Source organism: Pipistrellus hanaki, assembly GCF_964339955.1.
Source record: "Pipistrellus hanaki genome assembly, chromosome: 5".
Taxonomy (NCBI): Eukaryota; Metazoa; Chordata; class Mammalia; order Chiroptera; family Vespertilionidae; genus Pipistrellus; species Pipistrellus hanaki.
In genome coordinates, this window is record NC_140507.1 from 54,651,858 (window position 1) to 54,796,036 (window position 144,179).

At 39.4% G+C, this 144,179-nt stretch overlaps 5 protein-coding genes and 1 pseudogene across 7 annotated transcripts; 4 read left to right on the top strand and 2 right to left on the bottom strand.

Annotated features, from left to right (window-relative positions):
* Positions 1 to 8,628: 8,628 nt before the first annotated feature.
* LOC311622307 (tripartite motif-containing protein 75-like) lies at positions 8,629 to 10,026 on the top strand (the record flags this gene model as incomplete). Its single annotated transcript, XM_084883276.1, has 1 exon — positions 8,629 to 10,026. The coding sequence occupies one exon, from the start codon at positions 8,629 to 8,631 to the stop codon at positions 10,024 to 10,026; it is 1,398 nt and encodes a 465-aa protein (XP_084739402.1).
* A 2,672-nt stretch (positions 10,027 to 12,698) lies between these two features.
* LOC311622365 (Purkinje cell protein 4-like protein 1) lies at positions 12,699 to 13,266 on the top strand. Its single transcript, XM_084883452.1, has one exon. It carries the CDS (start codon positions 12,856 to 12,858, stop codon positions 13,069 to 13,071), a length of 216 nt encoding a protein of 71 aa, XP_084739578.1. The 5' UTR covers positions 12,699 to 12,855; the 3' UTR covers positions 13,072 to 13,266.
* A 7,659-nt stretch (positions 13,267 to 20,925) lies between these two features.
* On the top strand, positions 20,926 to 22,329 carry LOC311622285 (tripartite motif-containing protein 75-like; the record flags this gene model as incomplete). Its single annotated transcript, XM_084883256.1, has 1 exon — positions 20,926 to 22,329. One exon carries the CDS (start codon positions 20,926 to 20,928, stop codon positions 22,327 to 22,329), a length of 1,404 nt encoding a protein of 467 aa, XP_084739382.1.
* A 9,681-nt stretch (positions 22,330 to 32,010) lies between these two features.
* LOC311623728 (tripartite motif-containing protein 60-like) lies at positions 32,011 to 42,369 on the bottom strand. Of its 2 annotated transcripts, XM_084886115.1 has the most exons (4): positions 42,278 to 42,369; positions 41,430 to 41,751; positions 40,188 to 40,230; positions 32,011 to 34,004 (listed from the first exon to the last, which is right to left on the bottom strand). In XM_084886115.1, exon 4 carries the CDS (start codon positions 33,661 to 33,663, stop codon positions 32,248 to 32,250), a length of 1,416 nt encoding a protein of 471 aa, XP_084742241.1. In that variant the 5' UTR covers positions 33,664 to 34,004; positions 40,188 to 40,230; positions 41,430 to 41,751; positions 42,278 to 42,369; the 3' UTR covers positions 32,011 to 32,247. The 2 variants fall into 2 exon arrangements, with proteins under 2 accessions (XP_084742241.1, XP_084742242.1); XM_084886116.1 differs by lacking the exon at positions 42,278 to 42,369 and having other exon boundaries at positions 41,430 to 42,072.
* Positions 42,370 to 48,309: 5,940 nt separating this feature from the next.
* Positions 48,310 to 63,325, bottom strand: APELA (apelin receptor early endogenous ligand). Its single transcript, XM_084884429.1, has 3 exons — positions 63,073 to 63,325; positions 61,392 to 61,481; positions 48,310 to 49,879 (listed from the first exon to the last, which is right to left on the bottom strand). Exons 1-2 carry the CDS (start codon positions 63,146 to 63,148, stop codon positions 61,393 to 61,395), a joined length of 165 nt encoding a protein of 54 aa, XP_084740555.1. The 5' UTR covers positions 63,149 to 63,325; the 3' UTR covers positions 48,310 to 49,879; position 61,392.
* On the top strand, positions 55,182 to 55,706 carry LOC311622277 (large ribosomal subunit protein eL33-like; annotated as a pseudogene). The gene has a single exon. The product of its transcript is annotated as a large ribosomal subunit protein eL33-like (transcript).
* Positions 63,326 to 144,179: the final 80,854 nt, after the last annotated feature.

The following is a 144,179-nucleotide window of genomic DNA, read 5'->3' on the forward strand; positions in this document are numbered from 1 at the left end:
AGTCCGGGGCTTTTATTTCCTTCCTGCTAGGGAACGCCAGGCAGGCACCCAGCCTTCTCCTCTCTGGCTCCATCCTCTCTGATTGCTCGCAGCATGTCTCCGTACCTTAGGCTTTTCCAGCTTCTTTGATTTTCCTTCTGGCTCTTTCCTTCTTGTTGTAGAATTTTCAGTCAGTCAACTACTAGTAGCTCTGGGCAATGTCCATTTTATATTTTAGTTGTATTCCATTGAAATTGTTGTGTGCGACTGCGGTTAGGTTTTTACCTGTGCAGCCATCTTGGATCCTCCCTCCGGTGTTTCTCCTCGCGTTGAAACAATTTCATGATCCTGTCTTCATTGGTCCTTGACCCTATGCCTCTTCTTGGTCTCTGCTAGGATGAATGACTGGTTGTAAGGGAAAGCTCAACTGTCTCCTCAAAGAAGCTTGAGGAGTGGTAGATTGCCAACTTCAAAGGCTAGTGTGTGTGTGGTTCCAAGCTTTTTCTCACATTTTAAAATTTCTGTCCCTGAATTGCATTCTGTGCATGTGATAAATTACTTTTCCTGTTCCGAGACTATTCAAAATAATTTTTTTCCCATCCAAATCCCATCTACTTAGGTACACAGTGAATATATCCTGCATTTCATAAATGTAAATGAAAAGCAAGTAAATCTTGATATACATTTGAGCCTCGGCTTTCTAAGTCAATTCATTCTGGAGGCTGTTCAAAAACTATATCATGGTTCTCCCATTAGAAATCATGTACATTGCATTAATACCTTCCAGACCCCCAAATGATTCTCTGTTCTAACATTTCTTATGTATACAGTACATGTCTCATGTAATGCTTAAGCTATAAATCAAGCATGTCAAACTCAAAGCCTGCACTGGCCTAATAAGTTTATGTGTTCCCTCAAAAAACAAAAACTTCAGCTGAAACCGATTTGACTCAATGGATAGAGCGTCAGACTTCGGACTGAAAGGTCCTAGGTTCGATTCCGGTCAAGAGCATGTACCTTGGTTGCGGGCACATCCCCAGTAGGGACTATGCAAGTGGCAGCTGATTGATGATTCTCTTTCATCAGTGTTTCTAACTCTCTATCCCTCTCTCTTCCTCTCTGTAAAAAATCAATAAAATATATTAAAAAAAACAACAACAAAAAACAAAAAAAACAAAAGCTTCAATTTCCATAGAAATATAGGTTTATTTCTATAGAGACATGCTGAATACAAAGGCTGAACTAAATGAGTAATCATTAACATAAAATAATAGAACATTTGTTCATTTATTTATTTTTCATCTTTTATTAAGGTATTATATTTTTCTTTTTTTATTAAGGTATTATATGTGTATATATCTTACCATTGACCCCCACCCCACTCCTATACATGCCCTCACCCCCCAGAGTTTTGTGTCCATTGGTTATGCTTATATGCATGCACACAAGTCTTTCTGTTGATCTCTTATCTCCCCCACCTCTCCCTAACCTTCCTGCTGTAATTTGACATTCTGTTTAATGCTTTACTGTCTCTGTATCTATCTTTTTGTTCAACCGTTTATAATTTTCTTTATTATCCATTAATGAGTGAGATCATGTGTTTATTTCACTTAGAATGATGTTCTCCAATTCCATCCAGGTTGCTGCAAATGGTAAGAATTCCTTCTTTTTTATGGCAACATAGTATTCCATTGTGTAGATGTACCATAGTTATCTTTTTCTTTTTTTTTTTCTTTTTTTTTTTGTACCATAGTTTTCTGATCCAGTCATCTGCTGATGGGCACCTAGGCTGTTTCCAAATCTTAGCTATTATAAAATTTCTGTCCTAGCATCCAAATCTTAGCTATTATAAAATATGCTGCTATGAACATATGGGTGCATATATCCTTTCTTATTGGTGTTTCCAGCTTCTTAGGATATATTCCTAGGAGTGCGGTTACTGGGTCAAATGGGAGTTCCAAATAGAACATTTTAATAAAAAATAATATTTTTGCCGAAGCCGGTTTGGCTCAGTAGTAGAGCGTCGGTCTGTGGACTGAAAGGTCCCAGGTTCGATTCCGGTCAAGGGCATGTACATTGGTTGTGGGCACATCCCCGGTAGGGGGTGTGCAAGAGGCAGCTGGTCGATGTTTCTCTCTCATAGACATTTCTAGCTCTCTATCTCTCTCCCTTCCTCTCTGTAAAAAATCAATAAAATATATTTAAAAAAAATAATAAATATAATAATAAATAATAAATATAATAATAAATATAATAATAATATTTTTTTCTTGAACATTAACTTACCTGACACAGAATAAATGTACAAATTGAAAAGTGCAATGCCAATAAACCTATTTTTCTTATTCTCTGAAAGCAAAATATTTCCTATTTGTCACACCAAACAAGTTAGTACAAGACTAATGATGTGGCAGTCAGCTGCTAAAATATTTGCTGCTAGTATTAGTGGAAAGAAATGGTGTGCCTGGAGGTAAAGTGTGTTAGGGAAATGAATGCAACACAATTATAGTAATCAAGTCATAAGGGACATTGTAGTTTGTTATTAATAATTATGTATAATAGGATATTGTAAAAATTAAGTTAAGACATTTTTTAAAATACATTTTTTTATTGATTTCAGAGAGGAAGGGAGAGAGAGGTAGAAATATCATTGATGAGAGATTCACTGATTGGGTGCCTCCTGCACATGCCATACTGGGGATCAAGCCTGCAAACCAGGCATATGCCCTTGGCCAGAATCTAACCTGGGAACCTTCAGTCCACAGGCCAACTCTCTATCCATTGAGTCAAACTGGCCAAGGCTAAGTAATGACATTTTTATTAAAACCTTTCCTATATACCATTATATTGGCTGGGTAGAAAAATGTATTCTTGGGCGTCGAGTTTGACATGCTTGCTATAAATAAACACATATTGATCCAATCACCTCCTACTAGACTGAAAGGATTTTTTATATAAAACTGTCTTAGAAATGTAATCACTGGCTAATAGCTTTTAGTTTATCCATTCAACAACAGTTTTTCTATCTTGTCAATGGCTATTATTGTTACTTTGTTATTTTATGAGCACTTTCACACCCTTAATGACATTAGCACACTTTTTCTTTCCCTATTTTTTTAAATCCTCAACTGAAGATATTTTCCCAGTGATTGTTATTGTTTTTAACTTCTTTCTTTTTTCTTTATTATTTTTTTGGATGTTCCAAATAATAGGGTTAATGTTTATTTTTTTTTTATAGTATTGCACATGTATCTTTTTTCCTTGATTGACACATCCCACCCTTCCACTCCCACCCCTGAAGGCAACCCCACAGCCCCCTGTGTAAGTGACTATTGGCTATGCTAATATGCATGTACTCAAGTCCTTTGATTGATCTCTATACCCCTCCCTTGCCCCTTGTCTCTGGATCTATTTTTGCTCATCAGTTTATGTTGATCATTATATTCCACAGAGGAGAGAGATCATGTGATATTTATCATTCTCCAACTGGCTTATTTTGCTTAGCATTATTTTCTCCAGTTCCATCCATGCTGTTGCAAATGGTAAATGTTTCTTCTTTTTTTTTATTTCTTTTTTTTTTTTTTTAATTTAACTTTGTATGTATTTTTTAAAATATATTTTATTGATTTTTTACAGAGAGGAGGAGAGAGGGATAGAGAGCTAGAAACGTCGATGAGAGAGAAACATCCACCAGCTGCCTCTTGCACACCCCCTTCCGGGGATGTGCCCGCAACCAATGTACATGCCCTTGACCGGAATCGAACCTGGGACCTTTCAGTCCACAGACCGACGCTCTACCACTGAACCAAACCGGTTTCGGCCGTTTCTTCTTTTTTTATAGCAGCATAGTATTTCATTGTGTAGATGTACCACAGTTACTAAATCCACTAATCTGCTGATGGGGACTTAGGATGTTTCCAAATCTTAGCTATGGTGAATTGTGCAGCTATGAACATAGGGGTGCATATATCCTTTCTGTTTGGTGTTTTGGGTACCTTGGGATAAAATCTTAGAATGGGATTACTGGGTGAAATGGGAGTTCCATTTTGAACTTTTTGAGGAAACTCCATACTCTTTTTCACAGCAATGATTTTAAGAGACAGTGGAAGGGAGAGAGAAGACAGAAACATCCCAGTGAGAGAAACACATCAATTGGTTGCCTCCTGCACATGCCTTGTCCAGGTTCCATGTGGCAGAGGCACCTGCAATCAAGATAGGTGCCCTTGAACCAAGTGAAACCTGGGACCTGCAGTCTGCAGGCAAAGCCCTATCCACGAACAAAAACGAGCTAGGGCTCACCAATAAAGATTTCAATACGTCTGGTTTGACTCAGTGGGTAGAGGGGTGGTCTATAGACTAGTGGCCCTGTTCCATTCCAGTCCAGGACACAAGCTTGGGTTGTCAGCTCTACACCAGTAGCTGTGTGAAGGAGGCATCAATCAATGGTTCTCTCTCATCAATGATGTGTCCTCTCTCTATTTTTCTCTCTCTGAAATCAATAATATATATAGATAGATTACATTAAGTAAAAAAAATTTATTTAAACAAATAAAATAGTGTAGAGAAGATCAAGTGAGAATAGCCAAGATGCAAATCAGATCATGCATATTACCAGCTTTAATCCTTTTTGGCCTCAAGAAAGCAATGAAAATCCCCTTACCCTGGTTCACCCCTCCCCGGTGGGGGACCAGCCAATAGGCTTTGGTGGGCGTGCATAATAGCTGGAGCTTATACTGGAGCATATATACCTGGGTCAGGTCTGGGCACATGCAGTCCTGTGCCTCGCGCTGTGGAAAGCTGGTGGGAGATTCGCCTCTCCCTTTGGCGTTTCACAACGGAGAAGAGCCTCTGCAACTGGTGAGTCCGGAGTTGGGACCAAGTGGGTGTGGGCGGCCAGAGTGAGGAAGACCCGTGGGTTCCCCGAGGGCCTGCTCTGTGCCCCAATGAAAGACATATACCTCCAAATGGGATTCAAACTCGGGACTGGCTAGTTTTAAAACATAAGCGGTTATGTTTTCTCCCCTTCCCCCAACCCCGTGGGAACCTTAAGTCACCTAAATGCCCTTTAAAATTTTAGCCATCCAGACCTGATGCCCCAGGAGTCAGGAATGAGAACATTGGTTTGTGGTAAAGCCAAGGCCAAGGTCCTCAGACATCCGCTGCTCACAGTTGCCCAGAGCTGTGGGTGGTAAAAACTGCTTTCTGTGCAGCTGCCCTGGAATGGCCCAGTCCTCACTACCAGAGGGAATTCGAATTCGGATTGAGGTTATTTGAGCACACATGCTTTCCTTATGGGGAGTCTTGTACTAAGTCATAGAATGCTTGCTAAAATTTCTGAAACCAGGATTCCATCCGGATCTTAGCGGGTGTCAAACGCCTTATGGAGCTGGTCTGGAGCTACATATGGTCTTGTGTTCATTATGTCTCCTCTCAGGGAGGCGGGGCTCGTGTGCACGCCGAGATAGGTGGGAGTGTTTGTGTACAGGAGGGCAGCGTGGAGGTTAGCCCAAGGGCCTGATTCCCAGATGCTCAGAACCAGTGTTGATTCCATCTTCCTTCGTCGGCCTGGAGAGAGCCTCCACAGTATAAGCAGGTGGTGAAGTCTCTCAGTCCCTGAAGGAGACCCCAACTCCAGGCCAGTTTTTTCCTTATTGGTTTTTCCATTGATGGTTTTGTAAAGAGTATGGAGTTTCCTCAAAAAGTTCAAAATGGAACTCCCATTTCACCCAGTAATCCCATTCTAAGATTTTAGCCAGGGGGTGGGGGTACATGGTGAGAATCACAGGGAGATATAGTACTGGAGAATTGAAATCTTCCAAATGTGTGTTATTTTGTGAGGAGTTGAAAAAAAATCATGATCGTGCTTTTAATGTTACTTGACATTGAGGCAATCTAGGAGACCCATCCTGGAGGTCATTTTAGCCACTTGGTTTCTGCTAAGATCTGTGCCTTAAAGGATTTTTAAATATAAAACTGCCTTGGAAATGGTATCGCTGGTTTATCCAATCAACGAGTTTTGTTTACTGTTGCAATTGCTTGTGATTGTTGTTTGGGAGCACTTTCACTCCCCTAGCACAGTTAGCAGTGTATTCTTTCTTTTTTTCTTTTTTTTTCAGTTATTTCCCATGGTTATTATCTCATTGCAACGGTAAATAGATAGACTGGAAATGGAAGAGAGAGGGAACGATGTAGAGAAACCGGGATTTGAGAGAAACACACTCATTGTATGTGATCCTTTTTTTTTTTTTTTAAATATATTTTATTGATTTTTTACAGAGAGGAAGATAGAGGGATAGAGAGTTAGAAACATCGATGAGAGAGAATCATTGATCAGCTGCCTCTTGCACAACCCCTACTGAGGATGTGCCCCCAACCAAGGTACATGCCCTTGACCGGAATCGAACCCGGGACCCCTCAGTCTGCAGGCCGACACTCTATCCACTGAGCCAAACCGGTTTTGGCTGGTTGTGATAATTTTGAGAGTACCTTCACACACTTAACAATATTGAGGAGAAATGTTAGAAGCCTTTCTAACGAATTTTAGAATTTGACTGAGGACAAAAAGGATCATCAAGTCATCCTGTCACAGAAATCACCTGGGGCAGTGTACCATTTTCTTTTTTCTTTTTTTTAATAATATATTTTTTATTAAATTATTATTTTTGTACATATACCAATGCCCCCCCCCCCCGTACATACCCTCCCTTCCGATAGTTTTGTGTCCATTGGTTGTACTTATATGCATGTATACAAGTCCTTCGGTTGATCTCTTATCTCCCCCAGATCTCCCCAACAGTGTACCATTTTCTATGTATCATCTTCTAGGTTATTTTCCCATTGATATTATGAGAGACTGGAAGAGAGACAGAAACAAAGAAACATGGATGTGAGAGAAACATGTTGATTTGCTAGCTCCTGCAGGTGCCCATACCTGGGCCAGGGCCCAGAGGTGCCTGCAACTCAGGTACACGCCTTTAAATGGAAATGAACTTGGGACCCTTAGGTACTCATTCCAAACCTCTATATACTAGACCTTAGCTTCTAGGACAACATTAGCTCTGTTGATGATCACATTATGTTTTGAAATTCTGCTAATTATTGATTTAGCCACCAACAAAAGCATTCTTTCCTGTGTTTTTTTTTTTTGTTTGTCTGTTTTTTGTTTTTTGTCTGAGATACTTTTTGTCATGCGGAGGTATCAGCCTGAAAGAGCTGTCAGGTGGAAAACAAGTTTTGGTGGACAACTGAAACATTTTCTGTGAACAATTTGGTTGAGAGATCTGTATTGTTTGGGATGGGAGATGAGGTTTGACTATCATAAATTCAGTGTTACTAGAAATTACTTCTTTTTTCTATGCTAACCCTTACCTGAGAATATATTTCCATTGATGGTTTTGTAGGGAGTGGAAGGCAGTGAGGGAGTGGGGTGGAGGAGAAAGGAAAAGCATTGCTGTGGGAGGCAAGCCCATTGGTTGCCTCCTGAGATTGCCCCCATCGGAGCTGGGGATGCAACCTGCAGTAGGCACATGCTCTTGAACGGAAAACCCAAGACTCTTGGGTAATCGGGTCAACACTGTAATCAGTGGCACACACTGGCCAGGGCAGAAATAACTGTATTTTAAAACAAAAAGTGCCAAATCCATTGCTGAGGTTTTTCAAAAACCGGAAGTGATGGATGTTGGGATTTTTACAATTGTTTACCTGACTCTCTACTGTTAAGGATGTAAAGCACTTTCCCTAACCCCCTAGATATTAAGTGACTAAAGGTGGAACCTAGCCCACAGACATAGAATCTAGTAGGAAACATTCTCACATGTTTTGCAGTTCCATGTAGACCCACAGTGATGAATGTGGGTGTAGTCCACATGTTTGGCTGGGGAAAAGAAATCAATTGTTCCCCAAAAGGTGGCAGTTAACAGGGCAGAGCCACAAGATGAATAATTAGTTTTTCATGTCTTTCTTTCTTTCTTTCTTCCTTTCTTTCTCTCTTTCTTTTTATTTCTTTCTCTCTTTCTCTCTCTCTCTCTCTTTCTTTCTTTCTTTCTTTCTTTCTTTCTTTCTTTCTTTCTTTCTTCCTTTCTTTCTCTCTTTTTCTTTCTTTCTCTCTTTCTTTCTCTCTCTCTCTCTCTCTCTCTCTCTCTCTCTCTCTCTCTTTCTTTCTTTCCCTCCCTCCCTCCCTCCCTCCCTCCCTCCCTCCCCTCCCCTCCCCTCCCCTCCCCTCCCCTCCCCTCCCCTTCCTTCCTTCCTTCCTTCCTTCCTTCCTTCCTTCCTTCCTTCCTTCCTTCCTTCCTTCCTTTCTTTCTAACATGAAACTGTATTTTCTCATCAACAGGAACCAGTTGGTACCCAAGAGTCATGACTGCTTTCTGACCAAGAGAATTGCTGAACTTGGATTCATATCCTCTGAGCCTCCAAGGACAGTAGTCCTCCAACTACTTTGATTGGCTGCAGGTGGACAGAAGAACTCCTCTGGGCAGCTTCCTCTGTAGCTAAGGACCTCACCGGACTCCAAGGGCTGCCCTTGTTGATAGAATTTACCCAGGAAGGTCAGCGAGATCTGAAGGTGCATCTGCCTCTGGGTGGAGAAGTTTCACAGAACTCAGCCTCATGGAGAAACACACCTCAGTCCCATCCTTCACTCAGGGCGCAATGGCAGGTGAAGAAGCTGTGGAAAAACTCCTGACAGAAATCAACTGTCCCATCTGCCTGGATAACCTGAGAGACCCTGTCACCATCGAATGCAGGCACAACTTCTGTCGCTCCTGCATCCAGCAGTCCTGGGCTGATCTGCAGGCCATTTTCCCATGCCAGGTTTCTCACATGTGGAGTAACACCCAGCTGGGAATGATGGTAGACACGGTCAAGCTTCTCCAGATCACCAAGGATAAGAGGAAGCGGCAAGAAGGGAGGCAAGAAGGGAGACGCTTGTGTGAGAAGCACAACCAGGCCCTGACCCTCTTCTGTGAGGAGGACCTACAGCTGTTGTGTGCCCAGTGCACTCAGCCCCCTGACCACCAGGGCCACCAGGTGAGGCCCATAGAGGAGGCTGCCTCTCATCACAGGCAAAGGCTCAGCAGTTACATTGGGCCCCTGAAGAAGCAGATGGCAGACACTCAGAAACTACTAGATACCCAAGGCAGGAGACTATCAGAACTGAGAGAAAAGGCGGAAAACAGGAGAGAAAAGTTAGCCTCTGAATTTGAGCAGCTGATAGAGTCTGTTGAGTGTGAGGAACAGGCAGTTATCTCAAGGATAACTGCAGAAGAGAAGCACATTCTACGGAATCTCAGTGCAAACAAAGCTGCATTTTCAGACTACATTTCCAAACTTAAAGTTCTACTAAAGGAGTTGGCAGAGAAGAGTGTGATGTCAGATGTAAAAATGATGATGAATATCAAAGATGTCTTCGACCGTTGTGAAAAACTGCAACCCCCAGCTGTCTATCAGTTCAAGTACAAGAGAGAAGAATTCAGTCTTCCTCCACAATTTTCAGCCCTGCAGAAAATTATACAGAGATTTAGAGAAGAAATTACCCTAGATCCTGAAACTGCACATCCCAATCTGCTGGTGTCTGAGGATAGAAAGTCTGTGACATTTGTGAAGAAAAAGCAAAGAGTTCAGTGGAATCCAAAGCGATTTATGGTCGACCCAGTTGTCCTGGGTACTAAAGGGTTTGACTGTGGCCGACATTACTGGGAGGTCCAGGTGGATGACAAGCCTGAGTGGGCCGTGGGGGTCTGTAAAGACTCCCTCCTCAAGGAGAGAAAGCAGCCCCAGCTAAGACAGAAGAACAGATGTTGGATGATTCAGCTGCTGGATGGTGACTATGTGGCAGGAGGGTCTGCTCCTGTCACCCTTGTGCTGAAGGAAATGCCCAGAGGGATTGGCATCTATCTGGACTATGAGTTGGGTCAGGTTTCCTTTTATAGTTTGAATGACATGTCTCATATCCATTCCTTCAGGGACACATTTTCTGAAGTGCTAAAGCCTTATTTCTATATCGGATGTGACCCCAAACCTCTTACTGTCTGTGCTTTAAGAGATTAGGAAGGATGAACAGTCTTTGCTTCATATTTTTCCTGTGATCTAGTGCATAGAATTTTTTTAATCATAATTTTTAATTCATGTATATTTTAAATATAATTTCATAGATGTTAGGTAAGGGAGAGGGATAGTAATTGGGTTAGAAATAGAAACATAAGTGATGAGAGAGAATTATTGATCGGCTGCCTCCTGCACACTCTATTTTGGATCCAGCCCCTAACCAAGGCAATGTGTCCCTGCCTGAATGGAACCCAGGATTGTTCAGTCCACAGGCTGAAGCTCTATCCATTGAGCTAAACCAGCTGGTCCTTACATTTATTATATATGTATATATATGAAAGTATAACATAGGTCTTTGGGGGTAGAATTTCATACAACTATCAGTGATCTAGCATCAACATTTGTTGTTGTTGCACTGATTTTTAGAGTTGAACAAAGAGATACAGGGAAACATCAGTGTGAGAGGGTACCATTGATTGGTTGCCTCCAGAATGCACCCACATTGTGGATTGAACCTTAATCTGGGTATGTTCCCTGACCCAGAATCAAACCTGCCCACCCTTTTGTGCATGGGAGAATTCTCCAACTTACTGAGGTACTCTGGCCAGGGTTCACACCAATATTTTGTAAAAAGCACTTCTGTGATATGAATACTTGTCCTCTCTCTTTCCTTGCCTCATTTTTCTCAAGATCAAGGTGTGTGGGTTATTTGAAATATTAATTGATCAATTATATCTGAAGTGCTTCTGAAATTTTGTATTAGAATGTTCATTAAAAGGCACAGTTCAATAAAGTTTTTGTATATTTGCATGAATCTCAAATTTTGTCTGCTTTGGGACATGGGTCTGTGCATAAGTACCTTATGTATTCCAGGTGGGAGAGGTGGCAGATTCATGGGGGGTAGAATGAGGGCTTTCAGTGGTTTCCTATTTTTGTGTGTGTAGAGAGTAAGTTACTGATTGCTTCCAACTATCTATTAAAATATTGTTTTTATTGATTTTAGAGAGGGAGAGGAGGGAGACAGAAAAACCAACGGTGAGAGAAAATCATTGATTGGTTGCCTCTTGCAAGGGGAAGCAGCCTGCAACCCCTGCATGTGCCCTAGACCAGAACGGAACACACACCCTTCAGTCCACAAACCAGTACTCTAGCCACAGAGCCAAACTGGCTCAGGCTTCCAACTATTTTTAAGGGTATTTTTATTTCATTTATTTAGTTTTAATCCTCACATGGGGATATTTTTCCATTGGCTTTTGGGGAGAGTAGAGAGAGAAACACAGAGAAACACTGATGTGTTTCCACTTGCACATGCCCTTACCAGGGCCCTGGGCTAGGAGGAACCTGGAAAGAAGGTACATGCCCTTGATGTGAATGGAACTCAGGAAACTTTGGTTATCTCACCCAGTCTCCACCTCTGAGCCAAACTGGCCAGGGCTCAAACAGTAAAGATTTTAAATGAATCCTATCAAATAAAAGATTAATATGCAAATTGACCATCACTCAAACACACAAGATGGCTGCCCCCATGTGAACACAAGATGGCCTCCACAGGATGGCAAGCAGAGGAGGGCCATTGGGGGTGACTGTGCTGGCAGTGGAGGATAGTGGGGAGACCAGGCTAGGAAGGGAGGGCAATTGTGGGGATCTGTTCTGCAGGGGAGGGCACTTGGAGGGGACCAGACCAGCAAAGGAGGATAGTTGGGGGTGAGCAGGCCAGCAGAGGAGGGCAGTTGGGGGAGACCAGTCAAGAAGGGGAGGGCAGTTGTGGGGGACCAGTCCTATAGGGGAGGGCAGTTGGGAGGGACCAGACCTGCAGGGGAAAACAGTTGGGAAGAACCAAGGCCTGTAGGGGAGGGTAGTTGGAGTGACCAGGCTGGCAGGTGAGGGGATTTGGGGGTGTGGAGGGGGGGCAACTTGGTCTACAGGGGAAGGACAATGGGGTGGACCAAGCCTACAGAGGAGGACAGTTGGGGAGAATCCAAGCCTGCAGGTGTGGGCATTTGGGGGTGTCCAGGATAGCAGAGGAGGGGAGTTGGGGACAACCATGTCTGTGGGAGACAGCAGTTGGGGAGGATCAGGCCTTCAGGGGACGGCATTGGGAGCTACCAGGCTGTCAAGTGAGGGCTGTTATGAATTACTGGACCTGCAGGGGAGGGCAGTTGGAGGCTACCAGGTCTATAGGGCAGGATAGTTAGGGGTGACCAGGCTGGCAAGGGAAGGCAATTAGGGGTAACGAGGCTGGCAGAAGAGAGCAGTTATGGGAAATTGGGCTGGCAGAGAGCAGTTAGGGATTGATCATGCTGGCACAGTAGTGGTTAGGAGGTGATCAGGCAGGCAGGCAAGCAGTTGGGAGTCAGCAGTCCTGGATTATGAGAGGAATTTCCCACTGCTCTCAAGAAGTCCCAGAATGGAGAGGGTGTGGAATGGGCTGAGATTCACACACTCAACCCTCCCCCATGCATGAATTTTGTGCATTGGGCCTCTAGTAAATAAATAAGCAAGTAAATAAACAAGCAAACAAACAAATAAATAAACGTTGTTGAGAGGATCAAGAGAGACTAGCCAGGCTCTAATGTTTTTCTTGAACATTAACTTACCAGACACAGAATAACTGTACAAATTGGAAAGTGTAATGCAGGCCGGAGGGTGCATGCGGGCGGCGGCCTGACAGCTGAGAGCCCGGCTGGTCTGGAGGGAGCGAGCGGAGGCCCCACACCGATCTCCTCGCCCCACCCGCAGCCGTGCCGCGCCCGCAACTCCCGCCGTCGCCGCAGGGCCACGCCTCGCTGCACGGGCCGCCTGCTCCATCTGTCCGTCTGTCCGTCCGCCGAGATGAGCGAGCTCAACACACAAAAGTCCCCAGCAGCCAGCCAGGCCCCCGGCCCCGAGGAGAGGGGGGAAGCTGGCAACACCAAGAAGGCCGAGGGGGAGGAGGAGGAGGAGGAGGTGGACATCGACCTGTCAGCGCCAGAGACGGAGAAAGCTGCCCTGGCCATTCAGGGCAAGTTCCGGCGATTCCAGAAGAGGAAAAAGGACCCCAGCTCCTGAATGCCAGCCTCGCCCTCCCCAGCCCACACTCCACAGCGCTGACTTCCATGTACCTTTGTCTCCCTGTCCCTCTATCCCAGGGTGGGGAATATCTGGCCCTCGGGCTGTATGAGGTCCACAAAATCATTTATTTGGTTTGGCCAAGGCCTCAGGGGCGAGTCAAATGTTTGACCAAATACAGTGGCTAATGTCTCAAAAAAAAAAAAAAAAAAAAAAAAAAGAAAAGAAAAGTGTAATGCAAATAAACCTATTTTTCTTAGTCTCTGAAAGCAAAGTATTTCCTATTTGTCACACCAAACAAGTCAGTATAAAACTAATGATATGGCAGTCAGCTGCTAAAAGATTTGCTGCTAGTATTAGTGGAAAGAAATGGTGTGCCTGCAGGTAACATGTGTTAGGGAAATGAATGCAACACGATTATAGTAATCAGTCATAAGGGATGTTGTGTTAATAATTTGTTATTAATAATTATGTATAATGGGATATCTTAAAAATTAATTTATGACATTTAAAAAAAATATTTTTTATTGATTTCAGAGAGTAAGAGAGAGGGAGAAAGAGGTAGAAATATCATTGATGAGAGATTCATTGATCAGGTGCCTCCTGCACACGTCCTACTAGGGATCAAGCCTGCAACCCAGGCATATGCCCTTAGCCAGAATCTAACCTGGGAACCTTCAGTCCACAGGCCAACTCTATCCACTGAGCCAAACTGGCCAACGCTAAGTTATGACATTTTTATTAAAACCTTTCCTATATACCATTATATTGGCTGGGCTGGAAAAGTATTCTTGGGTGGTGAGTTTGACATGCTTGCTATAAATAAACACTTAAATTGATCTAACCTAGGGGTGTCGAACTCAATCAGAGAAGGGGCCAAAATCTAAAATCCAGCCTAAATCGTGGGCCGAATGGTTTACTGAACAGTCATAAACTGACAATGTCATAAACTGACAGCGGAGTGCAGTGATGACAGCGCGGTGCGGGCCACATTGCAAGGCCTGGCGGGCTGGATTTGGCCCGCGGGCCTTGTGTTTGATTCTAACCCCCTCCTACTAGCCTGAGTATGGCACCCCCTACCACAGAACTTTGCACAAGCAGGTTTTGTCCATGGCAGCTCCTTGCCCGTCACACACTGTTTACTCCCTTTGTACTGGCATCTTTCTTCAGATCCCAGCCTAATTGTTACTTTCTTTGAAAAATATTCTTTGAGCTGAGTGAAATAAGCCAGTCAATGAAAGAGAAATACCACATAATCTTACTCCTTTATGGATAATAAAGAACATTATAAACTGATGCACCAAAAGATAGATACAGAGACAATAAAGCAACAAGCAGATTGTCAAATTACAGCCGGGAGGGTAGGGAGATCTGGGGGAGATAAGAGATCAACCAAAGGACTTGTGTACATGCATATAAGTACAGCCAAGGACACAAAACTCTGGGGAGGGAGGGTGTGTATGGGAGGGAGGGGTAATGTTAAAATATTTACACAGATAATTTAATTTAAAAAAAATTAAAAAATAAAATTCTGCCTCGCAATTTTTGGCAGATTACTTATTAGGCAAATTGATATTCATATAGATAACTAATAAATTACCCACATACCTTTCTTTATTTTTCAATTATATTTGACAGCACCCACATTAAAAAAAAAAAAAATCCAACATTTATGATGTGCTATCAACCTGTAAAACAGTGAATCCTGTAAAGCAAAAAAACAGTGCTAGCCAGTTGGGCTCTGTGAATAGAGTTGTCCTGGGTTACATTCCTGTCAAAGGGTCATCATCACCTCGGTTGCAGACTCCACCCTGGAATTAACTTATTTAAGTAAGTTAAAACTCAGAAAATCCCCTTACCCTGGTTCACCCTCCCACGTGGGGACGAGCCAATAGGCTTTGGTGGGCGTGGATAATAGCTGGAGCTTTTACTGGAGCATATATACCTGGGTCAGGCCAGAGCACATGCAGTCCTGTGCCTCGCGCTGTGGAAAGCTCCTGGTGGGAGATTCGCCTCTCCTTCTGGCGTTTCAGAATCAAGAGAGCCTCTGCAACTGGTGAGTCCGGAGTTGGGACCAAGTGGGTGCGGGCCGCCAGAGTGAGGAAGACCCGTGGGTTCCTGAGGGCCTGCTCTGTGCCCCAATGAAAGACATAGACCTCCAAAGGGGATTCAAACTCGGGACTGGCTAGTTTTAAAACATAAGCGGCTATGTTTTCCAGCCCCCACCCCCTCACCCCGTGGGAACCTTAAGTCAGGAATGGGAACATTGGTATGGAGTAAAGCCTAGGCCAAGGTCCTCACACACCCTCTGCTCACAGTTGCGCAGAGCTGTGGGTGGTAAAAACTGCTTTCTGTGCAGCTGCCCTGGAAGGGCCCAGTCCGCACTACCAGAGGGAATTCGAATTCGGATTGAGGTTAGTTGAGCACACATGCTTTCCTTATGGGGAGTCTTGTACTAAGTCATAGAATGCTTGCTAAAATTTCTGAAGCCAGGATCCCAACCCAAACGCCTCATGGAGCTGGTCTGGAGCTGCATTTGGACTTGAGTCCATTATGTCTCCTCTCAGGGAGGCCGGGCTCGTGTGCAGGCCGAGATAGGTGGGAGTGTTTGTGTACAGGAGGGCAGGGGAGAGGTTAGCGCCCAGGGCCTGCATCCCAGATGCTAGGAACCGGTATTGATTCCATCTTCCTTAATCGGCCTGGAGAGAGTCTCCCACAGTATAAGCAGGTGGTGAAGTCTCTCAGTCCCTGAAGGAGACCCCAACTCCAGGCCAGTTTTTTCCTTATTCAGCAGCTTTAGCCAGGGGCTGGGGGTACATGGTGAGATTCACAGGGAGATAGATATAGTGCTGGAGAATTGAAATCTTCCAAATGTGTGTTATTTTGTGAGGAGTTGGAAAAAAATCATGATAGTGCTTTTAATGTTTCTTGACATTGAGGCAACCTAGGAGAGCCATCCTGGAAGTCATTTTAGCCACTTAGTTTCTGCTAAGATCAGTGCCTTAAAGAATTTTTATTTTTTTAATTTTTAAAACATTTTTAAAAATATATATTTTATTGATTTTTTTACAGAGAGGAAGAGAGAGGGATAGATAGTCAGAAACATCGATGAGAATCATCGATGAGCTGCCTCTTGCACACCCCCTACTGGGGATGTGCCCGCAACCAGGGTACATGCTGCAGACCAAAGTTCTATCCATTGAGCCAAACTGGTTTCGGCCTTAAAGGATTTTTAAATATAAAACTACCTTGGAAATGCTATCGCTGGTCAACCGATCTTCCTTTATCCAATCAACAAGTTTTGTTTACCTTTTCAATTTCATGTGATGGTTTTTTGAGAATACTTTCATACCCCTAGCACAGTTAACATTCTATTTTCTTTTCTTTAATCCTCCCCGGAAGCTATTATCTCATTGCTTTTGAGAGAGATTGGAAGTGGGAGAGGGAAAGATGTAGAGAAACCAGGATGTGAAAGAAATACACCCATCGGTTGCCTCTGCACACCTCTGTCCAATGCCCAGGAAGGGGAGGAGTCTGCAACCAACCTAGGTGCCCTTGAATGGAATGGAACCTGAATTCTTAGGTCTGCAGGCCAAGGTTCTATCCACTAACTGGACCAAACCAAGTAGGGCTCAACGCTGGAGATTTAAAAAAATTAATTCCTGGATCATATGCCTCAATGGCTGAGTATAGACCTATGAACCAAGATGTCACTGGTTGGATTCCATTCAAGGCAAACATCAGGATTGTGGGCTCCATCCCCAATGGTTCTCTCTCATCATCAATGGTTCTCTGTCATCATCAATGTTCCTATGTCTGTCTCTCCCTCTCCATTCTCTGAAATAAAACCAAGATGTATATTTATAAAAGTAAGTAAGTAAATAAATGGTGTTGACAGGATCAATAGAGAATAGCCTGGGGGAAAATTAGGTAATGCCTGATAGCAAAGTTAATCTTGTCTGGCTTCTGGAAAGCACTCAAAATCTTACTTTGGCCAAAACCGGTTTGGTCTGTGGACTAAGGGGTCCCGAGTTCACTTCCGGTCAAACTCCTGTACCTTGATTGTGGGCGCATCCCCAGTAGGGGGTGTGCAAGAGACAGCTGACCGATGACTCTCTCGGCGATGTTTGTAGCTCTCTGTCCCTCTCTCTTCCTCTCTGTAAAAAATCAATGATATATATGGTTCATCCTCACCCTGTGGGGAAGGAGCCACTGGGCTTCAATGGGTGTGGGTAATATCTGTCCTACCAATGGTGTATATTTTCCAGGGTCAGGTCATGGCCCATGCAGTCCTGTGCCAGACTATCTAGAGCAGTGTTTTTCAACCTTTTTTGGGCAAAGGCACACTTGTTTCATGAAAAAATCACGAGGCACACCACCATTAGAAAATGTTAAAAAATTTAACTCTGTGCCTATATTGACTATATATAAAGTAATTCTCTTGAATAGGAATCAAATAAATACAAAGAAAGTATTTTATAATTACTTTGTTATGAAATATTAAGTAAACAAGATAGTGAAAAATTATAAAATTCTTGTCTTGTCTGCACCTACGGCACACCAGGAACAGCGGTTGAAAAACGCTGATCTAGACATCCTTGTGGGAGGTTCTCCTTTCGTTGTGGACCCTACAGATGGGACAAGAGCCATCTGCTCCTGGTGAGACCAGATATGCCACCAAGTGGGTGCGGGAGGCCAGAGTGAGATAAGGCCTATGTGTTCTGAGGGCCTGCTCTGTGCCCCGCAGAGAGATATATACCTCCAAAGGGAATCCAAACAGGCGTCTGCGTATTTAAAATGCATGCAGTTATTTATGTTTTTCTGGTCCCTGCTCGAAACATAAGTCACTTAAATGCCCTTCAAATTTTTAGAAATACTTATGTGACCCCTGGGGGGTCAGGAATGGGAATGGGAATATTTGAGTGTGGTAAAGCCAAGGCAATGGTCCTCAAAAACCAGCTGCACAGAGTTGCCCAGAGCCATGGGCAGTAAAAACCTGCTTTCTGTGCAGCTGCCCTGGAAGGGCCCAGTCCTCTCTTCCTGAGGGAATTCTAAATCAGATTTGGGTATTTTATTTATTTTTAAAAGTGTATATTTTACAGATTTTTTATAGAGGGGAAGAGAGAGGGATAGAGAGTTAGAAACATCTATGAGAGAGAATCATCCATCAGCTGCCTCTTGCACACCCCCTACTGGGGATGTACATGCCCTTGACCAGAATCGAACCTGGGACCTTTCAGTCAGCAGGCCAATGCTCTATCCACTGAGCCAAACCGGTTTTTGCAGATTCAGGTTATTTAAGCCCAATGCTGTCATGGTTCCAGGCCTTCCTAAGTCATCAAATGCTTTTGCTAAAATTTTGGAAGCCGAGATCCCAATCTGAACTAAGGGGGTGACAAAGCACCTAAAGGTGCTGGTCAGGAGCTGCATGTGGACTACCTTCCATTATGTGTCAGAGAGGCCGGGTGTGTGTACAGGCAGAGATAGGTGGGAGTGATTCTGTGTAGGAGGGCTGGGAGAGGTTAGAGATATGGGTCTGAATCCCAGATAACTCAGACCCTGTGTTGACTGGACCTTCTAAATAGGCCTGCAGGCACTCAGTATAAGCAGGTAGCCAAAATCTCTCAGTGCCTAAAGGAAACCCGAAGACCTGGCCAGTATTTACTTATTCAACAGCTTTAGCCATGGCAGCTGCACAGAAACTAAGGTTACAAAGAGGTTATAGGAACGGGGAATTAAGATCTTCTAAATGTGTGTTATTTTTCAGCGTGAGTTGAAAAAATTCATGATACTGTCTTTACTGTTCCTTGATGTGTGGTGGCCGAGGTGACCCCGGGCGGAGGTCATTCCAGCCTCTTCTTGGTCTCTACTAGGATAAGTGCTGACTGTAAGGGGAAGCTCAACTGTCTTCTCAACTGTTTAGGAAATGCTATGACTGGCTATGTGCTTTTCATTTATCCAATCAGCAACAGCTTTCCTACCTGTCATTTGGCTGTGATGGTTTTGTGAGCACTTTCACAGCCTTACCAACATTAGTTATCTTTCTTATTTTTGTAATCCTCACCAGAAGATATTTTCCAATGGCTTTTTTTTAGAGACTGACGAGAGAGGGAAATTCAGAAACATGGATGTGAGAGAAACATGTTGATTGGTTGGTCCTGCAGGTGCCCAGACCAGGGCCAGATCCCAGAGGACCCTGCAACCCAGGTACACGCCTTTAAATGGAAATGAACCTGGGACCCGTAGGTACTCATTCCAAACCTGTATACATTGAGCCAAACTGGACTAAGGCTGCATTAGCTCTCTGTTGGGTCATCTCATGTTTTAATATAGGGCTAATTATTGATTTAGCCACCAACAAAAGCATTCCTTTCTTGTTTTTTTGTCTGAGATACTTTGTCATGCTGAGGTATTAGCATGAAAGAGCTGTCAGGTGGAAAATGAAGTTTTGGTGGACAACTGAGACATTTTCTGTGAATAATTTGGTTGAGTGAACTGTATTGTTTGGGATGGGAGATGGGGTTTGACTGTATCATGAATTCAGTGTTACTAGAAATTACTTCTTTTTTCTATGCTAATCCTCACCTGAGAATATATTTCCATTGATGGTTTTGTAGGGAGTGGAAGGCAGTGAGGGAGTGGGGTGGAGGAGAAAGGAAAAGCATTGCTGTGGGAAGCAAGTCCATTGGTTGCCTCCTGAGATTGCCCCCAGCGGAGCTGGGGATGCAACCTGCAGTAGGCACATGCTCTTGAACGGAAAACGCAAGACTCTTGGGTAATCGGGTCAACACTGTAATCAGTGGCACACACTGGCCAGGGCAGAAATAACTGTATTTTAAAACAAAAAGTGCCAAATCCATTGCTGAGGTTTTTCAAAAACTGGAAGTGATGGATGTTGGGATTTTTACAATTGTTTACCTGACTCTCTACTGTTAAGGATGTAAAGCACTTCCCCTAACCCCCTAGATAATAGGTGACTAAAGTCGGAACCTATCACAGGGACAGAGAATCAAGTAGGACACATTCTCACACCTTTGGTAGTTCCTTGCAGACCCACAGTTATTAATGTGGGTATAGGTGACTGTAGGGCTGGGGAAAAGAAGTCAATGGTTCCCTCAAAAGTGGCAGTTAACAGGGCAGAGCAGCAGAACAAATAGTAAATAGTTTTCCTTTCTTTCTTCATTTCTTCCTCCCTCCCTCCTTTCCTCCTTCCTTTCCTCCCTTCCTCCCTCCCTCCCTCCTTTCCTCCCTCCCTTCCTCCTTCGCTCCCTTCCTCTCTTTCTCTCTTCCTCTCTTTCTCTCTCTCTCTCTTTCTTTCTTTCTTTCTTTCTTTCTTTCTTTCTTTCTTTCTTTCTTTCTTTCTTTCTTTCTTCTTCCTTTCTTCCTTTCTCCCTTTCTCCCTTCCTTCCTTCCTTCCTTCCTTCCTTCCTTCCTTCCTTCCTTCCTTCCTTCCTTCCTTCCTTTCTTTCTTTCTTTCTTTCTTTCTTTCATTTTTTTTTTTTTTTACATGAAACTCTATTTTCTCATCCCCAGGAACCAATCAGTACCTAAAAGTTACGATTGCTTTCTGACCAAGAGAATTGCTGAACTTGGATTCATATCCTCTGAGCCGCCAAGAACAGTAGTTCTCAAACTACTTTGATTGGCTGCAGGTGGACAGAAGAACTCCTCTGGGCAGCTTCCTCTGTAGCTAAGGACCTCACTGGACTCCAAGGGCTGCCCTTATTGATAGAGAGAATTAACACAGGAAGGTCAGCGAGATCTGAAGGTGCATCAGCTTCTGGGTGGAGAAGTTTCACAGAACTCAACCTCATGGAGAAACACACCTCAGTCCCATCCTTCACTCAGGGCGCAATGGCAGGTGAAGAAGCTGTGGAAAAACTACAGATAAGAATCAACTGTCCCATCTGTCTGGATATCATGAGAGACCCTGTCACCATTGAATGTGGGCACAACTTCTGTCGCTCCTGCATCCAGCAGTCGTGGACTGATCAGGAGGACATTTTCCCATGTCCTGTGTGCCGTTATCCATGCAAAAACTTGCACACGTGGAGCAACATCCAGATAGGAAGGATGGTAGACAGGGTCAAGCTCCTCCAGATCACCAAGGATAAGAGGAAGCGGCAAGAAGGAAGACGCTTGTGTGAGAAGCACAACCAGGCCCTGACCCTCTTCTGTGAGGAGGACCTACAGCTGTTGTGTGCCCTGTGCACTGAGCCCCCTGACCACCAGGGCCACCAGGTGAGGCCCATAGTGGAGGCTGCCTCTCATCACAGGCAAAGGTTCAGGAGTTACATTGGGCCCCTGAAGAAGCAGATGGCAAACACTCAGAAACTACTTGACACCCAAAACCGGAGACTATCAGAACTGAGAGAAAAGGCGGAAAACCAGAGAGAAAAGTTAGCCTCTGAATTTGAGCAGCTGATAGAGTCTGTTGACTGTGAGCAAGAGGCAGTTCTCTCAAGGCTAGCTGCAGAAGAGAAGCACATTCAACAGAATCTCCGCGCAAACAAAACTGAATTGTCAGACCACATTTACAAAGTTAAAGTTCAACTAAAGGAGATGGCTGAGAAGAGTGTGATGTCAGATGTAAAAATGATGATGAATATCAAAGGTGTCCTCCACCCTTCTGAAAAACTAGAGCCTCCAGGTGTCTATTGTTTCCAGTATAAGAGAGAAGAATTCAGTCTTCCTCCACAATGTTCAGCCCTGCAGAAAATTATGCAGAGATTTAGAGAAGAAATTACCCTAGATCCTGAAACTGCACATCCTAATCTGCTGGTGTCTGAGGATAGAAAGTCTGTGACTTTTGTGAAGAAAAAGCAAAGAGTTCACCAGAATCCAAAGCAATTTATGGTTGACCCAGTTGTCCTGGGTACTAAAGGGTTTGACTGTGGCCGACATTACTGGGAGGTCCAGGTGGATGACAAGCCTGAGTGGGCTGTGGGGGTCTGTAAAGACTCCCTCCTCAAGGAGAGAAAGCAGCACCTGAGAAGACAGAACAGATGTTGGATGATTCAGCTGCTGGATGGTGACTATGTGGCACGAGGGTCTGTTCCTGTCACCCTTGTGCTGAAGGAAATGCCCAGAGGGATTGGCATCTATCTGGACTATGAGTTGGGTCAGGTTTCCTTTTACAGTTTGAATGACATGTCTCATATCCATACCTTCAGGGACACATTTTCTGAAGTGCTAAAGCCTTATTTCTATATCGGATGTGACCCCAAACCTCTTACTGTCTGTGCTTTAAGAGATTAGGAAGGATGAACAGTCTTTGCTTCATATTTTTCCTGTGATCTAGTACATAGAATTTTTTAACCATAATTTTTAATTCATGTATATTTTAAATATTTATTATTGCAAGTATTACCTAGGTCCTCATATAGTTAGAATTTTGTAGAACTCTCAGTGATCCAGCATCAAAATATTTTAGTGTTATTGATTTTTTGAGAGGGAAAGGGAAAAAGAAATATCAGTGTGAGAGAGAATTACTTTTGGTTGCCTGCAGAATGGACCAAGGTGGGATTGAACCCCAATCAGAGTATGTGCCCTGACTAGGAATAGAATCAGCCACCCTTTGGTTCATGGATGATGCTGCAACTAAAGTCATACTGGCCAGGGCTAGCATCAAAATTTTGTATAAAGACACATCTGTGATTTGGAACATTACTCTCATTTCCCTATTCCCCCCATTTATCTTTAAGAGCATGGATTAATGGGAACAAATGGAAGTGTGGAATATTTGGAATAATGACTGATCCATTCTTTCTGAAGTGTTTCTGAAATTTTTGGATTAGAATGTATTTCGTCTATGTTTTAGAATGCAACTCTATGCATAAGTTTCTCATACATTCCAAGTAGGAGAGATGATAGAATTATAGGGGAACTTGGAGGTTTACAATTATTTTATTTTTGCATCCGTTGAGAATAAGGTACTGATTGCTCCCAACTATTATAATAAAAGAGTAATATGCAAATTGTCACTCCATCAGGGAGGGCAGTGGTGGGAGATCAGACATGCAGGGGAGGGCAGTGGGGTCCAGGCCTGCAGGGCAGGATAGTTGGGGGCAACCAGGCCTGCAGGAGAGATCAGTTAAGGGCAATTGGGCCTACAGGGGAGCTGTTATGTGTTGATCAGGCTGGCAGGGGAATGCTTAGGGGGTTATCAGGATGGCAGGCAGAAGTCAGGGGCAATCATGCAGGCAGGTGGTCAAGTGGTTGTGAGAGGGATCCCAGATTGCAGAGGTTGAGGGACACCCCACCCCGCACAAATTTCATGCACCAGGCCTCTATTTTTTTTTTTTTTTAAATACATTTTGACAGATTTTGGAGAGGGAGAGGGAAAGATGGAAACATCAATTATGAGAGAATCTTTGATTGGTACCTCCTGTACACCACCCACTGGGAATCGGAGCCTACATCCCAGGCATATGCCCTTGACAGGAATTGAACATGGGATCCTTCAGCCTGCAGGCTTATGCTCTACCCAGTGAACCAAATCAAATAGGTCTTCCAGCTATTTTTATGAATATATTTTTTAAATGGTGTCTTGATCAGATTTTTTAGATCTAATCAAGATCTTTCATCTTTTTTTTTTTCACACCTGAGAAAGTTGAGAATTCCAGGTGTTCCACCCTTTGGTGCAACCAGAAAGTTGAGCCTTCCAAGGAGACCAAGAGTTATACACTGAAAACTAAAACATTGCTGAAATTACAGACCTAAGTAAATTGAAAGATATCACATTCTCATGGATTGGAAGTATTAAGATAGCAATACTACTAAAAGCAATATACAAAATCATTTCCTAAAAAAACCTTAATAGTAATTTTAGTAAAAAATGGATAGCTGATAGAATTTATATGGTATAAGACAGACCTAATAGACAAAATAATACTGAGTAGGGAGAGGTGAGAATCATTGATGTGAGAGTACAACATTGATGGGCTGCCTCTTTGCATGCCCACTAACAGGATCAAGCCTGCAAGTGGGCATGTGCCCTTGACCAGGAATTGAACTGGCAACTTCCTGATGCATGATGATTATGTCCAACCAACTGAGTCGCACCATCCAGGCTAATCTTTCATTTTCTTGAGTCATGTATTATGTTATGTCCTTGAACCTTTACAGATATGAATAATAATCTGTAATAGAAATATTTACTTTGTAATGTTACAAATATTTTGGCCATTTTCATTTAAAGTCAAACTTTTGGCAGTTGTGTGGCTTTGGGGTTTAAGGGAATATATGTATAGCTTTCCTTCATCAGAAATTAAATATTTAAAATCTTCCTAAATACCTTCAGTGTATTTGTATATCTACATTTTAAAGGTAGAATTTAATATTATATGTCACATTAGATATCAAGAATCAGAATAGCCAAGTTGTTTATATAGATTAATTCCTTTTTTAAAAAAATAGAGAAGGGGAGAGGGATAGAGAGAAAAACCAATCAGCTGCCTCCCCAATCAGCCGCCTCCCATACACTCCCCACTGGGTATGTGCCTGCAATCAAGGTACATGCCCTTGACTGGAATCAAGCTTGGCACCCTTGAGGCCACAGGCTGACGCTCCATTCACTGAGCCAAACCGGTTAGGGCTTCCCTTTTCTTTCATCAACCTTAGATTGGGTTACAAGAGATGCCTAAAAGAAAACCATTGAGGTCAGCGTTCCATCCTAGCCAGGACACATGGACCCTTTGTGGCTGGATTCCCATTGTGAGGCTTGAAGGAGGCAGCCAATCAATGATTCTCTCGCTGATGTTTCTATCTCTCCTCCCTTTCTCTATGAAATCAATATATATATATACATTGTGTACTAGAGTCATGGTACAAGAATTCATGCACCAGCGAGTCCCTGAGGGATCAGGCCAAAACCAACTCTGACATTTCCTGAAGGTTTCTGGATTGTGAGGGCACAGGGCAGGCCAAGGGACCCCACCAGTGCACAAGAGAGGCCAGGGAGGGACCATAGGAGAGCTCCAGCTCATGTGCAGCCCAATCAGCCAGACCCCAGCAGCAAGCTAACCTACCAGTCAGATCATCTGTTCCCTGGTGGTCAGTGCACATCACAGCACACTTAGCATATCAGGCTTTTAGTATATAGGATATAATGAAAAAGGTAGCAGAGTCTGGTGAGCTGGATGTGGGAGAGGATCAACTATGGTAGAATGAGATTTAAGAATGGGATCAGGAATCTGCTAGGCTGGAGGTGGCAGAGAACAAGCACAATCCAACTGGAGTGGGGAAAGGCATCAAAAAAAAAAAAATGAACAAAACCACCTTTGGATCCTTCAGAGTGCAAGGATTCTTGCTCATAGGAGGACCTGTACTTCCTGCCTATGGGTCAGCAGCTCTGAGGACTCTGGGTGGCCAACCTGTGATTAGTGGCAGCATACAGCAGGCTTTGGGTCGGCCTCTTCATGAGACACAAGGAGGTGGATGGAAAGGTACTTGGGATGGGCAAAGGAGCTGTCCTCTTCATCCTGGACTCATTGTCTGGAGAGTTGGTCATGAAGGATCAGCTGGATGAGCAGTTTTCTGCTCAGGGTAGTTAGTTGCTTTGACAGACTGTGCTTGAGGCATGGCAGCCTTGATTGTGCCTGTACTCGGAGATTCAGTGACAACCATGTGGCACAAATGCCATCACTCTTTTCTTTTTCTTTTTTTAATATATTTTATTGATTTTTTACAGAGAGGAAGAGAGAGGGATAGAGTTAGAAACATTGATGAGAGAGAATCATCGATCAGCTGCCTCTTGCACACTCCCTACTGGGGATGTGCCCGCAACCAAGGAACGTGCTCTTGACCGTAATCGGACTCGGGACCCTTCAGCCCGCAGGCTGACACTCTATCCACTGAGCCAAACCGGTTTCAGCACAAATGCCATCACTCTTGCAATAACCTGGGAGAAGCTAAAAGCTTTCTGTCCCAGACTTGTCCACTGCTCACCATGCCAGGAGGAATTTTATTACCAACTAGAAGATAGGGAGCAGGACTATGCTAGAATAGGACATCCTTAGCTCTGCCACGGAGGTGGGAGAGGCTTCCACCACCATCACAGCTGTGTTTGCCAGCTGTGAACCTGGCTTCTGTGAGGCACTCCCTTGGTGGGAGCGCACTGACCATCAGGGGGAAGCTCCTGCCTTGAGTGCCTGCCCTCTGGTTACCAGTACGTGTCATAGCTGCCATTGCTTCTGCCATTCAGTCGATTTGCATATTAGCCTTTTATTATATAGGATACCTTGACAGATCACTGAAATTGCCAACTGATCCCAAATAGTAGCATGAGGAATGACCCAAAAAGAAATACTATAACATCTACTCTTTGGGAGGACCTAGAGGGTTTGTGTCTGCAATAGAGTTCCCCACTGGACTCACCAGTTTCGAAGAGGCAAAAGCCCAAAGGATATTATTATACTTTACTATAAATAGGTTAAAGCTGCAGAATACTAGAGATTAAACTCTGATTTTGAGCAATATATGCCCTTATTGGAATATGAACAGGCTGCAGCATCAAAAGCCTTAAAAGTATAAAGACTTGAATATTAGGTCAAGTTTGTTTTCATACTCAAAGCTCTAATAAGTGAGATAGCAGAGGAAACAGCATCAGTTAGATTGACAATACTGATAAAGTATCCACAATAGCTATTACATGATAAAAACTCCAGGGCATTTTCATTTTAAGTACAGAATGATGATTATGGGCTTTTTCACATTACAGTCTACAAAAGTATCAATTCATGATTAATCTTGTTCTAAATCCTGAAACAGTATAGCCTCATTTTACTCTAAGGAGAGGAAAGACATTGAAATTTTGAAATAAACCACAAAACTATAATCAGAAGACATTCTGTCAGGGTACCATTATTCAGAGCAAGAAATGGAAGAAGATAAAATGTGACTGGGATGAGTTTGTAAAAATTATCTTCCCAGAAGGAGGAAGACACTAGCACAATAAGATTTATGCTGTAGGATTCAGTTACAGAACTGTGATAAATTTCATGCACTAGTTACAGGGGCAATCTTTTTTCTGCTAAAGGTAAAACCCAGTAGGACTGACATTTTTCTTGGTTAAAATTGGTAAGGTTTAATTTTAAGACCTGAATAGCAGGTTTCATATCTATTCAAGTGATATCACAAAAATATTTAGCCTTATTTTATACTGGATATAATTCATAACTTCTTGCAATCTGTATAGCAAGATTATGATGAAATATTTACAAAGTGGGGTGGGCAGGAGGCAGATGATCAATGATTCTCTCTCATCATTGATGTTTCTCTTTCCCTTCCTCTCTGAAATCAATAACTTATATATTGATTATATATAAATAGTATATATATAGTCATCTTTAAAGTATTGAAACAAAAAAAAAAAACCACACAATAGTCTATGGAAATACTTTTCAAAAGTGCAGGATACTTAAAAATGTATGTTGTAAACCTGGCCTGGTGGCTCAGTTGGGACTTTAGAGTGTTATTCCTTCCTCCAAAAGGTTCAATTCCTGGTCAGGGGCACATATCTAGGTTTCAAGTCCTTTCCCTGCTTGGGCACATATGGGAGGCAATCAAGCAATGTTTTGCTCGCACTCTCAAATATAAATAAAAACATATCCTCAGGTGAGGATTAGACTACTAGAAATGTTTCTAAAAGTTATAAAATATTAATTCAATAGAAGAAATGAAATGGAATAATAAAAAATGCTCAATTAAGCCCCGAGAAAGAAATAATTGTTTAATAAATAACAGAAAAAGCTGATCAAAACCAAATTTTTAATAACAAAAACATCTCAGTCAAAATTCTGCCCTATATGCAGACATTTTTTATGTAGCCATTTACTTAGCAGTCACTATACATTCGTAGTCTTGGTAAGCTCAGGGTTCCCAGCATAATGTCCTCAAGGTGCTTTTATCTTGAGAAGGGTTCACTTCAAGCAGAAACAATCCGTAAAGCAAGATTCACCTAATATTAGTCATCATGAGGTTACCCCACCTTCCTCAAAACCACTGGCTGTACAGATTTTTAGTTTTTTGAGCTCTAGTCTCATGTTTGATGAAGTACACACTACAGGTTTCCTTTCCTACACTTTATTGTCCTATGCATGCCAGTGTGGAGTTACTCAAATACTTCAACCAATCATGATGTCCATTTCTACCTGTGCCTTTTTTTTTTTTGTATCCATTATTTTAATTATAGTCTCAAAATTTATGAGATATTTAGATGATTGAAGCTGTAGCACATAGAACTGGAGTTTGTTCACTGGAAAGCCAGCTGACAATCCCTGGATATGAATTCATGATTAGGAAAACTGACCAGTTCTGTATGCAGTTTTGCTTATTGCACATTGTCTATTGTCATAATGTCATTTTCAGACATTATAATGAATTTCACCAATAAAAATGCAAATGATATATAAGGGTAAGTTATTTGAAAACTAGAATTCTATACCCTGAAAAACTTTAAAAAAATGAGATAACTTACCGACATTAAGTTCTCAAAATATTTCCCACCCACCCTGATTAGGAAGTTACTGAAGGATATTCTCCAACAAAACAAGACATCAACCTCCAAATGGAAATACATAAAACAACTCAAAAAAGCCAAGGGTATCCCCAAGATATCTGAGTAGTTGGCTTAATGAACAACTGCATTGGAGTGGACCAGATGGTTTCTTGAGTGGTCTGAAAAGCAAGTGGTAGAAAACTAATTGTGTTTATTTATTTATTTATTTATTTTTAAAATATATTTTATTGATTTTGTACAGAGAGGAAGGGAAAGAGAGAGTTAGAAACATCGATGAGAGAGAGTCATGAGAGAGAGTCATCAATCAGTTGCCTCTTGCACACCTCCTACTGGGGATATGCCCGCAACCAAGGTACATGCCCTTGACCGGAATCGAACCCGGGTCCCTTCAGTCCCCAAGCCGACACTCTATCCATTGAGCTAACCCGGTTTTGGCGCTAATTGTGTTTAAATTGAGATTTAAACCACTGCAGGGAGTTTGGGAATTAAGGATAAGGACATGGAAAACAAAGCAAATGAGAAATATAAGTGAACTATTAATTACAGGAAAACAAAGTTAGGGAGAAACAAAATGCAATCATTGTGTAATACTTAAAAGTAAATGGCATTGGACAGAAGAGGATCCAAGATGGCTGCACAGGTAAACACCTAGCCGCAGCCGCACACAACAACTTCAATAAAATACAACTAAAATATAAAATGGACATTGCCCAGAGCTACAGGAAGTCAACTGACTGAAAATTCTACAAGAAGGAAAAAGAAAACCAGAAGGAAAATCAGAGGAGCTGTAAAAGCCTAAGGTATGGAGACATGCTGCGCGCGCGCGCAGAATAGACGGAGCCAGAGAGGAGGGGGAGGCTGAGTTCCTGGCTGGCGTTCCCTAGCGGGAAGGAAATAAAAGCTCCGGACTGGGCTGAACCCCAGTTCTAGGCCAGACCCTGGGGACTCAGGCTCAAACAGAGGGAGACGGGGCTGTGAGGTCGAATCCCAGGGGAGCGGCGAAAAGCAGAGCCCCGGAGTTGCGCACATTGTGCGCAGAGGACGGACCGTTGACTCTGATGCTAGACTGCCCTGGCAGGAAGGAGACAAAGGCTCCAGGCTGGGAAGAGCGCGATGAGGAGCAGGAGCTGGGCGCAGGCAAGGAGCTGGGTGACAGGGCCACCGGGGGGGAGGTGCCGCTGGGCCCTCGACCGCTGATCGCTGGCCATGGAGCCGAGGCCTGGGGCTGCTTCCTGGGTGGCGCCGACCCCGGCAACAGGCTTAAGCCGTGCAGGAGGAGAACAAGGGCGTTGTGGGCCAGCCTGCTGAGCTTCTAGGATGAGGAGGAAGAAACAGAAGAAGTTTTCAATGTGAAGAAATCAAGTTATAGCAAAAAGATAGTAAAATTACTTAAGAAAGAATACAAAGATCTTGAAAAATCGAAGATTAGGACAGAACTCAACTCAGCAGCCAACATTGCAACATAAATGTGTTAAAAAAAAAAAAAAAAAAAGACAGAATGTTGGAGCGGCAGCGGTCAGGCCCAGGGCAGTGGCAGCCGGGCCCGGAGCAGCAGCATCCAGGCCCGAAGCAGCCAGGCCTGGGGCGGAGGTGGCCAAGACCAGGGCGGCCAGGCCCGGAGCAGCTGGGTCGGGCACAGCCAGGCCCGGAGCAGCAGCATCCAGGTTTGGAGCATCCAGGCTGGGAGCGGCCAGGCCCAGAGTGGCCAGTCCCGGAGTAGCCGGGCCCAGAGCAACCAGGCCCGGAGCAGCAGCAGCCAGGCCCGGAACAGCAGTGGCCAGGCCTGGAACAGCTCGATCCTCGCCTTCCCATGCCCCAGGGCTGCTTCTCAGACATGGCTGGAAATTTTGGGGGAACTTTAGGGTCTGCTGAATCAAGTGATGAAGGCTTAGATCTGGTTGTGTTGAGTTGTTGTAGTGCTGGGGTGTTGAACTGTGAGTTCCTTGTGTGGGGTCTGGATGAGGTTGGTTCATCTATTTGGATATGTCTTTTGTTTGAAGTGTATCCTTGGGAATGTGGAGGTATTATTGATTTGAGAAAATGTTAATTAATTTATGTGCTACCTGAAAAATTTAAAGTTCTGAAAGTTTAAGGTCTCTTGCCAAAAAGAGATTTTAAAGCTAACACCTTAATTTTAACGGAGAAAGGGGAGGACATGCCCTTCCCACCCAGAACAGGTAATCCGATTCCAGCCAGCAGCTATCTTTAAACAATGTGTTCATTTACATTTGAATGGCTACACCTTTTGATAGCCCAAGGGCAAGTTTACATGTAAACAAGTTTGCTTCTCAGTTCCCAGGGCAAAAAAAACAAGGTTTAAAATTATTAGATTTTAAAATTTATTCTTAAAAATATAAAAATTTATTACTTAAAAAAAACAAACAAAAGGAAGTTAAAAAAAACACCTGATGAACAATATTAACTGTAGATTATAATAGAATCAGAGATATGGGAGGGGAGTGGACTGACAATTCTCAGGGAAAAGGGGAGTGGTGGATGCGGGAAGAGACTAAACATAAACTGCACCTATGGATGAGGACAATGGGGGGTGGGGAAAGGGCAGAGTGTGGAGTGGAAACCTGGTGGAGGGGGGGGAAAATGAGGAACTTTCGTAATAATATGAACAATAAAGATTGATTAAAAAAAAAAAAGAGTTGGAGAAACCATCATGGTGGCATAGGTAAACACTTGAACTTGCTGCTTCGCACAACCACCTCAAACTACAACTAGAATCCAAAATTATAGTGTAAGAGGCCTCTGGGACAAATTCAAGCGTGCCAACAACTGAATTATGGGGATGCCAGAAGAAGAGAGAGCAAGATATTGAAAAGCTATTTGAAGTAATAATGACAGAAAACTTCCCCTATCTGGTGAAAGAAATAGATTTACAAACCCAGGAAGCACACATAACCACAAACAAAAGAAATCCAAAGAGGACCACACCAAGACACATCATAATTAAAATGCCAAGAGCAAAAGACAAGAAAAAAAAAAAAAAAAGAGCGAAAGACAAAAAGAATCTTACAAGCAGCAGGAGAAAAACAGTTAGTTACCTACAAGGGAGCACCCATATGATTATTAGCTGTTTCTCAAAAGAAACTATGCAGGCCAGATGGGAGTGGCAAGAAATATTCAAAGTGAATAGCAAGAACCTACAACCAAGAGTACTCTACCCAGCCAAACTGGCATTCAGAATTGAAGGTCAGCTAAAGAGTTTCACAGATAAGAAAAAGCTAAAGGAGTTCATCACCACCAACCCAGTATTATATGAAATGCTAAAGGATATTCTTTTAGAAGGGGAAGAAGAAAAAGGTAAAGATAAATTATGAATAACAAATACATATCTATCAATCAAAAAGTGAATCTAAATATCAAATGAATAAAAAATCTGATGAACAGAATAAACTGGTCATAATAGAATCAGGGGCATAAAAAGGGAGTAGACTGACAATTCTCCGGGGGAGATTGTGTGGGGAGTATGGGAAGAGACTGGACAAAAAGCGTACACCTATAGATGAGGGCAGTGTAGAGGTGGGTTAAGGGCAGAAGGAGAGGTCAGAACCAGGTGGAGGAGAGCTGGGGGGGTGGGAGAGGGGAAGAGGATCAATTCTAATAACTGGAACAATAAAAAGAAACAAGGGTTTTACAATAGCTCATCATTCAGAATGTGTTACTGTACAGATTTTAAGAGGTTTTGAATCTGTTCCAGTATTGAAATAAGGCCAAAGTACTCCTGTAAAATAATCATTAAAAATATAAAGAAGAGATCTATCACTCAAATTGTAAAAGGAAACCTCACCCAACTCATAGTCTAAAAAAATTCCAATTTTACTAGGCATTACTTTTGGCACAAGATATACATTTTTAGGACCGAATGCAATATAATCATTTTGACCTCTTCGCTCAATACACCACAATCTATTCTGTAAAAAAATTGATGGATTCTGACTCCTTCTTTTTCTGGGAATATTGTGTTTACAGACACCCAAGATCCATTCAAGCTTGTCATTCACTTCTACCTCCCAATAGTGTCTGCCAGAATTATATCCCTCAGAACCCAGAATAGCTGGGCCATTATAAAATCTCCTTGGGTTACGAGGTAAGTTTTGCACCCTATGTCCATATCGCACTGTCTTCCGATCACCTGAGACAGTAAGTTTATTATTTGCTGTTTCAGGATCTAGAAATACAGGAACTTGAAATCGCCTGATAATTATGTTTAGGCCAGAATATTGTGGAGGAAGATGGTAACCATACTCCTTTAACTGGAATGAAAAAGGTAGAGGGGCCTTTGAGGATTTATATCTATGGCAGATCCTTTTAACTTTTGTCAGGAATTCCAAGTCTGACTTCACATATTCGCTCTCTATCTCCTTTGAGAGATTTTTTAATGTGGAAATATGATCTAAAAATTTTGTTAGGTTTTCATTTAGCTTTGTTAAAATATCAATTTCTTCATCTATTAATTGCTGAAGAACAGTCTCTCGCTCACTTTGGAGAAACAACTCAAATTGTTCAAATTCAGACCTTATTTCTTCTCTCCTATATTCTACCTTCTTCTTCAGTTCCAATGATTTTCTGGTTTGCATAGTTATCACTTTTTCACCTTGTTCCATTCTTTCCTTCCATGGTTCAATTTTTTCCTCCAATTTTTTCCGATATTTGGGGACAGCTTGTGCTATGGGCCAAATGTTATGACCCAGGTGATCACTGGAGACACACTGTGAACATAAAACCTCTAAGTCCTTTTCACAGAAAAAATTCAAAATCTGATTGTGCTTTTTACATAATAACTCTTCTTTTCCCTTCCTCTTGCTTCTTCTTACCTGGAGTAGCTTGGCAATTTCAGTCAAATTTCCCAGCAAGGGGTTGCTTGCAAATTTCCTTTCTAGACAGCAAAATCGGCAAATGGGGCAGGGGAATATATTAGTTCGATCCTTCCAGAACACATTGAGGCAGGAGAGACAGAAGTTATGACCACAATAAATGGTCACTGGGTTTTTCAAGTAGTCCAAACAGACAGGACATTTAGCCCCTGCTTGAAAGTTTGCCAGTGCTGTTTCAAACTCCATTGAACTGTAAACAAAGGTGGTGGTGGATAAAGGTAATGTGTCCTTTAGTAAGGCCTGGCTTTAGCTTCAAGACACAGACAGCAGTGGATACCCCCCTGCAGACCTCATGAACTGACAAGCTTGGTTTCACTGGCTTGGCATAATGATAGCATCTTCTAACTTGTTTATCCCTCAGCCCCTTAGCTTTTGCCAAGTATGCGCCACAGGCTGTACCAAGTATAACCACTTTTGTGTCTTAGAACATATTGGCTGGACTGCTACTCTTTTCATTCAATGATATGAATTCAAGCTTAATGACTTTCTTCGAGAAGGTAGACTTGGGTCTAAGACAGGAATCCTTCCTATGGATGAGAAAAGACATTAAATTAAAAAATATGATCCCACAATCACCAATGTATTAAAACATTCACATAAGAATCACCAATGAATGCTAAAATCATTGTAAATTCTTTGAAAAACAAGAATTGATAGTTGTAAACTTCACACATTTCTTATTAACCAAAAAAACAAAAATATTGAACAGACTTAATTTGCTTCCTGATGTGATGCAATATTAAATAAATAGCATTGTCTATAAAGTATTCTTGCCTAAAATATTCCATCTCAATCTTATTAAAGAAGTTCTAGATTTAAGGCTATAAAGCTATTACAAATGAAATGTGCACATTTAATCTGGGATCTTAAAAAGTTAAACATTTTGGGGTCAAATATGAGAATTTTAGTACAGATATATTACAAAAGTATTGTTTTTAACTTATCGTATTAATTATAGGTAAGAAATAAAAAAGTCCTTTTACTTAAGAAATATATGGGATGGGGGGAATGGGAGACATCTGTAATACTGTCAATAATAGTAAGTGGTCTTCCTGTATGCCCAGGGAACCATATCTGCAAGACAAAGACCCCAGAAGGTTATAAAAAGTGAAGCCCTCTGTGTCTCTTCACTGATTTGGAAATTATTCCCGTAGTCCACTAATGTTAATAAACAGGGTCCCTCCCTTTCTATAGGAAGAATGCTTGGTATTCCTTTGGTCTTCTGCAACACCATCACCCCGCTGCTGCAGCCACTGCCAGTCACCACAGCCACCAAGGTGTTTTCATCAACATGGACTCCAGTCCCTTCACCCATGAAAAAAATGACAACTTTCTTTAGGCAATTTCAAGATGTGTCTTTCACAAGCCAGTCAATGAAAGAGAGACACCACATGACCTCACTCATTTATGGATGATAAAGAACATTATAAACTGAAGAACCAAAAAATAGATATAGAGACAGTAAAGCAACAAGCAGACTGTCAAATTACAGACGGGAGGCTGGGGAGATCTGGGGGAGATAAGAGATTAACTGAAGGACTTATATACATGCATATAAGTACAACCAATGGACACAAAACTCTGGGGAGGGAGGGTATTTATGGGAGGGGGGCATTGGTATATGTACAAAAATAATAACTTAATAAAAAATATATATATAAAATAAAAAATAAATAAAATTTTTAAAAAAGATGTGTCTTTCATAGGGTATGACATTTCTTTCTTTATTTCATTTTTTATTCTCACCTGAGGATATGTTTCCATTGATTTTTAGAGAATGTGGAAGAGAAAGGGAAAGAGAAATATCAAAGTGAGAGGAACACTTTGATTGGTTGCCTGTTGCATGACTCCTGACCTGGGCCCTAACCAGGGAGGAACCTGTAACTTAGGTACATACCCTTGATCAGAATTGAACCCAGACCCTGCGGTCACCAGGTCAAGGCATTATCCACTGAGCCAAACCGGCTAGGGCAGGATATGACATTTCCTAGCCCTTCAGCAACAGACCTTCTTTTTGTTCTCTAGGAGTGTGGTAGAAAAACCCTAGATCACCTTTTTGAATTCTGATTACCCAAGTTACTAAGAATATTACCAGTGGCATACAGGGAACTTAGACAATGAGCGGTCAGAAAAGGTGTTTCCTCTGTACTTCACACCAATCTGTGGCTAGGCCCCTGGACAGGCCTAAAGCCTTGGGACCTTAGCAGGGGCTCCCCACCTCCCTCCAATCTCTGGGTCTGCCCCTGCCCAAGCCTAAAACTTCTGGCCGAGGCTTTGAGCTTAGATAGGGGCCCCCTTGGTTTGGATTGTCAGCTTGGCCCTGCCCAGGGCCCCCTGGCTCAGGCCCTTCCCAGGCTGCTCAAGGCCTCGAGAGGCCTACCTTTGAGTGACTAGAGTACCGAGGATGTTCTCGGGACCCAAGCCAATGGGTGCCTACATATGCAAATTAACTTCCATCTTTGTTGGGTTAATTTGCATACTCACTCTGTGGGCTTAGGGGAGGTACGGTCAATTTACATGTTTGACTATTATTAGGTAAGAAGATCAGGGGCATAGAAAGGGAGTGAACTCACAATTCTGGGTGGGTGGGTGGTTGTGGGTGGTTTGGGAAGAGACTGGACAAAAATTGAACACCTATGGATGAGGACAATGGGGTGAGGTGGCACAAGGTGGGGTAGGAACCAGGTGGAGGGGAGCCATGAGGAGAAAAAATAGGAACAATTGTAATAATCTGAACAATAAAGGCTTATTTAAAAAGAAATATTTATACAGCAGGTCCTTGAATAACATTATTTTGTTCAATGTTGTATTGTTATAATGTTGATGAGATGCCACAGGAACTTAATTCTTTTTTTAAAAAAAATACCTATGGTAAAACTGGTTTTATTGTACATCATTTTGCTTTAAATTCCAGAACCTATCAATAACATTAAGTGAGAACTTATTGTATAAATAGAGAAAAAGCAACTATATAGCAAAAAAGATATCAATTGGTAAATACAGCCAAAAGGTATACACAGGCATATCTATGTTTACTGCAATCCATTCAACTTTCCTGTAGGTTCAAAATTTTCAACATAAAAAGTTAGGGAGAAAATGTCCTGGCTCAAATTCCTCCAAGTTTTCTGAGCCACCTAACCATTAACACAGTATTCTTTCCCTTCTCACACTAACACTTTCTCAACTTTTGCTTTTCCTCTCTCTTTCCTCATAACCCAATAATATGGGTATCCTTTGACATTTGGCTTTGTCTTGATGACCTAGCAATTTCTTTTACTATCCAGATTTTCTCTTCCTACCAGCAGAATAGGAAAAATGCAATAGTTTATAAAATCTCCATCAGTAAAAGCTATTATAACAACATATGACAGGAGGCAGTGTTTCACAACATAAGGGCTAACATTAGTAAAAGGATAGGAAATCCCTGATATTTACTGAGTATTTTTCAGAAAATGAATTTTTGAATGAACATTTCTTTAACCTACAAAATGGAGATTACACTTTTTTAAAATAAGGATATCATATAAATGCCAGTTAATACATGCCTACTGTTGTTATTTGCCAATGACGAGCTATTTTAGATTTAATTACGGACTCAAATATCACCCATACATTGCATTTGATTAGTGCTCTTAAATGTTGTTTAGAATAGTGTCACCTGCCTCTACCTGTCCTACAGACTCTCTCATTTTTTTAAAATGTAGTATATATTTTTATAAGCTATTTCAAATTTTATATATCTCTATTGCTTTTTGATATTATTTAATTCACACTTTAAGCCTTCACTTTTTAACTAATTAACTCTTTCCTCTTATTTAAGCCTGTCAATTACCAAGAGGCAGGATAAAGTGCTCCATCCTCAGCTAACCATACAGAGTCCTTTATAGCTTATTATCTTCATCTGGTTATGGTCCTCTGAAGTACTTGGTTGTTATTATTTTTCATCAACCTTATTTTCATTTTGTGTCATGCTATTCTTCCTATTCATAAACCACACTGCTTATCCTTTCCTCACTTCTTTCTTGGGACTAAGTTTTACTCCTTTGGGAGACTCAGATCAAAAGATTTTTTTTTTTATATGTGATACACTAAAGACAAATCTTTCATACAGTCACTAATTCAATTAAGCTCTTAGAACAATCTTATAAGTCAGGAGCTATCATCCTCAATTAGAGCTGTAAAATTTGAGTCTACAATAATTTGAATACATAGTGCTGCCATTTAACACATGTACAATAAAAAAGTATTGTAAGACTATCTCACCCTAACCAGTTTGGCTCAATGAATAGAGCCTCGGCCTGCAGACTGAAAGGTCCTAGGTTCGATTCCAGCCAAGAGCACATGCCAGGGTTTCAGGCTGATTCCCACTTGGTGGCGTGCAGGAAGCAGCCAATCAATAATTCTCTCTCATCATTGATGTGTCTGTCTCTCTCCCCCTCTTCTCTTCCTCTCTAAAATCAATTTATTTTTTTTAAAAAAGACTATCTCAGAAAATCTAAAAAGCTCTAAGAAATCTAGCTAAATCCAGTTATACAATAAAATTTACACTTTTTTACATTACACATTACATATATGTGAATTTACTTACATATCAAGGGAAGTTTCAGAATGTTAAAATACACTCCGCTTTTACTAAATGCCAACACAGAACTACATCAAATAAAGCCTTAAGTCTTTGCTAAATCAGTCTCTCTACTTGCCCACACTATTTGTAATGATGGGTACTAAGGCTTTGGTGATTTTTTTTTTAAGGTTTTTTTTTTGTTTTTTTTTAAAATATATTTTATTGATTTTTTTACAGAGAGGAAGGGAGAGGGATAGAGAGCTAGAAACATTGATGAGAAACACCGACCAACTGCCTCTTGCACACTCCCCATGGGGATGTGCCCGCAACCAATGTACATGCCCTTGACTGGAATCGAACCTGGGACCCTTCAGTCCACAGACCAACGCTCTATCCACTAAGCCAAACCAGTTTTGGTGGCTTTGGTGATTTTTAATCTTTACAACATTTTGATCAATGAAGGACTGCACAAATAGGGTAGGGCAAAAATAGGTTTATAGTTGTATGTGAAACTTTATTTTTGTATTCTTATTTATTATTGTATTATTGTATTATTTCCCTTAAGAACAACTATAAACCTACTTTTGCCACCAGCGCCCCCTCCACCACCCCTGCATTATGGTGGTCCCATAAGATTACAATGGAGCCGAAAATTTCCTAGTGCCATAGCACAAGGCATTACATATGATAAATACCATTGTGTCACAACTGCCTATAGTATTCACCCCAAAATATGCCTCTTTGGCATAAGGATTATTGCAGGCTAGTTAATTCTAAGAGTATGCTTAGACGTTCAGAAAACAAAATAAGTTACTCTTTGTGAAAGGTATTTACATTTGTAAGGGAAGCCTTCATTTGTAGATGTGTCTCCCTGGGCTGGGCCAGGATGACTTTAGCTCTAGGGATTTTTATCAGTGCAGAGGACAATGAGTTAAATCTGCACAACAATCTTATCCAAATATATAGTGCTTCCCCCTCCTTGCTATACCTTTTATGGTATAACTGACCCCCCCACCTCCCCATCGCCTTTTTTAAAAATTTCATTTTATTGTTTAAAGTATTGCATATAGTAGTACATATATCCTCCCCCCACCACTCCCCATAGACCTTCCCCCAGCCTCCCCTACCCTCTGTCACACATCATCTTTGTTTCCAGTTATTTTGGACCCAGTTTTCCTGGGTCTCTCAGATGTATGCAGCAGTTATACATCTTAAGAAAAATGGGCACACAAACCAGGCTAAAAGCTTTGAATTTTCTCCACTCTTTGAGTGGGCTGCACCTAGCAACTTCCTTCTTAAGGGGAACGTTTGAAAAGACAAACACTACCACAGCCAGGTGATCAAGGTCAAGATCAACAGTGAAAAGTCATGTTGAACCCAACTGTTGTGTATCAGTGGTTGAGAGTCAATCTATGAACTACGAGGTCATGGTTAGATTCCTGGTCAGGGCATATGTCCAGGTTGCAGACTCAGTCCCCAGAGGTGGTTGTGTGTGCAGGAGGCAGCTGATCAATGGTTCTCTGTCATCTGATTGATGTTTCTATCTCTTCCCTGCTTGAAATCAATAAAAATATATATTTTTTTATTTTTATTTATTTATTTTTTAAATATATATATTTTAAAGTCATGTTGATTATATGCCCCCTTAATATGATGTGATGAGAAAAGTACTTTACCTCTCATGGTCTTCCTCCTCAAAAACCACAACCTTAGCATAACTATGAGAAAAACACCCCTCTCCCCAAATAGAGGGGCATTCTACAAAATACTCCTCAACACCGTCAAGATCATAAAAAACAAGGTAAGTGAGAAAGAGCATAATGAAACGTGACAACTACATGTAAAGTGCTCAGTGGGATTTTGGAAGGCATAAGTGAAAAGCTAGGAAATCTGAGGGAAATATGGATTTCAGTTACTGACAATGTATCAGTACTGGTCCATTAGCTGTGACAATGTGCCATACAAATAGAAGATGTAATAATAAGGGAAACTGTGTGTGTGTGTGTGTGTGGGGGGGGGGGGTGTATGGAAGCTCTCTGTACTATCTGTAAATCCATAACTCTTCTAGAATGAAGTTTACTTTTTAAATTGGAAGAGTAGTCAGAGATTAGAAAATAGAAGCTGAAAGATGTTTTATGAAACTTACCCACTATCACGCAGCTAGTCAATTGCAGAGCATAATGGGAAATCTAAAATCAAAAGAAAAAATTATGTAACTGTTAAGAAAGTATGTAATCGACCCCCCCCACACACACACACACAAAAAGGATTCTGGTACTAAGGAACATAGTAGATATTCACTCCAAGTATCAAATTGTACCCTCCATTTCCCAAGCTCCCATTCAAAGGCATCTCATAGATACCATTGTGTCACAATGGCTGGCTCACTGGTCTTCCCTCCTTTTCGTAAGTCAGGCCATTAACAAAATAGACCATGAAGTGAACACAACTACTAGTTTCAAAGGCAGGTGCTACCATTCTAGTTCAAGCTTTCCACCATTACAGCAAGAGCCCCTTTTCTATCCTAAAACACAATGGTGCCTCCAATCAACGGCCTAACTCTGGCTACACTGATCTTCCTAAATGCAAATGTAATCCTTTTATATTCTAGCTTAAAACATTCCCCTGGTCCTTGAAGAAAGTTGTTCTCAAACCTTAGCTTGTCTGTTACGGGTAGGTCTGGTTAAATGGTTGCTGGGTCACAACACCCCCAGCCAATTCAGTTTGATTCAGTTGGTGTATAGTATTTCTCAAAAGTCCCCAGGTGAAGCCTTTGAACCTTCCTTTGTGAACCACTGCTTAAACAAAACTTAAAAACAAAAAAAAAAAACTGGTAGATTGCTAGCCCTCAGTTTCACTCATTGTCATACGGGATGATTCTTGACTTGCTTGAGCCTGAATGAGCTCCTCTGTACATTTGTATTGATGATTCTTCACTGTAAGTTCTTGGGGAGGACTAAGGGGTGTTTCCATTAGCCAAGAAGTGTAGGCAATGTAGGGCAGTGGGTTCTCCAATGGTGGCTACTACTCCCTTCACCTCCCTCCCACTTGTCCTCTCTCCTCCCCTACTTTTCTCCGCCAGACACAGTCATTCTTTGTAGATAACAAGGCAATTCTCAAATTATTGTTCAGATCAAAATCTTCTTGACTAATTAAGTAAGTGTTAATCAAATGTTCTGATTCCACACCCCACATTCTGATTCTGCTGCCCGCAATCTGACCCCACAGGTCTGGGAATGGTCGATTTCACAAGATCTTTGCCAGACCCAGGAGACTCACGCGTGGGCCAGCCACGACGTGGAGGTCTGGCGCCCAGTACCTTTTAGGATGTGCTCAGCCAAACCCCACCCGGCTCCTCGTGGCCTGGTTCTGCAGGCCCCCTGCTCACCAGGAAATGATGGCTCAGGGATGAGACTGTGCTGGAATCCAGTGCAACGCAGGACTGAGACCCAACCACCCGGGCTGGGTGTGTTTCTAGTCGGGGCGCACACTTGGACTGCCTCGCGTTGATTGGAGGCCTCCCCTGCTCCCAGAGGTGGGTAGGTAATGGACATGCGCCTGCGCAATGGCTCTGAGTGAGGTGGAGGGCGGGAAGAAATCTTGAGCAAAGGTGGGGGCGTGTCCGTCAGTGATCAAGTCATTGTTGGCTTGAATTGGCCATTTCATTCCCAGAGAATGGCAGGTTTTCCAGATTCTTACTATTGCGCGACCTGAGGTGGAAGTAAGGTTTCCAGGTGGGTTTAAAGCCTTCACCACTACACCCTCCTCTTAGACCCAAGGGGATGAGCAGTGGAGGAGCTGCTTCACCTAGCCTGTGGCGGCTGGTAAGAGGTAGTAAACCTTGAAATGAAATGGAAACAATCGCCTGGATGGATCAGTTTGCATATCAGTGGGTGAGTGGGTGGGTCTGCCCCATCCTGTAGAATTATACCACGTCTCAACTCTGCTCTCTGAGATCTTCTGAGGAAGTGGCATTCAAGGTAAAATTTGAGTTCTTCTGTTGTTACATGACATCATGATAGTATTTTAAGTATATTGTGCTAAGCTAAATAAAATGCTAATATTTTAATACTAACATTTTATTGTGCTAAATTAAATAAAATGCTAATATTTTTAATACTAACTTTTTTTTTTTTTTTAAGTAAAATTTGTCTTGGGCAGATGTGGCTCGGTGGTTAGAGTGTAGGCCTGAGCACTGAGGGATCACAGGTTCGATTCCCTGTCAAGGGCACATACCTAAGATGCAGGTTCAAATTCTAGGGTGCATGGGGGAGGCAGCCCCCAAGTGTTTCTAATACATTGATGCTTCTTTCTTCTTTCTCTCCGCCTCCCCTCTTTTCCTCCGTCCCTTCCACTCTGAAAAGCAATGGAAAAAATATCCTCAGGAGAGGATTAACAAAAAATTTTTAGAGGTAAAATTTGAGGAGTGAACTTGAGTTAACTGGACACATTCAAAGATAGAAGTCTTCAAGGACTAAGAGTCCATGAGAAGGCTCTTCACTCTAAAGAATTTGGTACACGTGTGACTAAAAGAAGTTGATTTAGCTGACACCTCAAGGGGAAATAAGGAGGCACAGGGAGTATACAAAAGATTAAAAATAACTTTTGTGAAGCTGAGGAGATCAGCAAAAATTGCTGCTGCAAGATCATTTTGGCAAAGCTGAGGATTTTGGTCTTTAAGGGAAACAAGTGGAGCATTTTAAATAGTTAAATGCTATACAAGCAGACCTCAGAGGCATGGGTCTGGTTCCAGACCAATGTAATAAAGCGTGTGTTGCAATAAAAGAATCTTTTTTTGCTAGTGGAGGGTCTTGCCTTCAGTTTGTAAAAGAAAAAGAAAAAGCAACACTTATGAAACACAATAAAGCAAAGTCTGCCTGTAATAAAATTTGAAATTTGAATGAATTACTGGCCACAATTCAGAAAACAGATCTTTTGGTGTCTTTAAGAAATCCAAGAGGTAGTGCTTTGTGAGCAGTTAAATACTGGTGTGAATTAGAGACTCCTCAATAGGTATAAAGTTGTGACGTCTAAACCTTTTGAATTGTTGATGACAACTGCCTCTTTTGTTTGTTTGTTTTTACTATGGGGTGAATATATGTTACTATAATATACAAAAATATGAGTTATCACTTAAGACAGGAGTCCCTGGGTTATGACACTGAGAGGTCTGCTGTGCTTTGTAGAGTATAGCATAATTCAACCGGATGTAGCCAGCCTACCTGCTGGATGCTAATTACCCTAATGCGTTGATTGTTCTACACTGGATTCTTCCTCTGGGTCCATTGTGTTTATAGAATTATTTTCTTCTCTACAAGATTAGCTCAGAAGCAATCTTATTTTCACCCCTACTCCTCGTGTAAAAACTGAAACTGTTCTCAGTTGATCAGTGATCTAGTTTCTTAGCAAGGAATAATTTTCAGGCCTGTTACTCTCTGAGAGGCTTTGTAATCTTTGTCTCTGAATATCCCTCTGGTGTTAGCAGTTGCTCTCCCTCTCCTGCCCTTCATGCTGATATGTAAAGATCTTCAAGGGCATCTGATAAAATGTAGTATGAAACATGCATATGGATGTGTATCTGTAAATGTACACACACCCAGTCGCTGTCCTGCTGCATGCTGAGAGGAAGCTAAAGAGCAGTGGTTAAAGCCTGGCTTTGGAATCAGGCTCATAGGAGTTCAAATCCAAGCTCTGCCTTCTGTGTGACCTTTGGCAAGTTATCTTTTTGGGCCTGTTTTCTCATCTAGTAAAAAAAGCCTGGGGGCAATAACAGTACAACTTGCCTCTTAGAGTTGTACTAAACGACTTTTCACAAGGTAAACACGTGGAACAGTGTGTGGCATAGTAAATGTAGTGTAAAAATTAAATAATAATGTGTATATTTGTGTATGTGTATATGAACATACACATTATAAATTCACCTAAAAATGTCTATTTCTGTCCCTCTTAGAGCAGAAGGGAGATTTAGAGGGAGCTTTTGCTTTATATCATTTAAGTTTCTTCCCCCCACCCTGAGATTTTTGATGCTGTGTATTGGTTTGTAAAATTTTAAAGCCACTTGTTTGTCTTAATGTGAAGTTGTTTTAATCTACTTGTTTATGACGAAGGGGAAAAAAGTGGCTTTGATATAAGAGCGAAGTAAGTTATGCCAGGATGTCGTCATTGTATATCTGTGTCGTTGAAAATCAGTCCGAAGCCCAGCTTCTGTGGGGACCCGACTATAAATACTGAGAGTTTGTGAGGACTATTTGAGTTTTGGTTTGGGTGAGACAACTATTCACTAACCTAAAGACTCTCCGAAGATATTTGGGGCATTTGTTCCTGTCCTGGGGAGGTACTACTTGAAGATGTTGTTGATAAACCCACATTAACCTGGTGAGAGAGACAAGCCCACCTGCCAGCACTGAGGTCTTTGTTCCCTAGCAACATGTTCTAGCAATAGGGATCTTTTACTTCCTCCCTGCCAGTGGGAAATCAGCCCTTTGGTTGGTGGTTGCCCACTCTCAGAATGCCGCCTCCTTAAAAAAAAGATACACCTCATATGTAATTTAGACTTCATTCCTTCACACCCCCCTTGTCTGGAAAAATACTGTGATTAATCTGTCATTTGTTTGGAGTATTTTTTTTTTTTCCTATTTGGATTTACTAATATAGCATATTTGACTTTATTAATAGCATATCCTGTATGCTATTGGTATGTGAAATTATGATTCACACACCATACCTATGCTAAATTAATTTTTGGCAAAGACAAAAAATAGTTTCTGGGGCAAAATTTTGCTACCTTCCCAAAACAAGACCCATACCATTATTAGAGTAGTTTGAAATATTCTGCTTAAATATGACAAACAAAAAGAGATTTTAGTTTATATGAGTACTATTTTTTCTCTTTAAAAAGTAGTAAAAGCATAAAAAAAAACACCAACAAAAATAGTTAAATCAAAAAATAATTTTTAAGTTTCCTTGAAAGGAGGGAAGGCTTGGTTGGGAGGAATTAATCTAAACTTTGTTCATTTGAATCATACCCATTTTTCAGGAAACTTTTTTATTCCATTACAAAATATGTGGTTTTAATAAAAATATTTAAAACTCCTCTTATATTGTGGTTAAGAGCATATTTTAGAAGACATATGGAGTTGTGTCTCAAATATATCAGTTTACTAGCTGTGATTTTATATACTCTTAATTTTAAAAAATTATACATACACACACACACACACACACACACAGAGTGACCAGATTATTATGATCTCTGAACACATAAATAATCTGGTCACTCAGTGTATATGCTATATAATAAAAGGCTAATATGCAAATTGCCCCCCTCAACCAGGAGTTCTACCAACAGGCAGGCCAGCCAACCACCCATGTCCTCTCCCCCTGGCCAGGCTGGTTGAATCCCACCCATGCACAAATTCATGCACCAGGCCTCTAATACACACACACACACACACACACACACACACACACACTGAATGGCCAGATTATTATGCATTCAGAGATCATAATAATCTGGCCACTCAGTGTGTATGTATATGTATGGTTGATTGGGAGAGATGGAAACATCAATGATGAGAGAGTCATTGATCAGCTGCCTCCTGCATGTCCCCTACTGGGGATAAAGCAGGCAACCTGGGCATGTGCCCTTGACCAGAATTGAAACAGGCACCCTTCAGTCCACAGGCTGACACTTTGTCAACTGAACCAAACCAGCTAGGTACTCTTATTTCTAAGTCTGTTCCCTCATCTAAAGATGGGCATAGTAATACCCAATCCTCCCAGATACAGGAAACTATTTTGCAGAGGCCTAGGACCTTTTTTTTCCTGTCCCCCCATTTCCCTTCCTTTCTAACAAGTGCACTTTTTACATTAAACAACAACAAAAACCCCGAATAATTTAAAAACAGGCTCAGATACTTTAAAAACAGAACTCCAAAAATTATAATTTGCACAATCTCACTGGAGGGAAGAGTTGTTTTTTGTTGTTTTGTTTATTGTTTTTTTTGGTCAAATTTCAATGTTAGAATTTTTTTTTTCATTTTTCAAAGATAATGTATTAAGTTTACCAAATGATGAATAATTGGAAATATTTTTGCTTTGTTTTAGTGCAGTATTTGAACTTTTCATCCCACATATGGCTCAGTTTACACAAGTTGTACTTAGTTAAGCATTAACACCATTTGAGTTATGAAACACATTGTTCACAACCTATTGGAGGAGGGGAGAAAAATATCGTGAAACTGACATACTACTGCATTCCACCAGGGAGCATGACATTAAAAATAGAAAGACTGAGAAATGGCTACGTATCAAACTATTCCTTTACTATTAACCATTAGAGTTAAAAAGTTAAGAAGGCGTGCTCCTCTTCCTGGGAGCATGCTCAAGCCTGATCCTTCCTCCACAGGCATGCATCTCCTACTAAACTCTACTTGCAGCCAGGGGAGCAATGGACAGCTAACCTCGTCCTGGGCTAACCCTGTGAACCTGTCTCCAAGACCCCCTTTTCTCTCTGACTGTTCAGTGAGCCAGGCACCACTTCCTAGGCTCTCTCCTGTTGCTTCTTCTATCCTAAGCCCTTCCTTGTTTCACTGTCCCCAGCTTTAATAAACAAATTCTCAAAAAAACAAAACAAAAACACACAACAATAATACAACAATACTTAGAATATTATACAGTCACTTACCTAGCAAGTGCCACAAAACAGTTGATACAAGGCACAAGAACTTGCAAAATAGAGTATTGGGCCAAGCAAATGTGGCTCAGTGGTTTGAGCATTGACCCATGAATCAGAAGGTCAAGGTTCAGTTCCTCATCAGAGCACATGCCCAGGTTGCAGGCTCCATTCTCAGTTTAGGGCATACAAGAGGCAGCCTATCACTGATTCTCTCTCATCATTGATGTTTCTATCTCTCTCCCCCTCTCCCTTCCTCTTTGAAATCAATAGAATTATTTTTGAAAATATAGTATCATAATTATCCTAATAGTATAAAAGATAGTTGTAGGTAGTTCTTAAGTGTACACTAAGATGACAAACTTCTAGATAAAACTGATAGGATTTTTCTGTAGAGCAATTATCAACCTCACTACCTCTAACCAAGACTCCTTGGAATCCAATCATATGAATTTATAGTAAGATGTGAACTTAGATATAAAAAGCCAGGGCTAGAAGTCAGTGTTCTTTCCATGAACACTCTCCCAGGTGGAAGCCAATAATGAGAAATGGGATAAGATCTAGGGAGTTTAGGGAGTGAAGTCATTTTGCGAAGTGAGAAGAATGGAAAAAATCAAAAGGCTGGAACCCAGCCTCCACTATGCCTAAAATAAGGCTCTTGTTACTGACAGGATTAGTATGACTAATTTTTTCCTTTTGCCTCAGGCTCTAACATAGTTTAATTAGTCCAATCTTTTTCCTAAAAGTTTGGTATTTTTATCTTTTTCAAAAATGGTGTAAAAATATTACTAATCGATATTACTGAGGCTTTTGGCACACCCTTATAGTTTTTACCTACTCATTTCAGTGCTGGGTTTTCAAAGGAGAGAGAAAATGATGCAAGAATAGGACCAAAAACTGATTTCAGAGTTTGGAAGAAACTGAGCCAAGAAAGCAGGGATCAAATTTTATAATCATTCTTTGGTCTATCACTCCATCTGCTCTACTTCACTGACTCACCCCATGGCCCCAAGTTAGGATAGCGCCATTACCTCTGATCTTGGTTAAACTATGTAAAAATCTCTTTTCTTTTGTATTCTGAGAAGAATCACTCTTACAAAGATCTTTTAATAGAAAAATAATAAAACAAACACCAAATCATAAAGATGGTTAAGTTTAAAGTACACATATTTGACACGCCTCTGATCTATGGCTCTACCTTGCCAGTGAGTAAAATATGATCCATTGTCATGAACTTGCTCTGTTATGCCGCTGTCAGCATACAATCCACTGGTTGTTGATTTTGTGTTTGTTTGTTGTTGTTTTTTTATAGATTTTGAGAATCTTGGCCCTCATTCTGATAATCTAGAATACGGGTGTCGAACTCAATCAGAGAAGGGGCCAAAATCTAAAATCCAGCCTAAATCGCGGGCCGAATGGTTTACTGAACAGTTATAAACTGACAATGTCATAAACTGACAGCGGAGTGCAGTGATGACAGCGCGGTGCGGGCCACATTGCAAGGCCTGGCGGGCTGGATTTGGCCCGCGGGCCTTGTGTTTGACACATGTGAAAGTTAAAAATCTTCTGTGGCAGGATATACAATAAGGCTGTTAAGTCTGAAATGCTTTAATTAAAAGGAACAAACAGTGGAATACAAATAAATTTCAGGGAACATTTCTATCATGCTGCGCTCAATACTCTGAACATTTCTTATACAAACTAAGAACAACTAGACACTCAAATCACTAAGTGTTTTAAAAAATATATATGCACACACACACACACACACACACACACACACACACACACATACTAGAGGCCCAGTGCATGAAAATTCGTGCACTCAGGGGGTCCCTCAGGCCAGCATGTGTCCTCTTGCACTTTGGGTCCCCTTGGGGGATGTCTGACTGACAACTTAGGGCCACTTCCTAGAGGATCAGGCCTATGCTGACAGTCAGATATCCCTTGGGCAGTCTGGGAGCCCTTAGGGGATGTCTGACTAACTGTTTAGGTGCACTCCCTGCCATTAGTCGTTAGTCAGAATCCTTAGCCCTACTGTAGAGGTGGGAGAGGCTCCCGCCACCACTGCGGCGCTGTCCAGCCATGAGCTAGCTTAGTTTGTATAAGAAATGTTCAGTGCTTCCTCTGTGGAAGTGCACTGACCACTGAGTTAATAGTCTTTCAATAAAAACAAATTAAGAGTATATTCAATAATTTGGGAACATCTAATTATTAATACAATTCAGAATTAGACAGGTTAATTTCCATATTCCTAAATTCGTCTGATTTTTTTTTTTTTTTTAACAAGTCTCACCACCACAGGTTGAACAGCACCACAACAGAGCCTAACAAAATGATGAGCACACATGTTAGGTATTGTCCAGCTGGGACTTCACTGGCATAACTATATTTTAAATGTCAACTTTAAGTGAGCCTTTTAAGAAACTATACAAGTGAATAAAGGACAATAAACAGAACTTCAAAGGAAACCAAACATTGGCTTCTTGTAATTAAATGATGAGAAAAAGATTCAGAAATGAACATTTCAGTTTTAAAATGGGCGACAATCAGTATTTCAAACTTATTTTACCACTTTAAGTGAATATTATTCAAAATAAAAATACTTTCATATCATAAACATTAAAGCCTATAATATAAAACTGGTAGCAACTAATAGCTTTTTTCTTAGTCTTTTTATATAAATAACTGATGAACCAATTATTTTCTCTCACTTCTGCAAAGCCAAAGTCATTGAAATTGATTCCAGATTTAGCATTTTTAAGAATAATCACTCAAACATATACAAAATTATTTAATATTTTTGAAGAATTATAGGAATATGAAAGCCAAATTTTATATTCTTGCACTTTTTGCTATTAGAAAGTCCAAAGACATTATAAAGTATTTTTCTTGCTAACCCATGTAAGAATTATAATGTGCAGAAAAGATGAGAGATTTTTTTATGCAGGAAATAACTGTGCTTCAGACTGTAATTGCTTTTGAATTCCTGTTATTTTCCCTCTGAAAAGAAAACAGAAGAGAATCTTGTAAGACATCCCAGGTGCTTTCAAAGGATCCCTTTTCATACAGGAACTTCTAAGCAAGCACACTATTGTGTGGGTAGGTATTTTTCCTCCAATCCTCTTCTTCTGGCAGACCAGGTGAAGTCAGTAAAAGAAGATCTATATTTGAAAAGTAAAGGAAAAAGAACATATCAGAATAAGAAATGCAATTCAGCACACTAATTTACCCATGCTTATTTTTTCATATAGATAAAGAGTTATGAAAATTTCATAATTTTGATAGAATAAAGGACAAAAATGCATGATAATCTTAATAGACAAAGAAAAAACAATTAATAAAACCCAACAATCTGATAAAAACATTCAACACTAGGAGTAGAAGGGAACTCCTTCAAATTGATAAAGACATCTCAAAGACCCACAGTTAACTTCATACTTAATGGTGAAAGACAGATAAGGAATTTAAGATAAGGAATGAAACCAGGATGTCTGCTCTCACCACTTCTATTGAGCATTGTATGGAAGGTTCTAGTTAAGACTTTAGGCAAGGAAAATAAATAAAATACATCTAGATTAGAAACAAGGAAAGAAGTAAAACTATCGCTATTTGCATAGAACATGCTTGTAGATAGCAAATCCTAAGGAACATAATGAATCAATCATTTCATTAAGGTTATAGAATATAAGATCAATAACCAAAAATTAATTATATATTAACTAGTGACCTGATTTGTGCACTGGTGGGGTCCCTTGGTGTGATCTGCAGGGATTGGGCTGAAACTGGCAGTCCAACACTGCCTGCTGCTCTTGCCTGCTGCTCCTGCTAATCTCAGCCCAGATGTGCCTGCTGTGGGCTTGCGCCCAGTTAGTCCCAATCAGAAGAGGCTGGCGCAGCTGCAGCGGCACTCACCAGCTGTGAGCCCTGTGTATGGCACCCATCAAGTAAGTTGAGCAATGCTTACTACCAGGGATGGCTTCTGCATTGAGCGTCTGCCCCCTGGTGGTCAGTGCATATCATAGTGACTGGTCTACTGGTCGTGCATGTATAAGGTTCCTAGACCTGGATGGAATCTGAGCCAGCCAGGGCCTTCCTTCCCCCAGCTGCCAGCTGCTGGCTGGGGCCTTTCTTTGTTCCGTGCAGTTCCCTGGTGGTCAGCACACATCATAGCAAGTGGTCAAACTCCCAAGGAGACAATTTGCATATTAGCCTTTTATTATATAGGATTCATAATGAATAATTAAAAATGACATGAAGAAAATTACATTTGTAATACCAACAAAAGAATAAAACACTTAGGAATAAATTAAACATCAGAAGTATAAAACTTGCATTCTAAAAATTATAAAATAGCCCTAGCTGGTTTTGCTCAGTGGATAGAGAGCCTGTGAACTGAGAGGGCATGTGCAGGAGACAACTGATCATGATTCTCTCTCATTAAAGTTTCTCCCTCTCTCCCTCTCCCTTCCTCTCTGAAATCAATAAAAATATATTAAAAATAAACAAATAAAATAAAAATTATAAAACATTGTGCGTGTGTGTTTTTTTAAAAGTTTTTATTGATTTAAGAGGGAGAAAGAGAAATATTGATTGGTTTCCTCCATTACATACCTTGATCAGGGACTGAACCTGCAACCTGAGCATGTGTCCTCAATGGGGATTGAACTGGTGACCTTTCAGTGCACAGAACAATACTCAACCAAATGAGCTACACCAGCCAGAGCATAAAACATTGTTGAAAGAAATTAAAGTAGGAATATATGCCATGTTCATGGATTTGAAAACTTAATTGCCAACATAACGATACTTCCCATATTGATATACAGATTCAACACAATACCTATCCAACTCACAGCTGGCTCTTTGCAGACATTGATAAGATGATCTTAACATTCATATGGAAATTCCAGGGAATCAGAATAATCAAAAAAGTCTTGAAAACTACAAAGTTGGAGTATCCACAGTCTCAGCTTAAAAAATTGCTACAGTCCCGCCAACATGGTCAGTGGTTGACCTATGAACCAGAATGTCATGGTTTGATTTCAGGTCAAGGCACATGCCCAGGTTGTGGGCTTAATCCCTAGAAGGGGGCGTGCAGGAGGCAATCAATTGATTCTCTCTCATCACTGATGTTTCTATTTCTCTTTCCCTTTCCATTCCTCTCTCTGAAATAATCAATAAAAACTTTTTTTTTTTTTTTAAGAAAAATCATATTATCTAGCAACTTGACTCTTAGCCTAAGGTATATACCCAAGAGAATTGAAAATATATGTTCAAACAAAAATTTGCACATGAGCTGTTGTTAATAGCCAAATAATGAGAATAATAGGTGACAAAATAAAATACGATTTTTCTATATGAATTTCAGAATTTTATTGTCATTAAAAAAAGTAACATGTACTGATACATGTTACTACATAGATTGACCTTGAAAACAGTTTGGTAAGTGAAAGAAGCCAATCTCTCTCTCTCTCTCTCTCTCTCTCTCTCTCTCTCTCTCTCTCTCTCTCTCTCTTTCTCTCCGTCTCTCTCTCTCTCTCTCTCACACACACACATACACACACACACACACAGAATCTGCTTATACAAAATGTCCGAAATAAATAAATCCATAGACAGAAAGTAGGTTAATAGTTGTCTAGGATTAGAGCGTTGGAGAGAAATGTAGTACGTCTGCTATTGGGTAGAGATATTTATGAGATGGTGAACATGGTCTAATATTGATTATGGTGATGGTTGCACAATTACTTGAATGTAGTAAAAGATATTGAACTGGACACCTTAAATGAATAAATTATATAGTATGTAAATTATATCGCCAAAATTAAAAATATTCATGCCTTAGTGATTCTAATTCTCAATGTTTTATAAGAAAGTGTTCAAGTGTTCAAGGATGTATACACACATTATACATCTTTGCACCATTGTTCAAAATAAAAATATAAGTATCAATATAGTCCAGTTAAACAAATTAAGGCTATACATACAATGAAATACTAGTCATTCAAAACAACTATCTGTGTATCTACAAATAAATACATCTAACTTTAGTGACCTGTAAAGAGGCAAGGTAATGAATGCATTCCATATTTCATATGATATTTACATATATGTGTGTATGACATACTAGTGACCCTCCCTACCCTGCACCCATGCTATGGGACCACCCTGAGTCCTAGAGTCCCACCCCACATGGCTGGCACACCACAGGATGGCCCCAAGTCCAGGAGTGCTGCCCCGATGACCCACCTCTGGGTGGGGGCAGTTTCCTCAGCCAGACTTGCACCTTCTCGCAGTCTGGGAGCCATCGGTTGGACATCCTTAGTGCTGTTGTGGAGAGGCTCCCTCCACCACCACTGCACTCGCCAGCCAGGAGCCTGGCTTCTGGTTGAGTGGCACTTCCCCTGTGGGAACACACTGACCACCAGGGGTAGCTCCTGCAATTGAGCATCTGCCTTCTGGTGGTTAGTGCATGTCATATCCACTGGTCGTTCCATTGTTCGGTTGATTTGCATATTAGCCTTTTATTATCTATCTATATATAGAGCCAGGGTCCATATGACCAAGGCTCGACCGAATACCAGAAGTCAGTGCTGGTGCCAGCACAGCAACCCAGCACTGACTGACAGTGGGGCTACAGATCAGGCCCAGAGAGGCCTGCAGAGAGAGAGGCAAGGTCTGATCCCCAGCCACCATGGTACTGTTGATTAGCCACTGCCTCTCTCCTGGCTCCACCAGCAGACATGCCTCTGTTTCTCTCCAGGCCTCCTAGGGGGCTGCTGATCAGCCCTGACTCTTTGATCAGACCCAGGGATGCTGATTGGCATAGAAACTGACCAATCAGAACCAAATCTGGGTGATGTGCCAAAAGCCAATGGTTGCCTAGGAGGTGGAGCTTTTGATGCTGACTGGCATAGACACCAACCAATCAGAAAATCATCTGGGTGAACTGAGAAGGCAGAACATAAGGTTGGGGCTGAGGAGAGGTTTTAAGGGCAACAGCTGTTTGGTATAAGGTGTAAGAAAGCAGTTAATTTTTTCATGACTGGTTTGGTAGTATAGTGCATATGGCTGGCTATCAGTCCAGTTATAGGAATTATGTGTTTTTGTCTGCCAAAAGCATCTTCTCCTGCTGAAAAGGCCCCCCTTTCCCATTTAAGCAATTCTATCTTATATAATCTATCTATACTACTAAAATGGTAATATGCTAATTATACCAGGTCGACCGACCATCTTCCAGATGTTCAACTTCCTTCTAGACAAAGCCATGTTGGTGGAGGCCACAACAGAGGCAGTTAGGGGCACTCAGTCTGGCAGGGGAGAGCAGTTGGGGGCAATATCAGGCAGGCAGGGGGTTAAGAACAATCAGATCAGCAGGGGAGGGCAATGGGGGGCAAGATCAGGCTGGCAGGGGATGGCAGTTGGGAGCGAGATCAGGCTGGTAGAGGAGGGCCATTGGGGGTGACATCAAGCCGGCAGGGGAGAACTGTTTGGGATGAGATCAGGCTGGCAGGAGAGGGCAGTTAGGGAAAATCAGGCTGGCAGGGGAGGGCAGTTAGGGGAGATCAGGCAGACAGGCAGAGATAGTTAGGCACGATTGGGCAGGCAGGCAGGTGAGTGGTTAGAAGCCAGCAGTCCCAGATTACAAGAGGGATGTCTGATTGGAGAGGGTTCAGGCTGGGCTGAGGGAATCCCTACCCCATGCATGAATTTCATGCACCGGGCCCCTAGTATAAGATAATGTTTTTTTCAAATATATTATTGCTATATAATAATAAAGGTAACCTAATATCTCTAGGTCACTAATTGAAATACACAACTGAGGACAAAGTAAAGACAGAAGATTTATGCTAAGAAGAAATTTTAGATTCCTGATCAACTTGATAGGGAGCTGCTATTTTAAGTAAATATTTGGAGAAAGAATTATTATAGACTTTGTAATGATAATCAGTTTCCAAGGTGAAGAAAACTCTGACATGAGGATTTAGTTCATCATATACATCAGTACATATGGGGTAATATGCATTTATTAACATAACAACTATATTTTTTACATTTATATTTTCAACACATATTCATTAAAGCATCATGATCTTTATAGAAAAATTTTATCAGTAAATTTAAAATGTTAGGGATTTTCTCTGAGCATGGTCTTTGGACACTGGACTGTGATTGAGAAAATAATAATTTTCTATGTTTAATTTTAAGGAAGATATCCCAGATATTATAGCCCATGAAGGAATCCCCTATACTTTAGCTACTTTCAGGCTATTCACACATTGTAAAGATGCATACTCTAAAGGGGCCCTATCTTATCTTCAAGGTGCTCACATTCAAATATGAATAAAATTTGACAAAATAGATAATTGTCAAGAGTATGGCCCAAATCACACTCACAAAAAAGAAGAATATGATAAGTGGCTTTTAAAAATATAGTGGTATTTTTTCCATCATATTGGACCCTACAGATGCCTGCTGGGAACAGGGCTTCTATGAGGAGAACTATGTCTGGCAGGCTGTGGTCCAAGGCCATTTTTGCTTGCTATAAGCGGGATATCGGGAACCAGAGGGAGCACACAGCTCTTCTTAAAATTGAAGGTGTTTATGCTTGAGATGAAACAAAATTCTATCTAGGCAAAAGATGTGCTTATGTGTACAAAGCAAAGAACAACACAGTGACTCCTGGTGGCAAACCAAACAAACCAGAGTAATCTGGGGAAAGGTAACTCGCACTCATGGAAACAGTGGCATGGTTCTTGCTAAATTCTGAAGCAAACCTTCCTGCTAAGGCCATTGGACACAGAATCTGCGTAACGCTGTACCCCTCATAAAATGGATTTGTTTTCCTGTGTTTTGGTTAAAAAAAATTGTATATAAATTATATATATGGTGGTAAAATAAATAAATAATAAATAAATAAATAAAACCTATTGATTAAAATGCCATGATTGTTAAGAGTAGAAGTTTATTTTGCATTAGTTGGATCAGGGTGGGGCCTCATATAGAAAATGGGATTTGAAGAGAACCCCAGGAGATGGAAAGTGAATTTGATGAGATCAGGGAAGCAATTAATTCCTGGAGGAGGAAACACTTCCAGCAGAGATAGGAAATTGAAATTCAGCTTGGCAGTTAGCATTAGGAAATAAAGCTGAAAATGTGCGATGGGATCTAATGATGGCAAGTCTTAAATGCTAAGATAATAAAAGTTTCATTTTACTTCTTTTAGCAACATTTGTGGAATGCCTGTTATATTTTGGGCACTTTTTTTTTTTTTTTTTTTTGGCTGGAGATACAAAGGTAAATACAACCATTGTTGAGAGCTTAGGTAAGCTACTCCATGTTATTGCTGCCTCAGCATTCATTTTGTTTGGCTAAGAGGCCAGCAAAGATCTTAGATGATACTAGCTCCCTTATACAAATACATGTCCTGGACAGCAGCCACAGAGTCACAAGCAAATGTAAGTTCCTGATTTTGACTTCTCCAATAGCCCTTGTCTCCCCTGCCTCCTAGGGCTAGTATACTTTATGTATCTCTTAGATAAGACCCTGCGGAACTTACCAAACCCATCTCTTTTTATTTGAATTTACCAATCCAACCCTAGGTCAGGAATGCCAGCACACCCCATCCACAAACTCTAATACAGGCATGTGGCCCGGGTCCCATATCTTTAGCGCTTACTCTCGCTGGCTGTCTCCATTCTGCCTTGACCTCTCCATTTGGCCCCTCCAGGCATGCCATGAGTAATAAACCTATTTACTGCAACTTATCTCTAGACAGCTGTTGAATTAAGGCTTACCATTTTGTTTTCTGGGTGCTCCACTTAACAAATGTTAGTTTAACAAAATCGGAATACCACACTCTGCCTTCTGCTTTAAGGATGCTTTTCAGTTAACACATTACTATAATGCAGTGAGTCAAGTATTTTGACAGGAGTACTCAAATGGTGCTGAGAGAAAAAATGGGCATCTGCCCTAACTGGTTTGACTCAGTGGATAGAGCATCAGCCTGCGGACTCAAGGATCTCAGGTTCGATTCTGGTCAAGGGCATGTATCTTGGTTGCGAGCATATTCCCAGTGGGGGGTGTGCAAGAGGCAGCTGATTGATGTTTCTCTCTCATTAATGTTTCTAACTCTCTAATCCCTCTCCCTTCCACTCAGTAAAAAAGTCAATAAAATATATATATTTTTAAAAAGTGGGCATCTGATATAATTGGTAGGGATTTCTTGAAGGATGAATTGGTAATGGAGGAAAGAAGAAAGGACATTGAAGGCAGTAGTGTAGCAAGAGGTGAAGAATTGACTGACTTTAAAGTAATGATACTAATAAAAATTTTAGCCACTATTTAGCATTTATTATGTGCTAGGGATGGTTATGATAAGATAAGTACTATTGCTAGTTCCCTCTTACAGGTCTGAAAGTGGAGGGAGAGTTAGATAGGATAAGTGGCTTACCAATGATCACCAGTGAACTATATGACCAGAAAGTCTAAAACAGTTTCAATTCTTTCTTATTCCCTCTGGGAGAGGGAAGGGGAGAAGCAGTGACAGATGATGCTAAAGAGATACAATTTGTAAGATTAAATTATGTGAGTTCTAATTTTCTGAAGGCTACAGGGACACATAAGGATTTTAATCTTGGTGTGAATTAACTGGATTTAATTTGGAAAGATCAGATGATAAGAACAGACTTTCCAGAGCCAGAACTGGAGGCTGGAGTGATCAGGTAAGGTGTTAAAGTCATGTTGGGGAGATATAATAGGCACTAAGATGGTAGTAATGGAGATGAAAAGAAGGAAAAATTGAAAAAAAAAATATTTCAAACCCAGCCAGCATTGCTCAGTGCTTGAGCATCAACCTATGAACTAGGAGGTAACGGTTTGATTCCATTCTCTGTCAGGGTATATGCCTAGGTTGTGGGCTTAATCTTCAGTGTGGGGCATGCAGGAGGCAGCTGATTGATGATTCTCTCTCATCATTGATGTTTCTCCCTCCCTCTCCTTTCTTCTTTTTCTAAACAATAAAAACATTTTAAAAATATTTGAAGATAGAAATGATAATCCTTGTAAACCAACTGGAACTAAATATTAGGACATTGTGTTCAGAAAATCACATTGAGACAGTAATGTGTATTTCATAGTATATAGTATCTTACATAGTAAACATCTAATATATGCTATCTTTACAATTCTCAAAATCTTGAGAAAACAGGAGAAATATTTGAGTGGGAAGAATTGAAGAGTTTACTTTTAGGTGGATCTGGGTGGACTTATACAGAAAATGGTATTTGAAGAGAACCCTAGTCAGGGAGAAAGGTTTAAACTTGATGAGATGAGCCCTGCTAAAGTGGAGATTCTGTGCTGAAGGCAAAGCTGGCTTTCAGTTCAGCTAAAAAGGCAGAATGGAGCAAGAAGAGCCAAGACAATAGGACACTTGTGAAAAGAAAGGAGGCAGGCCAGAGATTTGGTCAAGGAAGTAGGAGATCCATCAACTTTGAGGGGTAAGAATAAGGCAGAAAATAGAGAACTAGACATTTTGAATAGTAATCAAGGATAGCAATTATAAAATTGTACAACCAATGGTGTACAATTATAAAACTGTACATACACCATTGGTTAATGAAGTTATAAATGGCATATCAATAAATTAAAAAGAAATTTAAAAAGAGTGGCAAGAGAAAATTATCTGGTCTCAATTTATAAAAGGTAACTTGACCAAATTTCTTTTCATAGCCATTACTTCTAGTAAGTGAAAATGGGCAAGAGAGTGGGAAGATTTTGACTTTATATACTTTTATACTGTTGGGTGAAAAATTTTTTTTTAAAATATATTTTATTGATTTTTTTACAGAGAGGAAGAGAGAGGGATAGAGAGAAACACCGATGACAGAGAATCATCCATCAGCTGCCTCTTGCACACCCCCTGCTGGGGATGTGCCCGCAACCAAAGTACATGCCCTTGACCGGAATTGAACCTGGGACCTTTCAGTTTGCAGGTCGACGCTCTATCCACTGAGCCAAACCGGTTTCGGCTGGAAAAAAATTTTACACCATGAAAATGTATTATAGTTATTAAAAAGCATGTACTAATAGTTATGTACTGTAATTATCTAGAGTACACATTTAAGTAAAAGTATTATGGCAGTAAGATTTTACTGTTGGAAAGGGGAAATCATTAATCTAAAACCTCTACCCCATTTTCCACTCTAGCTCTCATATTAACCTGGAAGCTTGGAATTCCTGACCCCTTTCTCTTGCTTTCCCCAAATCTAATTCACTTAGGGCTGAATGGGATGCTGAAATATTTCTGTGAGGGAAAAAAAAAATTCAAGAAAATGAATTGTATACAGCATAGGTTTTCTATTTGATTAAGTTTCTTTTTAATTGTTAGGAAATCCTGCTGGGGTTCACTGAAGAGGACTCAAGAAGCTGAAAAAGTTGATATTCAAGGTAATAGAACATTCCCACTAAGTAATTTGGAAGTCTAAACCATTGTAAAGGGTTAATCTGGAAAAATTCTGAAGTCAATTGTTTACCTTACCTATCCTTTTACACTTTTACTTGACCTAACTGAATCATGTAGCCCCATGTGATTTTATCTAAAATGTGGCAGGAAAATAGAAGGGAATAAATGAAAAGGCTCTTCTGCCTCAGAGTTCTTCCACTACTTTGGTCTAGTGTGCCTTTACCCAGTATACAAGTGGTCAAGATGTTTTGTTGCAAGACCTATAAAAAGTGTGCAAACATGTGGGACAGTGAGAATTGTGCTGCCAAATTTGAAGGTAGCACTTGTTATAGCCCTGGTTCAGCAAGATCTTGGAAAATTATCTAATGTTTATCTTGCATTGGTTCTTATACTATCTCTGGATTCCAAAATAAGGCTTTTATACCTTCTTCAAAGAACCATAGCTGGAATGTAGGACTAGTCTAAACACTGACGAAATGAATGCTGTAAACTGAGCAGTTCTTTAAAGGAATCAGCCTAATCTTGTAAAAGGTTGCTATTATTAAATGTTTTATATGGCCTTCACTGAAATTTCCCTTTCGTTTACAAATCTGGTTTGTAGGTCAGAATTTTTCCTTAACTTTGACAATTCAAATTTCCCAACTCTATTTTGTTTACTTGAAGCACTAGTTTTTATGGCATGTGCTTTGTAGAGAAAGCCAATATAACCTGTGGCTCACTAAGGGCTTGTAAGGTATCTTGCTCTGTATATGCAGGAATTCCCTTGCTATTGTGAAATACCTCCTCTCCTCTTTGTTATTTGTGGGGGAGTGCTGGGAAAATCTTGAACTTCTCCACTCCTCCTCAGCACAAATGTTACCATTATTTTTTAGATGTGAGAGGGGAATGCATTATCAACACACAGCAAAGGATTCTTTAAATATTAAATCCTCTTAAAGCATGTTTGAGCCTCTACTAATTGTTTTCTCAAGAACTTACTGTATCTTTATGGATTCTTCCACCAAATTTATTTTTTATATGTTGATAGCAAATAGTAATTTGTTATAGATTACAGGCACAGAGAACTTGGCTTTTTGTCTTAGTCCCCATGATAAATGCTTACTAGTGAAATGCTTATTACTGAATTGCTCTTCCTTCTTTTCATGTTCTACTCAGGACTTTCACTGGGTCTGAAAACCACATATTAAACAACAGGTACATTTCTTTCACGAATAATGCCATAAGCATTACAATCTATTGGTCAAATGAATAAGCAAATTCAGCAATTGCCTATGTGTTAACCAGCTGGGAAATATTTCTATGGCATTTTTTTAGGAAGATATATTTTATGACTTAACTAGCTTAAAATAATTACAATGGAATGCCAAGTTATTTATTTTTGGTATGAAATAACTTAAATTGGGGCAGTGTTTGAAGTTGATTGATTCAGACGGTATTACTGGTGGTGGTGTAAAATCATAGGTCTTTTAACTATCTTTCCCCCCCCCCACCCCCCCGCAACAAAAAAGAGAGGAGAGGAGCAGAAATCTATTTGGAATTTATCCTTAAAAATGCAACTATCAAGACCAGTTCTATGAGTGAGGCTCTAAAGTTGCTATGCCATTAATATTGTTGATTTTACATATTAAAAGAAATATTTTTCAGGAAAAAATAAACTGCATAATGAGGCTAGCACATCATTCACCGAGTGTTGGTGGGCAAATTCATCCATATGCTAAAGCACACAGTGGTCTTAATGGGAAATACACTTGTTCTGGATAACCTAAGGAGCTATTAAGTGTTTTTCAAAACACATGTTTCAAGAGATACTTTCATAATTATATTCTCCTGGTGCCTGAAAGTTAAATAATAATTTTCAAACATACACAATAGTATTAATCCCCATATAACTCTCATTCAGATTCAACAATTATCAAGATTTTCCTACATTTTCCTTATCTATCCTATTAAATTATTTTCAATCATCATGTCATTTCACTTTTTTTTAAATAATTCCTTATTGTTGAAAGTATCACATATGTCCCTCCTTTATCTTCATTGGCCCCCTCCAGCTTGTTTCTCTCTTTCATCTGTTAGCATGCATCTCTTACACTGACATTACCATAAGGCCATTATCACCTGGAACAAAATATGAATAGGCATTCTTTGGTACCTATTTTCAATCTGGAATGTTGCCTAAATTTAGGAAAGCTATTTTCCACCAGAAATACCTCAGGGGAAGGGCACTCGTGAATGGAGAGGCATACATCTCCTCTGATGGCAGCTGAGTCTGTGTAGTTTTCTTCTCATTGCCAAATTAGCTGAGGGGAAAAAAAGAGAAGTATTAGTTTCATTTTTCAGAAAATGAACTGTTGTTTAGTCTGGGGGATGCAAGAGAATATTTAGAATTAAATTATAGTGTGATCTGCTACTTGTTCAGATGTGATTATGATATAAAAATTAATGTGATGCAAATACACAAGGTATATTCCCAGCAGTTCATGTTAATAGCAATATGCTCCTCCATCTACATATCTTATTCCTAAATGTTCCTGGACCTTGTATTTTTTTTTTTTTTTTCAGTTTCAAAGAAATTTAATATTATTTACACAGTTAAGGAACAGATGAAACATTTTCATTAGTTATAAACTGATCTCTATAATAAAATAGATTTTAAATTCAGTGCATATCATTATTAACTGCTAAAGGAAATCTTATCCCTTGTCTGCCTTAAAACAATTTTTATTGGCTGTAATTATTGCTGTGTAGTCACTGGTTTCCGTTAATTTCTCCAATCATTTGGATGGGCCTGTCTTAAGAGTTCCATAGAGCTTTGATGGAGATACCCTCTCCCCTTTCCTGGACCTTGTATTTTAAGTAGTGAATTAATCACATTTTATAAGAACATTGTCTAAAGTGTTCCATATTTCAGAAAAGTAGATATGGTTTGAATAGCAATTGTTGTAAACATTAAGGAGGAATGCTTTCTGAGTTGCTAATTTGGAACTTCTTTCTTATTTATGTAAAAGGGCACACCAGGGGATTCCATTTGAAATAACCTCAGTGATCAAACTTCTGATTAACTAAGAGGCAGAGACTGGCTTTTTAACCAGTTACTTACCATTTTCTGACCTAAATGGAGAATCACATTATCAAGTGAATAATAGAACGTATTTGGATATAAATATAAATACCTTTCTATTTATATTTAGGTTTGCTTTTTCCTGAGTCAGAAAACTTCCTTTTTTTTTTTTTTACTTGCTAGTGCTTCAAAACCTTAGGTATTTGGTTCTGAAGTAAAAGCACATTAGAATAACTGTTTACTAAATTTCTATTGGATAAGAATAACACAAATATTTAAATAATATCTCAAGTAAATTAATATTTACCTTGACCATACATATTTTTTACACTTTTGGGGTTTAAGCACAATAATACTACAATTGTACTTTCTTGTTTTAAGTGGCACACCTAATTATATAACTGGAAATATCTATTGACCCATTTTAAGAATTCATCTACAATTTGCCACATGATTTTTATATGCTGTGAACTCAGTTAACATTAACCCATTCCAGCCAGCAACATATTCTTTTAATAAACTGCTTTGGATTTGCATTTTACCTAAAAATCTATAATAGACCAAACGTTTCCGTTCCATTTTACTTGTAAGAACAATATATCAACAATAGCTAAGGGGTCTTTAAATTAGAAAAATAGTGGTAAAATATTTATCATCATTTTAATATCTAGCTAATTTTTAAATATCCAGATAGAAAGAATACTTCTGAAGTCCTACACACCACAAGCATGCCTAAGAGATTTTCAACATAAACACAATCACGCTCAGAGCCTCATGGACAACAGCAGACATAAAAACAAGTTCCTCTTACAAATATATCAAAGTCTTACCTGGTCTCTGTCCGTTGATAAGAAGAAGACTCATCATAAAAATTAAAAATACAAAAAAGAATTGTTGAAATCTCATTTTTCTGCCACCCAGAAATGGAGCAGTAGCTCTCAAAGTAAATCAAACTTCTTTGAACAGCCTGTGCAATATCTGTGCGGCTCTTCTCACATTCTAATGACAAACCTCGGAGAACTGCCAGCTGCCTTTTCCAGAAAGGTTAATGATCACATCAGACAAGGTTACTGGTGTGTTGTGCTGCGGTCAGAGCCTCCCCCGGCCCCAAACCCCTCCTCCACTCCCCTCCTCCTTCCCCTCTGTCACTCCCCTTCATTTCCATAAGCAAATATTGGTGAAATAAACCATTCAAGTGTGCCGTAACTTCAGTGCAAGGCTACTCTGGAAGCTTTTAGGAGAGACTGATTTAATTCCATCTGGATTTGGCGGAATATGTAAAACTAGGCATGGCTCTGCCTCCTCCCCTCAACACTTGCATCTGTTTAAACTTTGTGTTGCCCATATTGGTCCCACATGCAGAAACCAATGGAAATGACAGGAAGTCTCTCTTTTGTCCTTTTTCAGAAGGAATTCTGAAGCTCTAACTTAAGACTCCCAAATGCTTTGTGGCAGAATGTGCTGAATTGCTTTCTCGTTACCAAATCGATGGCAAAGTGGTGCCTATTTATCTTAAATCTCTAAATTGCTTAATCTATGTGGGTTTATATCAATGAACATTCCTGGGGCTTAGAATGTTCTGAAACAAATCTGAAAAGAATTTACATTTTCATTTTGTAAAGTGCAATTTAAAAAGCAATTTAAAAAGTCATTTTTTTATCTGCAGTTATGTCCAGGGTTTTTAAAAAAGGGAAGTGTAGACAAGTTACAAACGCATGAAATCCGTGTTCTGTTAAAAACTTTATATGTGGTGAAATGCCAGGCTAACGGGACACCACAGTCACAGAAATCAGAGCTCTCCCAACAAATTCAGAGAGCACAAAAACCATCAGTGCTGTCTTCTGACACATGCACCAACATCTCTTTTTGTTTAAAGTACTTTCTCTTCCCTTTTATGAACTAAAGTTACTATACTTACTGTAAAGTAAACCAAAAGAATCATGAAGATAACACTTTTGAGACACATGTAGAGCCGAAATACCAAATCTAAAGCGTATGCAGCTTTGATGAACTATCAGCAATCTGTGACACTTGGCCTCTTGAGATTCAGGTAGTTGGTACACAACCCTGGGCTTACTGAGTTCTGAAATTAATGTATGATTTGTCTTGATCTTACAAGTCAGTTTGTAAAATCCCCTGCCTGCCTAATGTGAATAAAAAGGGGCCACATCCTAAACCTGACAAGCTCAGGGGAGGCCTACATAGCGGCCTTACCAAAGCAGCTCTGTGTGGGTTGTCACAGGCGGTATTTTTCCCTAACAAAGGTCAGTCTTTACCTTAACTGAGGCTGCCTGTTATCTTTAAAAAAAAAAAAATTTTTTTTTGCATCTACAATAACATACCTGATAATGTATCTTTGGAATATCAAAGTAATTATTTCCTCTTTTTTCTGGACCTCTCAAAGCACAACCACTGCACTGGAGCAGAGACCCACAAATCCTCTCATTGTCATTATTATCATGTCAATTGTTAACTGTTAACTATTCTATAGCCACCTATGTAAAAGAAGCATGTGTCTACCCTTTTCCTTTTTACCCTATCCGAGAGATTTCCCAGCTTTGCTCTCTCTCCCCTCCCTTATCGGTCACTAATGTATTTCATGTAACCCCCACTTCCATCTTCCCCTTTGATTCTGAAGTATAAAATAAGTGGTAAAACTGCCATGTCCTGGAGCATTTTCTCAATCCATTGAGATTCTGATTCCTGGCAATTGTCAGTTTGTCTCAAATAAACTCATAAAAAAATTCTTGTAGATTTGGATGTTTCCTATGTTTGCGGAAGGCAGTTCGACAGACATGGACAGTGCAAGGACGATGGGCCAGGTACAGGTTACCAGGGAGGAAATCCCTGGGTGCTAGCAAAGGACAATTGTAGGTGGGACCTCATCCCCAGGGTGACCTTTCCTCCCCTAGCATATCACCGGTCATGTGGTTTGGACCCCCTGATCTTTTCTACAATAGAGATAACATCTAGGCCTCAGTTGTATTTCAGCTCCAGGCTTAGATAAGCGGCAAAACCAGACAAGGGCTCCCCCTCCCACCTCCACCCCCTTCCCCACAGCTGACCTCAGGACCAGACTAATTGAATAATGAGCCCCTGCCCAGGCGCTGACCGATAAATCACAGCCCTGAAAGGACACACCTGGAAAGCTGCTGAATATTCTATTGAGATCTTCCCCTAGGATCTCCCCTAAAATCTCTACCTTTAAAACCCTTAAGACAGTCCTAGCTGATTTGGCTCAGTGGCTAGAGCATCAGCTAGGGGAGTAAAGGGTCCTGAGTTAGATTCCTGTCAAGGGCACACATCTTGATTGCAGGCTCAATCTGGCCGGGGCAAATATGGGAATACAGGAGGCAACCAATGGATGTGTTTCTCTCTGTCTCTCTGTCTCTGTCTCTGTCTCTCTCTCTCTCTCTCTCTCTCTCTCTCTCTCTCTCTCTCCTCTCCCCTCTCCTTTCCTCCCTTCCACTCTCTCTAAGCATCAATGGGAAAATATCCTCAGGTGAAGATTAACAAAAAACCACCACCACCACCATCACCAAAAAACACTTAGGACAGAGGGAGGCCCAGAGCACTCTCCCTCTGGGAGTACACCCATGCCTTTTCCCTCCCCCTCCCTAACCTACCTCCACAGGCATGTCTCCTTTACCTTCCTTACCTCTAAGCTCCTTACCTCTATAACTTGTTTCCTGAGCCTATTTCTTCTAGGAATTACTTCTTCTTCCTCTGTAATTTTCTAAATAAATGTTCTCTTAGAGTTTGAATCTTGGCTTTGAATTCTTTCCTAGCCAGAACTCCAGTACCAAGGTTGCTGAGCCCAGGTCCCAATCTGATCCCATGTGTCTAACACCTGGTGCTGTTTTTGCCATCCCACAACACCTTGACACTAGCTATGCATGCACCTCATAAAAGGGAATAGCATTCAGAAATTCTTAAAATCCAAAGAATATTTGCCTGTTTAGAGACTGGAAGCATAATGCTAAAGGGTACTGCATTATCATGCTGTATTTGTGCATCACTACGTACAGTTGGATATAACAGTTTGGACTCATAAAAGTGTTTTATGAATGGCAAATAGTGCCTCAGATCAGAACTTTTCTTGTCAGGTTCTCTGTACAGTCACGATGGAAGACAGTAAGCTAACAAGGTTGAGTGTTAAATCAAGCAAACCAATGAAAACCAGTATAGATTTTGACAATATGATTTCAAGCCAACTTTTAAACTATTCAAAGGTTAGTTTATCTGTGGATAAAATAGTGACCACCACAGACTGCATATGTAGATTACAATGTTTATATTTTATTACCAGAAGATCAACAATGAACTCAAAGGTGGCCAAAATAAGCAAATACTGTGTTAGATATATGATATCTCCACAGGGTGCAGCAAAGTGTTGTATTTGTCATGTAACCACTTTAAACGTCAATTTTCTCATTTAAAAAATGAGGTAAAACACCTGGTTTTCCATTTACAAGAGTTCTAAAGGTTTAGCAAGATAATGGATTAAATTTATGAAAGTTAATACATTGTTTATGTATATATTTTAAAATTATTCTTTCAAAAAACAACTTAAGGAAGATGATGTTTAAGCAGTTGATTACTGGAGTGTAGTAGTAAAGTGTTATAAAATTGAGGGACAAACTGAAATTATAAACATTGAAGGACAATAACAAATAACCCAGCATTTCTATGGAATGCGAGTCAACAATTGTAGTAAATCACTCTTGTTAGTATTGAGCAATCAGGCATGGCAGAATCTTGGTAGCAAAGTGGTTCTGCAAACAGGATGTTTAGCCTGAAATTAGATGAAAATGATAAATCATCTTTGTTTATGTGAACAGAAGCCTCAACTTCCACCCCACCTACAGTAAAGTCAGCCTCTTTAAGAGTAATGCACTGTCCTCTGGGCCCGGTACCGTGCAAAATGCATCTCATCTATTACACCACTTAATATTCCTCAAAACACTCTGAAACATTATTTCCTGTTTACTAAATGAGAAAACTATCAACCAAAGAGAGTGTAACTACCAAGGCAACACAACTGGGAAGAGAAGTAGATGGAATTCAAATTCCATGACTTGAGCTTTCATCCATTTTCCTATCCTCCTGTCAAGGTAAAAATTCTAGTTCTTGTAATAATGGCCTACTGAAGCTATCCTATATAACAAAAGTGTAATATTCTTAGTGTCCGACCGTTCATTTGACCATTCATTCAACCATTTCACCAGTCACTATGATGCGCACTGACCACCAGGGGGCATATTCTCCAACCTGTAGGTTAGCTTGCTGCTGGGGCCTGGCTGATAAGAACTGAGCGAGAAGGGCCGGACATGCCCTGCAGCCCTCCCACAGTCCCTCCCCAGCCAGCTGGCCCCCATCAGCCCTAATTGGAACTGGGCGAGAAGGCCCCAATTGGCTCTGATACCCAGCCAGGCCAAGGGACCCCACTGGTGCACCAGGCCTCTAGTTATAAAAAAAAGTTAAGAAAATACTTATACTGGGTTGAACAGTGTCTTCTCCAAATTAATGCCAACCTAGAACCTCAGAATGTCACCTTATTTGGAAATAGGGTCTTTACAAATGTAATTAGTTAATATCAAGGTCACACTGGAGTAGGTTGGGCTCTAAATCTATCAATAATATGACTGGTGTCCTTATAACAAAAGAAGATGCACAGAGATATACGGGGACATAAAGAGAGAATACCAGGTGACAACAAAGCTAGAGAATGGAGTTATGCTGTTACAAGCAAGGATTACCAGCAACGACCAGAGTTAGGAGAGAAGCATAGAACATATTCTCCCTCTGAGTCTCCAAGAAGGAATCAAACCTTCTGACACTTTGATTTTAGACTTCTGGCATCCTGAATAGTGAGAGAATATTTTTCTGTTGTTTTAATCTACCTGGTTTGTGGTTCTTTGTTATAATTGGCCTAGGAAACCAGTACAGGTGCATATATTCCATAAGTAGATTATTCTCTATGTAATTTTATTAAAAAATATATATATACTAGGGGCCCAGTGCACAAATTTGTGCACTTTGAAAGAAACTGTGAGCCACAAGGCTGTGGTGGGCACGGGGGGAGGGAGGAGGGGAAGGGTGTCTCGCCCATCCTCTGTGCCCTGCCTGGTCCCTCCTGCCGCGGCCCCATGGTTCCCTGTCTTCTGGCAGCCCCATTCACGCTGCCTCTGCTCCCACACACTAACAGTGCCAGCCCGCTCATACCTGCTGCTGGCACCAGCCCCGATCACTCTACACCATCAGTGGTTTCAAGTGGCAGCTGCTGCCCCAATTGCCCCTTAGGAGCAGGGGTAGGTGGAGAAGCCCTCAGAGGTGTACAGGGTCAGCAGATGCTGCTTGTACCTGCTGATAATGCTGAGTGATTGGGGCCGGTATCAGGTGCTGGCAGGGGTGCAAGTGGCGCTCCAGTTCTGGCAGTGGGTGTGAGTGCAGGGTGAGACTGCAGCGAGCAGGAGCAAATAATTTTCAGTGGCCACCAGAGGCTCGCCCCATGTTTCTGTGCACACCTTCTGGTGGTCAACACATGTAGAGACCGTTTGTTCGGTTGTTCTGCCGTCTGGTCTATTTGCATATTAGGGTTTTATAGATATAGATATATTTTATGTTGGCATACTGTATATGCCACGTATTAACAGAAGTTATTTTATTTATCATAATCCTATGATATAAGTTTCATCTCTATTTTACAGATGAGAGAACAAACTCAGAGAATTAAGTGACTTTCCCCAAATTAAATGAAATAGCTAAAATCAAAGCCAAGATGAGGCATTTATTTATCCAGTCCTGTGCCTTTTACTCCTTTGATCCTGTGCCCTCATTTGTCCAAAGAAAGCTTGCCCCATCCACCTTGTCTTCTTTCTCACTTGTATCTTTTTTTCCCCTTTTCACTTGCATCTTAATCTTTCCTTCTCTATAAACATGCTCTTCCCAATCTAAATTTATCTCCTTTTGCCCATTTTCTTTCAGTCACTACTCACTCAAATAACTGAAACAAATATTGTTCTGCTCCCTGACCACCTTCTCAGGATACATCTCCTTGTTCTTGGACTCCAGATTTCACCACACCATTGACTCTGGTGTGTCTCACATAAAAAATAAAATAAAATAAATAAAATAAAAGTAAATCATTAAACTGTCAAAGAAGGCATTTCTGTGAAAACTTCAATCCACTCAAATTAGGTAACTCTGCTCACATTTTTCTCTTTTCTTGTTTTTGCTCATGCTGTGTGTTTCTTTTCTTTGGAAACATCTGCTCTGTTTGTGCCAATTTTACTTAATTGAAGTCATACTAGTTATTTAGGATTTAATCCAGACATTTAAGATCAGTCCAACAGATATCTGTTGAGTACTTAAACTACTGCCATATACCAGGCTCTGTTCTAGGTATAGGATAAAGAAATAGGCCCTACTCTTGAATTTAATGTTTATTTATTAAATTTAATCTAATTTAATTTTTAAATAGATTCACTAGGTTTTCTCTATAAGCTTTTTCTCATTCTTACAAAGTGGAAGTGATTTCTTAAAAAATATATATTATTTATTGACTTTAGAGAGAAAAAGGAAAGGAAAGAGCAAAATTGATTTAATGTTCCACTTAGTAATACATTCATTGATTAGTTGATTCTTATATATGCCCTGACTGGGGATTGAACCCAAAACCTTGATGTATCTAGACAATACTCTAACCAACTGGGCTACCCAGCCAGGGCTGAAAGTGATTTCTCTTCTGTTCCGGAGAGCTGGAAAATTCCCTCTGTTATCATAGCCTTTTCATCACCGTAGCCCTTAATTCCTCCCTTGTGGGCCATAATACATTTATCCTGGCCTGACAGTTTCTTGAGAACATATGGATTGCTTGAATGGAGAGACTTGCCCTTTCTCATTTTGATGTTTTCTCCAGGGCCTAGAAATATTAAATTCATATTGAAGTGAATTGAATATGGAAATCATGAGATATTAAAAAAAAAAAAAAGGAATGGGTGAGAATGTAAAACCAGGATGGCTCCAGAAGTGAATATTGAATAAAGAGAAGAAATATGTAAAAAATATGTATCTGGAAAGGTGAAAAAAAAAAGAGATAAATTCAGTAATTAGAACAAGAGCAAATATAAGGATAGTGGTTTATGAAACTTAACCTAGGTAAGGATAGAAACTAAGTTACCTTTCAATTCTGAAAAGCTGGTTATGTAACTAAGCTTCATAAACTGTGATTTATCTACCATGAAGGTAGGATATTTTATGTTTTCTTAATTTCCATGTCTTCATTATCAAATTAATTCTAGAATAAATGAATTAGCATAATTCTACTCTAAGTATCCTAGTATAGAAAGTAGATCTCTTAGTAGTGGAATCATTTAGTGGAGACACTTAAAACTAATCTGGTGGAGACAGATTATGGAATAATTTAAAGTTTATCTTCACAAGAATATTTCCTATTTTCTGATTGCTTGGATGTTGTTGACTATACTTTCCCATCGACTTCCTTTGGACCTCAATTATCTATCTGAGACCTTATTACCTTCTAGCTTATCATTTCTTTGCTTTCTGACTCTTTCTGAATTTCAAACCAAAACATTTATTGACCTTTGATTTTGGTACATTCATTGTCATTTTTCTTTTGATCCTTGATTTCAGTTTTAACCTCTTCTAGATCTAGATTAATCCTATGCTTTTTAGTTTTCATTCCCTACTCTAGTTCTCCTAGGGTTCCCTTAATTATCTACTGCCATTCTTGGGTCCAAATTGATACCGAAAAGGAAACGAACAACCAAAATTATAGAAAATTGAATCATAGCCTTAATCGGTTTGGCTCAGTGGATAGAGCATTGGCCTGTGGACTGAGGGGTCCCAGGTTTGATTCCAGTCAAGAGCATATATGTTGGTTGCAGACACATCCCCAATAAAGGGTGTACAGGAGGCAGCCAATCAATGTTTCTCTCTCATCAATGTTTCTAACTTTCTATTCTTCTCCCTTTCTCTCTGTAAAAAAAAAAACACAATAAAATATAAAAAAAGAAAGAAAATTGAATCATATTAAATAAAAATTTATTGGTTTTGAAAATATGTAACCAAAATTAACATTCTTTCTACTTAGAGGAAATGGTGAATTAGACATGTTGGAGATATCAAATGTATAAAATTAGAATATTAAGTGTGGTAAAGCATTTATTCAGTACAACGATCACTAAAAACTTTCCCAGGATCTTCTTGGGCACATGTGCTGGTTGAAAAAACATTGTGATCAAAAATGATGCATCAAGCTAATATCTGAGCCAAAACATATATTTTCACAAGAAACCAAAACTCAAAAAAAGGCGCACAATTTTTGAGAGTATGAAGATCTTCCTAACCTTCATATGCCTGGCAAACTTAAAAAAATAACATGGTCATGGGAGTAGCAGACAAAAAGAATAGAGGTCACTACATATGTGGAACATTTAGATACCACCGTACATTGTGGTGATGCTTGCTCTGGGTTAAAGTGATTAATCAAATGACATCAAGAAGACTTTTTTGTTATTGATTAAAAGCAATATCGGTGATTTTTACATATTTTTCTAATGAACACCAAATTAGGTAAAAATTATTCAGTTGACAGAGGAGAGATCCCACTTAGTAATATCACTCTTAACACACACACACACACACACACACACACACACACACACACACACATATAAGAGTGTAAGATTTTTAAAACAAAAATCCTCACCCAAAGAAAGGAGAGAGAAAGAGAAAGAGAGAGAGAGAGAGAGAGAGAGAGAGAGAGAGAGAGAGAGAGAGAGAGAGAAAGAAAAAGAGAGAGAAAGAGAGAGAAACATTGATGTGAGAAAGACACATTGATTGGTTGCCTCCTGTATGCGTTCCTGACCAAGGCTGGGGATTGAACCTGCAACCCAGGTATTGCAATCCAGGTATGTGGATTTTTTGTCCTAGATTGCAATCCTTCAGTTCTCGGGCTGATGCTCTAACAATGAGCCATACTGGCCAAGTGAAAGATTTTGGTTCATCTTCTCTATCCCTACTTTTAACTTTATTTATGTGCTGCTTCTTCTTCTTCTTCTTCTTCTTCTTCTTCTTCTTCTTCTTCTTCTTCTTATTTTAAAATAAAAAACAGTCTCAGGAATTTTCATAAATGTGACTGGCTGCTGGACAATGCTTATTGTTTACTGGATGAATTATATATGTCATAAAACTGCTAGTAAACCTTGTGTAGGAATTCTTTTTTTATTTTTTATTTTTTATTTTTTTTAATATATATTTTATTGATTTTGTACAGAGAGGAAGGGAGAGAGAAAGAGAGTTAGAAACATCGATGAGAGAGAGTCATCGATCAGCTGCCTCTTGCACACTCCCTACTGGGGATATGCCCGCAACCAAGGTACATGCCCTTGACCGGAATCGAACCTGGGACCCTTCTGTCCCCAGGCCGACGCTCTATCCATTGAGCCAAACCGGTCCCGGCTTTATTTTTTATTTTTTTAAATATATATACTTTTTTATTGATTTTTTACAGAGAGGAAGAGAAAGGGCTAGGGAGGTAGAAACATCGATGAGAGAGAATCATCTATCAGTTGCCTCTTGCACACCCCCTACTGGGGATGTGCCTGCAACCAAGGTACATGCCCTTGACCGGAATCGAACCGCGACCCTTCAGTCCCCAAGCTGATGCTCTATCCACTGAGCCAAACCAGTTTTGGCTGTAGGAATTTTTTAAGGTCATATTTAAGACTTTGATATTCATGCAACTTTGAATCATTTTTCAACTACAAAGCTTGAATAGTTTAGAGTTTAACATTAAACTAAGAGAATAGAAATCTGATATTTGAATTTTGGCTTGTAATGATTTTATTCATCATAAAAAATGAAGGTAGTTTGGTCTAATGGAAATTGCATGATCTTAGGAGTCAGGCAACTTGAATTTTTAGGTTTGGTTCCTGTAATTAAGTCATATGGATTTGGTCAGGTTATTTTACCTATCCTTCATTTTAAAAATGAGACATTTAGTCTTTAACTTTACAGATTCTTAAGTTCTCTGAAAACCTAATTTTTGGCTCTATTTAAATTTCCTTTGGCTGAAAATTTAAGAGGTTTCATTAACTCACATAATAAACATGAAATGAAAACACTTAGTATATGCAGGGGTTTTGGTGCATGTTATGAGAAAGAAAAATATAAGCCCAAAGCATTCATGTTTCAAATAGAACACTAGGTTGGTAGCATGCTAATTGACATATGGTTGACAAAGTACAGAAAACCTTGTTGATCAATTTCCCAGCATTTCATCCTTTCAACCCTGACCCTTATTTCACTCCCTGGTGACGTCCTGCAAAATATCATTTCTCTTTCCCAGAGAATCCAGTCCAATTAGTGTTATCCCAGGATGCTTAGCCCAGTTGTCTAGCATTGCTCTACTTTGCTTGTCTTTTTTCCTGATAATTAGTCAAGAGCAATTTTCAACTCTATCCTTTCTGCAGTGAGCACCCACATGGGATATTTAATAAGAATGTTGGATACAGTTCTCTGTCAGTGTCTTGACGTAGCTGGAAGGAGTATTTTATTATTATTTATTATACTAGAGGTCCGGTGCACAAAATTCATGCACTGGGTTGGGGCAGGGTTGTCCCTCAGCCCAATCTGCACCCTCTCCAATCTGGGACCCCTGGAGGGATGTCCGACTCTTACAATCCAGGACAAACCATGACCTCCTATTACATTGGTCGACACTCAACCACTGAGCCACACTAGCCAGGCATACACAATATTTAAACTATCTTATGTGTTATTGAAGTCCAATAAAAGGTCCTAGAAATACACATTTATAATGTTAGAAATGAAGTCCAATCTGTTTCCTTTATGCAAATGAGAAAACTGGCATTAAATCGCTTGCTGAATGCCAAAAAGCAAGTTAGTAATAGAACAGTGCACTAGTAATGGTTCTTATTAGAAGCAGGTTTAATGTGGAAGATCCTCTCTGTATCACCTACTATATTTCAAACGTTAGTTTAAGAATTTTACTTTAACTAATTTAATTTTATAATAACCCTCTTATGCCTGTTTTATAAATTAGGTAACATAGGTGCAGAGAAATGCGATAGTTTTCCAAGACTGCAAAGCTGCTAAACAGATGTAGGGCTTCCACCCAGACAGGGACACCCGAGAGTTTCTGTTCTGAGTTGCTAGCTACTTCTCCACAGCTTCAGAATAAAACAATCCTTATCATATGTTAAACTTTGTGGAGCCTTCTTAATACTTACAATGAAATCTACTTTAATTTTAAGTATTGTTTATGCTCTTGCCTTCAAATGAACAAGTCATTAGATTTCTGACTCCTGCTGAATTCCCAGTCAAGTGCTATAGACGATTATAGAAATACAATGGTTATAGAAATATGTATGTGTAGAGAATTTGTTTTTTATGAATGAATGTACTTATAAAAACTTAATTTTTAAGTGAGGTCCTATTTTCTTGTAAATAGCTTTAAAATATTCAATGACTCTATAACACAGGCCCAAAACTCTATGCTATAACATAAGCACAAGTCTGTATAAAAGATAGCTATATTGCTTTCCAGGAAGTAAACTAGACTAATAATTGTAAGTGTGTCCTTTCTTACAAAAATCAGAACTCCGAGTTGAATTTAATTTCTTTTTAAAATCCTGTAAGCCAGCACATATGGATCCAATTATTTAATTGTCTGCAGAATTGTAATGACAGTTACTTCTACCCATTTCAGCTAGTCTGGCAGATCTGTACATGCAAACTGAAGGATGGCTCCTCTAACTGACCCTTTGTCCTTTGTCCTTTTAGAAGAAGCCAATCAGTAGCAGATGCAGTTGGGTAAATGGTGTGTGTGTGTGTGTGTGTGTGTGTGTGTGTGTGTGTGTGTGTGAAGGAAAAGATGTTTATGGTAATCTAGCCATTTGAAAAGGAAAAAAAAATTAGAAAGTGACAGGGGAAAATGGGAAGATGTAAAGAGAGAAAGAAGTAGAGGGAATAAGACTAAGGTAAACTGAAAAGAGAGCTTGAGTGTCAAGGAATTTCAATAGAGTATTTGTTTACTTTTAGGAAAATCTGTTTTGTAAATTTAATGACCACACAACGTGATTGCTCCTGGTGAAAAATAACATTAAATCCATGCCAAGTTAAATGCATTTAAGGAAATCATAGAGCTGGAATGACTATTTTATGGGGAAACAATTTGAAAATACTTTGCTAATCACACCTCGGCATGAGAGGCAAAGAGGGGAGTTAACATATCAATGTTTCTTCCTTATTGTAGTAAAGAACAATGAAGTGTTACTTTCCTTAAAATCTCACCTTAAAAATAAAATTGGCAAAAGTAGTCAACCTTTTCACTTTGTTTTCTGCTGAATCTCTGCTCTATTTCTGATTTTTTTTAGTGTGTGTGTGTGTGTGTGTGTGTGTGTCTCATCTAATGCAGGAGGATTTTTATCAGCAAAATAAGGTGGAAGGAAAATTTTAAGGCAGAATTTCTAAGGAGATGGTTTTCTCCTTTCTACTTTTTGGAGACCATATTCTTTTACTTTTTAAAATGATTTTTCAATGCTACCTACAGGTTAGAAATGAAGCACAGATCATTGCTGTGTGTAGCCCAGAAAAACTCTCTCAGGTTTTGTCATGAAGGTTTGTATTAGCAAGATTCCTCCTGCTCTCATTTGCTAACCACTATTGACTAATGAAAGGTAATAAGGTTTTTGTTGTTGTTGTTGTTGTTGTTGTTTGTTAATCCTCACCCAAGGACATTTTTCCATTGATTTTAGAGGTAGTGGAAGGGAGACTGAGAGACAGAGAGAAACACCGATGTGACACATTGATTGGTTGCCTCCCACATGCATGCACCTGGACACCAACCAGGGCCAGGAACTGGGCCTACAACCAAGGTAGGTGCCCTTGACCAGAATCAAGCCTGGACCAATGCTCTATTCAGTTAGCCAACCTGACTAGGGTGAAAGGTAAGTTTTTATTCCTACACCAATAGTTGTTTCCTTCCCCAATCTGGGGAAATTAATACCTGATCTTATTGATGTTTCAACCTCTTCCAGAAACATAATCTTAATCAACCAGTCTATAATTTTCTGAGCAGTGCTAATGAAGGAGTCTGATACATGGGTCCTCTCATCCCCCATAGGAAGATATAATTTCCATGATAAAAATTCTTGCTATTCCTTCCCCCCCAAAAGATGTCCTGGTCTAAAAATAATATTTTCTTGCCCCACCCTTCTTCCTCTAAAAACCTCCCATTTTGTAAAACTCTTTCGAGAATACTTCTAGTTGTTAGATTGGTTGGCTGCCACATTCATGATCTCTTAATAAAGCCAATTAGATCTTCAAATTTACTAGGTTAAATTTGTGTGTGTGTGTGTGTGTGTGTGTGTGTGTGTGTGTGTGTTGTGATTTTTTTAAACAGTGACAAACACCATGAGTGCATACATTATTCTACATTATCCACAATGACACTAAAAGGTAGAAACTATTGTTTCTCCACTTTACGAGCAATAAAATTGAGCCACAGAGAGATTAATCATTTGCTCGTCTCACTCAGAGTCTGCATTCTTCACCACTGTGCTAACTGTAATTTCCAACTATGTAGATGATTTATCAATATGGAATTATTCTTAACACAACATAGTTCTGCTATGTTGTACATGTAGAAAGGATGGATAAACATTAGGAATGTCAAAATAAATGTGTCATGAGCTCAGGTGAAACAGAGAATTCCATGGGAAGGGGGAGAGAAGAGTAGAAGAAATGGCTTAGAGGTTGCCTAAGCTTCCAAAATAGCATGTACATCATAAACTCACCTTGACAACAAAAACAAGGCAAACAAAAGAAAGACCACATAATATGTGAAAAAATCCTGGAAGGAGATGTAGGGTTATGTTGTAGTTATTGGTGGCTATCTCTATGTAGTGGAATTTTAAGTACCTTTTTTTCACTCTGACTTTGTAAATTTTATTTCTAAACAATTGCCCACTCTTCATTAAACCTAGCTTAAAAGTACTTAGGTTTAAGAAACCAAGATGGCAGCATAGGTAAACACTTGAAATTGCTGCCTTGCACAACCACTTCAAAATTACAACTAAAAGACAAAATGGGCATCATCCAGAACCACAGGAAGGCTGGCTGAGTGGAAATTCTACAACTAGAAGGAAAGAGAAAAGCACATTGAGACTCAGAGGAGGTACAGAAATAAAGTGTGGAGGTATGAAGGCACGCACGTGTGAGGAAATGGCTGGCAACTGAGTATGAGGTTGGCTTTTTCAATTGGGAGAAAGATAAAATCTCCCTACTCTAAAATAAAATAAATTAATTAATTAAATAAAATTAAAAAAAAAAAAAGCCGAAACTGGTTTGGCTCAGTGGTAGAGCGTCGGTCTGCGGACTGAAAGGTCCCAGGTTCGATTCCGGTCAGGGGCATGTACATTGGTTGCGGGCACATCCCCAGTAGGGGGTGTGCAAGAGGCAGCTGGTTGGTCTTTCTCTCTCATCAACATTTCTAGCTCTCTATCTCTCTCCCTTCCTCTCTGTAAAAAATCAGTAAAAATATATTTAAAAAAAAAAAAAAATCTCCCTACTCCTCTGAACTCCAGTTCTGGGCGAGACTCTGGGGATCCAGACCCATACGGGAAGAAACTGGACTATCTGGCATTGGGCAGAACTCGAGGGTGGCTTTCTCTCAGAGGTGCTTGTAGCAATTACCAGGGGACACTGAGACCCAAGCCTCTTAGGGTAAGGCTGAGGATAAGTCATAGCTGTTTGCTCCACCCTGTTGATTCCCTGAGACCCCGACTACCACTGCTGTGCACAGAGGTTTTGCATATGAATGGTCTGGCCATTTGCAATCTAAAATTACCTAACAAACTGCATCTGGATCAAAGAGCCCCAGAACTTCCAAAAGAAGGCCCAAGGTTTCACAGAAGCTTGCATTGCTTCACAGCTGGGCCTCATCTGGGCACCTCCAAAACCCAAACAAAGAAGAGGAATCTGCAGATCTCTCTGTAGCTCCTGCTGGGTGGCCTCAGGCAGAGCTAAATTTTTACCTCATTAGATATCCAAGAACCAGTGTACTCAGTGGTCAGAGTGGGACCATCCAGATTACAACTCCTCAGACCCATAAGGGATACAATCATGGGGCAGATTCAGTGAGCACCAAAGCCCCACTGAAGCAAATCTTGCCCCATAAGGGTGTCTCCAGCTCAGAAATTCTCCCATCATAGACATAGCTAATTCTCATCCAATTGGCCTGGAGGTCAATTCCTCCCAGTGATACCAACAGGAATCAAGGCTTAACTACAACAAGACTGCGCACACAGCCCACAAAGGGGTGCATCAAGAGTGTCCACCTCAGTAACTGGGGAGGCTGAGCCACTGGGCCCGATAGGACACCTAGCACACAAAGCCACTCTATTAACACAGGAAAGCAGCCAAAATGTGGAGACAAAGAAACAGGTCACAAATTACAGAAATGGAGGAAAGCAAACTACAGGATATGAAGTTCAAAACCACAGTTATAAGGTTTTTCAAGGAATTTCTAGAAACTGCCGATAAATTTAGTGAGACCCTCGAGGTTATGAAAATTGACCACCTAGAAATTAAGCATACATGGACTAAAAAAAGAATAATATACAGCCGAAACCAGTTTGGCTCAGGGGATAGAGCATCGGCCTGCGGACTGAAGGATCCCAGGTTTGATTCCGGTCAAGGGCATGTACCTTGGTTGTGGGGTGCAGGAGGCAGCTGATTGATATTTCTCTCTCATTGATGTTTCTAACTATCTCTCTCCCTTCCTCTTTGTAAGAAATCAATAAAATATATTTAAAAAAGAATAATATACAGAGATCCAACAGTAGACTAGAGCAGCGTTTTTCAACCACTGTTCCGCGGCACACTAGTGTGCCGTGAGATGTTGCCTAGTGTGCCGTAGGTGCAGACAAGACAAGAATTTTATAATTTTTCACTATTTTGTTTACTTAATATTTCATAATAAAGTAATTATAAAATACTTTCTTTGTGTTTATTTGATTCCTATTCAAGTGAATTACTTTATATATAGTCAATGTAGGCACAGAGTTAAATTTTTTAACATTTTCTAATGGTGGTGTGCCTCGTGATTTTTTTCATGAAACAAGTGTGCCTTTGCCCAAAAAAGGTTGAAAAACACTGGACTAGAGGATCACAAGAATCAAGTCAAAGATTTGAAATACAAAGAAGCAAAAAGCATCCCAGAAAAGAAAAAAGAAAAAATCCAAAAATATGAAGATACTGTAAGGAGCCTCTGGGACAACTTCAAGCATACCAACATCAGAATTATGGGGATGCCAGAAGAAGAGAGAGAGCAAGATACCAAAAGAATATTGGAAGAAATAGTGACAGAAAACTTCCTCTACCTGGTGAAAGAAATAGACTTACAAGTCCAGGAAGTGCAGTGAACCCCAAACAAAAGGAATCCATAGAGGACAACATCAAGACACATCATAATTAAAATGCCAAGAGCAAAAGACAAAGAAAGAATCTTACAAGCAGCAAAAGAAAAATAGTTAGTTACCTACAAGGGAGCACCCATACAATTGTCAGCTGATTTCTCAACAGAAACTATGCAGGCCAGATGGGAGTGGCAAGAAATATTCAAAGTGATGAATAGCAAGAACCTACAACCAAGAGTACTTTACCCAGCCAAACTGGTATTCAGAATTGAAGGTCAGCTAAAGAGCTTCACAGATAAGAAAAAGCTAAAGGAGTTCAACACCACCAAAGCAGTATATGAAATGCTGTAAGGTATTCTTTAAGAAGAGGAGGAAGAAGAAAAATGTAAACTATAAATTACAAACAATTAATACATATCTATCAACAAGTGAACCTAAAAATCAAGTGAATTAAAAAAATCTGAGGAACAGAATAAACCGTGAATATAATAGAACCAGAGGCATAGAAAGGGAGTAGACTGATAATACTCAGGGGGGAACGGGAAGGGGAGGGTGCAGGAAAAGACTGGATAAAAATATTACACCTACGAATGAGGACAATGGGGGGGGGGGGAAGGTAAAGGCAGAGGGTGGGGTGGGAACCGGGTTGGGGGGGAGCTACAGGAGGGGAATAAGGAGAAACAATTTAATAATCTGAGCAATAAAGATTTATTAAATTTTAAAAAATGAAGAGGAAGAAGAAGAAAAAGGTAAAGGTAAAAATTATGAACAATAGCTGAAACCGGTTTGGCTCAGTGGATAGAGCATCTGCCTGTGGACTGAAAGGTCCCAGGTTCGATTCCGGTCAAGGGCATGTACCTTGGTTGTGGGTATATCCCCAGTAGGGGGTGTGCAGGAGGCAGCTGATCATTGTTTCTAACTCTCTATCCCTCTCCTTTCCTTTCTGTAAAAAATCAATAAAATATATTTTAAAAAATAAAATAAAAATCAAGTGAATAAAAAATTTGAAGAACAGAATAAACTGATGAATATAACAGAATCAGGGGCATAGAAAGGGAGTGGACTGACAATTCTCAGGGGGAAAGGGGTATGGGGGTGCGGGAAGAGACTGGACAAAAATCTTATACCTATGGATGAGGACAGTGCGGGGTGGGTAAGGGCAGAGGGTGGGGTGGGAACCAAGTGGAGGGGAGATATGTGGGGAAAAAAGAGGGAAAACTGTAATAATCCGAACAAAAAGATTTACTTTAAAAAAAATGTACTCAGGTTTATTATTTTCTTGAGAAGGCCCCCCTGTCAGGTAAAACTTATTAAATGAATGTGTACCCATGCTTTTCTCTTGTTAACTCTGAGATTAATTTTCTGAACCTATAAGGTTAGAAAATGTTTCAGCTATCCCTCTAGTTACATTCTCTCATATTGTTCTGTTTCTTTATCTTTAGGATATTTAATGCAATCTTAAATTATTTAATGTATGTGTCTAGTGAGTCTCTCCTCACTAGATTATAAATTCTTTGAAAGTGAGGGTGTTGTCTCTCATGCTCTTCATTCTATCCATGGACCCTGCAATAGTGCCTGGTTTATAGTAGGCACTCAATAAACATTTGATCAATAATTGAATGAATGGCAAGACAGTATCCTCATGAACTCTACCATTCGCTGTGCTGGATTTACCTGTTCAATCAGACTTGAGCACCCAAGCTTCACTGCAAGAACTCTGGAATGGGGAGAAGGAGAATTTAGAGACTTTATTATCACTGCAGCAAATACTTTGACTTTTGCTGTATATACTTATAAATAACATTGCAAGATAATATCTTAGCCTGGGTTCATAAATGCTAACCATTGTAAGTCCCAAAAACTTAACTCTGAGTAACAAAATATAAAAAGTTAACATGCATACCAGGGAACTCATTTATGTTTAATAGGGGGGGAAATGTTATAGGATTAAAAAACACAACCCAATATAATTAATCATTTCTGCAATAAACAGCTAACTTTTGAGAGCCTTTACCAGATTGGGAAATGACATTTTCCAAAATAGATTACATCTTCTTTATGTATATGTTTATATTCTGACCACCCATGCTACAAAGCGGTTTTATGACTCAACTATATTGAATTTAGGAGAAAATGTTTATTTTGTAATGTAGTTGGGTAATTATTTTTCTTATTGTGTGAAAGCATTTAATTTGCCTGACCTCCAGATGAACAAAGGCAAGGTTTAAATCCCCCAAGAGTACTCTGTCACTGCCCACACACAACAGAATACAGCCCAGGCCTGGCTCATTGTATGCTGAAGACCTGTCAGGTGGATCACAAAATACCAGACTGAGGGAGCCATTCACATATAGGCTTATTCTCTTTGTGTTCAGAGAATCAGAGAACATCCACAAATTGACAAAGGTCACCTCTGGATTAATGACTGGTAGGTTTAATTTATGCAAATGTATAAAGCTTCATTCTATGTGCTTTACACATTAGACCAACAGAACCCATTTCAGGGAGTTTTTTAAACCATGACAAGCATATTCCTTGGTCTCAAGGAATCAGTTATTTTGGTTTGAAAACCGTGTTCAGGTTTCCAGACAATGAACTACAAAAGCGTATTGAAAAGGAGCCTTATATGTTATTTTTATTTACTCTGAAATCTGAGGGTTTAAACACAAGAAAGTATTTTAATTCAATTATTATTTTATCATGTGAAAACTGCCTGCATTGTTCTCCATGAAGGTTGTCTCACCAACAGAAGAGAATGTATGGTAGGAGTTTAGTTTCCTAGTTTCCCCCCAGTCAATAACATCTGAACTCCCTTCATTTAGATTTTGGAATTTTAAAACATAGGTCTTTCTGCACCTACTTCAAACTTATTAAGTCTCATAGAGTATAGAAGTATGAGAAAGAAGAAGAGAAAAAGATGACTCATAACCCCACACACTTAAAGGCAACTACTATTAATATTTTGGAGTATCTTTTCCCTTAAAATTTTCCCCATTTTTCTTATTTTCAATTCCTGGTGAGGTACATGCCTAGGTTGTGGGCTTGATCCCCAGTAGGGGACATACAGGGGGCAGCTGATCAATGATTTTCTCATTTCTCCCTCTCCCTTCTCTGAAATCAATAAAAATAATATATTTTTTTATTTTATTGATTTTTTACCTAAAGGAAGGTAGAGGGATAGAGTTAGAAACATTGATGAGAAACATTGATCAGCTGCCTCCTGCACACCCCCTACTGGGGATGTGCCCGCAACCAAGGTACATGCCCTTGACCAGAATTGAACCTGGGACCCTTCAGTCCACAGGCCGATGCTCTATCCACTGAGCCAAAACAGGGCAATAAAAATAATTTTTAAAAAATATTTTTATTTATTTCAGAGAAGAAGGGAGAGGGAGAAAGAGATAGAAACATCCATGATGAGAGAGAATCATGGATTGGCTGCATCCTGCAAGTCCCCAACTGGGGATCGAGCCTACAACCCGGGCATGTGCCCTTGACAGGAATCAAACCTAGGACCTTTCAGTTTGCAGACCGATGCTCTATCCACTGAGCCAAACAGCCTAGGGCAAAATAATTTCTTTTTAAAGCAGCACTTTTTAGCTTTGGAATGTGAATAGTAATAAATATACTAGAGGCCCATTGCACGAAATTTGTGCACTCTGGGGGGAGGGCCCTCAGCCAAGTCTGCACCATCTTGCAGTCCAGGAGCCCCCTGGTGATGTCTAACTGATGGCTTAGGCCCTCTCCTTGTAACAGTTAGACATCCTTAGTGGAGCTGTGAAGTTGGGAGAGGCTCCCACCACAATTGCTGTGTTTGCCAGCCATGAGCCCGGCTCAGGGCTTCTGGCTGAGTGGTGCTCCCCCTGTGGGAGCGCACTGACCACCAGGGGACAGCTCCTGTGTTGAGCGTCTGCCCTCTGGTGATCAGTGTGCATCATAGCTATCGGTCCTTCTGCAGTTCGGTCAATTTGAATATTAGCCTTTTATTATATAGGAGATTTTCCCCAAAAAAACTGACAATGTTTATACCTTTCTATTTATTCTCGGTGCATTACATATTTTGATTCTTGCTAATAAATCAGTAAGCATTAAAAACTGCAACTTGTTGCTGAAGCCGGTTTGGCTCAGTGGATAGAGTGTCAGCCTACAGACTGAAGGGTCCCAGGTTTGATTCCAGTCAGGGGCATGTACCTTGGTTGTGGGCACATACCCAGTAGGGGGTGTGCAAGAGGCAGCTAATCGATGACTCTCATCAATGTTTCTAACTCTCTATTTCTCCTCCTTCCTCTCTCTAAAAAAAAAAATCAATAAAATATATTAAAAAAAAAACAAAAACCTGCAACTTGCAGTGAGAAATAAGATATTATTGTTCAGTAGAAATTAAGTAGAGGAGGGCACTAGAGAGTCTTCATCTCCTCTGAACCATCAGTGGCAGTGGTCCCAGTGGACACCAAGTTCACCCAGCTGCTGGGGCATACATGCATACAGTGTAGAAAATGTTTTAATGACATCATTTATAGTGGCATTTTGTGTGTATGGCAGGAAACATAATCTGCATATTTCACATGGGAATGGAATTCGGCTTTTTAAAAGAATGTGCATAAGATCTCTTCTTGCAGTTCTTTCTTTTCTACTCTCCTCTCTTTTCATTTATTTTTTAGACACCCCATTCATTTCAATAAAAACAGTATAATATAGTAGTTAAGAGCCTTATATAATCTGGTATCAGAAAGATTGGATGCAAAATTTCATTCTAACACATGTTAATTGTGTTGCTCTTAAATTTATTTTCTGTAAATAGGGATAAAGTAATAGGAAAGATCTGAGGAATAAATTAGCATGCAGGTAAAGCACTCAATGCAGGACCTAGTGAACAAAATCCTGGCTCTTACTATTAATGGCAGTCCTACTATATTTTAAATTACAATCAAGTTGAGGCAGCAGTGACTGATGAATGAGTGTGTGAACACAATTTTATAAAATGTCCAGTTTCTTTAATTTTCCCCCCCCTGCAAATAAGCTTTATTGTTTCATTTGGTCCAATGCTTGGGAGAGGGCTTCAGGGTGGTTAAAAGAAGGGCTAGTAGTTTCAGGGAGAGGCTCAGGTAAAAGCCAGACACCAGGGGAATGAAGAGGCCTCTGGGCTCCAAAGGCTTCTAGTCATGCTTGAGGGTGAGCCTTTTGAAGAGATACTATTGCAGCCCAGCCTGGGGGCCAGGCAGCCTGTGGATGTTAGTCAGGTGGTCGCCCATTTTCTTAAAAAAAAAATTTTTTTTAAATTATAGATATCAAGGAGGAAAGGAGAAGGAGAGAGAGATAGAACATCAATGATGAGAGAGAATCATTAATTGGCTACTTCCTGCATGCCATCCTCTGGGGATTGAGCCCTCAACCCAGACATGCGCCCTTGACCAAATTGAACCTGGGACTCTTCTGCAGGTCAATGCTCTCTATTCACTGAGCCAAACCAGCCAGGGCAGTCACCCATCTTCTTGATTGGTTTCGCCTCCTCACCCCCGAAGTGGTTCTCCAGGAAGTCACAGAGATGAGAGTCTGTGTGGGTAGAAGCCAGGGCCTGCAGCTCCAAAAGGGCCTGGTTCAGGTTCCTCTCCAAGGCCAGGGCGGCTTCCATGGGGTCCTGAATTTTTCCCATTTGTCTTGGGAAGGCTTCAGCACATCCTGAAAGAGAATGCGGCCACTGCGCTTGTTTTGCAACTTTAAGGGTTGCTCAGCACCCTAACACTTTGCTTCTTCGCCTACTTGGGGAAGAGGTGGCCCACACCCTCCAGAGCCACATCTTCCCTGTCAAAATAGAAGCCCAGAAAGAGGTCGGTGTGGGGGGCCCACAATGCAGCTTGGCGAAGAGGATGACCGCAGCCTCCATCTCGGTGGAATAATTCTGAGGAATTTGGGAGCTCATGGCTGTTCGGCAATCAGAAGTTAAAGTAGAAAAAGAACCGGTGTGTTGGCTGGTCCCGGAGGTGGTTCTGAAGGTGGAGACTGGATAAGACACAGGAAAGTGGTCGGAAGGTGGAAGAAGGAAGAAGGAGCGTCCCTGGGTCTGTTTCGTCCAAACACTGTTGAAGCAGGAGACAGATCCGGGACGTCCAAGAGCATTGCTCAGTTTCTTTAATTCTTGATAACACAACCCATTAACCTCATTTCCTCTTCCTGTCCCGGTGTGGGATGTATGAGGAGGAACAGAAGATTTGATAACCAGAGGAAGGAACAAAATAGAGGCAGTTTTAACTGGGCAGAAGCGAGGGGGACATAGCATCTCACTCTGAATTGAGCAACATTGTTTTTCATGATTCCTGAAGTCCTTCATAGGCTTAGTACTCTTGACTTCAAATACCTAATGATTGTATTCCCAGAAATCATTTCAGTTGTCTACCAGAAATGTTTGAGCATAGTGATGTCTCTTTGAAACTCAGCAATGTGACTTCCAGATCCTCAGTCCTCTGCTCCCTGAAACACCCAGATCCCGCTCCCCTGTGTCCTAAAGATGATGCTGATGTCTGCCTTCTCTGTTTAGTGGGATCTGACTCAACCACAGCACATAGTATATCAATTCCTACATTTTCCTTCAGCCTCTCCTTTCAGATTGCCCTCCCTAGAGGTGGACTGTGCCCAGGTTAGGAACACCCAGAGACTTTCCACTTATGAAAAGTAAGAATTTAAAGTGCTCAGATCTAATGAGCCATGGTGGCCCAGGCATATTAACAGAACCTTTCTGTAACAGTCTTACTGTCACTTACCTCTGAGACAGACCTAACATCATTTTCTTGCATGACCTCGAGAAAGTCATAAAATCTATTTAAGCCCCACTTTTATTACCTATTAAACGTGTTCTTTTGAAGGTTCACTGTGAAATACTGAAAGATGAGGAAATTGATTTAATAGAACTCTGTTACCTCGATATTAGATGCCTTGTATTAAGACAGTTTACACAAAGGGATCTCATAAACTCTAAATTACTGTAAACATTACCTAGTACTTTTATTATTGTGTGCTTTTTGTGTGTGTGTGATCAATCAGGAAGATGTGGAGAAATAATAGCTGTGTGTTGGACTAGAATTTGAGTCTTAAATGCAAGAAAGGAGTGTGTGTGGCTGAGCATAGGAGGAAACACCCACCTATGTCTCTCCTACGATGCAGCATGTGGGCTGGCTGTATTGGGCTCTCCTGAGTGTCTTGGTGGATGCAAGGTCATTGCTTCCCTCTCTGCTGATATAGCCAAAGTTCCTGGTTCCAAGGAGTTGCTGATGATATAAATTCCAGAACACAAAACCCACACTTTTCATAATGTGTTTCAGGTCCATGGCTGGTAATAATTTAAGACTGTTTGAATTCATGGCTAAAGAAGGACCATCCTGCTTTTCATTAAAAGTCAACAAACAGGTGCTGAGCTCTGCAGTCTTTAATGCCTTCCAGCTAAGACAAATGTAAAAGTACTTGATTTCCTCCCAAGTTTTAATAGTCACATTAGTAAGAGAGTTCAAATAAGCACACATTTTATAATCTCTATTTTGCATCATTTGATTTCAATGACAAAATTATCCTCTCTTGTGAAATACTGAATTGGGGGGAAAAATACAAATTTGTCTTTATTACATATGTGGTTGCCCAAAAGTTTTGGGAACATTATGTCTTCTTTCTTTCTTTCTTTCTTCCTTTCTTTCTTTCTTTCTTTCTTTCTTTCTTTCTTTCTTTCTTTCTTTCTTTCTTTCTTTCTTTCTTTCTTTCTTTCTTTCTTTCTTTCTTTCTTTCTTTCTTTCTTTCTTTCTTTCTTTCTCCTCCTCCTCCTCCTCCTCCTCCTCCTCCTCCTCCTCCCCCTCCTCCTCTTCTTCTTCGTGCACTGAGATGTTTTGGGGGGGAAAAAAGGCTGCTCTGCCGGGGAATGTTTGAAGCAGGATAAATTTGTGCCTAGGAGCTGGGAGGTAATTATAAGATATGACTCACACATCCGGTAAATTCATGGAGGGTTAAACTAAATATTTCAAGCTGTTATTTGCTATGTTTACTCGTGCTTATATGAGGCTAACAACTTCCACAACTGCTCCCAGGTGTCTTCTGTTCGGCTGTCATCCTCATCTGAATTACTTTGAGGGGAATATTTAGAATAGAGAGGCACAGGGATAAGCAAGGGTGACGTGGCTTCTCGTGGCCTCAGGAGAACACTCGGGTTCTACTGTTCTGCACTGCAGCTGTGGGGCCAAGATGGCTGTGAGCAAAAGAAAAATCTGATTTTTAATTACAATTTCTACAGATTCTTAGGCTCACTAGAAATTTTATAGGAATGAAAAACTTAGTTACTGAAAAATCTCCTTTGATTTGAAGACCAGCTGTATATTGATCTCACTATCAATAAAACTCTAATTTAAAGCAGATAAAGAGAATAATAACTATCAGGTGGTTACTCTGTGTCAGGCTTTATTTGAGTATTTTTCCTCTCTTCACATTTAACTCTGCCAAAAATCCTGTGATATGGAAATTTTATCTCCATTTTGCAGAAAAGGAAACTGAACCCACTCAGTTAATATTATGCCCAAGACCACCCAGAGTAAAACATAGCGAATATTTGTCATGATGGATTTTTTTTTAATTTATTGCAGTGAAAACACTTAACATGAGATTTACCCTCTTAACAGATTTTTAAGTGAACAATACAGTATTGTGATCTACAGGCACAGTGTTGTATAGCAGATCTCTAGAACTTATTCATCTTACATAGTTGAAAAAATTGTAATTTTTTTTTAATTGATCTTAGAGAGAGGGAGAGAGAAACATCAACGTGAGAGAACATCAATGGGCTGCCTCCTGCATGCTCCCCCCACCCCTACTGGGGGTTGAGCCCACAGGCATGTCCCCTGACCTGGAATCTAACTGGTGTCTTTTTAAAAAAATATATATATCTTATTGATTTTTTTTCACGGAGAGGCAGAGAGAGGAATAGATAGCCAGAAACATCAATGAGAGAGAATCATCGACCAGCTGCCTCCTGCACACCCCCTACCATAGATGTGCCTGCAATCAATGTACATGCCCTTGACCAGAATCGAACCTGGGACCTTTCAGTCCCCAGACCGACACTCTATCCACTGAGCCAAACCGGTTTCAGCTGTACTGGTGTCTTTTAGGATGACGTTCAACCAACTGAGCCACACCAACCAGGACAAATAACTGAAATTTTGTATTGTCCCTCCAGCACTGGGCAACCACAATTCTTTTTTTTTGCTTTCATGAGCAACAACTATTAAACTATTTTAGATATCTCATATAAGTGAAGTCGTACAGCTATTGTCCTTCTATGACAGAATTATTTCCCTTAGCATAATGTCCTCCAAGTTCATCCAGATTGTTTTCACATATAGAAGATTTTCTTTTTAAAAGCTGAAAACCTTTTACTGTATGTATATGTACTGCATTTTCTTCATTCATCTATCAATGGACATTTAGGTGTCTCCCTTATTTTGGCTGTTGTATATAATGTTGCAATGAACAAGAGAATGCAAATATCTCTTCATGATAATTTTTTTTTTTTTTCAGAAAAGCATCTAAACTAGGGGTGTCGAACTCAATCAGAGAAGGGGCCAAAATCTAAAATCCAGCCTAAATCGCGGGCCGAATGGTATACTGAACAGTCATAAACTGACAATGTCATAAACTGACAGCGGAGTGCAGTGATGACATTGCGGTGCGGGCCACATTGCAAGGCCTGGCGGGCTGGATTTGGCCCGCGGGCCTTGTGTTTGACACATGTGATCTAAACATAATCTTGTAGACTAAAGACTGTGTGGTTCAGATATTATTTATACAATATGAGTTATTATATTTGATGTTTCATTCTTTCCTCAACTCAGCTACTTAGTACTTTGTTTTCTCATTCATATTGTAGAAATACTAAGTGAAGAATAGTCACACAGAAAAACACATATTCAATTAGAATATGGGGAAGATAAATAAAAACACTATGCCAAGGGAAAAAAGAAAAATGTAAATTATTCTGTTAAAGAAGAGTAAATGTATTTTTAAAATAATTAATTTTGGGTATCAGATTATTATGTAATTTTGATAAGAAATCAAACATCTGACACAGGCAAACAGGCAAAAGAATAAACAATGGCTTTTCAGTGTCATATTGAAGCTTTACCTAGCAGGCTTAAACATGATTTTCTAAAGGTCTTTTCTGACCTACTATTTACTGTTAATCAAACCACTGAGTTAAGTATTGTGCAGATGCTAGATTGCAGAAAAACTAATGGCATTGCAAAGATTCTTTGTTCAATAGCATTGCAAATGAATTTTGTCTGGTAGAGATGTGAATAATTTTTTTCTAAAAGAGATGTGAATGAGAAAAGATAACTCAAAGGTTACGTTTTATTGCCCTGTATGACAATAACGAGTTTTATATATAATTTAGCAATCTTATTTCATCCATCTTCCACAAAGAACCTATAAACATTCTCTCCAATAATTATTTGAACCCACTTTACCATTTTTGCTGGTTCCCTCATTAATGACTTAAGTAAATATTTAGCATATGCTCACTTTATATTTGTATGAGTCATATTTTTAATTTTTATAAATTATTCTTAGTGATTCCAGTGTCTACATTAAGAAAAATAATATAAAGGTTTTATTTAAGATATCTACATTTACAATGTACCAAACATTATATGTGTAGCAACTTCGTAAAGCCATAATTGAAGAATTTTGAATGTCAACTTAAAAATGTGTGAGGAGATAGTTTTTAAAAATTATTTCAGAGGTTATTTGAGAAAAAAAAATGTCCAAGATGATTATTTTATTATTCTGGCCCTTTATAGAAAAAGTTTACTTACTCCTGCATTACAGCAACATATATATTGTATTTCCCCCCATTTAGATAGCTATTTAATAGGAATCAGTGGTTTTAATATTTTTGAGAAGAATATATAATTTTTTTTTGAGGACTACACCAAAGTTTTTTCCCCAATTGCAAATAACCCAAAATAGGTCCAGATTTTTTTCTTACTTTCTCTTCTTCTTTCTTAATACTATGTTAATGTATGTATATTTCTTCCCTCAAAAAAAAAAAAGTCAAAAGCTTACAAGTGATGTTTACACACTTTTCTACAGCCCACCAATAGAAGGTGTGCAGTGAAAAAGAAATACACAAATAAGTATACATATGGAAATGTTTGTTCTCATTAGAAGTTCAATACATCCAACTTAAAACAGTGATGAAATACCAATTTTTCTATATTAAATTACAGAAACCATTACACTTTGGGTAGTGACATAATGGATGGTGATATTATTGTGTGAGGCAAACTTTATTTGTTGACACTCAAAGGATTTTCAAAACAAAGTAAAATGCCATCCACTGAAGGTCTTGGTGCCCTATAAAACATACCAAATTTGAGCAGTGGGGATCAGTTCCCATTCTAAATTAAATCCCATTTAGATAGCTGTTGTTATCTAAAGCACAAACCTAACATGCCATTCCCCTGCTTAAAATCCTTTGATGTTTCCCAGTATTGTCGTCTGAGTAAAATCCAGCCTTGCTCAGGGGGATTTAAGGCTCTGTCACTTTGGCCTGGACTATTCTGCCTATTTCCTGATGTTCGACCTTCATAATCCTCCCTTTCCCTCACCCATTTAAACTTCTCTCTCCAGTAGCTGGCCCCCAATCTCTGCTCCATCTTTAATGTTTTCCTCCCTCTTTCCTGGGCCATTCTCCCCTCAAAACAAACAAACAAACAAACAAACAAACAAGTAATCTCTGGATTTCAGATACTCTCCAACTACTACCCTATTTCTCTCTCTCTCTCTCTCTCTCTCTCTCTCTCTCTCTCTCTTAGAACAAACGTTTGAGTTGCCTATTTTTTTTTTTAACTTTTTATTATGGAAAAATTTAAACAAAAAGAGAATTGTGAAATGAATACCTGTATATCCATTATCTACCTTGCACCTGATTTTTCAGAGCCAATTGCAGACAAAGAAACATATTTTAAACTGCCTTTTAGACCCATCATTCCACCAAACTGATCTTATCAGAGTAAACAATGACCTTTTATCCCATTTACTCTGTGGGGTAAAATACACACATATATAGTTGACTCTTGAGCAACTTGGATTTGAACTGTGTGGATCCACTTATACACAAATTAGAAAAATACAGTCATCTCTCCATATCCCCTGGTTTTGCATTCATGGATTCAACCAGCCATGGGTCAAAAAGAGTATTTTCCATCTGTGATGTGTATATGAAAGGATTATCCAATTGTCGGGATTATCCATTTTTTTTAATGTTTTTATTTTTTACTTTTTGTTAATCCTGACCTGAATATATTTTCCATTGCTTTCCAGAGAGAGGAGAAGTGAGAGGTAGAAACAGAGATAGAAAACATCTTTGTGAGAGAGACACACCAATTGGTTGCTTCCCACACACACCCTGACCAGGGTTGGGGATTGAGCCTCCCGCCAAAGTACATGTCCATTACTGGAATCAAACCCAGGATCTTTCAGTCCACAGGGCATGTACAGCTAAGGCATGTACAGATTAAAAAAAAAAAAAAATGTATTTAAAAAAATCATTGAAAGAACAAGAATACACTAAATAACAAAACAATAAAAAAAGACACATAAGCCCTAGCTGGTTTGGCACAGTGAATAGAGTGTTGGTCCCGGGTTCGATTCCTGTCAAGGGCACATGCCCAGGTTGCAGGCGTGGTTCCCAGTAGGGGGCGTGCTTCTATTCTCTCCCTCTTCCTACCTCTCTGGAAAAAAAAAAAAAAAAAAAAAAAAAAAGCCACATAAAACATTTTCATTTGTTCCTTCTAGTAGTAACTTCCTTCCCCCAACCAGGTAATAGATGGGAAACAGAGGGAAAGTAGTTTGAGTTCTCATGGTGCACCCATTCCTTCCCCTGCTGGATCCTACCAATGCTGGTTCTTGTTTTAAAAAATTATGGTAACTTGGCAGTAATATTGTCATTACTTTTAATTAATATAAATGTAATGTGCACAGAAAGGCTTGACTGAAATCTTTTGGCTTCAGAAGTAACTATTAGCACAGACAATAGAGTGGTGAAGGTCTGGGGGTAGGGGGACCAATGGGGAAGGGGATACATCTGTAATACTTTCAATATAGATAAATTTGTGATCCTAACTGCTTTGGCTCCGTGGATAGAGCTGTTAGATGTTCTTTGGGGTGGAGGAGGGGGTGGGGAATGCTTTTCCAGACATCTCTCCTCAGTTCTTTCCTAGTGAATGGATCACAGAGGGGAAGGTGAAAGGAGATGTAAATGTGAGCCCTTACTAAATTCCATTCCTACTGTTATTATAATGAAAAGTTGCCAACCACATCACAAAAACAAACTTCTTTTAAGTTATTCTCTGAGCACAAAGTAGGCTTGTAAAACGCAGATTAGTTCCTAAAGGTACATAGAGATATACAATAGAGAAGATCTACCAAGGAAACTTCAGGAGGGCTAATAAAAGATGAACAAAGAAGAAAGTAAACGAATCCTCCGTGCCCCCACCCCCCCACCCCCGAGTTCATTGTTGTTGCATCTCCCATCCTTTCACCCCCTTCCAGGAAGGGTTTGTAAAAGCAGCACAGAACTGAATGAGAAACCAATGGCCAGTTCGCGCTGAATGGCTTTGTGCCTTTCATACTCGCCCTCCTTATTTTGAAAAACTCAAATAATTTATTTGACAGTTTTAGTTAGGGCTGCCACTTAGGGGTACAAAGAAGGAAGAAGAAGAAGAGCCAGAATCCAGGATCTGGGGTAAGGCTGGCCGAGTAGCCTGAAAGGAAAGTGGGCCAGGACAGAATAGAATACATTTAAGCCTCATTTGCACATGAGAGCTGCGTAGTACAGCCGATTTAGTTATGACACTTTTAATAAGATCATGGTTATATGTTTAGTTGATAGCAAAATTCGAAATAAAAGCTCCAAATTTTAGATAATTAAATAAGAATATGGCTGTGATTATTATACAAAGTCTTATTTTAAATTAATATTAGAGCAACTAGAGAGAAGAAATAGAAGGGGAAAAAAAAGTAATTTCACTGACTATTTCTTAACCTCATTGAATATTGCTACAAAAATATCCTAAATGTATACAGGAGAAGTTAAGGCCTCTGTATTTGTCTCCTATTTTTATATTGAAGTTGATGTGATTTTTGTTCTCATAAAGCAAAAACAACAGACTTTGCTAAAAATTACTTCTAATTGCTTGGAGAGCAAAAAAAGAGTGTTTGCTCTGGGCTGAGGTGAATATGGATAAAAGGGTATTTCTAGAAAGATTGAAGAAATTGGAAAATTTGTGAACCTTAAACTGTATTTCCCTCCAGGCAATGCTAATTAGAACTTGGATGTATATAGATTTGGTGCACAGGGGAGGAATGTGGACCTGAAAAGCTAGTTAGAACTTGAAAGAAAAAAAACAAAAACCTCAAATATAATGAAAGCATTTTTTTCATCTGAACTTGTAACTTTTTAGACTTTTCTTTTGATTTCAGTCCATGAAGACTCATCTCTGTTACCCTTTAGCAAGTTGAGTGATTTCCAAGAAAACTCAGTCCTGTTGAGGTTAATTAAGCAGGGAGGATACACAGAAGACATTTATAGGGCTGCAATTTTCTGGCTGAAGCTATATTATCAGTTTCTAATTCTTGGGTAAATAAATATAAAAGGGTGCTTTTGGCCTATCAGTGCAACCACTGGCCATAGCTTGATTAGTTGAAACATACTCTAACTTCCCAGGCATATGTTGGGATTAGGACAACTCTTACCAATTCAAAACCTATAAAAACAAAGGGCTGATGCCAAAATTGTGGCAGGATATCACTGTTTTCTTCATTTGCTTGTTATGGTGACAATTCCCGAATGATTGTCCTGTGTACATAGAATGCATACAAGGTCCTGTATGGTTACTGAAACAGAAAGATTGCATCATGTAATTAGCATGATTCTTTTAAGTGGGAACTGTTTCATCTGCTTTCATCTGATTAATGTGTATTATAAGAACTTTAAAGAGTTTTATTCCAAATCCCTTTGGCGTTATTTCCCTAGACTTTGAGGTGTGCTTGTTTTTAATGTGAGTAGCAGTTAGCATCCAGAAAAAAAAACTGCAGGGAAGCATGAAAACAGCCAAAGTAAACAGGGCTGTGGTCTTCTCCAGTAGAATGATCACAGCTCTAATAAAACTGCAGTCCTATAATTTAGGACAGGAAGTTTGCAAAGTAGTTGAAAAGGCACATTGCTTCCTTCTCTTCCTGTCACATAATCTGTGATATAGCTGTCTGTTACACATAGGGGGTCCCCCCCCCCCCCCCAAATGTATGCACACTTAACAGCTGATAGCTTCATTGATGTTTCTTTTCACATTTAACCCATCGGAATTGATAATTATTCAAAGTGTGTATACATTTTGGGGGGGCACCCTGTGTATTCCTGAACACCTAGGTCCTTTGAATAGTATTCCCTTGTTCCCAACAAAGTGGGATTTCATGTCAGCTGTTCTGCCTGGTTCATATACTGACTAAACAAAATCAAATGTAGTTGATATTGCTATTGGTTATCAAGACTGTTGCCTGCATAATTGATTTCATGTGCTTTTCAGCTGCTTTCATTTTTCCCAGGTCTTAGAAATAATATCACCTAACAGAAAATAAAACAAAAGCTTTTCTCTCTGTTCAAGTGACATGGGAATGGGGGGGGAAAGTTTTAATTCTCTGGCATTTGAGTGATCCTAAAGGTCCTTGTGTGTGTCCATTATACATAAAAATGACTAAAGGCATTTTTTTTGGGGGGGGGGGGGAATAATAGTGTAATGAAGAAAAGCTTCTAAAAATTTTTTTCTTTTTCTGTTTTTTTTGTTATTGTTGTTGAACAGAAGTAATAAAGACTTTAAATAACACAAACAAAACTGCTATGAAGATTGAAAACATAAGGGCACAGAAAAACTATCAAGATATTTTATAGGATGCTGATCTTTTCCTATGGGCCAGCCACTGCATTTTATTTACATTACAGCTTTTAAATTTCCTAATATTTGTAGGGGCAGCTATAAATTATGATCTCCATCTTCCCTGTGATAGAAGAAAGATAGGTTGGAATAGATTCCATAACTTGTCCATGATCATAAAGAGTGTAAGTATTTAACATTTTATTTATTTATAAAGTATAAATATAAAATTATAAAATAATGAAATACTCTTAAATAGATGGTTTTGAGAGTGTGAAGGGAAAAGCGGTCTCTGAGGCCTCCTGGATAGTCTCATATTTAAGGAAATAGACACATTTATTTTGCATTTTGTATCTTTAATTCATAGTCACATAATATCTTTCTCTGTCAGAAATTAAGTCCTTAAATATATCAGGTTCTTTCCTGTTTTCTTGGGTTTTGAGGGGACAATTTGAGGTTTCATATACCATTAATCTGGGGATAATCTTCTGGAAACAATTTTAACTCTACCCTGTAGCCAGTTCTTCTTAAAGCAGCATTTCTTCTTTTGAAAATATTTAACTAATTTAAATTTATTTTTTAATATCTTTTTATTGATTTCAGAGAGGAAGGGAGAAGGAGAGGGTAATAGAAACATCAATGATAAAAGACAGTCATGCCAAAACCAGTTTGGCTCAGTGGATAGAGCGTCAGTCTGTGGACTGAAAGGTCCCAGGTTCGATTCTGGTCAAGGGCATGTACATTGGTTGCGGGCACATCCCAGGTAGGGGGTGTGCAGGAGGCAGCTGGTTGATGTTTCTCTCTCATTGACATTTTTAGCTCTCTATCTCTCTCCCTTCCTCTCTGTGGAAAATCAATAAAATATATTTTAAAAAATAAAAATAAAATAAAAATGAAAATAAAAGACAGTCATTGATCAGCTAACTCCTACATGCCCCACACTAGGGATTGAGCCCACAACCTTGCCCAGGAATTGAACTGGAACCTCCTGGTTTATGGGTTGGGTTGATGCTTAATTACTGAGCCACGCTGGCTGGGCTATACGTTATTATTATTAGTATTATTTTTAATGTCCAGCTGCCATTTTGTAGTTCATTTTTAAAATGTTTTTATTGATTTAAGAGAGAGAGGAAAGGAAAGGGGGAGAGAGAGAGAAACATCCATGAGAGAGAAAGATCAACATCAATGGGCTGCCACCTGCATGCTCCCCACTGGGGATCAAGCCCAAAACCCAGGCAAGTGCCCTGACTGAGAATAGAACCAGTGATCTCTTGGTTCATGGGTCGATGCTCTACCACTGACTCATACTAGCTGGACTACATTTTTATTTATAAAAAAATCTGCTGAATAGCCAAATACAATATAGAGTATAATGTTTTAATGTTTCCTTCTCCTAATATTTACACTGAGTGGTCAAATTATTATGCTTTCAGAGATCATAATAATCTGGTCACTCAGTGTATATTATTTTAATCTGAAATCTGTTTGTAGTAGTCTGAAATTATAGATAAAGTAGATAATTTTGGTCTTCTTAGAAATGATTAATTTGTTGCTAATAGAAAAAATTTTAACTGCTCTGTATCTTTACATCATCACAAAATGTCCTTGGCCCTGGTGGGCAGAGTTTGAGTGTGGACCTATGGACCAGGAGATCATGGTTTGATTTCTAGTCAGGGTTTCGGGCCTGATCTCCAGTGGAGGGGATGCAGGAGGCAGCTGATTGATGATTCTCAATTGATATTTCTCTCTATCTCTCTCCCTCTCACTTCCTCTCGTGGGGGATTGGGGGTAATATTGGAATTACTCTGTGCATACCATATGTCATGGTAATAAACACTTTTTTTTTGAAATAGCATATTTTCTTTATTTTATTTTATATTTTTTCCATTACCATATATCCCCCTTATACTCTCTTTCATCCACACCCCCCACAATCACTACACCGTTGTCTGTGTCCATGAGTTCATTCTCTTTTTTCTTTTTTACTCAATTGCTCCAACTCCTCCAATACCCTCCCCCACTTACACACATACACACACACACACACACACACACACACACACACACCAGAACTGTCTATTTGCTCTTCATTTATGAGTCTGTCTCTATTTTGCTTGTTAGTTCAATTTGTTAATTAAATTCCACATATGAGTGAAATCAAATGGTATTTGTCTTTCTCTGACTGGCTTATTTCACTGAGTATAATGTTCTCCAGGTCCATCCATGATATCCCAAAGGGTAAAATTTTCTTCCTTTTTATGGCCAAGTGGTATTCTATTGTATAAGTGAACCATAGATGTTTTATCTATTTATCTACGGATGGGCATTTGGACTGCTTTCAAATCTTGGCTATTGTAAACAGCACTGCAGTGAGCATAGGGATACATATATTCTTTCAGTATTATTTGGTATCAGGTAGTGTGTTGTCCCCTAGCTTATTAGCTCATTGGACAGAGTATCAGCCTTGGACTGAAAGGTCCCCAGTTCGATTCTGGTCAAGAGCACATGCCTGAGTTGCAGACTCGATCCCCAGTGGAGGGCATGCAGGAGGCAGCCAATCAATGGTTCTCTCTCATCTTTGATGTTTCTATCTCTCTCTCCTCCCTTCCTCTCAGAAGTCAATAAAATATAGTTGAAAAAAGATCACTGTTGCTATTAAGGTTTTTTTTGTAGTTCCATATGAATTTTAGGAATATTTGTGCTAGTTCTATAAAATATGCCATTGGTATTTTGGAAGGAATTGCATTGAATCTGTAGGTAGCATGAATTTTTAATGACGTTAATCCTTCCTATCCATGAAAACAGCATATGCTTTCACTTATTTGTATCTTTTTTTTTTTTCCCCCAGTATCTTATAATTTTCTGAGTACAAGTCTTTTCCATCCTTGCTTAAATTTATTTCTAGGCATTTTATTCTTTTTGAAGCAATTGTGAATGGGTTGTTGTGTGTGTGTGTGTGTGTGTGTTTCCTTTTCTGAGAGTTCATTATCGGTGTATAAAAATAATAATCGTGTTTTAATAGATCTTTCCTTGATATGATTGAAAACTCATTTAATTTTTAGTTTTATGTAATTCTTAAGGATGATTTTAAAAATGACAAGCTGAGCTGTAGCTTAGGTTAAAGGGCTAAGTGCATGTGTGGTATCATTTATTACAACTGAATGCTTTTATTTATATTAGCTACTGACATTTTTATTCCAAGAATTGCTGATTTTAGTTATCAGGTGACTAGTTATCAAATTTGACATTGGAGATTTTTATTTTTGCTAATGAATCTGCACAAATCCCATTTTATAATAAACATTTTTGCAAATTTTAAAACAAGCAGAAAAGTTTACTAGTTTTATTATGAAAGACTGGAAATTAAAAAAAATTTAAAAATTCAGATTTCCATTAGTAAACTTTTTGTTGTCAGTATAGTCCAGAAGCATTTATTTATTGTGCATCCTCTGCTCCTGACAAGCACTCATTTTATAGTAAAGTTAAAATAGAATGTGTCCTTGGGTTCAGATAGACCTGGTTTTCAATAATCTTTTATTCAAATAATACTTACCATATGCTTTCAAATAAGAAGTAGATTATCTCAGTGGTTCTGTACAACTTAAACAAATGAATGTGAATATTTCACTACCAAGTTCATTATTTAACATATTCCTTTCAGACATGGCTCTAAAGCAGCACTCAGAAGCACTCAATAAATTTACAAGTCAATTTACTGCTAGTCTCTATAGACACTTTAAACAGTCTTTATTAAATTACTGAGGAAAAATGTAGAGTCTATTGACCTACATTCCCAGACCTTTTGCCAACTCATTTAAGAGACACTAGAACAATGATATGAGGTTTATCTAACTAACCTTTCTTGCCACCAACATTAACTAAGAAAGATAAGTAAACATTGATAAGACATCAGAGAGCCTTTTACAAAAGTCTTAGCTCTTAGAAAAGCTTCAGGACCTCATTCCTCAGATTTAGTAGAAGAAAAGGCAAACTTCCTCTCCTACTCCTTCTCCTCCTACTTCACCTTCTCCTTGTTATCCATAAGTACACCTGATTTCCAAGGTTTAGGTTGATGGCAGGCCTGGCTTCTTTAGATGTACTTCCAATTCAGGACATCAAACAATATGAGGTCCATTTCCTAATTGGGGCCCATTTAACTGCTGCACAGGATAATGACAGATTTCTCAGGACTACGCTCAGTAAGCCTTCCACACTAACTGGTCATCTACATCTCTGCCACCACCATCCTACCTCCTCTCCCTCTCTCCTCGCCCCCCCCCCCCCCCCACACACACACACATAAGTGTAGCACATTTCCCCATCTGCATCTCACTTTGCATTCATGCTTCTGCTCCTTCATAGGATAAAGAGGTTTGGGTATATTACAAGTTGAAAACCTGCTGCATGTGAACATTAGGTTTACATTTATTCAAAGTGGTTTCCTCTCATGCCTCCAAAAACAGAACTAAAATAATATTTTGAATACAATCATGTCTCATACCAACTTTGTGGAAAGTACTGTTTTAGTCAGAGGCACTGGAGTAAGGGTTTTATTAAGGCAAGCCTACCAGCAAAAAAATGAAATAGAAGCTACTGGGGATTTGTTCAAAACACAGGGCATTGCTATCTCAGAAAAAAATACCTTGAATGATCAGTCAGTTAGGCAAAGGAGGAAAGAACATGCTGGGCAGAAGGAAGTATATGCTGAAGTTTGATGCAGCAAAGGAATTGCCAAGAACTTAAAAGATGCTCAATGAGGCCAAGTGTGGGAGTCAGGGAGAGCGTGGTCTGAGATGAAGGTGAAGACCAATTTTTTCTGGGCCTTGCAGGCTGAGTTAAGGAGTTTTAGATTTATCACAAACATGGTGGAAAAACATTGGAAAGTTTTAAGATGTGTCTGTTGTGAGATGGAGGATATTGGCAGATGGATGGGATGACTGGACATGGGTTGTCAGTCACATTTTTGAGCAAATCACTCTGGGTATATGACATAGAAAAAAGGAAAGAGAGTCAGCGCAGTTGGGAAAAGAGATTGTAGCAGGGACTCAGGTGGTGGTGCTAGAAGAAAGAAAAGTGAGTGGATTAAATCTTGAAGGTTCTTTGTAATTTCAAAAGTATATTATTTTGGTATGTGGGATAAAGACTGGGTTTTAATATGAAATTCCTAATCTCTAATGCACCAGGGATAAAATGTTATGATTCACTTTAGGAAACCTGGAAAAAAAGAATTATCCAGTTCAGACCAGTTTATATCCAACAACACATTATACTGAGAAATTAAGATTAATGGAGGCTTTATTATTAGACAGTTAATTTAAATTCCTTATATGATTAGGCCAAGGAAGATATATTTTGGTATTATAGCAATAGATTTAATTGGAATACTTAATCAAACTTTCAGATCTTTCTTTAAAAATTCTTTTCTTACAACATGATGCTATGATAATTTGTGAAATTACTCTTATTTGATTCATAGCATTAATGAAAATTCAAAGTAGAAAACCCTGTATAATTTGGTCTACAAGGTACTGACATGTGTTCTCCATATGGTTTTAGTTGTTTCGAGTTATGTTATTTAAACCACAGCAGAAATAGCAGCAACAAAAAGTTCTTGTACTTTTTGTGATTTTTTCCTAAGTGCAAAGGAATTTCTCTTTTTCTTGATAAAAAGCATTTGCTGTGGCTGACAAGTCTTAATCAGTTTTCACTCATCACTCAGTTTAGGCATTGTGCCTCTAGGAAGAACGGAGTTTCCTACATGGATTCCAGGACATAGGCCATCAGGGGGACAAGGGAATATGTTCTGTTTCTTCCCAGAAACTCCAAGGTCATCCTGTCTTTTCCAGACTTTTATTTAAAATCAATCTGTTGGAAATATAGCCCTTTTTTAAATTTCCCTGTTTTTTTGAAATGTACACAATTTCATACTCTCTTCCCATCCCCATTTGTTGCAGAAAATCACACTCATGCTTTAAGTCACAGGACCTGTAAGACAAGGGCAGGGGTAATCTTGAGTCCTTTGTAAGAAAGGTGCTTGATTCTCCATAGTTGCCTTAGGAACTACTATAGCCAGAGCTCCCCTGCTTTACAACGATCCCAAAGAGTAATTTGAATCTCTTCTCCCATGTATAATAGAGTTATTGTTTCAGAGCCTGGATAATATTATGAGATATTAATTTAAGTACTACCTTCCACCTTCCAACCCCCTCCACTTCCTCCTAAAAAACAACACAAAACCACACGCACAAACTTGAAACTGCATAAGATCCTAAAATCATGTATGGAAAATTTCCAAGAAACTGGATAAGAGGGCATAGTATCCTTGAGATTAAATCTCTTTTATTAAGCCCAGCCAGCATGTCTCAGTGGCTGATCGTTGACCCATGAACCAGGAGGTCATGGTTCAATTTCTGGTCAGGGTGCATACTCAGGTTGTGGGTTCGATCCCCAATATGGGGCATGTAGGAGGCAGCTGATCAATAATTGTCTTTCACCATTAATGTTTCTATCTCTCTCTCCCTCTCTGTTCCTCTCTGAAATCAATAAAAATATATTAAAAAAGATCTTTTTGGCTAAAATTTTATCACTTCTCTTGCAAACATAAATTTGTGGTCTGAGATATGGACAAATCCATAACTACAAATTTATCTTATTTATGATTTTCTGATCCAATTTCTAACACTCCTTTGAGAATGCCTTTGAGATTAAAAAATGGTGACAGAGTAAGTGAATGCTGCATGGACATGCTCCCAGGAACAAACTGGAATTACAACTAAAATACAGAAAAACTTCCTGAATAATCAATGGAAAACTTGCAAGAGAGAACCCTGATACCAAAAGTGGAGACCGCATAGAGACTGGTGGGAGGAGTGGAGGCGCAAAAGGGCTGCTGGGTGCCCATAGACAGAACTCTGAAATACAAAGGTTTTCTTAGGAATAGAGTGACCCAGAACTCCTATCCTTGGCCTTTCTTCCTAAATAAGACCAAAGAGAAATAAAATACTTTAGTCTTTAATCAGTAAAAATACTGATAATTTGGAAAATAACAAATAGTAGATTGTTTCCTGCCTATTGTAAAACAAAATAAAATGTTTACTTATTGGGAACACTATACCTTCTTTAAGTCTCTCTCCCCTATCTTTTTCTTCTTATTTTCCTGATGGAATCCTTCTCTTATCTGAGCAAACATTTTTCTTTGTTTGGTTCTCATTCTCTGAGTGGACATGAGAGCAGCCCATTAACTCCAGGGTGGGCTCGGACTGTTTCTGGAATACAAGTTTGAAATATAAGTATTACCCATCATATTTCTACAATCCTCAGCACTCCTTTACTTTATAAAATAGAAAACCCATTTGAGTAAAAACAGCCAATTCTTCTGGAGATGCACCAGGAAAAGCTATGAAGAGAAGCAGGGTTTCTTTCTTTAGTATGTGGCTGCTTGAAAGTTTGTATTAAGTCAAGAGAATGTTTTTGGTAAGTGTGATTAGCACTGAAACAAAGTCTACTTCTAATATTCTCATTAGGGAAAAAAAACATAAGGGGTCTATCTATGGCTATACAGAGAGTGGGGCAAAAGTAGTTTTACAGTTGTTCATATGGAAAATAATACAATAATTAATAAATAACAATACAAGAAAAAAACTGTTTCACATACAACTGTACACCTACTTTTGGTATTTATAATTAAGGTCAGAGGGCAAGTATATTTTAAATCTGTATTTATTACACACATCAATACAGGAGGCACAAGTGATGGGTACATTTCAAAAAGTCCCATTTAATGTAAATATTTCAAAATTTCTGCCTTAAGTCTGTAAAAATACATTGTGCTTTTTTCTCTTTTATGTTTATTTCAGGTATAGAAGCAGTTTATTGAAGTTTTTATCATCATATATTAGGAGAATTAAGGCCTATATAATATTATAGGAGTTTTAAGTTTTAAAAAACATGATTGAAATGCTGTGTTTTTTTTCTCTCTTAGCAAATTGTAACATGTATAGTTTGGACTCTTCTTGTTCTTTGTACTATCTTATTATTGGTACCACTTTGGCCATACTCCTTGGTATAACACATTGCCCCTAGTACAGTATGCTCTTACTAAGCATAATGAATACTTTTGGATAAAGCTGAGTCACAAAAATGTTATAAAACTCTTCCCCCTGTTCAGTTCATTAATGTTATTATCATCTTGTCTGGTCAGTAAGTGCATGCTTTAACTTTTCTTGGCCACATCCCATCTTATTTACTGTGGCAAAGTAGCTCCCATGAATCACTTCCTCCATCTCTTTGGTGGAAAATAACTGTGGCTGTGGCATCAGGGGTGGCAGCTCTGAACCTAAATAGGTTCCATTTTGTGTTCTTCCTCTGAACAACTTTTCTTCTTTCCAGACTTTCTGATTTTCTTTTTCTTTATCTGCTGTTCTTCCCCTATAATAAAAATAAATAGAAAAAAGGATGGGAATTAGTCATTTGGAAAAGTATAAATTAACTTTGGTTATAAAAAGACTTGGGTACTCACTAACGTAGCTTTTCCTATTGGCTAAGGAAAGTAATTGCACCTATGGAAAAGAGGACAAAGAAAAGAGAAAGCAGAAATCTGACCTGAGAAAAGATTCCTGAACATTTATTTTTTCCCAGGTAATTAAAAAAATATGTATTTGTATTGATTTCAGAGTGGAAGAAAGAGAGAGAGAGAGAAACACCAATGATGAGAAAGAATCTTTGTTTGGCTGCCTCCGCTACTGGGAATCAAGTCTGCAACCTGGGCTTGTGTCCTTGACTGGAATCAAACCTGGGACCCTTGAGTCCACAGGTTGATGCTCTATCCACTGAGCAAAACTGGCTAGGGCTTCCCTGATAATGTGTTTTCTCAATACCACAAAGGCTAATCATATCTTTTGTAACATGTGAACTGCCTCTGAACTATACAAAGTGTATAGATTGATGTTAAAAGTAATTATATGTGAGCAATATTATCTGTAAAGACAGAGGAGGCTACAGAGAGGTGGGTGCCTAAGACAATTGGTGATAGATTCTGGGAGCCCTGTGATCAGATCCATAAGTTGGGCGTCTTTATCATTTTTTTCTGGTGGCTGTTGTGAGGTCCTTGTATATGAGCTATCAAGATACCATTTATTTAGGCATTAGTTAATGTTTCTTGGGAGAAATATGTTAAACACCATCTACCTATTAAAAGGGCAACATGCTAATTGGCCATACCTTCATGATGCCCACCAGCCAATCAGGAGTTAGTATGCAAATTAACCCAACAAAGATGGTGGGTTAATTTGCATACACAGTTGCCGAGTGGGCAATGTGGGAAGGTGGAAAGGCAGCTCCGGGCTGGAGCAGAAAGGTGGCTCCAGCCAGAGTGAAGATGCTGGAGAAGGAAGGCCCATTCTTGCATGAATCTTCTTGTGTCGGGCCTCTAACTTAGATGTAGTTATGATGATCCTCTAGAGCCTCAGGAAGTCTAGGTTAGCCCTAGCTGGCTTGGCTTAGTGGATAGAGTATTGGCCTGTGGACTGAGAGTGCTGGGATTGATTCAGTCAAAAGCACATGTCCATGTTGAGGGCTTGATCCCCAGTAGGGGCATACAGGAGGCAGTTGATCGATGGTTCTCTCTCATCATTGATGTTTCTCTCTCTGTCCCTTTCCCTTCCTCTTTGAAATCAATAAAAATACATTTTTAAAATAAGTCTAGGATAACCTTAGGGAATAAGTAAGAGAATCAGTGAAGATTAGAGAAAACCACTAAGCTAAAAGAACCAGATTTTCTTTCCTCTTTGCCATGAACTAGCAGTATGATCTCTGATAAATCTTATTTCTCTGGTTCTGCTATCTAAATTTTTAAATGGGTTGTACTGGGTAAGTCTTAAAGCATCTACGACTTTGAAATTCAACTTCTATCAACTTTGGTCATTCATACTATTGATTTTTATTTAGTGTTATGTTAATTAGCATCATTAATGTTTATTCATTCAGCAGTTTTAATTGAGTTTGAAGGTCACCAGTTCCATTCCTGGTCAGGTAACCTGAGTTGCAGGCTCCAAACACATCAGGGAGTGTGCAAGAGACAATTGGTCTATTTTTCTCTCATCACGTTTCTCTCTATCTCCTTTTCCCTTCCTCGCTCTCTTAAAAAGAAAAGTCAATAAAAACATTTTTTAAGTCCAACACCTTGGACTGGTATTAGACTTTGAAGTAGAGATGCTGAGCAGAAAATAGATCTAAGCTGAGGATATAAATCTGTGAATCATCAGTTTAGAGATGGTGTTTAAAGTTAAGAAGACTATACAAAAGGATCACCAAGGGAGTGTGTGAAGATAGAGAAGAGAAGATGCCTAAGTATTGAGTCCTGGTTCCTCCAATGTTAGGAATCTACAAAGGACACAGGAGAAATGAGGAAAGGAAAGAAAAGGTAAGGGGGATGCTTTTACATTATATATATTGTGGAATGATCACAATAGGTCTAGTTAACATTCATCACCACACATAACTATAGTTTTTTTCTTGTGATGAGAACTTTTAAGATCTACTTAAACTTTCAAATATACAATATTGTATTATTACCAACTTTCAAATATATAATATATCACTTTCTATATTCAACTACTTTTCTGAAATGTAAGAATTGTACAGTATTAAAAAAGTTATTCCAAATCTAAACAATTGGGTTCAATGACCACTGGTGATATTTGTATTATTTCCCAAGAAAAGCAAGGATTTGAAAAGATAACTGAAAATATTCATGCAATCCTAAGTCTTCCTAATATTACAAGAGTGAGGATGGTAGGGACAGTCATTGAAAAGAATTGAGCTGAAACCGGTTTGGCTCAGTGGATAAAGCTTTGGCCTGTGGACTGAAAGGTCCCGGGTTCAATTCCCGTCAAGGGCATATACGTTGGTTGCGGGCACATCCCCAGTAGGGGGTGTGCAAGAGGCAGCTGATCGATGATTCTCTCTCATCGATGTTTCTAACTCTCCCTCTCTCTTCCTCTCTGTAAAAAAAATCAATAAAATATATTAAAAAAGAAAAGAAAAGAATTGAACCGAAGAGCTGAGCATGAAGCCTAGAATGGAAATGATACTATAGTCCTGAAAAATTAATAATAACACATGCTCAAAGGTAGTATATATGTACAAAAGTACATTGCTAAAGAGATTAAAGGACAAGTATGTGTCTAAATGAGAACTGAATGCTATCTTCAAAGACTTTCTCTTAAATAGTTGACTTCTTAAAGCACTAAAGAGATGAGAACAGAACAGGATAAAAAACAGGCCTATATCCTTGAGCAGCAGATAGTGTGCATGTGTTTACATGGCATGGATTTACTAAAGAGGTAGGGATTTTGAGGTCAGGATTAAGAGATCAAGAATTTCCGTTACCCAAGCAAAGTAAGTTCTAGTTCATGACATTTGAGATTCAACTGTCAAGGATGAAAGGGCACAGAGAACACTGGGCCTACCCTGACTTTATCCACAATTTTAGCTTCAGAAAATGCTTATTTTTAACTTGGACCCCCCAAAAAAGATATAGAGTAAAGAAAACAAGAGAGGAAGGAATGATGAAGGCAAGCAGGCTCTACGCCTCTTAACCCAACCTAAAGTGTCGGAGGGTTCAACCTGGCAGTGACAGAGCCCTTTGGGCACAATTCAATCCAGCCTTACAGGTTAGATTTCCTACCTAGACAACCTTGCCACTAGCCTTTAGACATAAAAGAAGAGAAAGTTTAGTGGCAAAACTGAGTACATTTTCTATATAGTCTTTGGCCCAAGAATGCCAGAATAAAGCCTTAGAATTCTAAAAGAAAATATGCATACTATATGCTAAAATACATTTTCAAAAGTGTGCAAATCTCTCCCTCCCTCTCTCTCATTCCTAAATCCTAGGTTTTCTGGCCATAATCCAACTGCTGAGTGTCAGAATTTTAACTAACCAGGAAGAAATATAGCTATCTAAGTTTCCAGGAAGATGTTATTGATGCAGCCTTTCACCTGTAACATAGACTAGCCCTGGGAGCAACTTCCTGTAAGCTCTTGTATAGCACTTTCAATAACTCTGAGGATAGTCTTGCTTAAAACTGGAGCACAAAAGCTGGTGGGAGGAAGTTGTTTTACTGGGCAAATAACTTAGCAAATGACTTTCAACTAGGATTAAGTTCCTGGGAAATTGTGTCATAAAAATAAATTATACTTTCCTCAAAGCTGTAAAGTTGATTTTTCCTTAGGGCTATAATTTTTAGGTACAAATTTATTGTACATACATACTTTCTTAAAAATGTGTGGTCTCTTGACATCTCAGATGGGAAACCATAGTTAATGTGGTGTTTAGAGACAACCACTACCCCTCATACTACATAATTTTTACTATTTACAAATTGAAGTTTGGGATGGGATTTAGGAAGCTGAGGATCCATGTTATCTGTTGCCATGACATTTCAGAACCTATTCCAAATGACATCCTGCTTTTACCATTGTAAGATTCTTCTACTGTTATAATTCTCAATGCTTTGATTTCCATTTGTCAAAAAGGCATATCTAACAAGCTTATGTAAAATATATATTCCATAGCTGAAAGCTGGATCTGTATCTTAAGAATCTATTTCATTGCCGAGACCGGTTTGGCTCAATGGATAGAGCGTCGGCTTGGGGACTGAAGGGTCCCAGTTTCGATTCCGGTCAAGGGCATGTACCTTGGTTGCAGGCATGTCCCCAGTGGGAGGTGTGCAAGAGGCAGCTGATCGATGACTCCATCTCATCGATATTTCTAACTCTCTATCTCTCTCCCTTCCTCTCTGTACAAAATCAATAAAATATATATTTTTTAAAAAAAGAATCTATTTCATTAATGAACAAAACATTACTTAGTGCCTATATAAATAATTTCTTGAACATGATTAGCATTATAGTTCCCAAGGTTCACTTGAATACATCATTTCATTGGATTCTTCCACCAGACAGGGTACATGGAGTTATTTCTGTTTTACAAAGTAGGGAGATTGAGGTTTATAGATGCGAGATGACTGATATTGTATTTCAGAGTTAATGAAGTTTTTGAGAAAGAAAGCAATGCAAACCAACAAAAGTAACACAAGAAATCATTTTGGAGTGATTTTTAAATACTGTCCTGAAGAAAACTTTATTTTTTCATTTAATGTTACAAGACTATCTGCTCTATTTGGGGGCTGAGGAGTAGGTGTCCTCCTCCTCTCCCAAAACACCTCAGGAACAATTGATATTAACAAAGATATTTTTGTCCAAAGATGAAGTATTGCAAAGGTACCCATGGCACTCTATTTAATCAGTTGAATGAGCCCAGCTATGGCATATCCCTTTGATATGGTCTCATGGTCCCATACTGATTCTTGTTATGATTCCCAGGTACAAAAATGGAATGCAGGATTCCCAAACTAGGCTTTTCTTATTTGCATCTCAACCCATGAGAAAGTTTGTGGATCTTATTTATCACAATTTATCCTCTTTTAAACAGAATAAACCAACCATATTATTTAATTTACTGATTTAGTGCTGAATTTCCATTCTTAGGAAATTTATTATGTAGTAGCCAATTCCATCTATTTGCAGTTATTTTTCCAGCTTTTAAAAGTTTTCTTACACACATGAAGTCTGCATTGAAAAACATCTGGATATATGGCATTTTCTAATATCAAGAACCAGTGGGGTCCTTGCTGCGTGGCTTGATTGGAGTGTCATCCCGGGCACCAAAGGACTGAGGGTTTGATTCTCAGTCAGGGCACATACCTAGGTTGTAGGTTGGGTTGGATCCCTGGTCAGGGCATGTAACAAAGGCAGCAGATCGATGTTTCTCTCTCTCTCTCCCCATTCCTCTCTAAACATATCCTTGAGTGAGGATGAAAAAAAAAAGAAAAAAGAACCAATGGGATCTAACAGTTACATTTACCAACCACAAATTGCACTGCTGTTTGTTTCAGAGTTTAAACAGAGAGATAGCCAGGCTTCCATCATTATCTATAACTCAAAATCTAAAGAGTCAAACTTGGAATGTCTTTTGTCCTCTAATCAAACATTTTACATTTCCCCAGGGAGTGGTGAGAAAGTCTTCGTGTTCCCTTACTACTCCCACACCACTAGTCTCATCTCCCAGCTGGGTCTCTGTCCTCAACTCTCTTTCTACTTCTAATTTTTATTTTTAGGGCCACCATTTTTACTTTGCTTTTCAGCAAATGGTGTGTGAGTTGGGAAATTTATTATACTTCAGTGAAGGGAAATCATGCCTGGAATTCTTGCCATTTTCAAGTTGCTAAAGCAGTATTTTGATAGTTAATTAAAATTGTTATCTATTGCTAAGATAATAGATCTTAAAATCTCCCATCACACTCAAGGAAGATTTTGTGACTATATATGGTGATAGGTGATAACTAGACTTTTTGTGGCAATCATTTTGCAATGTATATAAATACCAATTCATTATGTTGTATGACTGAAATTAGTATAATGCTAAATGTCAATTATCCTATCTAATAAAAGAGTAACATGTAAATTGACCATCACTCCAACACACAAGATGCCACCCCCATGTGGCCAAAGATGGCTCCCCTATGTGAACACAAGATGGCCACCACAAGCTGGCCAGCAGGGGAGGGCAGTTGTGGGCGATCAGGCCATCATGGGAGACCAGTCCTACTTGGGAGGGCAGTTGGGGATGACTAGACTGGCAGGGGAGGGCAGTTAAGGGCAACCAGGCCTGCAGGGGAGAAAACTTGGGACCAGGCTTGCAGGGGAGGGCATTTAGGAGCAACCAGGCCAGTTAGGGGTGAGTGGGCCAGCAGGGAAGGTCAGTGGGGGTGACCAGGTTGGCAGGGGAGGGCAGTTAAGGGCAATCAGGCTGGTAGGGGAGCACTTAGGTGTCTATCAGGCTGGCAGGGGAATGGTTAGGGAGTGATCAGGCCTGTAGGCAGAAGTGGTTAGGGGCAATCAGGCAGGCAGGCAGACAGGCAGGCAAATGGTTGGGAGCTAGCAGTCCTGAATTGTGAGAGGTATGTCTGACTGCCCATTTAAGTCTGATCCCACCAGGATTGGGCCTAAACAGGCAGTTGAAGATCCCTCAAGGGATCCCAGATTGGAGAGGGTGCAGACTGGGCTGAGGGACACCCCCCCCATCCCCCATGCACGAATTTTGGGCACTGGGCCTCTAGTGCTTCAATAAAAACACATTTCCTGAGATTACAAAAATAGTGTTATAGAAGTTGAGTAACTGACAAAGTTATCAACATCTTTATAGATGTTCATTCTGTTTTCTCATTGTAAAACTAATGATCCTTTTTTTTTTAAATATATTTTATTGATTTTGTACAGAGAGGAAGGGAGAGAGACAGAGAGTTAGAAACATCGATGAGAAAGAGTCATCGATCAGCTGCCTCTTGCACACCCCCCACCGGGGATATGCCCGCAACCAAGGTACATGCCCTTGACCGGAATCGAACCCGGGTCCTTCAGTCCCCAAGCCGACGCTCTATCCACTGAGCCAAACCGGTCTTGGCACTAATGATCCTTTTATAACCTCTTTTTTAACTAGCTTACCAATGTTAGAATCCTATATAATAAAAGGCTAGTATGCAAACAAACCTAACAACAGGACAACCAAACAACTGGTTGCTATGACATGTGTTGACCACCAGGGGGTGCATGCAGAACATGGCTGGGTTGGCACAGTGGCAGAGTGCAGAACATGGAGGGTGTTTGCTGCAGCGGGATGGTGGAGCAGGTGAGTGGGGGCGCCAGAGCAAGGTGGAGTGCTGGTTGCTGTTATTGAGGCGAGTTTCTGGCAGATACTGAAAATTCTTTGCTTCCACGTATTGCTGCCTGGTGCTCATGCCTGCTGTCAGCCCTGATCATTTGGCGCCATCAGCAGGTACAAGCAGCGGCTTCTGGCCCTGACCACCCCTCAGGGCTTCTTCACTTCCCCCTGTTCTTGAGGAGTGATCAGGGCAGCAGCTGCTGCTTGCACCTGCTGATGGCACAGGCCCCACTTGCACCTGTTGCTGTTGCCGGTCCCAATCACTCCAAGCTGTCAGGGGGTGTGAGTGGGGCCGATGACATCAGCACATGGGAGTGGGTCTGCTGGCAGACAGGGGTGGCAATAGAGAAGGGCCAGGCAGGGGCATGGAGGATGGACCAAGACCCGCCCCTGTGCCCACCACAGCCTTGTGGCCCACAGTTCCTTTCAAGATGCACAAATTTATGCACTGGGCCCCTAGTTCATAAGGGTTTTAAGGATCAAAGGCTTTAAGGATATATCTGGCCCAGGACTTTAAGAAAAGAAGACATCCCCATTTTAAATTAAGGAATTATCTGTGAAATTCATTGATTTCTCATAGTTTCCTAGGAAAAGGGATAAAACCTCAATATTCTCATTGTCTAGCATAATTTCTGTCCTGTGTTTATGAATTCCACAGAAGTAGTCTTTGAGCACAACAGTGAAATTATTTTTATTGGATTCAAATGTTTGTAAAACATTTCCCTCTACTGGCTGGCTGCTAAAATTACTTCTAAAAAATGATATAGAGGGACCAGTTACCTGCTCTCAAAACTTGCTGCTTTCCTACATCTAGCAGCTCATTATTAAATGCTTCCTTGCATTATTCCTTCTTATCTACATATTTCTTTAAATTAGGTGTGTTAGGAATATTGATGCAGAGAGGAAGTTATGATTTCATTGACAAAAAGGTTGAAATTTACTCTCAAAATTAACCAACTACAGGTAGTCCTGTATCATTCCAGTCAAGTTCATGATTTATAGAAAAGACAGATGGATAGGAAGAACTCTGTTCTAATAATAGCCATGCCTTCTTAATTTTGGACAATTTGACTCACAAGAGCAAAAGGCCAATGGTATCTAATAAGACCAAAAATTGCATAAAATTAGTCTTAAAATTATGTATAGTAATTACGAACCTATAGATTGGTCAGTAATCTCAATTTGGTCTTTTGCTAATGGGGTTTTCCTCACTTTTATAAAGTGGGGGCACAGGCATCCACTGTGGGATTGAGACACTTTGGCATTTTACTCCCAACAATTTAACAAGAAACCCTGGAGCCTGTGGTCTTTGGCACCCACAGGACTAGACTATGTTCTGAGGTATTAGTTGAACATGTTCTGTAGTTCACCCACACACTATGGAAACAGCCCAGGGTGACCAAAATGCAAACACAACTCTAATTACTGGAGAACTGGAAAAGAACAGTCTTTACCTACATTCTTTAAGACCACACAGTTTTAGTTATACATATCCAAATGCCAAACTTCTGTGGGACTAAAAGACATGTTCCAATTTAGATAATTTACGTCCAACCTTAAGTAATTGCGAACACAATTTCCAGGGAGTTAAGGAAATCCTCAGTTGAAAATAATGTAGTCAATGCTCTGGATTTCCATTCGTGCCTTCCATTCTCAGCATTCTCACATTTTCTCTGGGTGGGAGGTCACTTTTTATTCGTGAAATATTCACGGCTATAGTAAACAATGGTGGGTTGCCTTTGTTCAAGGATATCTAAATTTAGATGGGAAGGTTAATTTGGCAACTCATCCTCAATCACACAACTAGTTCTGAATAAATCCTGCTTTCCATTCTCCTGACTCACCTAAATGGATTATGAACATGGACTATGATCATGCATTCAGACTAAGACCCTGCCCCTTTTTAGCTTTGGCCACGGGCACATTGCTTCTTCGAGTTTCGTTTTTCTCATCTCTTAAGTAGAGATAAAAAAAAATCCCTGCTCTATAATATAATCATAGGAATCAAATATGTTAAGTTAGTGGAATAAACAAAGTGTGGTAGGCAGTCAGAAAAGAAAAAAAAGGAAGGAGAATAGCCTCATTTGACCCCATTTAAGCCCTTGCATCACCACTCCCTTAAGCATTAAGTAGTAGAGATAACATAACTCAGTTGTGTTTCAGCTCCAAGCCTAGAAAAGCAGCAAAACCTGACAAGCAATGCCATGGCTGACATCAGGACCTGATGCATTGACAAATGACCCCTTGCCCTGGTGTTAACTCATCAGGAGAGAGCACGTCCCTGAAAAAAACACATCTGGAAAGCTGATGAATATTCTCCTGAGGTCCTCCTCTGGGTTCTCTGCTAAAATACCTACACTTAAAAGCCCTTAAGATGAAGGACCCAGTGGCTCTCCCTCCCAGGAGCCTGCCAGTGACTTTTCCCTCACCCTCTTCTTCACCCCAAGCACATTACCTTTACCCCTTTCTCTTTCTCCTAAGTTCCTAAGGGTCCCTTCTTTTGTCTCTGTAACTTGTTTCCTGAACCCATTTCTTCTACAGTTCACTTCTTCTGTTAGGGACAAAAACAGAAGACTGGAGACTAGCTATGGTTATGGGAAATATTAATCAAGCTCTGTTAACCAGAACTTGTGTTGGTTAAAGAAAGGACTTTCTGACAGTGGTTGGGAGTTGTGCTGGGAGTCAACCTTGGACCTGGGAATTAACCTTGAAACCATTCTCATTCAAGAACTGCCTATTATCATGGAAAGTTAACAACCTTGTTGCCCCAACAATGGAGTCCCATCCTAGCCTCCTACTTCCCCATAGCTGTAACCCCTACTTCCTCATGTAATCCTTGTCTTACGCTATAAACTGCTGGCCTATGGGGGGAAAGGAGGGCTGCAGAGCAGATTTTTGTGGCTGACCTGCTGTTCTTCCATACTGCCAGCAGTATTGGAACAAACACTCATATATGATTTAACCCTTTCTCTGCTTAAACGGCTCAAGTAGTGACAGGCAACATGGACCCATGGATTGTCCGGTTACACATTCACCTTTGAGTTTCTAAATAAACTTTTGCTTATAGTTTGAGTTTTGGCTCTGAATTCTTTCTTAGCCATAACTCAAGTACCATGGTTGTTGAACCAAGGCCTTGTCTGACTCCATTGATATAACATCTGGTGCTGTTCTTGCCTCCAATGAAACTATTATTTACTCTATAGGTGTCATTAATTCTTAAAAATGTATAATTTTGCAGACAAGTCAACTTGTGTACAAAAGGAAATAAGCTTGTATCAAGTCATCAAGTTTAGCTCCCTAAGTATGTTGATACTATCAAATTAATATAGTATTATTAGAAGCTATATATTAACGTGTATATATGTATACATATATACGCTATTGTTATTTAGACATTATTTGGAAAAGGGAATAGTGGTATTGTGGGGGAAAAAACTTCCCTAGTTACATAGGTTAATATAAACAAATTCTTAACAGGCACATAGTTTTGGAACTAATTAAAGGATTCTAAGCTAATTTAAAATTTATCTTAATCGAGAAGGGAGTTCAGGAGGCTATACTGGTTGCGCTTATAGCAACTGGTCGTTCAGCCGTTCAGTCAATTTGATCAATGATTCTCTCTCATCATGTTTCTGTCTCTCTCCCTCTCCCTTCCTCTCTGAAATCAATAGATATATAAATGCATAAATAAATACATAAATAAATACATAAACAAACAAACAAACAAATAAATAAATAAAAATATCCTATATAATAATAGGCTAATGTGCAAATTGACTGAATGGCTGAACGACCAGTTGCTATATGTGCAATCAGTATAGTCTCTTGTTCTGGCATTTGGCCTATTCATTACATGTGACTTTCTAATTCTACCTTTTTGCCTTTGCCATATCAATCCCCTGTTTACATATGCTATCTTAATTCTCTCCTTATAAATTTTATTTTCCCCCTTCCTTCAGAGCACAGACAAAAATCCACCTCTTTTCAAAATTCAGTGTAAGCTAATCCCATTACAATTTTTCATGCTTTCAATATTCTGTTTTGTTTTTTTAAACATTTATTGAATTGTTGTGGTGTCCATCTCATTATACTAGAAATACACATGGATGTAAGTATTCTGTGAGATTTCTTTAGTTATTCCTTGTTTATAAATTGCCACAATCTAAACCACAATCAAAAACTCAGTTGACAATAAATGACAACTATCCATAGCCTATCCTTCAGAGATCTATTGCCAAATTTTGATCACTCTATCCGAATTTACTTTGGCAACAACTGAGTGCACACAGTGTTGTTTGTGGGGTGGGGTGATGTGGTTAAAATAAGTTAACACCTTTCCTTGTAAGAGGGAAGAGGAATTCCTGAAAGATTATGTGTTCACTGGCATGTGCAAGAATTTTGCCTCGCAAATGTTTAAACGATCGTGGTCAGAGCAGTGAACCCATCTAGTCCACAGTGACATACACAGGGACCAACTGTTCCGTGAAGTAACTATGGAGGCCTTGCAAGTGATGATTGGGTTAGAGCCGTGACTGTGTTGTAATAATTACTATTTGTTAATGCTGTTTTGTATTTGTTCAATGTTCCTTTAAGGACAGAGTCACACAACTTACAGGATTAAAAAATGTGCCTGGGACATTTTTTGGGGACCAGTCAACATGCCTTTCCAGAACAAAGGTGGTGTTTTTTTTCTTTTGAAGAACTGTAATGTCTGCTCCAGAGTTCAGTAGCAAATACTCAACAAGTCCTTCTTAATATCAACTGACACCCTGTGTCACCAAGAAAACCAAACCAAAACAATAAAACTAAAATTAGAATTAGTTTATAAGCCACTGTAGAAGTGAGACTTCATTTGCTATAACTCTGTTTAGAGTGAATAAACAGCATCTATAGGAGAAATGGCAGAAGAGGGTTCTGTGATCAACAGCCAACAGATGAACCTCGGGATAGTAATCCCCCTACCTACAGCCGGCTGTTAGAATTAGAGAGCCACAAATATCTCCTCACAAACAGCAAGTTATAGACACAAATCAAAGAGCAGTCTGAGCAACAATAACAAAAATAATAAAAGCAGCAGCTATGATTAAATTCTTATAATAGTGATGTTTATTTTAAATATCTTATTTTAATTTTTACCACAGTCTGTGCAAGTAATTATTATCATATAAAAGAAGTGAGTCTTGGGGCATTTATACAATTTGCTCACATCACATTGCAAGTAAGTAGTAGGGACAGGATTCCAATGCTTTCTTACCTGAGGCTAACACGTGTAATGTAGCTAGCATTTCCCACTGACCCTGTATCTAGTCTCTTACGATAGGAAGGGTAGAAAGGTTTGTAGGGTTTCTTAGTCACATTGACAAAGTCGGATAATAGGTGCTAAGACATCTAAACAAATTCTTAACAGACACAAAGTTTTGGAACTCACTAAAGAGTTCCAAGCTAATTTAAAATTTATCCTAATCGAGAAGGGGGTTCTCGAGGCTTGGGCTTCATTTCTCTCTAAAGCTCTGTGTGACCTGGATGAGGTCGCCGGGCGGCTCACCTGGCCGTTCCCACAGCCACCCTGGAAGGCGGCGTCTGGCACAGGGATGTTGGAAGGCTGCTGTTTGCCAGGAGGCTGCACACACCTTTGATCATTACCTCCGCAGAAGGTCCTCATAACTCCCTGATGGGTCACTTACATTTTACCACTTCCTATTGGTCATTAGTCCAGACAGCTTTCAAAGACAGGGCCCGGTGTGCAGGTGGACAACAATACAATTCAGGCAGGAAATAGCTGCATCACAATGTGCTATTATTCTCTAAAGATATAAGGAGGTGTTACCGCAATGTCTTCTAAACTGATACTGCAGCTTCACAGTGTTCAACTTAAAAACCAGCGAACCATGAAGTGGATGGAAAATGATTCTTCAGAATTAAGGAAATAAAAGGAAGCAATGGCCTGGATAATTTAAAAAAAATGAAAATACACAAAACCATTTATAGTTGACTTGGGCATGAATTACATAATTTCTTTTGTCCAGCAGGCATTCCTATCCTAGTTTATATTTTATTCAACTGAGGTTAAAATGTATTTTCAGCTCATAACCTGGACGTTATAAAAGGGTGATCAAATGTACATGAGTACGAAGAGCCTCTCTATATTGAGTTGTGTTTTTCTGAAGTAATTTGTGCTGTACACCACTGAGTTTTTGAGAAGGGGGTTTATAAATAGTTCAGATATTAACTTTGCACACAAACCAGCCTCATCATAGCAGTTCTATTCATTCACAAGTTCATGTGACAAAATCCTGTTAATAGACAGGATTCTAACTGGTATTCTTTTGGGATTTTAGACACTATAGTAAAAAATATCTACCTCATATGTTTAATATGAGAATTAAATGATGAATATACATAAGACAATATGAGCTATTATTAGTAGTAGACAGAAGTATGGGATAAAGGAGAAAGACAATGTATTATGCTAATAACATTTGGAACTCATATGTTGAGCTTATCTAAAGTTTAAGGGCAATACTGGCAATGGGTTAATTTTTCATTCTCACTCCATGCCAGCACAGTGTCTTTTTGTAAATAGAGTGAAGTAAAAATATATTTGCAGAATGGCCAACCAGTTTTAGTAACAAATTATGGAACTCTGTCTGTTATTTTGTAGTTGTATTTTCTGTTCATGCAAAGATAACTAACGATAAAGTTGATAAAGACCAGTGCCACATTAATGATATCTAAAAGGTGTGCTATAAAAGTTCCACAGGGAGGGAGCTCATTTTGTGTTGGAGTGATTACAGAAGAGAGGAAATGAATTTAACCTTGAATAAGAAAATTCAGGCAAAAGAGAAGGGATGGGTTGATATTAGTAGTTAAGTGGAAATTTCCCATGTGGAAGAATACCAAGAGCCTTGGGAATTTTTACTTTATTCTCTAGGCAACTAGTGAAGGTTTCTGCCTGGGAGATTGACATGTAGTTTATGAAAATGATCTCAGTTATACTTGCTGCTAATGCCTAAATTTGGAATTTAGAAATGGTCAGAATTTAATGGAATTTAATAGAATGTACTGATAATACCATGTAATTTATTAGGTTGATTTCCATCAGCATTAAATAAAGAAAATTTAAGCAGAATATAAAGTGTTAAAGTATATCACCAGTTATTGAGGCTAAGTATTGTTTTATGAAGCTTCCATTTCAGCTGTGCACATGCAGGTAAGTGTGTGTGTGGGGGGTCTGGAAACGAATTTCAGCCAAAAAATGTATAAAACCACCAAGTTAGAATCCTTGATGAGATTCGTTAGTAGTAAACATGTCTTTCTTTTCTCCATAGCAGAAATAGTTGTATTCAACTAGCAACTATATGTTTTTATTACGTATATATCAGATTATCACATATGGGGACTAGACTGTGTTTTGTGAAAGACAAAAACCCCCCAAAAGTAATAATGTTGATTATGTTCAGGTTTCTACAATGGAGAGAGCACTGCAGATCTAATAGTCTCAGTGGGGTGGTTTTACCCCAGACTTCCATTGGGAGAAATAGAAAAGTTACAGATGGGGTGCTTTACCCTTGGAATTGTTTTGTAATCAAGGAAAACCTCAGCTATCTGTGCAGGAAAAGTTTATCTCTGTGTCTAGCTAGTTTTAGGAGGACAAATAGTTCTAATCTCAGCTATATCACTTGTGAGACAAAGAACAAGGAGTTGGAGTGTCTGTGTCTATTCTTGTCAGCAGGTTCAATAAGTGTCCCTGTCACAGGTAAACAAAGGAGTCATCGAGAGTCTTATGGGAGTCAGGAGAAAGAGTGGTCCTCGAATCTTATCTATGTCACATGGGGAAAGGTGATCCTTTCGCTAAGGCATTTCCTAGGACACATGACGAAGGGTATTTAAAAAAATAATCTAGCTGCTTTCCAGAAGTAGAAAGCTCAGGTCAACTTCAATGTTATCAGTTTTCTCTTCTGGGTTGGCTTTAAAGAAAGCATAGAAACAAATTTCTGACCCACGTGCTACAGTGGTTATATTAAGATTTTGCATCCAACTAATTTCTGAAGGTGGCTAACACTGTTGACCATATAACTCTGTAACAGGTAACTTCTTTTTAATCTGAGAATAGTTGGTACTGGAAAAGATCATTTAAAGTGAATCTATTTTCAGAGCAAAATTTAATAGAAGATAGCAAAAAAAATAAGTTTAAATGAACCTTTATCTTGAAAAATAAAACTTAAAATGTAGTGATTATTTTGTAACATGCAACTTGTAAATATAAGCTGGATGAGATGTTGATTTTTCTGACACACTTATATCATAGCTCCATAAAACATTTTCCTCTTTATTTGTGATTTCATAGCACAATTTTATATGAGATATCATTTACGAAAATATTCGAGGCTTTATCAGTTTTCTGAAAAGTTTTTCAATCCTTTGATATTCACTTTATTTTGTGAAGTGCCTGTGTTTCCTTCTCCATTTGACAGGTGGTCTCATTCTATTAATGTCTATTTGTCAGAGACCTTGCCTGAGCAATTCCAGCAGTCATTCCCGTCCCTTACAACAGACTTACATCTGTTGTATGTGATATCACCTGCTAGTCGATGTGTACTGCAGGTATTATATTGTGAATGTTTAAAACAAAGACAGTGGCCCAGTGTGTGGATTACTTGAGTGCAAATCCTTGGTTCTGTCATCCATATTTTCCTTTACTTTGTGATGACCCTTTTTGCTCTATCTAAATTTCTAATTATGAAAACCCCAATAACAGCCACCCTTTGCATTTTATATATTTTATTGATTTTCCACAGAGAGGAAGGAAGAGGGATAGAGAGCCAGAAACATCGATGAGAGAGAAACACCGACCAGCTGCCTCCTGCACATCCCCTACCGGGGATGTGCCCGCAACCAATGTACATGCCCTTGACCGGAATCGAATCCGGGACCTTTCAGTCCGCAGACCTATGCTCTATCCACTGAGCCAAACCGGTTTCGGCCCCTTTGCATTTTAAATGCTTTATTTCATGTAATAATCACTTCAACTTTATGAGAGGGATGCTATTATTATCCCGTATACACAAGTGAAGAACAGGAAGTTTTGAGAATTTGTATAATTTGCCCTAAGTGAGTTATTAAATGGCAGAGCCTAGACGTGAACAAAGAAATGTTTAATTACATAGTTTGTACTCAATGGTATGCTAGCCTTCTCCTCACCATGCCCACCCATTTTTAAATTTTTCCTACCTTAATTTTTTTTTTTTTCCTTTGCCTGGATTTCCTTATCTACTCACTGGAAATTTAGTGTTTTTTATTTTTTATTTAAACATATTTTAAAATTACAGCTTACATTCGATATTACTTTGTATTAGTTTCAGGCATACACCATAAGAGTTAGATAATCTTAAACTTGACAAAGTGTTCCCCCTGATATTTCCAGTATCCACTTGCACCATATATAGTTAGTATAATATTATTGACTGTATTCCCTATGCTGTACTTTACATCCTGGGACTATTTTGTAACTACCAATCTATACTTCTCAATGTCTTCACCTTTTTCACTTAGTCCCCCAACTGCCCTCTCCTCTGGCAACCATCAGTCTGCTCTCTGTATCTATGAGTCTATTCCTGTTTAGGAATTGTTATATCTGGTTATAAGTTTTTAACCAATTTAAGTCCTTTCTGAAAATAAAGAGGTACATATGCTTTTTTTTTTCAAAGCAAGTATCTTTTTGAAGATAAAGTAGAGAGAAAGTGTGTTTACAACGATGAAAATAAATTGTAGTGATTATTTGGTAACATGTAATTTGTAACATAAACAGGTTCTGGAGTCCTATAAACTAGAGTTCAATTTCCTGAGTCCTCACTTGTAAAATAGTGAGGTTATTATTACTGATCTCAGAGGGTTATTTTAAGATTAAACATAGTAATACATCTAAAATCTCAGTATCTTGCCTTTTACGTGGAAGGCTCCTTATAAACATTTCCACTAGTTTTTGTGCTGACAGGAGATGAATCAAATAATCCAGTGAACAGTTATCTGGACTGAAAAAAAGCACCATTGCTTCATTCTAAGTTCCACAACTATTAAGTAACTTTCACTTCCTCCCCTCAATTTTTAAGTCATCAAGATAAGATAAACATTATTTTTATTTATTTATTTATTTTTTAATTGATTTCAGGAAGGAAGAGGAATAGAGAGATAGAAACATCCATGATGAGAAAGAATCATGGATCGACTGCTTTCTGCATGCCCTCCACTGGGGATCAAGCCCACAACCCGGGCATGTGCCCTTGACTGGAATTGAACGTAGGAGCTTTCAGTTCCCAGGCCAACGCTCTGAGCCAAACCAGCTAGAGCTATTTTTTTTCAGGTTGAGTTAATTCTTAAAACTTCTTTGAAAAGGCATCATTTACATTAATTTTTATCAAGCATAAATATTTTATTGTTTTGAAGACAGACAAGGTAGCATTGAAATAGGTACCTATGAATGTCAAAAGAAAACAGTGACTCTGGGATGATTATTGGGTGCTTGTGTGATGGTAGAATATGTTAGGTTGATCAGAAAATCCATAGGGGATGCTTTTGATCATGGTGTTAGGTGAAGCTTCCTTGAACAGTCAAGATTTCTTTTGGGCTACATGATTCTACAATGACTAAATTCTTATTTATAAACACAATTACAAATAACTATATTTTAAGTTCCAACTTTAAGTTTTAAAACATATTTTAAGGTCCTGAACAAAAGCAACATTGTTAAGTATGTCTGAAAGGTAAAAGGTAGATGGTCTATGTAATTTCAGGTAGGGATCATATAGACAGACATCTCCTTCCAGTGGGAAAATTGTTAAATTGACAGTCTTTTTGTTGTTGTTTTTTGTTAATCCTCACCCAAGAATATTTTTCCTTTTATTTTAGAAAGAGTGGAAGGGAGGAGGGGAGAGACAGAGACAGAGTAACATTGATGTGAGAGAAACACATCAATTGGTTGCAACCACATCGATTAGTTGCAATCAAAGTATGTGCCCTTGACCAGAATCAAACCAGAGTCCCTTTAGTAGATAGCCGATACTCTATCCACTGAGCCAAACCAGTTTCGGTGACTTCATTGTTCTTATTAAAAACCTCTGGTAGACCATTTATTGAATTCTGGTTATACAACTGAATCTCCCAGTAGACTGCTGGTAGAAATGGATTTCCTGAGGTAGAAACTGATTCCTGTTCATCTTTTGATCTTCGATTATGTATGGCTTCAGGCCATTACATTTATAATGAACATGTCTGAAATTAAAACTGCATTCTTTTAAGTTTATTTTTATTTATTTATTTATTTATTTATTTTTATCCTCTTTTGAGGATATATTTATGGATTTTAGAGAGAGAGTGAGGAAAGAAGAGAGAGAGAAGCATCAATCAGTTGCCTCCTGTACGTGCACTGACTGGGAATGGAACCCGCAATCTTTTGTTGTATGGGCCAATGCTCCAACTTACTGAGCCATCTGTCCAGGCTTAAGTTTATTTTTAGTGGCTCCTGCAATTCTCTTCTTGTGCTGAGAAAGTAGATTAAAGTAACTCTGCTATTTTTTTTCCCCCAGTCACTTTTTATTGACTTTGTTAATGTTATAAGAGTTCTTGCACTGCCAAACCATGCCTGAGAATTCAAAGAAAGAAATTGTACAATGGACATCCTCTCCAACCCATCTTACAGCATATTAAAACTTGATTCATGTGCATTTTGACAATTTCACAATCTTAAAAAGTTGTAACAAGAGGTGGTTTTTAAATCTCCTGCAGGTCTTCAGTTTTCTAGTACAGTAAGCCATTAAATAAATTCCACATACCCATCTCATTTCATTCCTCAGTAATGTAACCCTCAACAAAATTCTGCTGGGGAAAAAAAAGCATACTTTTCAGGAAAAATATGTGGCTCAAGGTCCAAGAGATTTGTTAAGATTTTTGGTTCCCAAATGAAGTCTTCAGTTTAACCAAGAATCCCTTATTTCTCGCTTAATCATCCAACCTCTCCTTGGTTTGCTCATCAACTCGCCCAAATACATCTGAAGGCAGGCACCCCGGCCCACCACCTCAGAGAACACCATTATTGCCCAGGAATGGTTGGCAGTCCTGTCAGGAGATCTGGAGCCCCCCATCTCTGCTATTTTATTTTTTTTTAAATATATTTTTATTGATTTTTACAGAGAGGAAGGGAGAGAGATAGAGAGCTAGAAACGTCGATGAGAGAGAAACATCGACTAGCTGCCTCTTGCACACCCCCTACCGGGGATGTGCCTGCAACCAACGTACATGCCCCTGACCGGAATCGAACCCGGGACCTTTCAGTCCGCAGACCGAGGCTCTACCACTGAGCCAAACCGGTTTCAGCCATTTCTGCTATTTTAATGAAGGTAGATTTTACTCATATCTTATCACATTTGGGAAAGTGTACTCCTTTTGTATTCTCATGTAAAAATTGTGCTTATTTGGCAAGTAGGTCACAAAGAGAAGCAAATGCTAGGCCAAGGTGTTCTTTGACAGGAGTTTTTGAGCAGCTAGTTTTAGCTCTGTCAGTATGATCTAATTCAAACGGAGGAATAGCTTTAGCTTGGGAAATAAATGTTATATATAAGAGGAAAAGGATTGAATGAAAAATTATAGAAAATGAAATACAAAATGTAAAGGAAAGCTAAATTTCTGTGACCAGTCTAACCCTTTTACTCTTCATGCTCATGAATGGTCATTAGAGAAGCAAGGTGGTATAGAAGATGAGGCAGTCAACTTGAATTAAAGGACTTGCACTCTAGTTTTGCTAATTAACTCACTAAACTTTTTTTAGTCTCTGTTGTCACATATGGAATATGAATAGTTGGATTCACTGTTTGTTAACCAGAGATAAAAGCTAGAAATGTGCTATTTTTACTTCTTGTGGACTGGCGTGCATACATGATAGCAAAAGATGGGTGAGCCATACTGGTCATGCCAGTGGAAGCTGCAAGTAGAAGATGGGAGAGAACCAAGATAGAAGTAGCCTGGGTCCAAAACACCACAGCGTGCCATGCCAGTCGTGAACTTAGTACCTATAGGCTTCCTTTCCATTTGAGAGAAGTACATTATTATCTAGTTAAAATAACTGCCATTTTGTCTTTACCTTTTCTTTCAGCCAAACCCATTTAAATTAACAAAATGTGGAGCAGGAGAATACTTTATAGATTCTAATTATGTTTTCTAATCTATATGTGGGCATGAGTTGGACTATTTACTATGGCTTTTTCTATAAGTGTTTTATATCTATAAGACAGAGAATAAAATTTTATCTCACAGAAAGCACTTCTATTAGAGCCAAAAATTGATGGAGTGGTATCACAATCATAGGAAACACAATTTTCTTTTTATGATTTTCTACAAATATGTAGAAAATATTTATAGAAATATTCTACAAATATTATTCTCTACAAATATGTGTAATTTCCTTGACATATACTATACACACATATAAATAATTTGGCCTCAAAAATTACCAGTTATTGCCGAAATTGGTTTGGCTCAGTGGATAGAGTGTCGGTCTGCAGACTGAAAAGTCCCAGGTTTGATTCCGGTCAAGGGCATGTACCTTGGTTGTGGGAACATCCCCAGCAGGGGGTGTGCAGGAGGCAGCTGGTCGATGTTTCTCTCTCATTGATGTTTCTAGCTCTCTATCTCTCTCCCTTCCTCTCTGTAAAAAAATCAATAAAATATATATTTTTAAAAAATGACCAGTTATCATCAATTTTGTATGTAGCTTGGTAGGCCCAAAAGTACAGTGAAATACCAAGAACAACCATTTAAATTTTAAATTATATACTCTTTTGCTAACAATTGTTATTATTGGCAATGAGCAAACATAGCATTAAGTTTTTAAAATACTTCTATATATTTTTTGAAAGTTTGGGTTTGACAAGAACTCATTAGAAAAAAACTTCTAATTATTTTCCTCTCTATGTATAGTTAAAAAAAACACCCCCTCTTCCATATGTGCTATAATGGAACTTGTTTTTTGTTAATTTGCATTTAACCTGTAAAAAATATCCTTTAAACGTTTTTTAAGGCATTGGGCTTTTGCCACATATTATGTTTCTAATTAGGACCAGGGATGGGAGAATGGTGGAAAATAAAATTTGATAAACACACACACATATGGATATGTAGGTATGCATATATAAACATACATTTGTATTTATTACATATGCATAAAATACATTATACATAGAAGAATTAGATTCGGGTGCAAAAGATATGCTAAATTCTGAGATCAGAAGTCATGTGAATGACTTTTTTTTTTTCATTTCCAAACCTTTCTAAATAAATTGTGGTAAAGTAAGTGCCATAGTAGGTGTTTCAGGCTATTTAAGAAGCAAACATTTTCTCTCTCCACATGCACACACACATCTCACCCTAAAACAAACTCATTCTCACATGCTAAACCAATTCAATCCATACAAACCACACAAAAAGATGATTGGGAGGAGAAAGGAAATAGAGACTAACTATGAAGAGCTCTCTCTTTTTACCTTCATTCCTCTCGTCAGGGTTACTGTAGATGGAAGCCGCAGTAAATAATGAAAAGATAACAAAGGCCAATAAGATGAATGCCATTTCCAGGTTGGTGAATGGAAGCTCTATGGACCACCACATACTTCTTCACCTTCAATAGAAAACAAACATTGGCTTAGCACACTCTATCCAGAGAGAGCTTGTTCAGCAATTACTTATTTTAGAATCAGACACATATAAAATTTACTAAAACGTGTTAAAATACTTCTGTGCACCTGGAACAAATCACCTGGGACCGGTAAAAATGGATTGTACTCTCATTTCTTGAACTTTGGCATAACTATTGGTATAACTGAACTTTTACATTTACTGTGTAGATTGGAAGAGAGCATGGAATTCTTTATATTTGTACGCGTCTGTGAGTTTTTCGGATACAACTCTGGGAGTAAAGATAGGGAATATTTCATTTTAAGAAGGAAGAAGTAGTAATGTTGGTATCTGACATGTCTATACTCATGTTCAGAGTAAAGTCTCTTTGGTTCATGTGCCTGAAGTTACCTGGCATCTGCTAGTCAAGTGAGATATATACAATTGAAGCCTTTTTTTTTTTAGTGTAAAAACCATAGACCTCTGAGAAGCTGTATCAAACCTAACCCAAATAAAAATAAATGTGTTCATAATTTAACCATGAAAACTTCCAATTCAAGACTTAGAAAGTGGAGCTCACTTTGGAAATAGTAGTTCCATTGGAGGAAAATTATAGCATCACCCAGTTGGAATTCACCCATCTTTCTGTCTTTCAGTGTTTACTACACAAACGCCAAATATTTAAGCCACTGCAGACATCTGTGGGGATGTTATAATTTTAAGAATTCCTAGAGAAAGAGATTTCACATCCTTTCATTGTAACTTATCCCAAATTCTTCTTATTTTAGGGAAGTAATTTATTGGGGTCCTTTACATAAAGGTCAGGTTCAAAAATAGTGAGCATAGAATACAAATAATTACGTATACCATCTCTCCACCCCCCATTTCTCCTATTATTAACATCTTACATTAGTTACAATTAATGAACCAATATTGATACATTATTATTAACTGAAATCTATAATTTACATTCAGGTTCACTCTGTATTATACAGTTCTGTGGGTTTTGACAAATGCATGTCAACCACCATTACAATATCCTACAGAATAGTTTCTCTTCTGGTTCATGTATTCATTTCTTTCCTCTCTCTTCCTCAGCCCTGGAAATCTCTTTACTGTCTCTAGTTTTGCCTTTTCCAATTGTCATATAGTTGGGATCACATAGAATATAGACTTTTCAGATTGTTTTCTTTCACTTAACAATAAGCCATTAAGGCACTTCATTTCCTTTTATGGCTTGATAACTCACTTCTCTCTCTCTCTCTCTTTTTTTTTTTTTTTTTTTTACCACAGAATAACATTTCATCATATGGATGTACCACAGTTTGTTTATCCATTCACCCATTGAAAGACAGCTTGGTTGCTACCAGCATTTGGTGATTATAAATAAAGCTGCTATAAACATTTTAATGCAGGTTTTTGTGTGCACATGATTTAAAATATATATATTTTTATTTATTTCAGGGAGGAAGAGAGGGGAAGTAGAGATAGAAACATCAATGATGAGAGAGAACCATTGATTGGCTACCTCCTGCATACCCCATACTGGGGATTGAACCATGACCTACTGGTTCACAGGTCAATGCTCAAACACTGAGCCACACTGCCAGGTTGTATGCACATGATTTTTCAATCTAAGGTCATTTTTGATGGATTATACGGTAAGACTGTGTTTAGCTCTATCAAAAACTGCCAACCTGTCTTCCAAAGTGGTTGTACTATTTTGCATTTCTACCAGCAATGAAGGAGCATTCCCATTGCTCTGCATCCTTGCATCAATTTGGTATTGTCAATTTTTGGATTTTAGTCATTCTTATAGGTATGTAGTATGTTTGCATTTGCAATTCCTTAGTAATATATGATGCTGAACATCTTTTCATATACTTATTTGACACTACATATCTTCTTTGTCTTTTATGCAGATTTTTTTGCACATTTTAAAATTGTGTTGTTTTCTTATTGCTGAATTTTAAGAGTTTTTTTGTATATTTTGTATTCAAGTACGGTGCCATATAAATGTTTCCCAAACAGTTCTTAACAGTGTCTTTTGCAGAGTAGTGTTAATTGTAATAAAACCCAACTCTTTTTGGATCATGCTTAATTGTATAAAAACAAACAAACACTTCATTGCTAAACCCAAGATCATGTAGGTTTTCTTCTGTTATCTTTTAAGTTTTAGAATTTTCCATTTTATATATCTACAATTCATTTTGAGTTAATATTTGTAAAAGGTATAAGTCTGTTTAGTTTCTCTTCTTTCCCTTCTCCTCCTCCCTTTTCCCCTCTCCTCTTCCCTCTTCTTGCTCCTCCTCCTCCTTCTCCTCCTCCTCCTCTTCCTCCTCCTCCTCCTTCTTCAAATAGGATATCCAGTTGCTCAAGTACCATTTGTTGAAAAGATTATCCTTTCTCTATTGTAATCTCTTTGCTCCCTTGCTAAAGATTAATGACTATCTCTATGTGTCTGTCTCTGGGCTCTCTATTCTGATATTTCTAGAAACTTATTTTGTGGAGACTGTTTTATGACAATTTAAGCACTGTCCTGTGGTTCTCAAATCTACTTCTATATTAATTATTTTAAGATAGGAGATGAGCTATCTCAACAAACTGAAGACTGCTCTTAATTTTGTGTTATCAGTGTTCACTCTGGAGAGCCTCAGTGTATGTCCTCTGCCATGATGGTTAAAAGCAGCCCTCTCCTTCCCCCAGTTCAGTACTGAGCCAAATAGTGATGCTAGTTTAGGAAGGAAAGAAGGCTTCAGGGGGAAATAGGGATCTTCAGTTCAACACTAAAGAAACCCCAGATCTTGGTGGAGAAAAGAAGCAAAGTAAATTTAAAGAGAAAAGATTGATTGATTCAGCATATGCTTTTTGAGTGTGGCATTATGTTAAGTTGTTTGTGATGAAGTGAGGTGATGGGAGAGGGAAGTGGGAGCAGGACATAGGTGACATGTAAGGAATGAGCACTTAAAATGAATCAGGCACTATTTCAAGAGCTTCACAGCCTACATCTCCTTGAATCTTCCTAATCACTCTATATGGTAGATACTATTATTATCTCCGTTTCATAAATGAGGGCACTGAGAACTGAAATATAAAGTAACTTATCTTAAACTATAAGATAGTATATGGCAGAGATAGAATATCACCCTGAGCATCCTGGTTCCAGAACCCTCTCTCTTAATCAATATACTCTGCCTACATTCATCCAACCAAATAAGCAAGCAAACTGAAAATTCACCTTCATAGTGAGAATCCGGTTTGGCAAAGCATTTTGTGGATTAACTGGAAAGGAGTTTTTATGGTAGGTACTGTAGTAAGATAATATCTGCTAAGCAAACACAATTGACAGAATTCAATGCCAAGATGAGAGCTTAGACTTGATTCAAATGCTATTTGAAGGTGATTATAAGGTCTTTGATAGAACAGTGACATGTTGTAGCAGTATTCTGAGAATATTAATTGCATTTCTATGTGAAGGAGAGATTGAAGAAAAAGAATGATAATCGGAAAAAACTCAGAATGAGATTTTCAGCTCTGTATTAGGTTCCACAATAGTAATAGAGTGGGAAGGATGAAGCTAAGAGCCACCTTGAAGGAAGGGGAGGAGGATCTTGGGAGTTTGCTGATTATATGGGGTTCAGAGGTCAACCCAACACTAGTAAAAATGCAGTACAAGGAGGAAGAAGGGAGATGAAGGTCACTAAAAAAATCCAGAGAATCTTGTGTGAATTGGCAGTAGAGAACATTAATTCCTCAAACTTTTTCATGCTTAGTAGAGATGCAGACTATACTCATACATTCGGCACTTCTCCAATATTTGCAATTTGATTGATCATGCTTTTGCTTTCCCAGAGAATATGAGGACTACTAAGTCTGTTAAAACAGCTCAGAGAACAACAACAAAAATAATTCTCCTTGCCAATATTATTTTCCTCATGAAAAAAATGTAGCAAAACAAAATGAAAACAGAAAAGAAAAAGAAATGGTGCCATCTAGTGATGACTCAGTGCTATGGGTGGGAGAAAAAAATGATTAACTCAAGCTTTTTAATGATATTTCATTATATGTATACTAGAGGCCCAATGCACAAAATTTATGCACAGGTGCGGTCCCTAGGCCTGGCCAGTGATTGAAGTGTGAGCATTTGATGTGGAAGGGCAGGTCCCAGCTGACCTCTGGATCCTGGACAGTACCTGGGACCCCAGGCCTCTATATATTCACCTTTGCCTGAGTTATGGCACTAGAGTTCCCATGCAGAGATGTGGTGAGTGTGGCTGGACGCCAGGCTGGAGTGCAGCGTGGGCCTCTGGGCTGCCCAGCTGCACTGCACTAAAGATGGGCAGCGCACTCTCTCCTGGCCGGCCACATAGACTAGCTTCTGTGCAAACCTAAGGAGAGCCTGACTGGCCCCTGCAGTCCTGGCTGCTGCAGCCCGGCTCACTGAGAAGAGGCTGTGCAGGTGCGGGTAGGGCTTCTCATGGGTGCCTGGCACCTGAGTGCGGGGAGCTTCCCTGGCATGCGAGCCCTGGAGTCTCGGGGTAGAGTAGCAGGGGGAGTGAGAGTGAGCTTGGCAGACACCCTGTATTTTCATCACACCTCCGTCCCTGTCACTCTTACACTCAGGTAGCCAGTGAGAGGTCGCAGCATGTTGCTGATGCCTGCCATGTTCTGGGCCACCCCTGGTGGTCAGCGTACATCATAGCGAGTGGTTGAACTCCCAGTTTCCTGGTCAAATGACTGCCTGAGGGACAATTTGCATATTAGGCTTTTTATTGGACTAGAGGCCTGGTGCACAGATTCATGCACTGGTGGGGTTCCTTGGCCTGGCCTGTGCCCTCATGAGAAGGGGTCAGAGAGCCAGTTTCAGCCTGATCCCCACCAACCAGGCTGAGGGACCCCACCTGTGCATGAATCTGTGTACTGGGCCTCTAGCATGCATATGAAATCTGTTGTTAATCTCTTCCTGCCCTCCCCTTTCCCCCCTTCCCTCTGAGGTTCATCAGTCTGTTCCATGTTTCCATGCCTGTGCATTGAGCATGTGCCCCCGGTGGTCATTGAGCATCATAGGTACCGAATGAATGGTCAAATGGTCAGACGGTCACTTAGGCTTTTATATATATATATGGTAGTTTGTATGGTATCACACACCTAAGCCAAATAATTTCCCACATTCTTCAGTTTTGTTCTATTCCAAGAATATTCAATGACTTCAAGGTAACTGTTTCTGGAAGAAAGCACTCAGTAATATTTTCTGTACATATAGATCATATGCAGTGAGCTATTTCTATCTTATCATACTGGATGCTGTTATTCTATGCATAAAAAAGACAAAAACTGAAAGCGAGGTAAAAAGATGTAGTACAATAATATACATTTGCCAGATATCTACAGCTATTCAATGTGAAATCTAATTATCTCTTTGTTTAGTGCTCAGGGTTCAGAGCCCTTTACCAGGAACTCTCTATCATCCTGGCCTTAATTCCAGAAAAGGCAGGTCCATGGTCATCTTCTGGGTCTTAAAACCAGTCATGAGTTTACTGTTACCTTTAGATGATCGTGTTACCTGCACTCCCTTTACTCTTAGTATTCTGTGGGAGCATCTAGAAAACAATTGGTTGTACAGCCTTGCATATCCATACTCTGATTGTGAGGGGAAGAAATAGAGTAGTGGGGCCTGACTCTAAGTTTAGGAAATATTAATCATGCTTTGTTAACTGTGACTGTTTTGTTCTGATTAGAGTAAGCACATCCTAACCTGGCTGAGAGCTGTATGCCCCTGGACGTAGGAGTTAACCTAAGAATGTAGTCAGTCCACTCACATAGTGGCAGGCAGCCTGGACCCATTGGTTGTCCAGTTTCATATTCTGGTGACCTAGATGGGACCACAAGCAGGTTAGTCCTCTGAGGTCCATACTGGGGATCACGCTTGTTGCCTGGACTGGAGGTTCCTGGGGCTGAGGCCCGAACTCTTATTTGCAGCACTCTCGGTAATTTTCCTATTTTGAGTCCCAGCCACAACCCCAGCAATTCCATTGAAGACCTAAGTTGAATCTTGTGTTCTGTAACTTTGTAATAAAGGGCATCTGTTGTCTGTTGCCCTCCCAACCCCCAATCTGGTGTGAACCTAATCAGCTCCTGGTTGCAAGTCGCCTCTCAGGATCCTTGCCTTTTCTCCGCACTCAAGCCTGATCAGTTCAGGGTTGAGACAAGGCCCTGCATGGTGCAGGACTTCTGTCTGGCATTCTGTCTGGCTGTGCATGATAAGCCACAAACAGTTGTCTCTCTGTTGTGCCCATTGTAAATATTGTATATGAGAGAGTCTCTCTTGAGAGCTGTTTTGGGTCTCTTTGTTGTTTGGTTTAATTTGTTTACAGATGGGGGCATGTATTACTTTACAGATGGGGCATATACTTGTGTCAGGCTGAACCCATGGCAGGGACTTCGGGAACTTCCCAGAAGCTGCTGAGAGCTCTTCATACTGGGGATGCTCTGCCTCTCAAGGCATCAGCTGATGGAAACACTTAGGTAGTGAGAGTTCTTGTCTGTCTGTAATGTAACTGGTTACAGATGTCCTTTGCTTGCTTTCTTATCTTTTGGAGACTTAGTTTGCCGTTTTATGGAAACAGGGAATCCTCTGTCTCTGATATTGGGCTTTGTGCCACTCAGTCCCAAGGTCATTTGTTGTGCTGGATTAGTGTGAGATAAGATTCGCTAAGGTCCCAGTCGCTCTTTTTGGGAGTACTCATCTATTAACTTTAGGGGTTGTTTTTGTTCCTGTTTTGAAATAGGATAAGATCTCATCTGAAATGCAAGATTTCATGTTGTTACAGCTATTCAGAAAGGAAAATATGGGAAATAAACCTAAACCCCCCTCCCCAAGGCCTGGCAGTTGGTGCATTCCTAGGAATAAGGTGGGGCCTGATATTGCCCTCTCCTCCTCCCTCCATGCCTTTTCTCCAGCCTCCTTAAAGTGCTCAGGACCATGTTATCCCTGTTCCAAATTTGCCAAGAAAATGCCTTGGGAAATAATAATTGGCTTTAAAATCTCACAAAGCTGTTACGACATAATAAATAGATGTATCTAAAATGAAGGATGTTAGATAAAGCTTTTCAGTAATAAATATATATACCTAAACATAGTTCCAAAGTCTTTGGTAACCTAGGTAACTTAAAACTTTGGCATCTTTACTGAGTTAAAAAATGCAAATTATTAAATATTGAGATATTTTGAAATAATAGGATACTGAAATCTGATTTTGCTTACTTTTGGCGTCTTATTACAGAGAATCTAGAGGTGCTCTTGAATATTTTAATGAATATGTCTTGTATTTTATTTGAAATCTATCTCATAAAAATGTGAATGTACTGCTAATCTGAGGGATGTAAATTATTTACTAGTCACCTAAAAATTAATGTTGACTTCCTCTTTCATCGATGTTTCTATCTCTCTATCCTTCTCCCTTCTCTCTCTAAAAATAATAAAGAACTCTATACCTGGATTTATAGAAATACTGGCAAGGAAAATCAGGAGAAACAAAAAATGATTATAGGACTGAATGAACTGAAAATAATTATATAGTTTTTGTAACTTTTGTTGAAAATATTGCTGATTTTTAATTTTTTTTGTTTTTCAGACATAATAAAACTTGTTTCTTTTCCTTTTTTAAATTATCTATATTTTTATTGATTTCAGAGAGGAAAGGGGAGGTAGAGACAGATAGAAACATCAATGCTGAGAATCAATGATTGGCTCCCTCCCGCACACCCCACCCTAGGGATTGAACCCACAACCCCGGCATATGACCTAACTGGGAATTGAACCATGACCTCCTGGTTCATAGGTGGATGCTCAACCACTGAGCCATGACGACCAGGCTTGTTTCTTTTCTCAAAGTCATTTGGCAAATTATATATTTTTCTGCCTCACTGATCCCTCCAGAATTTAGTAATACTTAATGAGTGAGACATGGCAATATGTTTCTCTGTATGAATTCAATAAGACCAGTTTCCAATCGTGGTTTTATTAACCAAGACTTTGACTACAACATCATGTTTGAGAGACACATGCCTGGACTCTGGATATCACCAAAAAGCTTTAAGGAATAAAAACTGACTTTGAAGGCAATACGAGCACCTTGGAGAAATAGCCTGCCTGGTACCTTGCTCGATCATGTGGTTCATGGCAGTCTTTCCAGGTAAGGAACAAAGGTTACTTTTCTGAGAAATGGTGAGGAAGGAGCCTCAGGACATTTTGGGAATCTCAAGAATTTGAAATCACCAGGCAAATTTGATGGCAGCTAAATGGCTCAGCTTCTTTGCCCTGAGGGGCTAATTAAAGCTCAATCATGGGATTACAACAAAGCAGATATTGATTTCAGAGAGGAAGGGAGAAAGAGATTGAACATCAAACAATGAGAGAGAATCATTGATCAGCTGCCTCTTGCATACCCCCAATGGGGATTGAGCCCACAATCCTGGCATATGCCCTTGACTGAATCGAACCCAGGACCCTTCAGTCTGCAGGCCAATACTTCATTCACTGAGCCAAACTGACTAGGGCAAAACAGATGGGAAAAAGAAAAAAAAAAAAAAAATCCTAGCCTGGCCAGCATGGCTCAGTGGTTGAGCATCAACCTTTGAACCAGGAGGTCACGATTCTGTTTACCCAGTCTACACTGCCTATAACCTATAACCATTATACCTTGCGTACTTTCCCATGTAATCTTTGTCTTTCTGCCCAATATAAGAGGCTGGCTATGGGGAGGGCAGAGCAGAGTTTTGTGGATGATCTGCTGCTCTCCCATCCTGTTGGCATTGGAATAAATGCTTATATGTGATTCAACCCTGTCTCTGTTTAATTGGTTCAACTAGTGACAGGCAGCCTGGACCCCTTGGTTGTTCAGTTTCATGATCTCTGGACACTTTGTCCATCTCAGTTGAGTTGACATTTAAATGAATCACATGTTTCCTGTAGTTTAGCTTAGGGTAGGATTAACCATAATTATTATTTAGTAGAAGACTGTAGATAACTCATATGCATTTTTACAGAATAAAAATAAATCTTACCCCTTTTATCATATTGTATATCACTTCTAAGCTTATCTAAACTTATTTAAGTTGCAGTCATTTACTAATAACTAGAGCATGGCCACCTTGATTTGTCATTTTTAGATAATCCCCAGAAACTGATTAAACTCATATTATCTTCTCCATTTGGAGAATAAAATGAAGTCATTGGACTAATTTTACCCAATCATCCTGCACTCCTGCAGTCCTTCAAAATGATCTTTATAACTGTAAGTCAGATCATGTTACTTATCTGCTTAGCTCAAAAATGGCTTTCCTTCTAATAAATCCCTAACTCCCACCTGCCCACATCCTCTCTGGTGATGCTCCTGTGATGCTCTCTAGGCTCCAGCACAATGACCTTGTTTGTGTCCCTGGTCCTACCTACCTCGCTCATGCGGGTTGGGCCTGGATCTCCCTCCGCAATTTCTCTTATCTAGTCTCTGTGCATCCTTCCCTTTTCTGTTCAACTGCCACTTTTCTGCAGAGGTCTGTTTTCCTCCCTCCCTCCCTCCCTCCCTCCCTTCCTGGTCCAGTCAGAGAGGCTCATACAAGAGGACCTAGTAGAAGCCTTTCTTGAGCTCTTGTCTAAGCCAGGTTTTGAGCACTCTTCATTACCCTGTTTTATTTTCATCACCATTCTTATCCATTGTATTTTTTTATTTTATTGTTGTTGAATTTTCTCTTCCCATGAAATAAAGCTCTGTGAAAGTTGGCCCCTCTATTGCTTATCTCTGAATCTGCAGAGTTATAAGAAATGACTGGTAGGTAGTAATTTTTCTATAGATACTCATGGAATGAATGTAAGTGAATAAATGAGTAACAAAAGCAGCACATAAACAAGCAAGTTGACACAGAGATCCAGATTTCATAGCTGTGGACAGAAAATCTGGGCTGAAGTTATTGTATATTCAGAAATTTTAGTGATATCAAGCCCTCTATTTCTTGAGAAATCCTACCCAGAGGACATGAGTATACTTTGAAAATGGTCTTAAGGCTTCAATAAACTAGGTAGCCTGCTGGGGATTGATGTTTTGTTTGCTGCTGTTATTGCCCAAATAGGGGAGATGTGTTTCTTCTCATTTGTTGCTTGATTTTTCTCTCTGGTGGCTCCTTGCCATGCTCACAGCTCTTATTGTGTCCCATCCATTTATTTCATGGATGCTGGAATAAACCCTTGAGTGCTGTTATGATTGCTTGGGAATATGTGCCTTGGTTTTGAATCTCTTTCCCAGTACAAATGATGTGAGTATGCACAGAGGAGAGGGTGGAAGGACCGGGTTAAATGATTGCCTTAATCCTGTGGTCGGCAAACTGTGGCTTGAGAGCCACATGCGGCTCTTTTGGCTCCTTGAGTGTGGCTCTTCCACAAAATACCACGGCCTGGGTGAGTCTATTTTGAAGAAGTAGCATTAGAAAAAGTTTAAGTTTAAAAAATTTGGCTCTCATAAGAAATTTCAATTGTTGTACTGTTGATATTTGGCTCTGTTGACTAATGAATTTGCTTACCACTGCCTTAATACAAAAAAAAATCTGCCTGAGTCAATACAGAGTTCTCATTAGAGTAAGTAATTTTTGGGGGGAACCAAAGACTTTTTTTAGTATTGTGTGTGTGTTTTTAAAATTTATATGTATATATACTATATTTATTGATTTCAGAGAGGAAGGGAGGAGAGAGAGAAACATCAATGATGAGAGAGAATCGTTAATTAGCTGGTTCCTGCACGCCCCCTACAGGAATCTAGCTGGCAACCCAGGCATGTGCCCTGACAGGCAATCAAACTATGACCCCCTGGTTCATCGGTTGATGCTCAACCACTGAGCCACGCCAGGTGGGCTTTTTAGTATTTTGAATTTTTACAGCCAAGTTGAACAGAAAGCTAGAGACTGAAAATAATTCCATGAGACCCAGGAATTCCTCTGCTTGTTTTCGGAGGCCTTAGGAGGAAGTCTAGAAGTGATATCATTTACTGTATTTGCATGGTCTCACTTGAAAGCATAAGGCTGGCCACTAAGCCAATATGCATACCATTCCTCTGGCCTGCTGGATGTGTCTGCCTGCTCTTTTCTGAGACAATGTACCTCTGTCTCTTGTAAAAAAAAATCTGAACAAGACTTACCAGCTGGATGGAATGATTACCTCATTTGAGTAGTTTGAAACCAGTCTCACCTTTTTCTCTTGTGTTTGAAGGAGTGTAGAGGGTTATACATTATGTTCCTGTCACGGTGTAATTATCACCTATAAAACAAGGCCTTGAACTGTAATCCTTCACATATTTCAAAACAACGTTCTGTCGTATATGTGTTCCTGAATTATCTTTTTGCTTTGTAGACTTGTTATGGATTGTGTGTTGGTGTCCCTCCAGAATTCATATATTGAAATCCTAACTCTCAATGTATTTGCAGGTGGAGCCTTTGAGAGGTGATTAGGTTATGAGGGTGGAGACCCTGCAGAGCTCTCTTAGCCCTTCTGCCATGTGAGAACAGGGTGAGAGGAGGCTGTCTAAGAAACAGGAAGCAGGGCCTCATGGGGCATCGAATCTGCCAGCATCTTGATCTTGGACTCCCAGTCTCTAGAACTGTGAGTGATGAATGTTTCTTAAGCCACCCAGTCCATGGTATTTTCATTCTAACAGCCCAAAAGGACTAAGACAGTCGGGAAGGCAGAAACTTGGTTTTCTTGGTGGCACTTGCTAAATATTCATGTCTCTAGATAAATATTATCCTCCTAAGCAAAACAATAAGCATCCCCATGTGGCGGCAAAAAAAAATAGATCTCTAGTGTTTGTTTTTTTTAATTCATGACCATTTGAGCTCATGACCAAGTCGAGCATGAATATAGGTGTCTTTAGAGACTCCTCTTTGCTTATTCTTTAAAGTATTTCACTCTTACAGGCAGTACAAAATCATGTAAATCCACTCACAACTGCTTTTCAACTGATAGAGTTTAGATTCATTGTGCACTACATATAAGCAAATGCTTCATATCTTATTTTACGGCAGTATTGGGGGCTCTGATTAGGTGCTGTTAAATATTTTGGTTAAATTGGACATTAATTTAGTCATTTTAGTTGCATTACATTTTGTTAAAAATAGAAGAAGCTTTTAAGAAACTTCTATTATACCTATACTGCTCCCATCCCCTTGAATTCCAGATTGATGTTCGGTATATCTTCAGGCTTTGGGCTCCCTAAAACCTTGCAGGGGCTATCCTGGTTTGGCCCATGCTTCTTGTTATTTTAACACAGACATATGTATAATCACCTCCCAAACACGAGCTTCACATTACAAAGTTTCCATTTAAAGTGAAGTATGGTTTCCCATTTTGTGACGACTAGGCTGTGCAGAAAGTGTGCAATGTGACTGTTGGGGGTGGAAGAGTGGGGTGGCTCTCCACATGTTCCCCTCCTTCCTGTTGAGCTTGGTTGAGCTTGCCAGAGTGCTTGAAGCAAGACAAGCATTAGATATCTCATACAACTGAGTCTTATGTCCAAGGTGGAGGTTACCTGTTGCTTGTCAGACATAGCTGTGATGGTGGGCCACAGGATTGCTGAACATAAAGTCTTACTGACCCCATTCTTTGCAACTACAGGCTCTACTGTATGCTTGAGTAATTGACCTTGGCTTCCCTTATTGTGAGTCAATATTATGATTTGTAGATTGCTAGATTCTAAAGGGCAGGAATTGTATCTATCTGTGCAGCTACATTTTAAAAATTACAAGATAAGCCTTGCTAAGGCTCAAGAACAGTTTACAAACAGTTTTTTTTGTGTGGTAACAATGGTGGCTTAATAATAGACACAAAATGGTTATGTGAAGAATAGATATCAATTCAATTCTTGAAATTGAAATCAACCATTCAATTTGTTATATGGAATTCTTGAAATGAAATTTTTAGTTTACTTTTTTGTGTTCATAATAATCACAGGAATATTTCTCTGATAAAGTTATACCCTGACCCGGAGCTCAATTACTGGTAAATCCTATGATTTTTTTTTTTTTTTTTTTTTTTTTTATGAAGAATTGGGCCTTAGCTAGATTTGCTCAGTGGATAGAGCATTGGCCTATGGACTGAAGGGTTCTGGGTTCAATTCTGGTCAAGGGCACATCCCCGGGTTGCCGGCTTGATCCTGAGGCAGCTGATTCTCATCATTGATGTTTTAATCTCTCCCTCTCCCTTCCTCTCTGAAATCAATAAAAATATATTAAAAAAAATAAAATGAAGAATTGACACTCAAATACTACAAAAGAAATTATAATAGGTCTCAAAATGGGCACTTTCATGCTTTGGCTTAGAATAGTAATAAAAACTCATCATGGATTGCCAAAGATGTTTTAAAAAAATGTAACAGTATTTCTGAGCTGCAAGGTACTTCAGAGATTTCATTGGACAATGATCTCATATATCTTTGGATTTTTTATACCTTTTCTCAAATTGATGTTCAAAAGTGAATTATTACTTTATTTCATCTCTTTCCTTCTGGCTGCTTAATACAAAATCCTTGGTCATATTCAACCTTCTCTTTCTTTCTCACTTTATATCTGTAATCAAGAAATTCTGTTGGCTTTATCTTAAAAATATATTCAAAATCCCACCCTGAGATTGCAGCTACCCTAATATGAGGTACTCTTAGCCCTTACAAAACTTAATGAAATAACCTCTTAAATGATCAGCTTCTTTCTTGATTTTCTTAAGTCCAATCTTTCAAAAGTAATTTGTTATACTCTAACACCTATCTGCTCAAAATTCTATTATAACTCCCCACTCCACTCGGAGTAAAAGCTACCATCTTTAAATGATCAGCTTCCCATTGTATTGCAAAACCTCTCTCCTCCTGTATCCCTCTCTCACTCCGTTCCAGCTGCGCTGGCCTCCTGGCTATTGCTCTGTCATTCCAGACACGCTTCTATCTTAGGGCCTTTGTACTGACCTCTGCCTGAAAAGCCCTTCTTCCATATAGCTGAATGCTTCTCTTTTTCAAATCTTTGCTAACGTGTGTTACCTTCTCAATATGGTAGACTCCTACCACCCTATTTATATTTGGACCTCACCAATTTCCTTTTGCAAAGCATTTCTCACCTTCTAATTATCTATTTATTATGGTATTTTTGATTTAGTATAACAATAGAATTTAAATATCACAAGGGCAAGGATATTTGCTTGTTTCATTTACTGAGCCTAGAACAGTACCTGAAGTAGTACCTGGCACATGGTAGTTGCTTAATTAATATTTATCAATATCAAATTGATGAGTGAGTGGAGGTCTGATGGGTTTGATATAGATTTGGATGTTGGAATGATTCCTCATCAGTGGGATATTTTTATGATTATAAAAATGCATTTGATAGACAGTATTATAGAATGCCCTGATCAGAGATTGAACCTGCAACCTTGGCATATGGGGACCATGTTCTAACCAACTGAGATACCTGGACAGGGCTCAAACTATACCTTTTTTAAAAAATGGGCTAGCAACAAAGTGGGAAATATATATTTGACAAAGGACTTGTAGCCGCAATATATACTTCTAAAAACTCCTTCAAGTCTATAATAAAAAGATAAACAATCCAATTTTTAAAATAGTGGGCCAAAGCCAAATATTTAACAAAGGGTGATATACAAATGAGCACTAAGCACGTGGGAAAGTGTTCCGCAATATCAGTCATCAGATAAATGCAAATAAAACCACAGTGAGACAGCATTACTCAATCACCAGAAAGACAAAAATTTAAAGGGCTGACCACCACAAAACTGGCAGGGATGTGGAGGAACTGAAATTCTCAGTGTTGGTGAGGGTGATGAAATGATATAATCACTACTTTATGACCCGGGACTTATACAAGAGGTATTTATACAAGAGGCTGGAAACATGTCCAAAGAAAGATTTGTATAAGAATATTCATAGCAAGCTTATTCATATTAGCCAGAAGCTGAATAAAGCTCAGGTGTCCATCAATAAAAGACTGGATAAACTGTGGCGTATTCATACAGTGTTGTAGTATTGAAATACTACTCACCAATACAGAAGGAATGAGTTATTGATACACACAAACGCATCAATGGCCATGGTGCAGGTATGAAAGAGAAGAAGGGTGTTTGCCTCTGGGAGTGGGAGCAGGGACTGACTGGGCGGGGGAATGAGGAAACATTGCAGATCTGGAATAATGATGTTGTATATCATGACAGGGGCTTGGATTACACAGATTATATATATATATATATATATATATATATATATATATATATATATAATAGCTCTGTGTAATACATATATATTTTTAATCCAAATATATTGTTTACCCAAACACATCAAATGGTATAGTAAAAATTGTGCATTTTATTGAACACGAAACTTACCTCAAGGAAAATGTTAAGCAACTATTAAACTCTAGTTAGTGATATGCATCCCTAAATGTTAGATAAAGTAGACTGAGGTCTGCAACTTAAAAACACATCTTAAATGTAAAGAAGATGAATAGGTGGATGGATAATTGACTGAATACTGGATAGCATGTGAAGAAGCCAATGTAGCAAAATGATAATTATAGAATCACATGGTAGGTATTTTAGTGTTCATGGTGTAATTATCTTAATTTTTATTTATGTTTGAAAATTTTCATAATAAAGTACTGGGAACAAAAGTCTTTGTTGCTACAGTTCCGGGTAAAATGACTCTTGGTGGGGCTTCTATTTATTTAAAAAATAAAACCATCGCATTTTGTGTGTGTGCTTATAAAGATTAATTATAATATTCCCAGAGAATTTTTATTTTTTTTTGATAATGTAATCGCTGCTCTGTCTCAACAGAACAGTACCCCATGAGACTGTGTGAATTTTCTGTGCCTTGTTACATGACCCAATAGGCCACTCAGTAGCATCAGTTTGCTCCGATTTGAATTTTTGAGGCATATCCCATAACATTTTTACCTGCGATTGCCTAGTTAAATATCCAGAACAAAATAATGTTGGTCACAGATTTATATCATCAGAAGTTTGTTAAAAAGGGCTTTATAAATATTCAGGAGGAAATGTTATCATTTATCTGTTGTTAGTCTTAAATTAAAAATAAACAATTATTTAACTACGTCTCTTCAGAAATACTTTCTTTGAATTTATTTCTTGCTTTTACCAAATTTTGTACCATGTTTTCAACAATAAGAGAGTATGAGTAAAGTCTTGTGATTTAATTTAATTTGCTTAATTCTACCTTGGAATTAAATGAAAGCATATCTTCATTTAATTCCAAGGTAGAATTGGAAAAAAAAAAAAAAAGGCACACAGAAATGAATCACAAAAAGAAGAAAAATATGAGGGAATGATTTACAAAGTAGAGATTTCCTGGCCTTCTCCCTCTTCTAGCCATATTTCTTTTGCATTAAAAAAGTATCTGGAGAAAGAACAGTAAGTGAAATTTCATATCCATGGCAATAAAATACATATCAGTTGATCTGAATTAATAAAAACAAATTTTACTTAGAGGCAAGAAGATGTGAAGATTTCATAAAAACTTACCAAGCATTCCTGTCCCCGAGAGTGGCTAGGAAGGAACCCATGAGCACGATGCACACAGAGGCTTCAGTGTCTCGGGGTCGGGAAAGGACAGCCTGCCGTGGTGAACACACATTTTCACTGAGCTCTCCTGGGCTGTGGAGTGTAGGCACTTCCTCATGCCACTTCATGAGGCAAGGCTTTATCCCAGAAGAGAGTGTACCTCTGAAGAACCAAGAAGAAAACAGGAAGCAGTATGAGTGAAGATCAGTTATTAACTTTTCCTATCACACACCCTTTTGTAAATACCTCTAATATAAACAGCTCTGAGCAAGCAAAGACTGACCCTCGGCTGGTACACACTTGAGATCCAACAGGTGGTTGGTTTATGGGAGTGACGTATCTGAACACAGGTCAATTTCCATAGCATTCTTTCAACAGTGAGCCAAGTTGAACTAACGAGAGTTTGGTAAACAATTAACTTTCCAACCATTGTTTACTTGAAACTTTATAGCTAGTTGTCAGTTTGTCTCCATTTTAATTGCTGTATTTTATTTCACCAGGAGATCTCATTCCTTTACTTTCTTTTCTTTATTATGTTTTTTGTCTTAAAAGCATTAATTAATTGAAGAATTAAGGAGTAAGAGCAGAACTTCTGGAAAAGACTTTAGCAAGCCTATCTAATAAAGAGGGAATATGCTAATTGACCATCACTCCATCACAAAGATGGCTGAGGCCAAATTACCTTAAGTAGCCTTAGCAAGCAATCAGCAGGAGCCTGAGGCTACACCCTCCCCCGCCCCTGTGGGGCTTGACAGGGACCTCAGGCCATGCCCCCCACCCGGCTGGGCTTGACGGGGGACCTCAAGGTGCACTTCCCATCCTGGTGCTGGGCTAGAGGAACCTCAGGCTGCTTTCCCTGCCCCAGAGCCAGGCCCGGGAACCTCAGGCCATGCCCCCCACCAGATGGGGCTTGACAGGGGACCTCAGGCCACACCCCCCACCTAATGGGACTTAAGGAGGGACCTCAAGGTGCACTCCCAGTATTGGGTCGGGGGAACTCAGGTACCCCTGGCACATTGGGGCTTGATGGGGGACCTCAGGGTGTGCCCTCCACCCAGCAGGGATTGACAGGGGACCTTAAGGTGTGCTTCCCGTCCTGGTGCTGGTCTAGGGGACCTCAGGCTGCTCCCCATGCCCCACACCAAGGCTAGGGGACCTAAGGCTGTGCCCTACCTAGTGGGGCTAACAGGGGATCTCATGTGTGGCCCCCACTTGGCAAGGCTTGATGAGGGACTTCAAGGCATGCCCCCTGCCCTGGGCTGGGCTGGGGGACCTCAGACCATGCCCCCAATCCTGGCACTGAGCTAGGGGACCTGAGGTTACGTCCCTTGCCCAATGGGGCTTGACAAAGGTGGGACTGGCCAGGTCTAGATCTAGCACAATGGGGAGGGGAGCCAACTGGGTTTGGATCTCAGGCGATTTTCAGGGTATGTGGGTAGACGCAGAC

Bases quoted from the DNA above. Each gene is read 5' to 3' on its own strand.
- LOC311622365 (XM_084883452.1), top strand. From the start codon at position 12,856: ATGAGCGAGCTCAACACACAAAAGTCCCCAGCAGCCAGCCAGGCCCCC.
- LOC311623728 (XM_084886115.1), bottom strand. From the start codon at position 33,663: ATGGAGTTTGAAACAGCACTGGCAAACTTTCAAGCAGGGGCTAAATGT.
- APELA (XM_084884429.1), bottom strand. From the start codon at position 63,148: ATGAGATTTCAACAATTCTTTTTTGTATTTTTAATTTTTATGATGAGT. The intron at 61,482-63,072 runs GTAAGACTTTGA...TTTTCCCCTCAG, and splicing joins TATCAACGGACAGAGACCAG to CTAATTTGGCAATGAGAAGA.